General features: G+C 41.8%; 3 protein-coding genes and 1 long non-coding RNA gene across 11 annotated transcripts; 1 reads left to right on the top strand and 3 right to left on the bottom strand.

Annotated features, from left to right (window-relative positions):
- Positions 1–23,452: 23,452 nt before the first annotated feature.
- ANAPC13 (anaphase promoting complex subunit 13) lies at positions 23,453–26,153 on the bottom strand. The gene is made up of 2 exons (XM_083741998.1): positions 26,019–26,153; positions 23,453–24,198 (listed from the first exon to the last, which is right to left on the bottom strand). The coding sequence occupies exons 1-2, from the start codon at positions 26,115–26,117 to the stop codon at positions 24,073–24,075; spliced, it is 225 nt and encodes a 74-aa protein (XP_083598124.1). The 5' UTR covers positions 26,118–26,153; the 3' UTR covers positions 23,453–24,072.
- Positions 26,154–26,648: 495 nt separating this feature from the next.
- Positions 26,649–52,377, top strand: CEP63 (centrosomal protein 63). Of its 6 annotated transcripts, none has more exons than XM_083741837.1 (15): positions 26,649–26,696; positions 29,090–29,146; positions 30,724–30,893; positions 32,580–32,675; positions 35,931–36,056; positions 39,224–39,337; positions 41,520–41,753; positions 42,011–42,156; positions 44,024–44,143; positions 44,585–44,699; positions 45,503–45,700; positions 47,264–47,329; positions 49,292–49,497; positions 49,753–50,035; positions 51,889–52,377. In XM_083741837.1, the coding sequence occupies exons 3-15, from the start codon at positions 30,843–30,845 to the stop codon at positions 52,045–52,047; spliced, it is 1,914 nt and encodes a 637-aa protein (XP_083597963.1). In that variant the 5' UTR covers positions 26,649–26,696; positions 29,090–29,146; positions 30,724–30,842; the 3' UTR covers positions 52,048–52,377. The 6 variants fall into 6 exon arrangements, with proteins under 6 accessions (XP_083597963.1, XP_083597961.1, XP_083597959.1 ...); XM_083741835.1 differs by having other exon boundaries at positions 26,655–26,696; positions 30,727–30,901; XM_083741833.1 differs by having other exon boundaries at positions 26,655–26,696; positions 30,724–30,901.
- A 5,326-nt stretch (positions 52,378–57,703) lies between these two features.
- Positions 57,704–85,706, bottom strand: KY (kyphoscoliosis peptidase). Of its 2 annotated transcripts, none has more exons than XM_083741843.1 (11): positions 85,281–85,706; positions 80,354–80,404; positions 78,503–78,550; positions 76,377–76,451; positions 75,111–75,167; positions 70,974–71,056; positions 68,987–69,095; positions 67,539–67,656; positions 61,370–61,558; positions 60,075–60,265; positions 57,704–59,220 (listed from the first exon to the last, which is right to left on the bottom strand). In XM_083741843.1, exons 1-11 carry the CDS (start codon positions 85,420–85,422, stop codon positions 58,316–58,318), a joined length of 1,968 nt encoding a protein of 655 aa, XP_083597969.1. In that variant the 5' UTR covers positions 85,423–85,706; the 3' UTR covers positions 57,704–58,315. The 2 variants fall into 2 exon arrangements, with proteins under 2 accessions (XP_083597969.1, XP_083597970.1); XM_083741844.1 differs by having other exon boundaries at positions 75,111–75,159; positions 76,378–76,451; positions 85,281–85,693.
- Positions 85,707–133,538: 47,832 nt separating this feature from the next.
- LOC310846023 lies at positions 133,539–138,667 on the bottom strand. 2 transcript variants are annotated; one of them, XR_014565092.1, is made up of 3 exons: positions 138,495–138,667; positions 137,366–137,440; positions 133,539–133,583 (listed from the first exon to the last, which is right to left on the bottom strand). It is a non-coding gene; the product is annotated as an uncharacterized lncRNA (long non-coding RNA). The 2 variants fall into 2 exon arrangements; XR_014565093.1 differs by lacking the exon at positions 133,539–133,583 and having other exon boundaries at positions 137,248–137,440.
- Positions 138,668–144,179: the final 5,512 nt, after the last annotated feature.

Here is a 144,179-nt window from a genome sequence, read left to right as displayed (position 1 = left end):
AAAGAACGTTTTGGGTTCTGAAAGCAACCACCTGTGGGGGAATGAGAGTTTCCTAGCTTCTAGCCATGCCTTCTTCACCTCGGCAAGCCAGCCTTGCATTTTCTTTCTGAATGAGTGAGAGAGTTTCATAAATGCAGTTGTTCTATTCTTGGCGTACTGTTTAATTCATGAACGCTCTTAACCATCTGTCACATCGATCTCCTTCCTTTCACCTGCAGCTAGGCTAACATTCTTCTGTACCAGAATGAAAAGATTTTCTAAGCAAGCAAGCACACAACCCCATCATCCTAAAAAATGTCATCATGGAAGCAAATTTGTCCCAAGTAAGAAATTTCTTGGTTGGACAGTGTTCTTGAAGCTACCAACGTGAGTCTGACCAAACTGCGGGAGGCAGTGGAAGACAGGAGGGCCTGGTGTGCTCTGGTCCATGGGGTCACAAAGAGTTGGACACGACTGAACGACTAAACAACAAGAAGAAATTTCTCTTCTCAGTGTAGAATGCTGTGCTGCGCCCAGGGGTTAACCTGAGCAATGCGGTCCAGGTCCAGTCCCGAATCCAAGGATTCCATGAGGAGTCAGTCCAACAGGGCCAAGGCAGGAAACCAGGCTAGGTCAGGCACAGGGTAACAGGCAGGTTCCAGCAAGCAGCAATGTTGCTCCCGCAACCTGGGGTGGGGTCTGGCAGCCTTTTATCTCTGACGGGGTAACGGCCGGTCCTGATCCCCTGGTGACTCACCTCCCTGTCTCACCCGAAGGTGAGCACTCCTCCTGCGGTTACTCAGGTCTCTCCTTCTTTCAGACCTGAGTCTCTGCAGCTCGGAAGATGTCAGTGGGTTACTAGACCCAGAGGCCGCCTCATCCTCTCCTGACCCAACTGGTAGTGGAGCAGCTGCACGTGATTGCCCAGCAGAGGGCAATGAGGTAATCCCCGCATCTGGAGCAAGGGCAGGCTCAGGCCCCTGACTCCACTCAGCTGGTGCTTGTTGCAGCGGAACCTGTGCAGACTGGGGCTGTTCAGAATCAGGCCCCAGACTTGGTTCATCTGCTGCCTGAGGCAGAGGATCTGGTGTGGACGAAGACTCCTCCGGTTCCGAGTCCGAACCCAAGTCCCAGGCCATCACAAATGCCTAGCAAATACAAGCATCTTCACTGCAGGCCTAGGTATGAGATGTGTACTGACTCAGCACCTGAACCGCTGTGCAGCTGTATAATGGGCATGCATAAATACCACCTTATATTGAAAACCTACATATCTGTATGCTTCCATTCAAAACACACCACAAAATCCATTATCTACAGCAGAGGTGGCTAACCCATAACCTGAAGGCTACATATGGCCCTCAGTATGTTTTTACTGCCCCCCAAACCTTCCCTTCCAAATTGGTAGAAATAAAGTAAAAGAATAAATAGTTTAAATATTTGTTTGATGAACCCATGGGATCCCCACTGTGCTCCTGATGCCAAAAGGTGTTTTTGTTGTTGCCCCCTCTCAACTTCATCCATTAAAAATTATTGTTGTTGTTATGATTATTATTTACTAATTGCTCTCATAGGTACCCCATTGTGATACCACAAGGTCCCTTCACAATTTTTAAACTGACCTCTATCATGGGTTCCCTATCATAATGGCAAACGTTTTTTGACCTCTTGGCGGCCATCTTCTTTTTGAGACTGCTACTCTTGACCTCCAAAATGTATCCTTTAAAAACTTTGTGTCAATATCTATATCTTGAATGTGTAGCAGGACAGGCTGTAGATTGTATACACTCTTTCTATCAGTTGGTTTCTGCTTTTTATTCCATGTCCTAGTGTTGAATTTTGAATTCCTAGCACTTACAACTAGCTGTGGTGATACCAGAGCATATTTTGCCCAGAGCTCCAACATGGCTTCCACATTGCAGACTCAGTTCCATCATTTACTTCTTTGCCTTCAAAGCAGAACCATCTGATTGTCTGACCATCTGCCTAGCTAGAAGAAGAATAGTGTGTCTGTCTGTGTGTGTGTGTGCGCGCGTGTGTGTAGCTGGAATCCATGAGAAAATGTTTAATTAAAGCTGGTCCTAAGCGTCAATGGGACGCGGGTGGCGCTGTGGGTAAAACCTCAGTCCCTAGGACTTGCCGATCGTATGGTCAGTGGTTCGAATCCCTGTGGTGGGGTGAGCTCCTGTCTTTCGGTTCCAGCTCCTGCCCACCTAGCAGTTCGAAAGCACCCCTAAGTGCAAGTAGATAAATAGGTACCGCTTTATAACGGGAAGGTAAACGGTGTTTCTGTGTGCGGCGCTGGTGCTGGCTCGCCAGAGCAGCTTCGTCACGCTGGCCACGTGACCCGGAAGTGTCTGCGGACAGCACTGGCTCCCGGCCACTTGAGTGAGATGAGCGCACAACCCTAGAGTTGGACACGACTCGCCCATACGGGCAGGGGTACCTTTACCTTTAAGCATCAATAATGTTAAAAGGAAGTAGAAGCAGTTGCTGCCCTTTATGGGTTTTCTTTTTAAATAATGATTTCTCCCACAGTTTTTAAAGTAACCAGATGTCAAACCATTTAAGGGATCAATTAGGACAGAAACCAAAATGGATTGCAAAGCTTGGCTCTTATGAGCATCTTCTGTGACACACAGTATAACTATTTGAACTAGTTTCCCCTGTCATCTTCGTATCAGCATTACTCTGGCTAGACATAAGGACAGAGATGAGATGAGTAGATTAGCAAAACATTCAAGAACCAAATTCACCCTGATTTCTGAACCTTGTTTTCTTTTCACAGGTCTTCACCCAAATAGTTTATCCTCCCCACATCCGAAGGCTTGTTTATTACATGAAATCATCACTTTGTGAAAAGTATCGGATAAGCAAAAAGGAGACATTCAAAATTTGTAGTCCTGTTGGACAGCTTAAATAACTTCTTTGGTGGAAAGAATGTTCTGCTCCTGCTCTGAAATGAACATCTTTAGCGGTTTAGCAACAATTTGGCTAGTAAACGTATCCAAAATATCAATACGATATTACCCTGTGTAAAAAAATACCACAAGCCGGTGAGATCATAAGGGGCTTTCAGAAGGAATTTTTATAGCAGACTCATGCCATGATTTAACTTTTTTCCTAGAAGCTTTGGCATGTCCTAGAAAACAGTCAAAAGCAGAAAAATATAAGAACTCTGATGACTGCATCTGGAGGAAATTTACATTCTGGTTCAGGACTTACTTAAGCCAAAGTATTTGGATTTAAGCTGATGCATAGTCTGTTTACTCAGAATAGACATGGTTAGGATAGTGCTGTATGCACCACTTTGCTCAGTAAAATGTGGTAAGCACAAGTCTAAGCTTCAGTCTCAACATTTTGATTTATAACTCTGGTTCAGTCTGTGTAGAGACTGATAAAAGTAATGCAAAATAAATCACAGGAAAATGCAGGAACAGTAACACTGGCAATTTGTTGTTGTTTTGTCCTTTAGTTGTGTCTGACTCTTCATGACCCCATGGACCAGAGCACGCCAGGCACTCCTGTCCAGTGGCATAGCGTGGGGGGTGCAGGGGGGGCAAGCCACACCGGGCGCAACATCTGGGGGTTAGGGTTAGGGGGCGCAAATCCACAGGTTAGGGGGTGCAAATCCACGGGTTAGGGGGCGCAGATTACTTGCCTTGCCCCGGGTGCTGACAACCCACGCTATGCCACTGCTCCTGTCTTCCACTGCCTCCCGCAGTTTGGTCAAACTCATGCTGGTAGCTTCGAGAACACTGTCCAACCATCTTGTCCTCTGCTGTCCCCTTCTCCTTGTGCCCTCCAGGAGCACCATAACAGGCCAAATGAATCAGGTTTGATGCATATTCAGCATCTCCTCTGAATCAGGTTCTGTAGTTTCTCTGACACTTGATTGCAGCCTTTACCCAGAACTCACAAAAGCAGATGTTTCTCTGAAGGTTTGTGTGAGAGAAGACAAAACATGGAAGGGCTTTCCTTTTTGTTCACGTATTTCTTGCAGCTTATTTTATCAGTGACCACAGTAAATAGCATCATGTTAGAAGGCTGATAATTCAAGGGCAGTGAGAAGACGGACAGTGCCTGCAACATTCCTTTGAAGTGTGTGCATGAAGTCTCACAAAGAGGGGGAAAGAAAAGAAATTACACTCCTCTATTTGACTCCTTTTGTGTCTGCAGATGATGCATACGTACGTACGTAATTTTATTTGCATGCCACATTCTCATAGTTCAAATCACACTCGAGGAGTCTTACAACATGAAAAAACCACATAATTACAACATAACAAAAGAAATAATATGCAATAAACAAAACATTAAAAGCTACACAACCAAAATGAATAATTTCTACATCAGAGTCAATCAGGACCCCACACTCCCAGGCCATGTGGGAAAAGGCCTGTAGGTCTTCCAGGACTCACAGCCAAGATGGTCTCTGTCTCAAGATGATGGGCTAGGTGATTTAACTGTCCAGTATTCTATCTGGGAGTGCAAAGTAAGATGGAGTGGAAGGTGACTCCTTGCATTGTGGTTCTGCTGGTTTTTGCAGTTTTGTTAAATATTCCACTGGTGGAACTTGAATAATCTCCCTAGGGAAGACAAGTCCATAGCCAAATGTCTTACTGCCAGGATGCTGTCTTTGCTTGTCATCATCTGGAAGCATTTGCACTCTATTCATAGCTGTAATGACACAAATCTAGCTCCCACCATAATAGCCTAAGGGCTAGTGAGCTATCCCCAATCCCACTAACTCTTGTCTGGAAAGCATTTGTAGACTCATAGACGGAAGAACTAGTACAACTAATAGCAAAAATTCTTTCTGACCATTCCTCCAAGGAGGTCAAGGAAGGATACCTGAGTTAATATCATTTTATCCTCATGACAACCCTGTGAGGCATGCTAGGCTAAAAGCGTCAAAGCTCAGTCAACCCAGGATTTTGAATCCTGGACTTTCTCGTCCAAACTGAACCTTCTATCCAGAACAACAAACTTCCGGCTTTGTTTTATTTCTAACATCTATGCTGCACCATTTTTTCAAGTACAACTGAACTGCATCTGCATTATATGTGACTATCAGTGAAGACTCTGGTAACTACTATTAATCATATCTTGCAGGAGCTTTAGATTAGGGTCAGTTTTGGATTAGGGGAAACATCACATGGATGCAAGCAGACATAGTTCTTTTTTTAAAAAAAATATTTATTTTATTTGATTAGACATTCATACAAACATTACTACACATACACTTACAACCATAATAACATAATGACAACAAAAAATAACAAGGAAAAAGAAAAGAAAAAAGGATAAAAAGAAGAACGAAAGAGAAAAGTTAAGGTAAGAAAGAAGTACATAAAATAGGTGGGTGATAATACAACTTTGTGACTTCCCTCCACCAGTGCTCGTCATATTTTCATTCAAGTTCTTATTTACATTGCAAATCATGTGTCACTACATTATTTCTTTTAGTATACTATTATATTAAATTATCAAGACAACTTTATGAGCTTAGTCTAAACATATCAGCATGTTATCTTTAGATCAGTGTTTCTCATGTACTCTTCGAACCATAACCATTGTGACCTTAATTTCTGATGTGTTTGATATCTTATTGCTGCAGTTAATTTTGCCAATTCTATTAATTTATATAGCCAATCTTCTATTGTGGGCATATATTTTAATTTCCAGTTCTTTGCAAGGAGTAACCTGGCTGCTGCAGTTGCATAAAAGAACAATTTTTTCCTGTCTTGTGGTATCTCATCTCCTACTATACCCAGTAAGAATGACTCAGGTCCCCCCCCCCCTAAAGATATCCTGAGCATCTTTTTTAGTTCATCATGGATGCAGCCCCAGAATTTACAGGTATCAATCAAATTATTTTTGAAGCTCTGTCGTTTCTTTATCAGAGACTATCAAACAATATTTAACTCACTGAATCTTTCCACGGAAGCCAACTGCAAATTTCCATTTTAACACGAGCAATCTAGGCAATGTTCTCTAGTCTCGGAGAATGCCACTTTTGCAAAACCAAACCACTTACATAGCTGTAAGATGAGGCACAGGCCAACAGAGACAAGATCTTAATTGTTCCGTGTGTAAAATTACTCTGTCTCTAAGCTCCCCCCCCCCTTTTCACCAAAAATGCAGCCACAGTGGAATGAAGGCTTTGTGGGATACCTTAAGGTTCTCTCATACAATGAAGTGGTGTTATTCATGTCTCAGGGGATGGGCCCATAATCACAGAGGTCAGAAATGAAACTGTGGTTGGGATCTGGAAACTGAAAACCAGTTGACCTTCTGGTTCTTTCCAGTTCAATAGTTCTATGATTCTGTGGCCCTGCCCAGTCTCACTTTGTGGGACAGGAAGTCATCTGAATGTGCATTACTTTTCCAATTTGACTGGACGAAGAATTAAAGGTTTAAAGTCATGGGCCAGGTGGAATCAGGATACAAAAATCAGCACATAATTTATTCACAACATAAAATATTATATTTCATGTCATATAACTTTAGTTACTTAGGTCAAATATGTGATTCCTGTTAGGGGTGACCAAAGATATTTGTTTGCTTGAAGTGCAGCTGCAAGTATATCCACTCCCAAGCAAAGAGACAGAGTACTGAAGGCCACACAAATTATTTTGTCTCCTGAGGCAGAAAATCTTGCAAGCATCTCTTCCACTCTTTGGCTGAAATAAATACAATAATAAGAAACAAAATAACACACCTAGATGCCTTGATCATTTTGTCTGGAGATTTCTTTTAGCAGAAGCACACCCAGTAGCTCCATTATCCCAAAGGTCAGCGGGATCACAAGCCTATCTTTAGGTTTCCTCTCTACCATGTTTTTTTTTAAAAATTCCAGTAGTAGAAAGTTGCATGCGAATGGGAAATATGCAAAGATTGGTTTTATAACAGGAGGAAGAACATAGTGGGAGGCAATGAAGGCACACAGAAAGTTTAATAAATAAGGACACATCTATAAAGTATCAACGGGAGAAAGGGATAGCCAGTTGGTTAAAATAGAACAAAGCATGTCAGGATTTGGGTGGGCACTGGAACAATCTGATGTGTGCCTGAGAACCTGGAAAACTGTTATCAGTAGATAATATTGGGCTAGATTATCATTCCACCTTTTTCCCAAGGAGTTCGTGGACTCGCAAGAACCCAGAACTGTGTGGTAGGTGATATTGAGAGACAGCCACAGGTCACAGTTTATAACTTAACAGGGATGTGAATCCAGGTATCTCTTCTTAAAGTCCAGGACTTTACATTGTTCTGCTTCTGAAACAGTCTGATTGAGTACAAAGCAGCTTTATATGCTCAACTCAATAATTTCCTAGAGGGAACAAGCTCCATATCTTTGACACGGGTGGCGCTGTGGCTTAAACCACAGAGCCTAGGGCTTGCTGATCAGAAGGTCAGCGGTTCAAATCCCCGTGCCAGGGTGAGCTCCTGTTGCTTAGTCCCTGCTCCTGCCAATCTAGCAGTTTGAAAGCACGTCAAAGTGCAAGTAGATAAATAGGTACCACTCCGGCGGGAAGCTAAATTGTGTTTCCGTGCGCTGTTCTGGTTTGCCAGAAGCGGCTTAGTCATGCTGGCCCCATGTACGCCAGCTCTCTCGGCCAATAAAACGAGATGAGTGCCGCAACCCCAGAGTCGTCTGCAACTGGACCTAATGGTCAGGGGTCCCTTTACCTTTACCTAACAAGCTTCATATTTGAGACACAGGCAGCTCACAATTTTAAGTTAACTGCTCAGCTCACCAGCTTAATAACCACTTTAGGTGTGAGACGATCTTTGAAATTAGCTTTAGGTTTGCTCCCAGGAAAGACTCTTCAAAAGGTTAATCTGTAGCTCCTTTATCTCGCTTTTGGATTACATTTCATCCTCTTTGGTAGATTTATTTTCTTCCTCCTTTTCCACTAAAATGGTATGGGGCAAATGGTGACCTGTGGGGCACATCTCCCAGACCTGAAACACAAAGGAGGAAGTTTCCTCCCCAGGAATCCAGCCAGTATATAGCTAAAGTACTGGGCTTTATCACATCCTGCAGCTGAGCACCAGCCATCTGATAAGAGCAAAGGCACCTGCAGGCAAGGAACTGGGCTGTGTGAAAAATCTCTGCTTTCACAGTTCATGCTTCTGAGATAAAGGGATTTTGCTAATTAAACTAGAGGGAAATAGTGTCCTTGATTATTTCTCAAGGGGGTATTGAAGATGTAGCCTTCAGCATTGTCTGTTCCTCTTTCCCTTCATCCCACAATGGGTCTCTATTTCTCTGAAATTGTAACACAAGGACATTCAACATACAGGAAATGCCCTTATTCGGGAATCTGTACAGAGATGGGTGATATGAGGCAGTAGCTCTACAGTCCTACCCCCCCCCCCCCATGCCACCAATGAGAATGTTCTGTCTTGGAATCTGGGCATGGTGCTTTTTCCAATGTACCTCAGAGGAAGTGGATGGCTTCCCCAAATCTGTTTGTGAAGTCCTTTCTCAAGGCACCACTTCTCACGGAATGCTTTTGCTGCACTGAAAGACAAATTGTTCCTGTGCCAAATCCATAGGGTTGCAAAAATAACTCTGGCCTTCAAGGGGCAGATCCCATGGAAACTCAGCTTGTTGTTGTTGCTGGTGCACAGAACAAGCAAGCAAGCAAACAAACAAAAACCCTGTTCTGTTTGTGGAGGGTACATCGCTCTAATCATGCTTTGTATGGAAAGTCCCGCTTCTTACTTTGTATTATTGCAGGTATCAAGCAAATTATTTTTGAAGCCCTGTCGTTTATCAGAGACTATCAAGGAGAGATTCTTAATACAGTGGTACTTTGGGTTACATACTCTTCAGGTTACATACGCTTCAGGTTACAGGCTCCGCTAACCCAGAAATACTACGTTGGGTTAAGAACTTTGCTTCAGGATGAGAACAGAAATTGGGCTCCGGCAGTGCAGTGGCAGCAGAAGGCCCCATTAGCTAAAGTGGTGCTTCAGGTTAAGAACAGTTTCAGGTTAAGAACAGACCTCCGGAACGAATTAAGTACGTAACCAGAGGTACCACTGTACTGGGGTGTAGGCTGAGCAGCTAGATGGCTCAGATTTAAAGTTTTGCAAGAAAAGGCTACATTTTCACATGTGGAAGATGCCCCCACCCTCTGATGATTTTGTTGCCTTTTTTATATAGCAGGAAGTGGAGGTCTTTGTAGGCAAGAGACAGAGAGGAAAGTAAGTAGCCCACACCACATGCAACTGTCCTATTTCTGCAGCAACAAGGAAAGTAGGAATTGTGTATCTCACCCACAGCAGAGACCTTGAGCCCCAGGAAAGAAATAGGAGAAGGAGAAAACCAAGTTACACACACTTCTGCTTCCCCTGATTCACCCTGAGTGTAATGAATCCTAATTTGCAAATCAAAGCTAATTAGCTGTAGCTACAGAGTTGTATTAGCCCCTCGCTCAAACTGACATTTCTCTTGGCTGCTCCCCCACTTCCCCACCTTAGCTGACCTTAGGGCGTTTTCTTGCCCTCTGCTTGGCTCAGTTTTAACTTTTAATCCACACCCCGTTACACATTAGGATGAGAAATGGGATAAAGAGCAGGCCCTAAATATAGCCGATAACGCACAGGCCTCTGCCCTTCTTAGAGTGTCTGCCCATTTGTTCGTGGTAGTAAAGACGGAGTTTGAGAAACAGGCATGTGTCGTGATATTTGGCTGCTGTTCTCACCACCTCACTCCCTCTCAAACTCTGTCCTCTTAAAAGTGAGGCAGGAACAATGAACTGGACCAGAGAGTGCCTCACAGTCCAGGAAGACATGCCCTCTCAAGAAATATGCTACCTTGGAGGTATTTCCTGCTCCCTTCCATGACCTGCCATTCCAATCTATTTGTTTCATATCCTGCTTTTTACAAGGCAGACTCTGCGTGCCACACAACAGAAGGAAACAAATACCCTTGTATAACTTACAGAATGGTGAGTGCACAGCTCTTTGTAAGACTTCAGCCCAAGAGCTGCATCATATACAGTATTATACTTGGCTCCTGATCAGCACATTTAACAGGACAATGCATGGGGTACTTAAAAGGCAAGGCCACATTCTCCCAGAGGGCTTCTTATTGGCCCTGATTGATCTCCTCTCTTGTTTTGGCTGTTATCATTAATGTTTGTATTTATAGCATGTTGCTGGTTTAATTTTTCCCCCAACGGCTTGTTTTATATGACACAGTTTCACATGGGTTTCAAATATTTTTGCAACTAAAGTAATAATGGAGCACTATACCAGCTCACAAAAGCCAATCTTTTGTGTCGCATCAATTCCCTCCTCCTGTACCACAAGATTAGAAATAATTATTGTAATATGAATAGAAATATAATAAACCATTCTACAGTGTGGCAAACTGTGGCCAAGTGACCTGTGTGCTTGCCTGCTCAGGTGCTAACTATTGATGGGCAACATCAAGGCTCCTACTCTCCCAAGTACAACCTTCAGAGAGAGGATACATTTAAACAAAGTACTGTCCCTTGTAAAGTAGGACACATGACCAGCCTAATTCATATGAGTGATATCTAAAGCATAATGAAGCCAGAACCTCACTGACTTTAATGAGCTTTCTCTATAGGTTGGTTGAGTGGTACAGTGGTACCTCGGGTTACATACGCTTCAGGTTACATACGCTTCAAGTTACAGACTCCGCTAACCCAGAAAGAGAACCTCAGGTTAAGAACTTTGCTTCAGGATGAGAACGGAAATCGTGTGGCGGTGGTGTGGCAGCAGCAGGAGGCCCCATTAGCTAAAGTGGTGCTTCAGGTTAAGAACAGTTTCAGGTTAAGAACGGACCTCCAGAATGAATTAAGTACATAACCAGAGGTACCACTGTATAGTTATAAGCCCCTTTTGTCCCAGGGCAGCCCTCACACTTCACTTCATCTAGCTCTCTGCTGCAGATAGGATTTTTGCTTCATCATATTCTGTGACCATTAAACTTGTGTTTATGCTGGTTTGGAAAGCCCATCCTACATTTGGAGTGATCTCAGCTTAGCGTGCTATGCAGCTTGAGGTTCACACACAAAAAAGCACGGAGCGAAAGCAGTAACACAAGGGCTTCTTCTCTCTGGTTGTGGGTAAGAATAAGATCTGCTTTGTATGCATAACATTCCGGAGCAGTAACCTGAATGCTAAAGATGCCGGGAATGTACCCAAAGAGGCTGTTTACTCCCTCTGGACATGGCCAGTCCATGTTTAGAAAATATTGACACACAAGAAATGAGCTGTGAAGACCCCAGAATACTACACTGAACAAAACAGGATAGCCACTCCTCTCTGTGCGTCGTTTTAATCAGATACTCATATTTTCATTGTGGGAAAGGGCAACTTTGTGTGGCAAGCATCCAGCATTTTTGTATGCCTGCTAGGAGCAACTAGTTAAATAATTTTGTTTGCTTAATCATTTGCCTTTCACACGAGAGCCTATACTGTATACTACCAGCGTTATGCCTTTTTGAGAAATTGGTGGAACTTGCTTTCTCTGACGATAACGGGTTGCCTTTCCAAAGATAACAAGTTTCAATGTAATTTTTTGAAGAGCACGGGAAACCTGTAGCACCTTTGTAATTTACAGGTATACAGACTGAGTGGGTGGCATTAGGGCTGAGCCCTTTTCAGTAGATAGTCTCCTTTCACCTTTGCTTCAGTAATGCCTTGGAGAGGGATATTCAAACAGGGGTAATAAAATATTCACTACACTGGCAGAGTGATTCCCACCCACATATTCTGGGCAATGAGTTGGCAGGTTTGGGCTCCACATGATGTATTGCCACAGTAGGTGATGTATCCTTGGGGGCTGGATCTGCTAACCTTGTGGATCCTGCCACCTGAGGCTGTTGCCTCACCTTGCTGCATAAGTGGACCAGCTCTGACTAGGCAGGGGCAAAACTCAGCTTTATTTCACTTGTTTGGCACCCTCCCATGCACATTTGTGCGTGCGCGCGCACACACACACACACACACAGGCTGAGAGCCTCAGTGGTGCCCCTCATGAGGTTTCATCTGGGGCAAAGGCCCCAGCTAGCCCCCCGCATAGCTACCACACTGGGCCAGGGGTGGTATCTCACTAAGTCATGCTTAGAGAAAGTCCACTGAAATCAATGCACTAACTTTGGATATCACCCAAGGCATGAAGTGTGCCATCACTTTGCCTTGTTCACTCAAATTTGTCAATATCCAGTTACTCTCCTCCCATGTTTTCCCAGTGTGTCTTCTAGTCCCCCACCCCTTACCACAGGACTTCCAGCTTTTAAGAAGAACAGAGAAGTACAAAATCTCCCCAGGTTTAGATGCCTTACTGCTATTTTGCTATCTTTTAAAAAGAGGTGTGGTTTTGATACAGGTAGCGGCAAACAGCACACATTCTCTATAACTGTCGCAGTGAGACCATTTAATATCCCTGTTGATTTCCCAGATGGTCACTCAGTGAGCTAGACTTTCCTTCCACTTAAAACGGCTATGTCACACCCACTGGCATGGGCATAACTTAGTAGGATGTACGTACAGAAAAGATAGATTATCCCCAACAGTGTGGAAAGTCAATTGCAATTCAGCTTGTAGCTCACAGTGGAAGAGAAATGATTTATTACCTCTACAAAATACTGCCTGGAAGCAGCTGTATTGTTCATAAACTACCAGACTATACAACAACCTATAAAGATGGGTCCCTCTTCCCCTACTTGGCGTGACGGAACAGCATTGTTTGAATCATTCATAATCCCTAGTTAAAAATCACACTTTTATGTTCTTCTAGATGATGAGAGAATTTCTCAAAACTCCCATTAAGTTTATGGCCCATACTAATCCATCCTGTCTTTACATTCTTCCTTTTGTGATGGTCAGAGGCAGATATGAGCACTTCTTGGAAGAACATGGAATGTGCCAACACAAAGCCATTGAGGGAGGTTCAAGCTGGGGCAGAGAATTTAAGGCACCAGAGCAGAGCTGTGTTTTTCTTAAAGTGTTTTTCTCAAAATAAGGCTGAAGAGCAGAAGAAGGGGGGCATGAGTACATTTGGGACTTGTGTAGTGGCCAGTAGCTGCCTCTCTGTCACAGTTTACTAAGAAACCCAATAGAACAAAAATTGCTCATTGTACTTCCTTAGGTCAAAGCAGAAGTGGAAGGTAGCAAGCATATGGCATGTATGTGAACCACTGCTGCTTTCAATCTTTGACCTGGACTCCTGATCCAGATTCACAATTATGTCTATTAGAAATAATTCAAACCTTCACGTTCCTACCTCCCAGATTCTAGATCCACAGACAGCATAGCTGTGTTACCCAGTTCTGAAGAGCAAAACCATCACTGATGAGGCAGAAATGGAAGGAGAGAGACGTATCCGAAGCAGGCCTAGATCAGCCCATGGGGATGTTGCATTGAGACTGTGCTTGGATGAGGGAGAAGCTACCACCTCAAAAACTTGGATCACCTGGTTAGATCAGGGGTGTAATTTCAGCCGTGAGATTTTTCCGTGCTCATCTCTTTTTAGCATGGACAGTTTTGCATCTTCTCAGCTTTTTTCACATTGCCTATCAGAAAGAACAATAGACGGGCAATAGGAAAGAAGGATCATAAGCAAGGCTCATAATTTTCAAGGGAGATGTACTGGCTCTCTTCCTACAGCAGTGGTTTTCAAACTGCGGTGCAAAATGCCCCTAAAAGCATCTGTAAGTAGGGAACAAAGGATCCTGAACCAGGCGAAGCCTTCCTGCCCTTACAACCAAGATGTGTTTTACACCCTCTAAAAGAGGATGATCATTGATTCATATCCTTCTTTGGTGGGTTTTAAGCAGAGAGGTTGGATGGCCATCTGTCATGGATGCATTGCAGAAAGTTGGAGCAGATGACCCTCAAAATCCCTTCTATGATTCTATGTGGAAGGCCAGCAAACTCTCCCACCTACCTCAACATTCCAGCTGGATTTGGGAAGAACTACTGTTATATTCTAATTATATTTTCCCAGTTGGTATTTTCAGGAGTAGTAAGCGACACCTTGTTCTGCTCCTCTTTCTAACACAAGTGTTTGATGACTGCTCTAAGCAAAAATCTCACTGCACACAATAGCAGGTCGCACATGCATGGCCACGTGCAAGGATCTGTGCATGCTCTGCTATGAAGCAGATGGCTGGAGGTGGGCTTGAGGGTCCCAGAAGGCAGAAGAAGTTAAGAACAGGGGCCCCAAGCTCAAGAATTTTTTTTTTGAAAGACTGCTCTACATCAACACTGTACAGACCACCCCCTCCACATTTCAGTTCCTATCTCATTTCCCCTTTCTCACTCTGTTCTTCCTTTGATCTCTTAACACCCTCTCAAATTGTAGCCTTCCAGCTAGTTAAAGAGCCTCCCTCCGATATTCCCTTTCCTGCTTCCTGCTCCCAACATCCCTACCTTTATTTCACAATGATCAATCACTTACACCTCACTGCTTCTTTCAGGAGTGCCCTCAAACAGCCAACAAATCCTGTGGGGGTGGGGAATACACCCCCTAATTTCACTTAGTCTCCAGCTATGTGGGATGGCAGCAGACCCATTTGTTTAAGTCCATGTCCATCTGCCCCAATAATCTCTAAAGCAGCAGGCGAGAATGGGGTATGATTTATTTCAGGAGGAAAAGGGTGAAATAAATGGTACCCAGTCCATACTTCCATGTGGTTCCCCAAAGTCTCTCTCCCTGAACACTCACCCCTGGCTCATCTTTGGTTTCAGTGCAGTGCAGGGATGGTCCTTGAGCCAAGGCTGGGGGAAAAAATGATTGAACTTGTAAAGATCCATGAAATACCAGGCTCCATGCAGTCAGTTTTTCAGGGCCTGCTGCCACCGCCCCGCCGGAACACAATTTCTGTTCTCATCTTGAAGCAAAGTTCTTAACCCAAGGTTCTCTTTCTGGGTTAGCGGGGTCTGTAACCTGAAGTGTATGTAACCTGAAGCGTATGTAATCCGAGGTACCACTGTATACCAAAAGGAATTATTGTGAAAAGGAGATTTTTTTTTGGTGGTGGGGGGGCAATTTTGTCCTCACTCAGGGTGCCATATGACCAAACTCCTCCCCTGATTCTGATGTTAGTTTATGATGATGATAGGCATGGGTTCCTTTTAATGTGTCTGTCCTGTTCTTGTATAAAATGGCTGATGGGTAGGTCTTGCCTTAAAATGAAAAGAATCACATGAGAGTTTAGGTGCTGCATCCTGTTATGTGCATTATTTCCCTTCAATCTGCTATTCTAGACACTTTTCTTCTTTCCTGACTTAGCTGTGGTACTGGAGCCAGAAAGAAAGAAAAGGAGAAGGGTACAATTTAGTACCCTTTCCCAAGCACTCCGTTTACTGTTAAAGTAATATATATATGCAAACCAACTTTGTATATTAATGGACTTGACATGTGAACGACAGTTTTGCCACATCTTCCCTTAGTCCCTTACTACTGATTATGAAAGGGGGCTTGGCCCATTAATTTTTATTTTTTTTTACTAGGTGAATAGGAAGCTCTTGTTTTTACAGGCTTTTATAAAACACACACACACACAGAGTAGGAAATGCAAACATTCCAAACATACCAAGGGATCTGTGGGATTATCGTTCTCCAAACAGCCCAGAGAAAAATATTTCCAGCATATGGAAGCACTATGGGGTGAGGGAAAGAATCAAGAATTTAACTGTCTTATTCATGAACTGCATGTGAAAAGTTACCTGAGGGGGGATGGAAATGACCTGATCTCTTTGATGTCCAAGGAACCACTGATAGTGTCATATTAAGTCTCTACATTTTTCTGGCTAATTTGATGGGAATTTGTATTGCCTCAGTTCCTTAATGACTCAATGGGTGGTCACTGTTGTGTAAGCCTAAGGCTCTTGTAAAGCCTATTGATGTCAGTGAAAACATAAATGTTTTTTGCATTAGGAGGTCATTCCAACTTTGCACAGATGGCTGAGCACTTGCGACTTACTGCATTCGCTGTCACCCTCTGGAGTGAAATCCTGGCTGTGGTGAGACACTAGCACAAATAATTCTTCACAAGACCTGTGCAAATGTAGACCAACAATATGGGCTATCATTTGCATTTAATACCTTCTTATTAGTCATTAGGATCGTCAGCTATTTTTCTTGCACAACTCCTGTGCCTTTAACAGCTACCTAAAATATAAACATTTAGCAGCTGAAACTCTCCACCCAACTATATTTCCATGCCCGCTAAACGATTGATGCCATCAACTCTATCAGAACTCTATCAGAAGCATTTTTAATAAAGATTTTCTTGGGTTACAAAAGTACGTGCATTGTCTCTATTTTCAGGTCATAGAGTCTTTTCTACATCAGTTACATTCGATGTGAGACAATATCGGCAGCATTTGTGATGTAAGCAGAATGCTCCTAGAGTAGTTCTTTTCTTGGAGAAGAGAAATGTACCCTGCTTGCAGTTGAGAACCACCCGAGTGTTCAGCTAGGATTGGGAAAACTCACTATTAGACTAACCTATCCCTTGGGTTGTTGTGAGAGTAAAATGAGGGGACACAACTTGTACACTGTCCAGAGCTCTCTTGAGGAAAAGTGGAATTAAATTATAATAGAGGAAATGGATGAAAAGAAAGGAAATTACATTATTATTGCTGATATTATTATTATTATTATTATTATTATTATTATTCCCTTACAAAAACACATATTTTTCCCCCTAAGTGATATATACATTCCTGAAATAGTAGGTAATTGGGGAAGTGGATAATGTTCTCTTTTAGAAGACTAGCTGTGTGCCCAAGCAGATAAGTGGCTATGTACAATATACTAGCTTTTATATGTCTACTCAATGGAGTTCAATGGCAACCCCCAGATAAGTATGTATAGCAGGGGTGGCTAATATGTGACTCTCCAGATGTTCCTGGAATATAACTCCCATCATTCCTGACCACTGGCCATGCTGTCTGGGTCTGGTGGGAGCTGGAATGCACCAACATCAGGAGAGAAACAGGTTATACAGTCTTAACAAGGAGGGGAATAGACAGAGTGACTCACCACCTAAGACTGTTTTAGGCAATAGGTGTCTCTGAAAGTCATGCACACATCTATTGCAACAGTTAGATTTGGCCTCCCTCCCCTCCCCCTGCTGATCATGCATAAAGTTCTACCAAAACATGCAAAACTAGTTTAAATTGAGGTGGAATGTGGTGGCAATGATGGCTCTTCAGCATCTTCTTCTGTTACAATAGCCTCCCAACCTCTCATGGATTCATGTGTAGTCGTTCTCTTTTCTCTGGGATTCCTAGTGGCTTGAGTATGTGTGTACCACACTTTTACCACTGCAGTTTTTGTATGAGCGATGGCACAACAAAGGGTTATTTAACCCCCCCGTGATTGCTTAGCAAAGGTAGAGAGTGGTCTTTGCTGTAAAGGTTCTCCATCTTTCCTAACCTGCTGGGTGGATAGCAGCATTATTATAGTTTAGTCATGAAGTGGTGTTGGACTTGAATTGTCTCCGGAGGTGGAACTGGGAATTTCACGTTACTATTCTGTGCTTGTTTAGAAGAGACAATAAAGTTCTTGTCTAGCTTCCTGACTGGTGTATCCTCTTGTAAGACATGTGCAGCCCCCATCCCAAAATTTGTTTGCTTCTGCATACAAGATGTATTATGTCTGTACAAACCAACTTTTTGTCCCTCCTCTCCATGTCACTTAGGCACTTTTATACAACTTGGGCTAACATCACAACTATATTTCCATATGTAAACACCTCATACCATCAGTGTAAGTCCTCATTTTCTATGAGCTATTTCCCTTTTGTCTCAGCTTATGCTACAGGCTTGCTTGTTTTTAAAGCACATTTTCAAGTTAAAATGAGATAAAAGATTTCCTTGGAGCATGAGGAGAAGCAAGATTTTGATCCTAAACAGGGATTCTCACTTTAATCCACCCTTTAGGCTGGTTCTGAGATCACAACAAGAAGAAAAATCCTCACAGGGGACAGCGGTATCTGAGCTGGGGGTTTGTGGAACAGCAAAAGTGAGAACCATCCATCCTTTTTCTGTGGCTTTAGGGTCCGCAGCATTAACTGATTTTCTTAATAGTGTGCCTGCCCCCTATGTGTCTGTTGCTTTTATTTGCCTTCATTTTTAAAAGAGAACTTTTCTAGTTCCAGTGAGGCCTGGCTGGCAATGCTGAAATTCCTTTGCCTCTGTTTGTTGCTCTCCTCGTGGCCAGTTTCCATGGTGACCCAGATTCCATGCAAGCTGGCGGAGAGCCTAGCAAAACCCCATACCTCAAGGTCTCCTTGGAAAAGAACCGCCCCCCCCCCCCCCGCTTTCCAAAGAAAGCACAGGGAAGAGAATAAACACATATCCTCGCCTTCCCTTCTAGCATGCATACACACTGTGTCATCTTTTTCAGTTTGTGTGCTGGGAGTGAGAGAGTATGTTGATTGTTATTATGTTTTAGGGCAACAAGTACCAACAGCTCACTCCTCCATTCCCTGGCATACGCTCCAAAATTACCACATCACGCTAATATTTCGACATTAGCAAATACTCCAGATGGTCCACATTAAAATTCCAGTACTGTCTCATTTGCCGACAACAGCTTGCTCCTTAAATTATTTCCCAAAATGAAAACCATATCTAAGCATTTAGCAATGTTTGGTGTGTGTGTGAGAGAGTGAGCATGTGCACACACGCGCATGGGGTTGATGGAAATCAGTGACAAACGAGGAAAGGGAGGAAAAAAAGAGGACGAACCTTTCCCTCTTTGTTGCTTGAAATGGGTGTTTTCCCTATCTGTATAATGGGCAGGAATTAAAATGCCCAAGTGCCATCAATATTTGTGGAAATTATACTAAACGACTAAACAACAAAACTTTTTGCAACCATTGTATTTGCAGGAGGTGAACAAGAGGAATATTAGCACAACTGGAATTCACAATTGCCCTGGAATCAGTTTTGATGAAGGGTATATAAATATTATAAATAAATGCTCCCCTTTGACCTGAACAAAGAAATTAGGGTCACAATATGACCTCTAGTTGTTGCCACCTTGAAGATTTATCCTTCCCCTTCTCCAGATTTTTGACAAACTAGTGTAAGAGCAAAGTGAAAGAGAACATGGAAACACAATTAATATAGTGCCAAATCATTGTTTGGCGTTATGTCTGAATGCATCCAGTGTTTTTTATATAGACACATTTAGCAGTTTGTGCGAAAAAGGCCATCGCAACTCCAAAAGTATTTACAGTCTTATTAAGGCCTCATGTGCACAATCACAAAAGTGACAAGTATTATTACGTTTCTGAGGCTATTAACACCAAGACACAAGCAGAGTTGCCATTCTGTTTGCAGAAGGGGATGCAATTCACAGGAGGTTCCTGTTGGAGGAAGATTCTTTTTGCCAGTTCCCTCCAACTGCTTCCTGCAACATCTCCTACACTATTCCAGAGAGATACCCAGACATCTGCAGATTTGCAAGAGAGTATAGAGATACGCAGGAGAAACAGGCCACAGAGGGAATGAGAAACTGGTGAAAATAGGCTCCCAACTCCCACCAGTAGTGTCCTGTGTGAAGTTCTGTTCTCCAGCGCACCATTTTTGCATGCCTTTGTTGAAGAATATCACTATAACAAGTTTTATAAAAAGGTTAAAGGAGCTCTCTGTTGATACACCAAAGTTTGATAGCCTCAGTGAGCTGGAGTCGCTTCCTTTCAACTTCTCTTTCTCTCTCTCTCACTCATGGGATGTCATCATCTATGGACCCAGAGCCAGAAAATGAAGGACAGAATCTATCTTAGGGCTACTGCACAAACAAAATGGCAGCAACTGTGTATGTCCTCACAAGTGCATGTACCAGGCAACTCCTGCTCTTTGGTACATGTACAGGTATGACTCACACATGCGACATCTGTTTGCCCCTCACACATTTTATACATTCTTTTGTTTACTGCTTGTAAAACATTTTGTGTATCTATTAACATGTAAAATGGTTATGTCTCAGCTGTTGGGAGATGATCAACAAGAAGATGGAGAGAATTCACAAAGAAATACTTCCCTTCTCAACCTTGGCCCCAAGCCCAGTTGCAGCTGTAAGTTATTGCCTGACCCTACTGTACTTGAAAAAAGAAGATGGAGAGAGAAGGCAGGAATATTCTCTCCAGTCATTATATACAAATACATTGAGAAGGTTTGAGGGGAACCAAAGCTTGTCTCATTAAACCAGGATAGCATGGTATCAAAAGGTGAGTTGAGAAATATATTATGTCAGAAGCAGACCTTCATTTATTAATTTATTGCACCAGACCCCATATTATATAGGGACCTTTGCTAGTTATGCACAAAATTCTCATGTTTATATAATCAGATGGCTTTAGCCATGAATGGGCTCTTGCTTCCCAGTTCATAATTTGTTATATTTCTACCTTTATTCTTTAAAGTATGACTTCTTGCGTAAGAAAAATAAATCTTTAATAACATTACTGTAGTGTGCAATTCTGAGGTGCAACATACCAAAAGGTTGGTAAGTTTTATAATGCAGTGGCTTTTAATTTCAGTGTCAAATCACTGAGATTGCAATCCTTGTATATGAACAATGTTGTATATCCAGAATGTTAATTGCATGACATAACTAATTGGTCCTTTAGTTTAATAGATGCCAATTTACAAGCAATGTCTTGCATTCCAACAAACTCCCAACATTTTCATTCTCTGGTGTAGAAAGAGCTTGTTTGCCATTAGCAATGTTCTTAATTGTAATTAAACACCTGATTAATTAGTGCAGCTGAATTTTATTTTGCAATTCTTGCAACATATAGGTGTTAGTTAGATGGTGGTTTGGATTGCTGTGTTGTCATCACTGAAGAAATATAGTTTCACAGCAAATGTCAGTAATTCAGTGAAAGTTGATAGCTACCCATAAAACCTAAGTTTTCAGAGACCAATAGGAAATGCCAGATTTTTTTAAAAACTGAGAATACACCTCAGTGACATTCATGTCCCATTGATCTCTCAAGGAAGACCCTCCCTCCCAAATCCCCTCAACTCACTTCAGTGAAGTCTGTGGAAAACTTACATCTGGCCTATTTTTCTTAAAGGCTTCAAACTGTTGTCCTTAATAGAAAAGAGAAACCTGCTTCCTTGCTCCACCTCCTGCATTGACACATTTAGTCCAACTTTAATCCAACCAATGCACATAAAAAATTTCCAGTATTATGTAAAGGGCAAAGTATGCTGCATACTTGGAAACCCAGAAGCCACAAATCCCGTGAGCTCCTTTAGGCATGTGGAAAGCTTGTATGTGCCCAGCAGGACTTTCAACTATTTTCCTTAACAGCTCCTCCCCAGTGGCAACATTGCAAACTATTTTTAAAGTTCTTCAGCCCTAGAAAAAACAGCCTGTAAACTAAGCTGAGAGGCTGTTGTTGGGAAGAAAATATAAACGTTTTGCAGATGGTACTGGATTGCAGTTTTATGGATTGTGGTCTTGTGTGCCAGGGATTTGCACATTGCCTTGTGGGCTCTCTGTGAAACCAGGGTCCACATATTCCGCACTTTTCAGTGAAACACATTTTTGTGGCTGATTAAAAAAGCTCAGTATTGCTGGAGCTCATTGTGTGTTGCTGGATCTTTTCACATCACCTGACTCTACAGGAGCTCATCACATAACTACTAATGTCTCCATAGGGTAGGTGGAAACTAGTTATCCAAGCGCAGAACTACACATCACATGCAAAGATGCACAATAAAACTCCGATGACAGCTTCTAAACAAGTGGACTTTCACTAAAAAGCAGGAGGAAGATTTCTTGATCCTCCCATTTCCCCCTTGCAACTCCCCGCCCCTTGTGTGTTCTCGCCAATGGGGGTCCAGATGAATATTTACCTTATAAATATGTACCCGGAAGTTCTGCAGAAACATTTGGGATGAGATGAAGTACAAAATCCGTTAAGTGCCTATTCTCCTTGCTTTTTTAGTTGCAAAACCTCTTCCTCTCAAAGCAGCAACAATCAGAATGTTATTATTATGCATGTTGATTATGTAGCACCCCCAATTTGTCTTCTAAAAGAGCATTATGGAAGATGAACTTAAAGAGTATTGATCTAGGAAGCCCCAATTCTTCATGAAACCCAGTTCAGAATGAATAGTAATTCACTGTAAGAGAAAACTACCACTTCAAGCACATAAAGAGTTCGTGCAATGTGATCAAATAAGCTGACCAAAGGCTCTTTCACGACCTCTGCTGGATATTAGAAGGAAGAGTTTAGCACTTGAACAACATAAGCAGCACTGCATTTTACAGGTGTATAGCACCTCCCTACTGAATTTTAAAATACTGCTCTGGTTGATCAGCACTTAAAAAAGGACTTATTTTTGGAGTCTGCTTTGTCAACCTGAAAAAACATATATTTGGAACCTGTGATCTGAACCAGATAATAGGTCCACCTGCAGTGGCATACCTTGGAGCCTCAAATTTCAGCAATGCCCTGTACGATGGCAAAATTCGGCACCCCACCTTCCATTCTACATCATAGTTGCGACGCCTCTGAGGCTCCACATCAGTCACACTTCCTTAAATCTACTGCTGCCACCTAAACCCAAAATTGCTTAACAATTAATAACTTTAGCTGCAGAGGGCATAACCCTGCCCTTGTAGGATTCACCAGTTCTTTTCCTGTTCAGCTTAAAGTACCTCAGCCATAAATCCAGTTTCTAAGATTAGTATGCATCGTGTTTTTTATTTACTCTGTCTCAAATTCTTATGCCACTTAAAATATTGATGTAGCAATTGGTAAAATAGATGCAAATTTGTTGCTGCGATACTGTTTCACTTATTTGCTTTCAATAGAAGTTTCTGTCTGTCTTCAGGAAAACTTGCTTGTTGAATTATCCCTGAAAGCTAGCCTATTACAGTAAATATTTGGCTGCAGATTGGAGGAGTTGAGACCATGAGTAAGTATTAGAGACAACATGCTGCTTACCAGATCAGGATTCCTAGGACTATGGCCTTAAACTACCTTATCTTTACCTCCTACCCATACCCTTACATACAGACCAGAAGGAACAAAAATACGAAGTTGAATCCTGCCATGGGGGATTAGGGCAAAAACCACATTGGTCCATATTACCTGAAAAATTAGGTCTTAATCATGGCAATTAAAAGAACTCATGGTATGTGTGCCACTCAAAGGAAAGAAGAAAGCTAAAACAAATCTGTAGTTTTATAGTCTTAACTGGACTTTCTGTAGCAGTTTCTCTCTGTAGTCGTGTTATCCATCCCTCTCCCCCTCTGCCTTGTTCTTGTTGCAACTGACTCATACTGACTTTGCTGAAGTGAAATCTACACACCTTTCCTTAAAAAGCTAAAAGAGTGAAATTTACAAGACAGTTTTACCCTCTGACCAGCTGCTGCAGAACTCATGAGAGACCCACTGCATATTTCACCAAGTTCATTCAAAGAACAACCACACAGTTACTAACACATTTCTTTTATATAAATACATGGAATAAATGTTAAGAGGATTTCTATGACTTTGGGAAGGAGATCTGTAATAAAAATATACAAACTGCAAACCTTCTTTTACCCTCTTCAGAAATGTTTGTGTAAAATTCTTTTAATGCCTATTACTCAGAAGCAGTGTTTAGGACAGACTCAGACTCAAAGACCGTAAAAGAAAGTTCAGATTGTTTGTCTCTTCTGCTTGATCTAAACATCCAATGTGATATAGTGTGACTGGTCTGGTGAGGTCACACCATCAGCTTGCAACAAAGTATCAAACAGAGACTAACATTATCCATACACAGTTTGGTTAATGTTTACTGCCACTGGGAACTGTTCCTTGGCTCATATCACAGACCCCCCAACAATGAAACATGATGTAAAAACAACAACCCTGACAAGTTTTAAGGAATTATTAATTTACACACACTTATTGTGTGCAGCTTCTAAGGCTCTGATATATCTACAAAGACCTAATAATCAGTGACTCAGGATTGGAAGTTTTACAAATGTTTTCTTTCCAAATTAAAGCAGGTAGATGTGGATGAAGTGCTGGAAACACTTTAATTACTGCAAGAAGTATCACAGGCACACTAGTTTCCTGTTGGAGGAATATTTTCATGAAGGTACTGCAAAGCCAAGTCAGTCCATTTCATTTCTTGTTCTTTTACAGATTCTGTTGTGCCACCGTTGTCTTGTTCTGGTTCAGGAAGCTCATTCTGAGAACAGAAACATATTAAATTATTTAAAATGTTTTAAAAAGCAATAGCATCTAGAAATATTTGACACTGATGGATTAGGGACCAATAAATGTGACTGAAAGAAAAATGTATCTCACATATCTGTTTATGAAGTATGCCAGAAAAAATTGCAATTCCAGCTATGTCTATATTTTGGGAGAACATTTTGTGTGTGTGTTTTCTGCCTGATGTGTGTGTGTGTATCCCCATTCCTGTTGACTCTCCTTGATCTCTTGGAAGCTTTCGCTACCATAAACCATGACATCCTCCCAGAGTAGTTTTGTGGGACAGGTTATTTGAGGCACTGTTATGGTGAGTCTTCCCCTACTTGCATGTCCACTACCAGAGAGTGGCATTGGGGGACTTCTATGGCTTTTGTTCCACACTATCCTTTATACTGTTTAGCATCTACTGGTATATGAAGCTACTTGCAGAGGTCACTCAGGGATTGGGGAATGGTGTCACCAGAAAGCTGATGACAACCAACCCTATCTCTCCTTACCACAGTGAAGCTGTGCAAGCAGTTATAGAGAGTTATAGACTAGATAAGGGTCAGTAAAGTGATCTGCAAAGGACTGTGCTCTCCCTGAAGGCATAGGTATGTAGCTTGTGGGTACATTTGGAATAATATCTGTTGATAGAATCCCAAATGGCTTCAGTGGCTATTTCCAGCTCCAGTTGATATGCCAGCTTTGATTCTTACTGCTCCAAAAGAGGCTGGCCAAGTTATTCATGCATTGTTAAACTCCTGGTTTAACTATTGTATCATGCTCTGTGTAAGGCTAATCTTGAAGGAGGTCTGGAAGCTGCATCAAGTCCAGAATACAGCTGCAAGAGTGGTGAGGGGTGTGATGAAGAGATCTCACATTACATCAGTTCTGCAGCAACTGCACTGGCTGACTATCTGCTACCAGACTAAAAATATAGCTATTGACATTAAAATACCTTAACTGCTTAGAACTCAATAAGTTTACTCAATAGATATGGTTAATTGTGCAGTGTCCTGAGATAGTTTTCTCTGTGATGGCTCCCAGCACATCATGAAACTCCCATCAGTGTCTTGGTCCCTCATGCTTTTGTGTTGGCAAGTGATGATTCAACTCTTTACAAACAGGCATTTGAGAGAGTCAAGAGGTGAAATTTACTAGATGGGTGAAATATACATACATTGTAGTATCATTTTCCACTTCGGCTAAACATGCTCACTAGAGCCAGTTTCTTGTACTGTGTGGTATACTAATCCAAGAAATGTGCATAGATACAGATGGCACAAAATGTGGCTCTGGAAAGTACAGTTTTAAACTGTTTTTAATACATTGCATTTTAATGCTGAAGCCCACTATGGGACTTTAAAATAAATAAAGAACCAAGTACTTTTAATGAGGCAATTCTGACCTGTTTCAATATTGCTACAAAAGATGTGAAGGAAGCCAGGCTCCTCCACTAAGCGTGCAAACCCAGCTACAAATTACATTTAACTATGCTTGCAGTGGGAAGTTACCCACATTAGCAATATGAGTCAAATATTGACTTGGGAACTGCGCTTGCCTCATACCGTGCAGTTTTGCCCCTGGTTGCAAAAGGTTCATTTATTATTATTATTATTATTATTATTTAAAGTAGGACTGTGTGCATCTGGGCGTCACCCACCTGATGAGGAGAAAGGGGGCACAGAGATCTGCCCCTTTCCTGAACCAGACTAGCACCATAAGGCAGATACTGCCCCTGCCCATGTGGTTAGAGGTCCGACCCAGGGAAACCAATTCAGGGCCAGGCTCTTGAGCGCCCACTCAACTCACCAGCGGTATTGCCACATCTTCGTAGGGCAACTTATCTTCCCTCCACGCGTCGTCGATCAAATCGAGGATCCGCCCGTCTCTCTGCACTTCGCTGTCCATCTTCGTGCAGATCGGGGAGAACCAGGGCTGCGTTATAAAGGAGGCGTCCACGTCACACACGGGCTTCGGACCCTGATCCTAAGCGTACCTGCGCTTTGCTTTCATTCGGAAAAAGGCAGGCGGCTTGGGACAACCGCCGTCGCCCCGCTCCTGTCACCCGCCAGCTTCTCACCTAAGAAGCGCCACAGTTTTTTTCCGAACCTCGGAGGCAGAGGAAGTGACATCACAGGAAGCGGCTCCAGAAGCCGGAAACCCATAGAGATGGGGAGAAAAAGAAGAGAGCGTCGCTAGTCTTACCCAAACAACGCGGGCGGGAGTCGCGAACCAGAGAGCGACTCCCAAGTTCTGAGGTAACCGGGGCGTGGGGGCGTGGCTGAGTGGCTCGCGCGGGAGAAGAGAAGCTCGACACGCTGTTTCGCCGGCCATTATCCCTGGCGCGGCGTTGGTCGGGCGGGCTCATTTCTCTTTCGCCGGTTGACGGGAGATTGGCGAGGCGTCCCTTCTTTCTCCTCTCCTCACCCGGGCGCGCGACGTCTCTCCCTCGCGGCGCTATCCTCGGTTATTACGCGCGCCTGTGAGGTAACTTCGTAACGTGTGCACGCGACCCACGCGCGAAACTGCCTCCTGGCTTCTGCCCTCCGCCGGCTGGGAGCGCGGAGCTCTGGCCCTCGGTGGCGACTTGGGCGTGGAGATTCGTCTCCAAGGTCGGCTCTTAGAAAGCAGCGCCTTATAAAAGCGGCCAGGGGGAAACAACAGCGCCCTTTTACTTCCATGCTGTGAAAAGCTCCCTCTCCTCCTCTTCCTCGAGGGACAGGAGCCACTGTCAGTCGGAGGCGGCAAATTCCAGCTCAGTGTAGCCAGAGGCCATTTGCTGCCAGCTACCCTTTTTTAACAGGGGGAAACGTTGGCGACCTTTTGCCTGCCCTGCTTGCAGCAATTCAGCCCGTGTTTTATAGCTTTTTGCAGCCCAGCTCTGTGTTGCACTTACTTGTTTGGAAGCAAAGCGCCACCGTTCAGTTCACTCCCAAGCAGCTTGTGCTTCTGATTTTACCGATACTTGCTTTAGCAAAGCATTTCTTTGTTGTGCTTAACTCTGGATGTGTTTTTGAATTAACACTCTTTTGTTACCACCCGCCCCTTTCACCTGAGGCCTTTTAACTGCTTGCAGCTGTAAACCTTGCAGTTTAAAAGTTTTTATCGTATTGCACCCACACCAGTTACTTGTCGAAGGCAGTGTATCCCAAACTTGGGTCTCGCGTTACAACTCCCGTGATCCCTAGTTATCGGGACCAGAGGTCAGGGATGATGGGGGTTATAGTCCAAAAACAGCTGGCAAACCCAAGTTTGGGGAAACACTGGTCTAAGGCTTTTTATGCCACCTTTCGCAGAAGTTTTTGGGATAGTCTTGCAATACAACCATGACCATGAAACCAGCAGCTAAAAGCAGCAGGAAAGCTAGGTTTGCTGAAAAGTACAGTACTTTTATTTAATGCACGCATATTAGCCATATAGCAAACATGACCTACATGGGAAAAGGATACTCAACAGCCCATTCTTCAGTATTTATATATTGCACGGGTGTGTTAACCATCTCATTGAAACAAACCTGGATAACATAACATCTGAGGCAACATTTTTCCTTTTTTGTGTTACAATCAGGCTTAATTATTATTGCAATATAAAGCACTACTTAAGAGCTTCAAAAATATAGACTTCAGCATAATACCTAGTATTATGCCCAAATGAACAAAGTCAGACTGAATAAAAAAGAATAGGGAGGGGGGTGACTTTGTAAGGAACAGCAAGATGCTCAAGTTGAGTAGCACAAATCTATGTAGCTCAATAGCTATCTTACATTTGTTTTAAAAAGATGCTGAGTTTCCCAAGCAGTAATATGTTGCTTATATTTCTAAATTTGCTTTTAAACATGTAGCTGTCACTTAGGAAACCTTGGAACAATACACATTTTTGTGAGAAACTTTACAAAACTTATGTTTATAGCAGGGGTGGAGAATAAAGTCTGTCTGGTGGCCCAGATGGGTGGGGGGACTGCACATCTGTCAGTCACCTGGCATAATCATTGCCTGTCAGCCTGATCCTGTTTCCCACCCTTCTCCACACATTAAATTCAAACAATGTGATGTGGAGAAGTATGCCTTGCCTCTCCAGTACAGGTGTTGAACGGTCGCCAGTGTTTACCAGTCTCTAGAAGTGGCTCGACTTTCTTATCTGAGATCTTTGCCTTTCCCTCATGTGTGCTTACAAGTTGACCTTTCCAACTTAAGCTTTCTGGGGGAAAATATTAAATGAGTGAGTTTTATTTTAAAAAATAATGTAAGTATGTTTTTGGTATATTTTTAATTGGGTTTTAGCCCACATTATTAAATCAGCCCGTTGAGGTAGGCATACAGAGGATACACACATCAGAATCTTTCACCCTGGATCTTTTTTTCTCTAAAATGGCTTTCATCACTTGCAATAGTTGCACCAGAAGATAAACCCATTAGTGCCTGGATGGCTAATATTTCGTAGCTCTATGTTTGATGCTCTAAAAGAGAGCAGGGCACAAATACAGCAAAAAAATTGCAAACAACCTTTTTATGTAGAAAGGCCCATATAATTGATACTTTTGGCTTTATATCAATGTATTCTGCAACAATGTTTGTTATCGGAAACAATCCACATACTTTACTAAAGCACTTGCAAAATCCAGATAGCAAGCGAGTCATAACTCTGGTTTGTTATCTTGCAATTTATCTTTCATTTATAAGGTGCTTAAGGTGCTTGATATGTGGCCTACAAATTTATTGAAGTGACAACTATTCCCTGCATACTTAAAGTAAACTGTGTAAATCTTCACCTTTCCTTTTCTCAATTGTCAGACACATCTCTCATTTTGCAGTCACCTAGAGACGGATTGGACATGGTGATGAATTACTGCAGCATAACCTTTATTTTGCTTACTTTTTTAGCTGCCCTAAAGGATGTGATTTCAGGATGGAGGCATTGCTAGAAAGAATACAGGGCAGGTATGTGTATACTAGTACTAGTTACCAATGGCTTTATTCAGATGCATACATTACACAAATGCATAGATTACACTGAACCTGGAAGATGGGTTTGCACATATGCTTCACATGTCAGGCTCTTCACAGTCCCAGATATGATAGTTACTTCCACAGTTATTGCGCTCACAGCTCCTGTTTTGCTAGCATTATGTGAAAGAATTATTCTGTTCCTCAGATGTGCACTATCTCTGGTAGGTATTACCATTTTGACAGAAAAATAGCAGCTACAGCTTCCAGAATGTGCTTATGAAGCTGCTCTTCCTGAAATCCTCTAGAACAGGGGTGCCCAACCAGTCACCCGCGATCGACAGGTTGACCCCCAGGTGATCGTGGTTACTTGCAGGATCCTTACCGCTCGGGTTTAGGATCATGTCTCTGCCCCCCTTGGTCTTTCGCTGCATTGCGTTTAGTAACAACTTTGGTCTGCCCCCCCCCCCAACTGGTAGATCACTGCCAGTTTTTCCCCCTGGGAGTAGATTGCATCTCCTGGGAGTTGGACATCCCTGCTCTAGAACATATTTTCCTCTTTGATCTTGTTGTTTTCATTAAAGGGACAGTGTATCTGTGTTTCTTCAGCTTTCTTACACAGAACTTGACACCCTGAGAATCTTGGCTTTTTATTATTGAAGAAGCATATTTTCCTTATGTGTCAGTCATGTCTTTGGAAGGGTCAGAAACTCTGCAAAGATGCAACCCATGTTTTCAGGAGATCAGGCTGTTGTCCAGCAATCCCTGGGCTTGCATGGGCTTGCATATTTGTGTGTGTGTGTCCAATGCTACAGCACCGTGGAGCTTCCTTTCTTGGCCAAGCTGTTATTGGTCTCATTAAGGAAAAAGCAACTTCTTACAGCCTAAAGTAAAATCCCCAATTTTGAGCATCACTGTGGCTTATTCTCTGGTCTCCTGGCACAACAAAGTGAAGTTTTAAAACTACAAAGTTAGTGTCTTTAGACTTTTTGCCTCTATAGAAAAGCTGCCAAGTTGCAAAAATATTTGGACATTCTTGGGAAAATTTAAAACTCCACTTAACACTTCCTTGTTGTTGTGCTTAGGATTCCACATAACACTTCCTTGTTGTGCTTAGGATTTGGGGTCGACCACAAAGTTACGTGGTCCAAGCCTGATAAATTCAAATTAGCTGAAGCCCTTCTGGTCACTTTCATTTTTTAAAAATAATATGACCCCTGATGTTATGCAGGCTTCCCAGCTTTTATCCCTGTGATTGTATTGTGGGCAATCATTGTATGCTCAGGTTACATTGCATTGCCCCGTTACATGCTCTCTGTTAGTGCTTTTGGCTGGAGGAACCCATCCCTTAGCATGGCAATAAAAGGATCCAGGAGAAGAGATGTCTTTGGAAGTATTACCATTGCCTGATTATTATGGTGTGTACGAGGGAGTGAGAGAAGCAAGGAAAGCTTTGCTTACCTGGTATCTCTCTCCTGTATTTGCTCCATGATTAAAGCAACCGTGCATGGTTTACCATGGAAAAACAGCGTACAAATAAGGGATGAGGATAATTTATTTATTTTTAATAGAAGTTTCCAGACTTCATGTGAAGCAGAACTACAGGAGCTGATGAAGCAGATAGACATAATGGTGGCTCATAAGAAAGCTGAATGGGAAACTCAAACCCGGGCACTACAATCCTGCTTGGATGTGCGAGAGCAGGAACTGTCCTCTCTCAGGAATGCATTGGATGAGAAATGTAAAGAGGTACTTTTATAGCTTTGGTGTGATGTGTACTTGTTTATGCTTTCCTTTCTGAAATTTCACTGTAGGTTGTTTCACTGCATAAAGTTGTACCCCCTCTCATCTTTCCTATATCCTTTTATCAGTTTATGAATGCTGAATCAAAAATCCTGAAAGACTAGCATTACAACTTCAGCATAAAAAAGGAGTAAAATATTCCAATTCTAAAAAAAATCTGGAGTAAATAAAATGTATTCACCTGGCTCCAAAGGTGACGTTGGGCTTGGCATCAGTAAAGCCTCATTGAGGGAGAGAATTCCATAATGGCATCATCAGCCCAGGAAAGGCTATATCCATGGCCACTACCTATCTCACTTGTGGGCTGGGGCAGGCGTGGGGAGACCTCACAGCAAGATCTGTGAGCTTAATGCTGAGGGACATTCATGTTGAAGAAGATAATCCTTCAGGCACTCTGGTCCCAAGGTGTTTTGGGCTTTAAAAACTTTATATTGTGCTCAGAAACAGACTGATAGCCAGTGTTTTTCCAGAACTAATGATTAGCCTCAGTCAATATCTTTTCCACATAATTTTGTATGAACTAACATTTATTCAGCCTTCAACGACAATCTTAAGTACAACTCATTACACAAGTCTAAAAGAGGCTACCAGAGTGTGAATAACTATAGCCACATTATATGCACATGAAGCCCCGTATAGCACAGTGTAATAACACAAATGTGAGGCAGAGCAATATTTTACTGCATCACTTTCTTGAATGAAACTACTGAAGAACAGTAACCCAAATTCCCATTTGGGACAACTGAACCTGAAGGATACCACGCTTGATGTATCTAAAGCTGCTGAATATTCCAGGAGAGTTGGAAGGTTTGCCTTGTCCTTCTCCCAGGATAGGATCCAAGCCTTCTTATTTTGTTTAACATAATATATTATATTCCTGATATTGGTTTAAATTTTACTTTCCTTTTTAGACTGTCACATGGCATCTTGGGTTTATTCTGCAGTCGTTTCACTGTTACTGTGTATAGCTGCCACGGACAGTGTGCATTCTTTTTCCAGTTCCTCATTGTGGCAGGCTATTAATCTCACTTCTGAATAGGCTAATTATAGGCTTATTAAAATGTAATGAAAGCCTCCCTTTGGGAGCACAAACAATTTCTAGGAGCAGCACAAGCTTGTTCTGACACTATTTCCAAACCTCACACTTTGTCTATCTTGGCTCAAGAGAGAAAGTATAACCTGTGCTCCATTTTCCAATCAATGTTAATGTGGACAGATGTGCTACCTCCTCAGTTTTGTAGATTGTTGCTGCTTTGGGAGGGAAACTGAGTCGTTTTTTTCCTGCTTTGCAGGTGTTCTTGCTCCTCTCTCCACCTTGGGAATTTAGAACATGCCAGGGGCAAAAGAGACACTTGTTCTATCCCATTTCACTGATCAGCCAAATCAGTGGTCTTCTGTTTTCTTTGTTACACTTGGGTAGACTCAACCACTGATTTGTGGTGGAGAGATCATTGTATCAAAATTTGAGGAAAATAACGTGTAGAGAACCCTTCCTTAATTGTGCTGTACAGGATGATTTTCACAGTTTCTTCACTTTAGTGACTTTTCCCATTGTCCCATAAAAGCTGGAAAATAAAAGGAGAGGGTTTCTGCTGTTGGTCAAATGACATTTGGTGTCTTTCAGATTGAAAGGCTGTTTCAGCGACTAGAAGGGATGGAACAACTGAATCGTGATATGACTATGGAATATGAACAGCAGTTACGAAAAGTCCAGGAAGAGGTGAGCCTCCTCAAGTCCAGCTTTTATTTTATATTTTAGGTTACTATATGATATTGCCATGTCTATAATCTTGTCATCTCATATATATATATATATATATACATATATATATATATATATATATATAATATTTATATAAATATGATGCAGTTCACATGAAAGTGCAAAAACAAGAACCTGAATCATGCATATGTCAATTCTTCCTAAAACCTTTTAACATCCCCTTTTTAACTTGTGGAATTTGCAGTGATTGCTGTTTTGCCTATTTAATGGATGCAAACATTCAGCAGTTATGTTATTGCAATGGACATAAAAAGTGCAGTTTATTTTCTACATAATCACTGTGGGTTTTAACATGGATGTCAACATAAAAAAGATTTTGCTTCACGAAATGTTTGCAGTCTTTCCCTCTATGGCGTACTTTTATTTCCAGGAATTTAGAGAAAGTTTAATTTAAAGTAAGTACTTGATTGTTTTTAGTTCAACGTACATCAAGAGTTGGGGAACCTGGAGCTCTCTAGCTGTTGCTGGAGTCCAAATCCCATCATCCTTGACCATTGGCAATGCTGATGGGAATTGGAATAACATCTGGAGGGTCACTGTTTCCCTATCCACATCATATGTGTACCTTGATTTGTTCCTTGTTTTACTCCATTGGGAGATCTCAAATAGCTTTACTTCTGCTCAACTATCTATAGAACACTCATTAAGCCCAGCATTTTCAAATATTCAGTTCATTTATATCATGTAGACTTTTCACTTATATATATATATATATATATAATATCATACCCTTCCATTCCTTTTCATAATCTGTATTAGCCCTTTGGTTAGCTGACCCTTAAGAAAAACTACCTTATTAAATATCTTCAAGAGCTGAGTTTAATAATCTGTGTTAATTAACTCCAAAGCCTAGGCTCATTTGGGCATCTTTTCTAGCTAATAGATAAAAACATTTTGCCTCCTAAGCTCCACTTCTTTTTGCTGGTGGTAGTACAGTGGGCGCTCGGGTTGTGAACGTGATCCATGTGGGAGGCACGTTTGCAACCCGCAGCGCTGAGTCTGCGCACATGCAGGTTGCGATTCGGCATTTCTGCACATGCGCAAAGCGTGATTTAGCGCATGTGTGAGCGCCGAAACTCAGAACTAACCCGTCCGGTACTTCCGGGTTTGGCAAGGTGCGCAACTCAAAAACACACAACCTGAAGCGCCTGTAACCCCCGAGGTATGACTGTATATCATTCTCATGGCTGTTGAGCTGCCTTTGCAAAGTCAGTTGGTAGCTTCAATATGGTTGGGTGGGTTGGGGGCAGCTCAGCTCAGGGTATTAAGTTCGAATCTTGCTTTCCCTGTGCTAATGGTTCCTTCAAATCACAGTTGTGTGGGGTGGACTGCTTATATTACAGCAGCTTCTCTGTGTATTATTCTCATGGGGAATTTGTGTCTGTTTTCTTCCTGGGGCCATGTCCTATATGTTTCCTTGCTGTGTTCAGTGACGTTTACTTCAAGTAAGTGTGTATATGGTTGCAGCCCAAATCTGATTTTAGAAAAATATTCTGTAAGAAAATAAGGAACAAAGGGCTTGCTGTACTGCAGCTATTTCACTATAAGGAGTTGGGTGCTGTGACAGCTTTTCATGTTTGGCCTTCGCTTTTGTCCTCCTTTCTTCTTGCTTGTCAGCTGCTTGAAGTTAAATGCCATATGAGACTTGTAATGCATTAACCTTTTTCTCTGGAGAGTTGGTTCAAGTGCGGCCTACTGTAGGCCATAAATAAAATTAATTTTGTGCTGTTGCTTTAGCAATCTGAAGACATCTGTCTACATTTTTAGAAGTCTTTTCATTCCAGCATGAGTAATGGTGCTTGTTTAGGAGATTCCCCCATGGGGATAGTAAGGATTCTGCCAAGCAAGATTGAGGTGCAGTGGCAGGTATTTGCAAAGGTTGGAAGCTGGACTGGCAGCAGTATGGGGGCAGTCAGGAAGGCTGAAGAGTGTTAGCAATTCAGTAAGTATAGCAGAAGGCAGCACTAGAGTGTGTAGTGTCACAATTTTTACTCTTAAGTGGTGCCCCCTTCTAAGAGTAGTGGTACTGCTATCTGGAATATCCACATTTGAATTATAAAATTACTGTAATTTTAAGCACTTGGTCCACAACTAAAAATGCCCCTCTCAATACATGCAGCATTACTAAGAGACCAACTTGACTGACTCTTAGTGCAGATCCAACTCATCAAACCTGAGCATCCACATCTGCCGCCTGCCACGAACCACTGTTGGCATTATTGGCAGCACCAGCAGCAGATATGCTCTGTGCTTATAATAATAATTTATTATTTTGCTAATTATGCTGTTCTAAATGTGCACCTTGTATTTGACTTCCTTTAATAATGTTTTCTTTTAATGTTTAAGATAATGTTGTTAACCTTGCGGCGTTAAATATACATTCTGTAGTTTACCTCCTTCGTAATGCTTTATTTTGAAATCTTTAAGACAATATTTTAGTTTCCTGTTACTTATGTTGCTTTGAGTTTATACATTATATTTGACTTTCTTCAGTAATGTTTTATTCTGGATTGTTTGATTTGGTGTTTTAATGTCAGTTGTAAACTGCTTTGAGATTTTTTCCTAAAAAATATAAATAGGTATGGAAATGATAATAATAGTAGTAGTAGTAGTAGTTTAATCTTTCCTGCAAACTATCTGTTCTCTTTACAGCATTTCCAGAGTTGCCTTAAATCAAGATTCCTATTTTGCCTTAAATCAAGGCAATTTTGCCTTAAATCAAGATTGCCTTAAATCAAGATTCCTATTTTTAAATGTATACTTTTTCTGAATAAGTATGCATGCCATGGATGCTATAACAGTTAAAACACGGATAGCTCATAGTTCCCTGCCAGTTCCCTCCCTGCTTCTTTACACTTGCTTCATCGTATTTTCTGATCTATCATAACCTCAATCTACTTTCTGTTCTCTCTTTCCCCCCTTCTTTATTTTCTGCTTTGCGGTCTTTTATTATTTTGTGAGTTGTCGGTTTGGAGGGAGTTAGAATAGGGATTTAATGGGAATATTTACTTTCGTGGGTTGTATTATTTTTATCCTTCCTCCATTTGTTGTAATAGTGAAGTGTCCAAATAAAAAATAGAAAATCCATAATAAAAATGTATCCTACAAAGTTGCAATATTGCTTCAGAAAACCTGTGTTCCTCTACTTCAGCACCAATCACAATGCTGTGAATTGCCTTCCTTTTCATACAGCTAGCTAGGCTGAAGAGAAGCTATGAGAAACTGCTGAAGAAACAACTGAAAGAAGCAAGGAAATTACCCTCCAGGAGCCAAGAGGAGGACCAATCTGAAATAAGCATCCTGACTAAGAAGTTAGAGGTAAGTGGATAAAATGCAGTCCTGGTCCTGATTTCATAAATTCAGAGCTATGGAATTCAGTGGGGCTTACTTCTGAGTAGCTATGAATTGGCCTTTAGTTTCTTTTCTCTAGTGCTTTCTGAGCAAATATGTTTTCAGCTGTTTTTTATATACATTTGCATGGTCTCTTTGGAATCTGATGTACAAGCACTGGCGAGTACAATATTCATCAGATTTCTGAGAATGTGTGGAAGAATAAGTGTTTTATTTTTGTTTAGTATGCTTTCCTCATCTGTGGTTAAAGAGCACAACTGTACATTATACAGAAGCAAGAAACCAGCCTGAACCATGACAGGTTTGATAAAAATCAGTGGTTTCCTTTGAATATATTATTTTTAAACTGATAATTTAAACATTGAATTTGGATTTATTTTAAAGTAAAAATCTGATTTAAAACAAAGCTGAAGACCCTTGGACTCAAGGAATTTGTTCCATGATTCTTTGGATTCTAGCTTTAGACTTGAAGCAAGCTATTTGCTTAGCGTCTTGGAATATGTACAGGGAGCTTCAAAAGTATGTGGATTAATTTTTCAATTATTCTCTTGCCCCTATAGAAATTTTAAAAAATGCAATTGGACTGCATAACCAAATGCATTTGATTATACACAGGTATATTTAATTGCAAATTAAATATTTAAGGTATTAAATTAGATACTTAATTATTTAAGGAAGTGGGTCCCAATTAGCTAAGTACTGCAGACCTGTTTTGCAAAAGCCAAGTCATGGGCCCCCTACTTTTGAAAATTTCGATATCTCTATGGTAGTTTTTGTTATGTGAATGGTCCAATGGACCCCCTGGGTGGGTCTGTGAACCCCCAATTGCGAACCACTGATTTAAGGTATATTTAATTGTTTGAAAAGAAATATGGCCTAATTGTTCAATCAGTTAGTCACACTTTGGGTAGTGTATGTTGTGCCCCCTGATTAGCTATGCAGACCAGGACAGTGTGGAGCATCTTGGCTGGTCTCAGGCACTCTAACCTCCCTTTCTTGATTTGGACCTGAAAGGCCACAGAAAAGTGTGAGTGCATGGAGGGCAAGGTGTAAGGAAGTACAATTTGTAACATTGCACAGCATCATTGCTGATCACATGGCAATGCATGGGGCAATGTCTGCTGGCAAGGCGGCTTCAGATTTCTCAGTTTGGTGGATCTTGAGCCAACATGAGAGAGTCTTAATACTGATCTTAAGCCAGCAGGTTCTTTGATCAATGAATATGTAATAAGTTGCAAAAATATTTAGAAACATTGTTTTATTTGCTAGCTTATTACTGTAATATTTAGCAGAGGTGTGTTTGTGTGAGTATATGAGAGAAACAGGCACCTTATGTTGCATTTTATCCTTTGTCTTGGAACCGAACTATGCATATTTCCAGTATGTACAGGAATGTATCAATATAGTTCTATTGTTGGGGTTCAAGAAATTTTGCAGGGGGTCTTTGTAATTTGCATCCATGACACATACTGGTACATAATGCTTGTGCATTCAATCTCTGTGTGTCTACCCCCCCTCTCTAATGGGCATGTGCTTTTTTCAGATAGCCAGATTCCAGAACTAAACCCATGCTACTGTGAGTTGAGCAGTGATGGAGTCGGAATGCTTCCTATGTCCACCACTAGATACAGCCTTGAGAATATAAATGCTGCTTAGGGAGTTAATTATTTTAATTTAAAAATATTGGCACAGTTACAGATGTATACCATTGCCTTTATACATATGAAATCTCTGATGTTCTGCATGAAAAGAGTGTGTGAGGATGAACCCTGAGGGCAATTAGGTAATCTCTGGTAATGGACAAGGAAAGTGCTTTTCCTGTTGTGGTTTTGAATGTGCAGAAATTAAATATACTTATGAAATCACAGAAAAATTGAGATTTCATCTGAGCTTGTACCATGGGATTTATTGCTTAATGAGAGAATTGCAATTTCTTTCAGAGTAAGTTTGTCCATCCCTACTAATTACGTCAAAAGCAGTATTTAATGTACTCATGCTACACAGCCACATCCCACAGAGTGCTTACACAAGAACAAATAAATCATTCAGGGGATGTGTAGCATTTTTCTAGATAAAATATATTTTACCTGGAACATTTCGAAAATGTTATATATTTGCAGTAGCATAATAACTCGGAGGACTGTGTGTGACACAGGATATGATAAAATTAGTTTTTTTTTTAATGTTCATTATTTAGAAACCCCTTGAGAGATAATGATGTGTTCTGATAAACTTAGTTGAATGTGTAATGACAGATCATTCAAAGACCTGGGGATGCCTTCTTCCTGCTGTTGGCTGGAAGCATTTTGTAGGGTCTTGCTGTCACGATAAATTCAGTATTGTTTTTGAGATGTTGTATCTTTTTTCTGGACCTATCATTATTGCCACAGTATACTCCATGCTTACAACCTATATGGTCTCTGTGGCAGACACTTTGAAAAACAAAACTCTTAAGAACTCTCAGATTTATAAAGGCATTTGTCCAACATCTATACAAGCAATAACTGGCATAAAAATATAATGGACTGGAAACCAAAATAAAACATTCTTCTTATGAATGGTTGTATTAGATTACAGTAAGACCCCAACGTACACGGGGGTTACATTCTGGAGATCGTGTCTAAAGCCAAAATTGTATATACAGTGGTACCTCTGGTTATGAACTTAATTTGTTCCGCAGGTCCGTTCTTAAGCTGAAACCGTTCTTATCCTGAGGTGCACTTTCGCTAATGGGGTGTCCCGCTGTGTGTGTGCCTCTGGCGCGCGATTTCAGTTTGCATCCTGGGGCAAAGTTCACAACCAGGAGCTGCTACTTCCAAATTAGTGGAGTTCGTAACCAGAAGCATTCGTAACCAGAGGTACCACTGCGCTCAAAACACATTGGGTTCAGTGGCAGGTGGGATTTGCCAAAGTCTCCCCGCCCCCACCAGTTGCCCACCCACTTTTTATTTGTTTGTTTATTGCCAAGCACATAAGCTGAATGTGTGTAAGTTAAATGCATGTACGTTGCAGGCTTACAGTACTTAATGAGGTTCTTGACTTGGATAAGGATAGGGGCCAGATAAAAGATACTGGATTTCGGATAGTGGGTATTTTTCAACCACATCGATAGCGATTCCCAATTGTCTTTACAGGAGTTCCGCCAGAAATCTCTAGATTGGGAGAAGCAGCGCTTGCACTACCAGCAGCACGTGGCATCACTGGAAGCACAGCGGAAGGCTTTTTCTGAGCAGTCTGATCTCATTCAGGTAGAGTTAGCGGATGAGGAGTTTGCCTTGGAAAGGACCTACTGGCAGACTTCAGAGCCTTAGCACAATTCAGGTTACCAGTGAAATGACAGTGAAACTCCTGATGGAATAACCTTGTCCTGTTCAATATGTAGACAAAGCCAGGAAATAATCTGAAAACTGTACAGTGGCTGGAAGGCAATTGCCTATCTTTGCTGTCAAGTGCCAGCTGGAGAAAGGCCATAAAATGATTCTGGTTGGGTAATTGCACAGTGTGAAAGAATTAAAATACGATGTTGTTCAAAACTGTATAGATGCCAGACAACATGCCACCAGGTGTATGCAACCTGTTTAAATAATGATTTTTTAAAATGGTGCATTTCCTATGTGGCAGGGTAACCAAGTTAGTGTTAATGCATAGCTGTGCTGTTTGTGTCTCTTGAAGCAAGCGTGCAGAGTCTCTGCTGTTTCTGAAAAATTAATCTGTTCATTGAGTTCGTGCCGCTGTGGCTTAGTTTAACTGACCAGGTACCAGCTGTGAATAAACTTGGTCTGACACAAAACACTGGAGTTGCTGATAAGAAGCTCTTGCTGGGAGCTTTGCACTTAATGGACTCCACAGTTGCCACTGAGTGGAAGTTCTGCATGGCAGAAGTTGGCAGTGACAGGATTAAGGCTGACACTGATAGTGGCTTTATGAAAGATGCTCACAGATGTGCTTGGACAAAGTGTAAGCCTTTTGAAGACAAATACCTTACTGTAGCTGTGCCTGTGTTTTTGATGGCTTAGTCTATTGAAAGCAGATTTGTTTGGAGCCTTAGCTAGAAGGTCATATCAGTGACAGGACAGCAAAAAAACCCAGGTAGTAGGATTTTGATTCTCAAAGCAGTCAAAGGGCAGTATTTGGTGAAATAGTTGCAGATGCACGCAAGGATTACCACCAGTGCAACAGGACTTCCCACTCTCTCTTGCTACTTGTGCCATTCCCACATCTGTTCTTGAGGATTGAGGGAACTTCTAGAACAGATCTAGGGAATGCAGGCAGGAGGAGAGGGGAGAACATTCCATTGGCATAGGGGAAATCCTTGCACTGTCCCTGCACTGACAGAACCCTAGTCTATATTTAATATAACTCAAATAATTCTTAACTGCAGGTATGCAGTAGTCCTGTTGACATTGATTTGGGAATAAGTTGTATTAAAATCCATGTGACATACACTTGAGAGTGAATAGGATTGCCTCCTTGGATGCTTATGATGTGGGTTTTCCAGGGGAAAAATATTTCATTCATTCATAGGCCACCTTTATCTTCCAAGGAGCTCAATAACATGTTAATTGTACAGGTATATGAATATCAGAAAAGTTTTTTTCTGAAAGCCAATAATAGTTGAGAACTGAAATACTTGATGAGAGAAAGTAATTAAAGTTCACTTAGAGTGGTTTATTACATTCATAGAGATTCAGAGCTTTACTTGGAAATTATTTTGATAAGAATGCTTGTAAATATTTTAAGAAGTGAAACTCAATTACATAGACTTCCCTTACATTATTTAGATTTTAAAGTGGAAAAATGAAGGCACTGAAAAGCATTTTGTTAGTTTTAGCATGCTTGAAAAGCTGTGTGCATAAATATTTTTAAGGGACTGTTGCCTAAAAAATAATTACAACTTCCATCTTTTATTTCGCTAGCTTTATATCCATTCCAGTTGATCAATTTGATTTGTATTGTGAAACAATGCATTTCTAAAAGCAGAAAAATACAATACTGGAAACTTTCGCACCCTACATAAGTTGGTTGGATACCTTCAGTTAAAAACAGTGCATGCCTAGGTTGCTTTAAAACTCTCAGTTAGAAAGCTTTCCTATGCAGCGGGGAAGCCATCCTGCATAAAAGGTTTCATGTATGTATATGTCTTAACTTGTATGTATGTCTAACGGGACACATTATGTCTGCAGATCCCAAACATATGTTTGTCTTTATTCCCTTTATCAGTTATAGTGACCATCTAATAAGTGAAAAAGTGATATTTCTTGGGAAACTTTTGTTGCAGTTGGAGAAGTTGGACATGTAAACCTCTTGCTGCTCTTTTCTTCCAGAAGTGGTGTCGTGATCACTGCTACAAGTGGACAAAAATAGAACCTAACCCATTTCATTTATGCCGGGAATGGGGAGCTTAACAGAACAGTGCTCTCTGTGTTACAGGCTCAACTGTCCAGCCGGAAGCAAATGTTTGAGTCTGTGGAGCTGGCGAGCCAATCTGAAATCCATCACTTAACTAGCAAGTTGGAAAGGGCCAATGACACTATCTGTGCCAATGAACTGGAAGTGGAAAGGCTGAATATGAAAGTGGATGATTTAACTTCTAGCAATCAGAAAATTTTGGAGGAACATCAAAGAGTACTAGATGAGCTGAAAGTTTCCCGGAACTCACTGGAGGTCTGTGAGTGAATTGCTTGGAAGCAGGTTAATATACAGCTTGTAATGGTAGTGGGCTGGCAAGTCACTAATTAAATAGGCTTCCTCCCAGCTTTATCCTGAGCCTAATTGAGAAGCAGTGTCTTGACAGGGAAGGGATTGTTCCAAGTTGTTCTCCTCTTTGGGTATATGCACAAGCACAATAGCTTGCTTATTCTAAAATCTTAATCCCATTTGTTGTATCTTTTCATCACTAATTTCCATCTTCTCCTCTGAAGGTTCTGCATGAAGAAAAGATGGAACTTAGGGCCACTCTGCTCTCTCAGGAGGACTTCATTAACAACTTACAGATGCATAAAGAACAATTACAGAAGGAAGTGTCCAAACTAACTGAAACCTTGCAAAACAAAGAAGCTTTTGTAAGGTATGGTTCTTGGCATCAAAACATACCCAAATTATGCCCTTTGCCTGAAACCTAGATATTCCTAGATGTCTAGAAAAAGTCTGTAGCACATTTGTTTTTCCAACCCAACTGAAGATAGATAGTGATTAGTATTCAGCATTTGCTAAAAATGTTATTTAAAAAAAGGAAAAAGAGACAGGATTATATCAGTCCACAGCATGATTTAAGGTGGATTTTCTAAATGTTTCTTGGAGAGAGAAAGAGAAAATAGATTTTATATTTAATTAACTGTTGCCAGTTTGAGAGGCTTTCAGTGAGGCACCAAAACATCCAATGGAAGTTACTATAATCTACCTCTCCCTTTTGAGAACTGCTTCAGTAGGTTAACAAACACACTTGCTAAATTTAATTGTTTGTTTTTGTAATAGTAGAATAATGCCTCTGGTTATTTATTCTCTACACCACCAATCCTACTTCTCTGAATTAAAAATTGCCACTGTAGTAAATTCATGCATTTTGAATTACATTTTGTGAGGGTACACGTTGGCTCCTTTTAGGATTTTGTACTACCGTCCAGTGAAATATGTGAAATTTCAGCCAGACTAAATGCATTTATTGAATGTCTTATTATTTGTTCCTTTTATTTCAAGGATCCACAAATTTTGACGGGCCTTGATAAGCAAGGACACTTGTGTTTGACATAGACCCCATCTCACATTGGGGATGGGGTCTTGTCTCTTGGCAACATACTGAACTTGAGGTAATTGCAGAACATTCAAAGCCTAGCACAAATGTGAGAATTAGCCTTCTCCCCTTCTCAGATGGTATGGAAGAAGGCAAAGGCTTATCCCTGTTGCGTATCCTACTCACTAGGATGGAGTCAGTCACCAGATATTTGTCAGATCATCTCTGGCAAGCAGATATATGGACCTTTGCTTTATTGTGTGACTTTAAAGTGTTTCAATTTCCCCCAAAAAAACCTCTTGTTGGATGTTGGCTTTCATAGGTTGAGCACTTTTCTTGGGCAGAAGTTGTAAGGTGGTTGATAATACTAGAATTGAGTCATACTTCCCATCATCTTTCCTTACCGATTAACACCTGGAACACCATTTTAAACTGTAAGATCCTTGTGACTGATAGTTACGACCTACTGAGAGTCCCTAAATTACTGCTCCAAGCTTTAAAAAGGCAGTAGTAACTAATTGACCTGCTTTTCTTGTAACACTAAGCCCAAACCATTGCTGAAAACAAATGTGTGGTCTCCTGGAAAAGAGTGTGGCTGCTTCATTTGTTCTTGAGTCCTCATGCAAGGTGAACCATGATTTGGGTTAGTGTATTGTCCAACCCAGGTTCTTTATTTGTCTCCTTCAGACAAACCACAAGCTTTAACCAAGGTTTGTTCTTGAATTACAACTTGTGGTTTGTTTTGAGGGGACAAACCATCAACCTTGATTCGGATGACACACTAAGCCAAACCATGGCCTATATCACAGCAGTACCAGTACAAGTGGGGAAGCAAAGTTGCCACAATCTCCCTTCTAGTTTGGTTTGGCTTAGCATTACATGTGAACTGGGCCATAGCTCTGCCTGGCCAGAGCTTAAGGTGAGTAACATGCAAGGGCTGCGCTGTTCCCTTTTTCATTTGCAATGCTGATGGCGAACATGATTACTTCTTCCACGATTATTTCATTGACTGTTAAATGCTTTTAATGCAGAGTTGAGGTACTACTTTCTATTTTAATCATATATTTAGCACTTCAGAAACAAGCATTGCAATATTCATCTGTGTTGTGCGTCTGTTTGCACATCTACTAGAACTGGTGTGTCTGATTTAATTTGGATGTCAGAAGGCTACAATCTTCAGGAACTCACATGTCTTCCTGTACAGGTCACTGGAAGAGTGCCTGCAGAGCAGTGAAGGAACCAATGGAATCTATCGTAGCAGGACGGAGTTGGACAACATACACTTGAAGCTAGATCATCCTGAAATTATTCATCTTGAGGGCAGGTAGATGATCATTGCAGAAATTTCTCCACCTTTACAAATGAGTTTAAATTTAGAAGATAAGTTCATCTTTACTGTAGCAGAGGGCTCTAATGGTGGCTTAGAAATGTCTGAAATTTTAGTAATTTATTTAGGGTTATACGAATAGGACAGCCTTACTTGGAGATGGCTGACTGTAATTAAAGACATTTTTATCTCATACAAAGGTCTAAGAATCACATATGCTTGCTAGGTGACTAAAATTACAACTTCTCATCAACTGTTGAATTGTTGAATGAGCAACAAGCTACCAAGGAAAAGTTTCTGTAACTTGGATGTTGCTCAGTGGGATTTGTGCATCATATAATTGCAAAATGGCTGCCGGTCTCCTTTCTGTAGTGACGTGCTACAATAGTTTACAAAGCCTTTTGTGTTTTGCTGTGCTTGTACCATTTTGGAATATAGTCTGGGTTCTGCAAATTCAAACCATGCCCCGCCGAGTGAATTGCTAACTGAGAAATACCAGGAGCTGCAGCTGACAGAAGAGCACCTCTGCCAGGCCAAGGCTGAGATAAAAAAGGTGAGGGCCTTTTGTGCAAATAAAAGATGTACAGTGATATATAATTTTAAAATAGGTTTGGGCACTGTAGGGATCGATGTTGTTACTGAAAGCCCCATTATACCTAGTAAGCACCCTTGTTTTTAATGGTTGCTTCTGAGTTTTGTCTACGTATTAGATGTCATCTGTGTATTAAGTTAAGAATTTTCTCTGATGTGGCTTGATGTTCATTTTAGGGATTTTTTAGTCCATAGATTGGAACAAACTATGCAACAATCAACTTCTTCAGTTTCTGTGTCTTAAGTCCTTCCCACAATTTTGTTTAATAGCTCAGCCTGGTCCAATGGCTAGGTCAGTGAGTATTTCATATAGAATGGAAAGCAATTTTTTTGTGTTCAGTTGCATTCAGCATTAGTTTTTGAAATGGTGCTTACAATTTTACTATTGGCACCTATCACCTTTTTTATGACAAAAGTGGGTCCTTTACTCTTCTGACCTCTGCATTTTGGTAATTTTTTTTTAAAAAAATGTCTTATTTGCACTTTTGTGTGCAGTAGAAGCTCAGGAACAGTCAGGGGGCATTGTTATAATGTGAATAATTCAGTTTGCCAGTCCACTTGTGGGTAATTTGATAGTTTATCATTAATCCCCTGATTCAATGAAATACAACTGCCCTAAGAATGCAGAAGATCATTGTATACAGGCAGAACTATTACAAGTAGTGAGCAACTGGAGGACGTTGTGTTTCCAGAGAGCTTTGTATGCTGAGATTTCTGATAATCAGTGAAATGTTAACTGCAAATTTCATATATGTTTCTGTCTAGCTGAAGGAGCAGCTATTGCACAAAGAACGTAGTCACAACAGTGAGTTAGAAGGAATGAAGCAGGAGGTTGCTCAGCTAACACGGGAGCTTCACCAGCGCGACATCACAATTGCCTCATCAAATAGTTGTACTTTAAACTTGGAGCAGCAACTAAAAATGGAGATTGAAAAAGCAGAACGGAAGGCAGTGGAGCACAGGGTAAATAGGCTGTTATCCCTCAAAATGTTTTGATGTATAGCAATTAGAGCAGGGGGTTGCCAACCTTTATGGAGCAGTGGGCACATCTTGCATTTTGAAAGAGTGCTGTGGGCACCAGTCACAACATGCCTGCCATGGGAGAGGTGGCATAGCACAAAATTTGTGCAGTCATGGTGAAGCTTTTTCTATAATTGTATTTCCATACTGGAAAAGGCTAAGCCTTTTGTTAAAGGCACAAAAAGTCTGGTTTTCCCCAATGCCAACCCCAACCCTTAGCCTAAAGTGCCCCATTAAACACACATATACCATTGTACTATAAGTTGACTATGCAGTGAATTCTTAATGAGTCCCTGGTTTTTAGCTTCTCTGCAGGTAGGAGACGTGCCTAAGCCTCTTTCATAAAGTTTTCACATTTGCATTTGGCAGAGGAGTAGGGATTATTTAATATTAGAAAAAATAATAATTTCCAGGGCATACCTAATCCCAGATGAACTCACTGCAGGAAAGATGTAGCTTGGTGTGGCGTTTGTACAGAGCCCCCAGTCGTTTCACGGACTATTGACCTGTACACCACAACTTTATTCTTCCGCTGCCACCAATTTTGTGGAAAAAACCCAGGGTTCCCCGGTGAAGTATTGAGTCTCAGGTAGAGTTAACAATGATGATTAAAGTTTATTTCAAACAAGTTTTAAAATATATTTGAAAAGCTGCCAGTCTATTCCCTCACAGCCATGTCCCTGTCTCTAACTCACTCTGACTCCTCTATCTCCCCCTCCCAAAGAACCAACCGAACTAACTGTCAAAACCTCTGGGCTGAGCCTCAAAATCAGGTAGGCTCTGCCCCCAGGCTTTCTTATTGGTAAACCTATTAACCCTCTCTCTTCCCCAGTACAAACATATCCCCAAAGAATGGGCAAATGCCACACTTGGTTTCTAGGGAAAAATAAAAGGCAAACTATGGAAAGTCTGAGGTCTCAAAAATAACACAGAAGCAGAGAGGCCACTAAAGGAGATGGGGAACATCTGCTCTTTGGGACCCCAGGGATATCTGTTGCCTGGTGTCCAAACAACTCATTTATGAACTACAGCTCTCATGTATTCATTGGCAAAAACCACTACCAGCTGGGAGTAGCCAGGCTGGCAATTTCACAGAAATTGCATAGAAAGCTGCCTGTACATTTTGATTTATAACTTTCTAGGATGGCTAGAAACATATTTTTAAAAAACGAAATTTCAGAGTCTTGGGGCCCTGCCTGTCGGTTACTGATGAAGAAGGCTTTTTGCAGGAATGATGGCACTCATGGGTGCCTGGTTGGTGAGCCCTGCATTAGAGGAAACCATATGTTGTAGGATGACACTTCTTTGGTTGCATGTATGTTCCAGACCCTTTAGCTGTATTGGCACCACATTTTCAGAGTTAGCTATGAGGGCAAGAAACTTGCTAAGATTAAGGTTGCAATTCTCAGATTTGCACAAGTTTATGGGCTATATGATTCCTCCATGTGAAATATACTAACAGGGAAAAATGGTAACTTCTCCCCATCCCCCACCCTGTCACTTCAGGCTGTTTTGTCGCAGTTGGAATCTCTTAAGCAAGACAATCACCAGCTCTCAGAAATTCTTCAGAAGGTAAGCGTCTGGTGTGATGGGATTTGCTGTTTGAAGTGTTGTGCACTTGTAGTCTCTCTAGAAAACACTTGGCTTTTGAGTGTGTTGCGCAGGCAAGTGCATCTTTCATATATTTATACAAAGCTTTGAAAGGTGATTTGATATTTTTATACTGAAGCTTGCAGGTTAAGTCACAGTGGGGTTTAAGTGAAATTGGTGAGATTTACTTCTGACTAAACATCCTAAGCGTTAGGACAGAAAGATGGACAGATTGAACTATGTATATTTTATTGGCCCACTAGGTGTCAGTGCAATGTTAGTGAAGGAGAGTATAAAATGAAACATTGCAATAAAAGTTGGCATTCAAAGCCTGCTCACACAATGTTTTGATTGAACCCCTACACATAGTTATAGTAATTTGAAGCCTATCCACATTGTCACAGAAAAATTGTGCTGTCTCTTCTCAGTAATAAGAACACTGTTGCAGATGATTTCCCTTGATGAATGTTGCTGAACTGGTGGAACTTGTTTTCTGCACATGGCTGCAGCAGACAGAATTGTCTCATATTGGTAATTAAAGTGGGCATATCAGAGGGTGGTTCTTCTTGTGCCCCTCTCCACCCCACCCCATAATTTAAGCTCTCTGGAGAGAACAAGCATTTGAGAACAAAACATTGAAAATTGAATACTAGTGAAGATTTGTCTAGGGCATTTAATTTTAGTAGGTATTAAGAAGAATACAATTTGGCTTGTGTTTATAATCAAGTGAGATAATTTGGTTGTTCAGACATTGCACGAACACACACACACACACACACACACAGTCTCTTCTGTACCTTGTGAGGCAACGTGTGAGCCTTGGGCTTCCTTCCATCTCTTTTTCCACTTCTGTCATTATGGGGAGAAGTGAACCAAATTGATCCTGTGTTAGTGTGAACATGGGATCTCCCTAGACTTTGGAAAATCTCCTTGTTCATGTGTTCATTTTTAGAACAGATAGGGTGAACAGGGCAGCAGATCATGAGTCCAATAGCCCTCCACATAGAGGGGTGGGAGTTATGTCCCTACAGCCTCCATGGGGGGGGTTTCTGAGTTTGATTTTGTTCTTCAGTTTACAAATGTATTCATATTTTGAAATGAAATTAATCTAGATCACATGTTATAAAATGTGTTTCAATGTTTTGATGTGACGAGAAACAAATGGTACAGGTTTGATAATGTTCTGCGTCTCCACTTGAAAATACAGAAGGAAATTTCACTTGAAAATCTTGAAGGACTTCTCAGCATTTGCAGATATTTCACAGCTCTTGCAAGCTGATTATAATAGGGAAGTGAAGGAGATGGGGTAGAGGCTGACTGAGTTAAATAATCTTACTAAGGGAAATTACTGAGCTAAAAACTTTATATTTTAAAAATGGATATGTTTGCTCAGTGTTGCTCAGCTGACGTCAGTTATGCTCTGATCTGTGTGTGCATGCGTGGTTGGATTTCTTGGTAATAGGATCTTGGACTCGTGACTCTAGAGGGGTCAGGCCCAGCTGGTTATTTAAGCTTTTCTCTACAGTTGGCAAATACACTAATCACACAGCGGTTTCAAATGAATGGAGTGTCAGGAGATTTTTTGTATATCCAGGTACAAGCAGGCAGTCCCTTTGGCTTTGGTGTTAGTGGTGAGCTATGCAGCTGGAACACATTTAATGTGACTGACGTTTAAGTGAGCACAAATTGGTCTTGAAGTTCACACCCAATTGAGATGAATGAGGGAAGCTTGTACCTACGTAGGTTTGATTAGTTCGGTCTTTCTAGATGTAGACTCATTCAGACAGCTGGTGATTGATTTACACTCTGAAGGGATTTTTTTCCTAGTAGAAGACTTGGAAAATTTACTTCTTAAATTTGCAATACAAAATCAAACTTTCTAGGGAAAGCTGGGCTGGTGAACAAACACAGCAGCACTGACTAAAGCATTTCTGTCACCTTAAGGGAAAAAGTCCCCCCCTGGCAGAATTCCAGGAAAGTTATACCAAAGCCCTAAATAAGGTGGAGTCTGAAAACCAGCGATTATTGAAAGAACTAGCAGAAACTAAAGCCAGCCTGGAAGCCTCATCCCGCAGGTCTCAGGGCAGATATGAGAATATCATGCAGCAGATGCAGCAGCAGATGACTGAGATAAAGAATGTGGAAAGCAGGTAAGAGCTGTGTGTTCAACAAGTTTTTCTCTTGTTCTGATGAATTGTTTACAATGGCTGAAATCCTAGTATAGCTTGACGACTATGGAGTTCTGCAGAAAATCATTCTGCTGCTACACCTTGAGGTCTCTGTGCACTGCATGTGTTTTCCACCTGGAATTGAAAAAAGTTAGTTTGTTCCTAAGCGTTCTTGCATAATAGTTGCAGCTGAGAAGAGCTGTATTGAGTGAACTTTTTTTAAAAATCCATGTTTAGGAGACTGCAAGAGCTGCAGTGTAAGCATGAAGAAGAAATGAGAGAACTTCAGGTTAAATTTGACAAGACTGTTCAGCACTATGAAGAAGAAATTCAAAAAGTGCAGCATTTGTCAACCAGAAGAGTTTTTAGTACAGGTGATGGACTGTCACCCCAGATCAGCAGGAGCAACTCTGTTGAATCCTTGTCCTGTGATCCCCTTCTGAGATCAGATTCCTTGCCACATGGAAACAGTGAATTTACTTATATGTTAGGCAAGAATGAGAAAGACCTTCTATCTTTGGTAAGCATGAAACAAAATGTCACACCAAGTTATATGCAGAATCTGCGAGGGTTGAGTGTGATGCCTAATGTAAAACCACTACCACAAATGTTTGATGTGTGTGTTACTCAGACTAGACAAATCTTATTTGAAAATGTCTTCCAAATGCCATAAAACCTCTGTTCAAATGAAGACTGCAAGGATTCTGTTAGTAGGACACCAGGTGGCAGCAGCTTGTTGACAAGAGGCATAGAAAGGGGTGTCCCAAGTTCAATTGAATTGTTCCTTGTCTCCGTGCAGACCAAAGCGGATTCCACTGCCCCCTTCAGTTGACTTGCTGCTTATCAAAACCTGGGCTTAAGATTGGATGAAAACATGGGTGAACAGGGAGGGCTTATTCATAGGTCCTACTTCTCCATCATTTCTTCCCAATTCCCTGTGCTTTCTTTGCTAGTGGTTTGCATGCACGCACATGGCATGGTGAGATTGGCCAACGCTGCGCTAGCAGTGAGTTCGTTGCTGGCATGCTGCAATCCCTTCTATGGATAAGCAGCTCTTTATCATGCCTACCTCTCTCCTAGGAAAGCTGTAAACAACATTCACACCAATACATTCAAAGTACTGCAAATCCACAGTCACAGCTTCCCCTAAAGAATTCTGGGAGCTATGGTTCCTTTACAGGTTTTCAGAGTGGTTTAACAATCAACCCCCTTTCACAGGGACCTCTGAAAATTGTAGGTCTGTGAAGGGACTAGAGGTTTCCTAACAACTCTCACTACCCTTAACAAACTACATCTCCCAGAATTATGGGGGACGTCATGTCTGTTTATAATGTCTTGAATGTGTGCTGTGATTGTGGCCTTAGACATTATAATGGTAGCTCTTGCAATGGAGAACCATGTGGAAGTGGACACACTGAAGTGGGTGGAATAGGATTTGGTGCCTGCAATGTCTAGTACTAAGAAAACTGAAACATTAATATTAAGTTGTTCCTATAATATGAAACATTAATATTAAGTTGTTCCTATAATATGAGCTATTGATACACTCATGTGCAATGTCGGTCTTTAGTACAGTAGCTCCAGAAAAGGCAGCGTATGTCCTCTTACACTTATGCAGTTTCTATTGGTTGTGCATTTAGGGTTTAACTCAACTAAGGACTTCTGCTTGTGTAACAAGGCTTCCCCACCCGCAATGACTTCAGAATTGCCTTGAGGGCACATGGGAGAAACCCCAGAACATGCAGAGGGAGGAGGGGTGGGGTTCATTCTGTCTGACAAGCTGAAATACTTGTGCAGACAGAACGATTAGAAGTGTGTGACATTGAATTCCACCCTATAATTTTATTTTCTAAAGATGTGACTCCGTGACCATAGCTTGCTGAGGTATATTGAGAATCTTGAGGGGAGCATGAAAGGCTTACAGTTCTAACCTTGTTTAATCAGAAGTCAGCCCCATTTCTGTGACTTCAAATCCTAAAAATATTTCAATTAACTTCAGTGTTTTAAAGGCAAATAATAATTACTAGAGATTTCAGTCATGATTTCTAATGTACAACTTCATCACACCCAATCTAAGCTCAATAGATGAAAGCTTAGGGTGTGTGTGTGCTTAAAAGCAAACTATATTGAAATAAATGAGATTTAATCTCCAAGTTAACATGTTTGGATGATAGTGTAAGCCAAATACTAGCCATATACTATATAATCCAACATTTTCACATTTTTCAGGGTTAAATATATACCAACAGTGCTGAGATGATGCTTTGCTTAGGGGATTTCTGTCCATAGATGCAGTTAAATAGTAAAATGTAGCAATAGGCCAGAAATAATCTTCTGGTTGAGTCCTGTTCAACATATATGTTTTATTTTTAGAGCCCGTTGCCTACAACAAACATTGGTGCGATTGCTGTCAAGTTCTTGGAGGAGGAAGAAGAAAGATCTCAACATATCTTAGAACGCTTAGATGCACATATTGAGGAGTTGAAAAAGGAGAGTGAAATGACAATACAGCAGTTCAAACACCAAAAGTGACATTGCTTCAAGACCCGAGGATTGGAAAGCTGGCTTAATATAAGATGCATCAAGAAGGGGACCATGGGAGCCTTCAGCAGCTAGAAAGGGGCTCTTCTTCTTTTTCCTGGTTTTAGTGGTGGTGAAACCAAGGAAATGAAGTTTGTAGCAAGGCATTTTGTCTGGGGGCAGTAATTGCACTACTTTCTAGATGCCTTATTTAGTCCTGCTGTGCAAGAGTGTGCAGTGACTTTCAGGAGGGAATGATGTAGTGCTTTTTTTGCAAAAGAAAATAAATCTATTTTATATTTATATATCCATGTGAATAAATAAAATGACAACTAACCCATCTTCTTATATCGTTACAACCCATGTTGCTGACCATTTTGGGAATTAGGTTACTTTTTGCTTCCAATTTTGCTTGATGTTTATTCCATGAAATATGTTATTCAAACAGTTTGAGAAACCAAGAAAAGGAGTTGCGATTTTGCTTCCTTTTTAGTTTTCTTGTAGAGTTGGAGTTTCCTGTACTTTGTGTTGCTATCACTTGCATACCAAACACTACATAATGATGTGGTAGTGGTTCCATTGGGGGTCTGTCTTATTACTATTTTTCTTTCATAGTTGAAGAGGACAAAATGCAGTGAAATAGATATTCCATGAAAAGAGAGGGTGTTTTGGTGGAAGATAAGTTGGTACAGAAGGTGAAGTTCAATGTAAGTAATAAACACCTATACATGAAATCCATTTTACTTAAACAACAGCTGCCTTATGAAGTACTAAGCAGCTGCTCACAGCCATAAGAGCAAATTTAGAAGGCTGGTCAATCTGCCAGACAGCTATTAAAAAGTTGTTTTAGCTTAAACAAGAAATGTGTATCTTTAAAAATGTGTCCTTGAGCAGAAACCAAGATCCCAAGCATTAGGCTTCCATTCCCACCCCAATTAATCCTTTCTGCCTTATTGGCCCTTGATAATCCAATCTGAATTACAAAAATGAATTACTAGATTTAAAATATTTTCAGTGAAATATGAAAATGGTGCAGATATTCAGCCTTGACCCCTGAATCCTTAGAGAATAATCCATGTGTTCATTTAAATTCTAAATCTCTTACTTTTCCTTTTCAAAGGCTTCTGTTCATCTGTTCAATGTAGTCTATACCTTTCATTTATTGTTTCTTCTATAGGTCAGGGAAGCCCCTGTATGTGACCAGTACCTCCCCTTTTCAATAACATATTTTTAGAGGTTTTAACTTGAATTTGCTCCCATATACATGATGGTATTAATGCTAATTATCCTTTGCTGAATGGATGATCTTGAGAATACGTTATCTTGAGAAAGTGGAGGACATCTGTATTTCTAGATGCAGAAAGGTTTGTTGCCAAGCTGAGGATGTTACTGCTGCTAGAAGGCCGGCCATAATTAACAACCTTCTAAATCTTGATTCTGGAGAATTCCTGCTCTGCAAGAGCATCTTTTTGATGTTTGCCTCTATCTTAAATGTAATAGTCTCTGTACATCACCAACCTCTTTCCAGTGTGCTAACTCCTGTGTTTTGCTTGCTGTGTTTGATTTTTATGGCTTCATGTCATTCTTCGTCAACACCTCTCACAGCAGCTTGACACTGATAGACAATATGAAATCAAATGTGGCATGAAGACAGACATTTTTTTAAAATTTATGTTGTTTTGTAGGAATGGTGAACAATTCTTGTCAAAGCACACATAGCATTTTTTTTTTTGTTAAAAAGTGGTTGGGTAGCTGCCCCCGCAAAGTGAGTATACTCTATCATTTCTTGTGTAAGAGCCCTGGTGTTAACATTTTGAGTAGAGGGACTGAAAGTACAGGAAATAGCTGCTCGAGTCAAGAAGCACATGCTACAGATTTACTCCTTGGAAGACAGAAGTCAGACAGGGAGACCTTGTAATTTTGCCCTTCATATTGAGCAAGGAATTTCTGCCATACACAAGGAACCTGACATGTACATTGGGATTGACTTTCCCTGCACATAGAGGTGACTTCTATGGGAGTGGCCAGCAAACTAAGTTTTGGATCCCTGAAAATGTGAATAGTTATGAATCCATTCCAGATGCAGTTTCAGAGATGTTGTGATTTGTTTTTGTGAAACTTGAAGAGTACAAAAATAATCACTTCGTAACAAATATGACAGTCTTTAAAATGGACTGCTACTGAATGAGAATAACAAAAATTCTTCAAATTCTGTGACTTGAAGATCAACATTTTTCCACTGTGAGTGTTGGTCAGGAGAGTTCAACAACTGTGGCTTTCTATGATCTCCTGTTTGACACTTTGCTCTCTGAACCAGGGAGAACTCTGACTCTGGCTTGCAGGTTCTGCAGTGCATAAGGCTATTGTATCATGTGTGACAGAGTTGGCATCAAACCAGTGTTGATGTTTCCCCAAAGGCTATTCATTTCCTACTGTATGATGATCTTTAAGTTGACCTCCAGTAATGCAGAGGGTAGAAAATAAAGTGTAGTAATAGGTGCTCCAGATTGTGCAGTGCTGTGGAGGCAAACATTCCTTAGAGAACATTATCAGTGGAAAGAAAAGAAGATGCTTCTTAAAAATTTGAAATGCGTAGTGTACCTTGGGATATAAAATATGCCTTGTTGCAGCCATACTTTTTCCTATCTTGCTAAATCTTCAAGGATGTTGTGCATGCCGCCATCGAGTTCAATATAATTCCCTTTGTGACATTCATAATTGGGCAAAGACGAGAGCACCTTAACATTCTCTTGTAAATATATCTAACATCGTAACATTGCTCAGTCCCTTCTAAAAAACTGTGGGGCATCTCTATGTTGTATAGAGCAAAAGTAGTGTATTTGGTGAGGAATATCTTTGGTGGCTCACCCCCCCACCTCCATTCTGATCCAACACAAATTGCTTTAAATCAAAAACTAATTTGGGTGTATCAAATTTTTTCCCCTGGAGGTCTATCTGATCCTAAAGAGGTACAAAAAATGTTCTGTGCCACTTCACTCGTGTTGCTTCATGTAACAGAGTTGGTTACTGTGTTTTTTTTAATTCAGGGGAAACACTGCTTCATTCTTGGAAAGAGAGTTGTAATAACAGAGGTGCCAAGAACCTGAGACAGTGCTGTACTTTGGCAGGGCAAACTGTTAGTCCCAAAATGGACAGCAATCTGAGATGAGCAAATTGCACAAGGAGGTTGGTATTCCTGCTTGTTGCTTCCCCGTGCATATAGAGTACAGAAAATGCTAGAAAGGACTGATGAGTTAAGGGCAAAGAAAAAATTATATTAGGAGTTATGTGTACGGTAGTTTGTGGGCTACATCATCAAAAACTCTTGAGTGGGCTTAATGTGTTGAGACTGTAAATATGCATGTTTTGGAGGTGGAGGAAGGTTGTTTATCCTGGAGGGTGATGACAAAGCTAGTGCAGACTTCTGAGGCACTTTTATCTGTGGCTGCAGGGTTTCCATGCATTCATCTATGCCTTGAGAATGTTGAACATCCCTTTGGAATAATCAGTTGGCCTTAACAGTTTTATAATTAATGAAGCTGGAGGGGAGTTTTTTCTTTGAACTGAGCCTTTTAATAACACCAAAGAGTTTCCTTTTTGCTTGCAAGGCTGAGCCAGATGTTCGCCTTCTACTTTACATATTTTTTTTTAAAAAAAACTGAGAATCAATGTGTATTATATTAGTAGGTTTAATTGGTAATCCTCAGTAAAAGAGTTCAGAGAAAGTTTAAGGATTATGCTTTGGCTGGTGTTCAGTATTATCTGCCTTCACATCAGATATAGAAGATTGCATCCAGCAGCTGAGCTTGCTTGTCCTTTAACTTCCTTAGAGGCAGCCCTGCACCAAATACCATTTTTTGTGCTCTGTAAGATCTAGTTTATAGCCCAGAGCAGGGCCTTTTAGTATCGGAGTCCTGTGAAATTGTTTTCCCTAGGAGGCTTAACTGAGCCCTGCAGCGTAAGCCTTCAGAAAGCAATGCAGGGCTTTCTCTTTTCCGAGAAATTTCTAATGATCCATTAGTGATGTGAAAGTGTAGAATAAAACAATGATAAGAGTGTTCAAAGTCTTTGTAATCCTCCTAGCTATGTTGGGTAGGCTGGTATTGTTTCCAAATATAGAAAAAGAGAAGGGTTTGTTAAAGTCACCTAATCAGACTATGGCAGATGCAAGATTTCGATCAACTGCTTCCTGATTTACAGCACAGAATCCCAGTTACTATATGCATTTTGGGGGTAGCCAACATGGTGCCTTCCAGACATCTGGGTTAAGACTTTTCTTCCTCTGTTTTTAGGATCTGTAGATGAAGCTGAATACGGCAGTAGGTTCAAGAGTGACAAAAGGAAGCCTTCTCAAACTTACTTACCCAGGCCATATTATAATTTTGGGTTAGCAACAGACAGGCAGGGGTAGCAGCAATTGTCACTCATCCGTTGGCAGATGTTATCTGTATGGCTGGCACAATCACGCTCCAACTCACCTCTAAAGGAAATTTAATTCTTTGGATCCTCTAAAATAATATAGCTAATACAATGGCTGCATGTAATGTGATTGTACAATATTACAAAAATGACACAGGAGCCTATTGGAAAGTTATGAGTCATGAGAGTGCCAAAATGTTCCTCTCATGTTTTTAACTTTCCCTTTTACTTTATTTTTTTTACTAAATGAGTGCTCCCCTCCTTTAGAGACCCTACAAAGCTCATCTTACAATGTTCTTTTAATTATATATGTGGCCTGTCATGCTTGCACCACCTTGTGCTTCATCATTCTTCAGAGTGTCATTAACTATTGCATCCACAGTCTTTCCCTGGCTTCTTCTAGTGGGTACTATAATTTAAAGTGTGGTGGGTCGGAAGTTGTTTGAACAGGAGCATAGCTATCTTCCCTTCTGCTTCCCCAAAGCTGAATAACGGATTGGGTAATATTAGCACCTTCATTCAAGGTGCTGTGGGGAAGATGCAGTTGGGACACATGCCACTTGACCATCTATATTGGTCCTTAAACTGTTGTCTATTGGTGCGAACCAAGTCACAGCAGGAAGAATTACTCATTTGACACGGGGCTTGCTTCAAGTATATATATTCCTCCAAAAACCGGTAAAACAAAACTTTTAAAGGCACATGGAAAAAACGAATTGCTGATATTTTTTGGTCTAGGCAATGAATCCACATGGTTCAATGAATATATGAAATTTGTAATAAAAAATTAATGTCACAGCACTGAAAAACCTCCAGGGCTTTCCAGTCAGCTCCCTGAATTTTGATTAGATACAAGGATTTTTTAAAAAGCAAATTGCAGTCTATTGATCATATAGAAGATTAGACAGATTATAACTTGTGTTAAAATAAATTCATTTTCTGATTTAAACCACAGATCTTTGCTGTTATACTAAACTATCCATGTTTGACCAAAAGGGTTCATGTGTTTATATAGAAACTAACTTTTATCTATGATACCTTTGTGTTCGTGTTTCATTCTGTACAGGTCATCAAGATTGTCTTTGGTTATCCCACTGTGTTTCACATTTGGTGAATTGCTATTTCCTAAAATCAGCAGCACAATCTTTTCTTATTTGATAAGGTTGCAAATTAGTTAAGAATTAAATTGCCCTTTTGTTCACATACATGTTCCTTACCATGTCATTTAAAAAGCACCACAGCCCAATGAGATAAAAACTAGTATTTAATTGCTTTTAAGATCTGGTGTAAAAACTTGTTTTCGCAGTATCATTTATATTTGTAAGACAATGAAGTGCACACAAGAAAGCTTCCATTTGGATTATATTCTTGCACCAATATGTGTTTTGATGAGATTCTGCAGCCACTCTCACATTGATGCTCAAAAGTGTGTGGTCCTTCTCTCTTCCTGGCCCACAATGAGTTAGAGAATGCCCCTTTGTTGCCCATAACATATTTGTTGAATGTAAGCCATTCAGAAATCAGCAGTTGCATCCTAAAATGGAGGTGGACTAGGTGGGGAAATGTGCATAATGTACTAGGCTTCTAGCGCAGGAATAATCTATAGTTGAAATTATGTATATGGGAAGTATGACTTTACACTGGTAAAGAAACTATACATTTCCTACAAATGCCACTCATTGTGTAATACCATTCAGGAAGTTTTGATCAAGTTGTATTGTTTCGTTGGTGCTTCAGAGAGGGGTGAGCACTATTCCCCAATGTTAAGGGAGCCTTAAGGAATTACTCGAGAGCGGTATGAACTGTGATATATCAGATCTCGCTGCACATGTGGACATATGATACGAGTAGGAGTGGCCTCCTACTGTGGCTCTACTTCATATTTCAAGATGTGAGAGTAGAACTTGTGATTGGCATTTTCCAGCACCATCACATAGACCTCTGTGCAGCCTGATGTGCTGCAAGATCCCTCCCAGTAGCCATCCTTGCTTAAAGACAAGGGGCAGATTTTTTCACATTGAACAAAAGCCTTGGTAATGCTATGAAGCTTGAGTTTAAACTTAACGTTGCGGTCAGCAGGGAGCAACCCGGCTAGCGGCTCCACTAGCACATAACCCTCCACCCACTTGCTATAAGTCTGGGGGAACACTGGCCATTTCACCTTGGTGTTTGGGCAACAGATGAGGTAGTTGAAGACATAGTTATAATTTCCGGGATCAGACTTCTTTTTCGCAAAGATTTTAAAAGCAAAGTTCCCTGCATGAGGAAGGTGGATCTTAAAGTCCACCTGGTTTCCTTGGCAAGCTTGCAAGATGTGCCGTCTTGTTGTATCCTCGCTGAGGCTCACGTTGCCCGAATGGAGGGAAGCTAAAACACTCAAGTCCTTGCTGAGGATGAAGCTGAGATCGTAGCGCCCATCACTGGTATGAATGATTGGGCCTTTTTGCGAGGGCTTGAGGAATCCTTGTCTCTCTGAGAACCAGCTGGGCCCAACAGGTTGATGAAGTTCCTTTGGAAAGCAGACGTTCCTGTCTACAGAGCTACACTCTAATGTATATTCTATCACACAGTTGTAGACTTCATCTGAGCCTTTGGATGGTTTGGCGTAGATCTGTAGCTTATGGGTCCCCGTCTTCTGTGGGTAGAGCTCCAGGTTCATCCCATTCCTCTTCAGAGTCATCAAGCTATATTCCTTTGCCCCTTTCAGTTCAAACATGAACAGCATCGGCAAACGAGTCTCCACAGCTACTACTACTTTCCCATTTACTGTGACATGCAAAGAAAGGAGGCTGGTTAGGATGTTTCTTACTATTTACTCAAAAATACAAATCAATCAAAAAAAAAAAAAGCTGGAGAAAATGACCTGGAGAATGGAATTGCCTGCTGTACTGTCAATCATTTTGGCAGTGAAAGGGAGAATATTATGGTTGGCTGGTTAGAATTTGACAAGCGTCTGTCAAGTCCAAATTCAGAATAAATAACAAGAGGATTAAGGGCGGGAAGCCTTCATTTTCGGGTACTTGTTTGCTTCTGTTTTATTACAAATGCAGTAGAATTGCTCATCATTCTTGGAAAAGATGAAAGCACCAATGTCTTTCAGTTACAGCTCAAGCTGCCTGCACTTTTGACTACAACCCCTTAGAAACTTGTCAGTTTCAGAGAAGTCTGAGAGAGTTCAAAAGACAGGATTTCAAAATGAAATTATTCGTTCCATGGTTAGGTTCTGAATGACACCATGGGGAGCTTCTGAAACTCAAGTGTACTAACTTGCACCCACATAAGGCTCTGAGCCTCAGCCCAGAATTTTCTGAAACTTTCCCCTTCACTTCAGGCTGGAATATAAATATCCTTGGGGCACAAGCAATGTGATGGGTAATAAATAGCACTTCGTATTTTACACCGATTGGTACCCCAAGGGTAATGGTGATTATGATCAAAAAAGGCTGCAGAACTTTGAACCCCATGCTTTAGTCCCACAGAGCTAATCTTTTAAAAGTAATCCAGCAGCCTAAATCCTAACCTTTGCTACTTTTATTATTATTATTTTTAGTCCCCTACCAAAAGCTGGAACTGTTCCTTATAATAAGATCAGCATGGGGCAATGACATGTATCACTGTACCTGTTTGAATAATTGGTGTTTCTGGGTGGGCTGCCAGCAATCCCATCATGTAAAAGTCACTCTTATATAACATGTTGCTCTCAAACTGTTTCAATGTCACAGCTGGTTTGAGGAGCTGCCAATTGCTGTTGTCTGGGAAATGATTATTAATAAATAGGGCGGGGTGGGTGAGGAAATAAAATTCGTTGTATCTGGAACAAGAAAGGAGAGGTCAATACATCACTGGCACCGGGTGCTCTTAGCTTTCTGCCTTAAACTGAATCTTAACCACGGCTGCAGTTCTAGATAGGTTTATCAATGGGGGTTTCCTTTAAACTGTACATAAATTAGGACCGGAATGATGGTAGGAAACACAGCTGAGTTCTAGGAGGCAAAATGAAGAGATGGGATGTGTAGATTTGGGGCTGGACGGATTTGGCTGAGAATACAGTAGAACAGAGGGTGCAGTCAAATGAGGCTGCCTGTTATAGTGTAATTTATCAATGGCCCAGTTTGGTTATAATGCTCCTGGCTTAATAATGCATAGTTTATGCACTGATTTTCTCATATCAGTCCTGGTCTGTTTAAGGTTGAGTTGCTAGTTATGTTACTGAGGAACTAATGTTAACATATTAACCAGGATTTTAAACCATAGTATGGTCCTGGATAGTTAGGTAAAGGTAAAGGTACCCCTTCCCGTACAGGCCAGTCGTGTCCGACTCTAGGGTTGTGCGCCCATCTCACTTAAGAGGCCGGGGGCCAGCGCTGTCCGGAGACACTTCCGGTCACGTGACGAAACTGCTCTGGCGAGCCAGCACCAGCGCAGCGCATGGAAACGCCGTTACCTTCCCGCTATAAAGCGGTACCTATTTATCTACTTGCACTTAGGGGTGCTTTCGTACTGCTAGGTGGGCTGGGACCGAACGACGGGAGCTCACCCCGCCGCGGGGATTTGAACCGCTGACCATACGATCGGCAAGTCCTAGGCACTGAGGTTTTACCCACAGCGCCACCCGTATCCCTAAATTGCATAATTCAGTCATTCTGCTTCATAGACAGGATTATGCAAAGCACTGAAATCTCCATCCTCCCCATCTTCTTGGATTTCCCTATATAGTGGTACCTTGAGTTACAAATGCATCAGGTTACAAACGCTTCAGGTTACAAACTCTGCTAATAAGTAGTTATAAATGAAGCAAGCAAATCAAACAGTATATGTTGCAGAGCCCTTGAATGTGACCAAGGAAAGCTACCTGTTTTGCCTATCCCCACCCCTGTGCCTCAGAGCTATAGGGAGGAGGAAAGGACAATCATACCTGAAGGTAAATTTGCTGAAACAGTCATCAATGGAGCCACTTCCCCAGGTGCTGTCCACCAAATGCCATCTTCCATCAAGGTAAACTGCATTCCAGGCATGGTCATACTCTCCTGTGAAAGTTTCCCCAGCCCTGTAGCCATGGCCTTTAGAATAACCAGATAAATTCATGCATTGCACTCCTGCAATACTGGGGAGAGTGGGAGAGAGAGAAAGGATAGAAAGGACTTAAAGAACAGGGCCTTGCTTCTAAGGGGCTGTCTTTATCATTCATATAAATGTTGAAGTGTTATGATCTCTTGTGCTCACTGCAGATTAGAGTGAATCACACCTGAAATAATACTCTCTTCATGCATTACTAATATTTATGGGTGTTAAGTCAAAGGCTGTCTTCTGTTCTTCCTGACATCTCTTGCTTTGAGCAAGTGTTACTATGGGAGGAGGCAGACTTTTAACTGTTTGGCAGTCAATCCAAGTGCTGTGAAATTTTTATTTATTTTTTATTAAAAAATAATAATGCCTGAGTAAGTAAAGACTCCTGAAAACAAGCAGCCTCAGATTATTTAAAATAAAGAAGGAAGCCCAAGAGTAGTCCAAGATGTGATTAAAGATGCAGGCGAAAAGAAAAAAAGAGGTCTCACTGTTGTCTTCTATGCTGGAGCCCTGCTGTGGCTGAGGAGGGCGGGGTACAAATAAAATTTATTATTATTTTGGGTAAATTCTCCCAGTCTCCGCAGGTCAATCGGGATAATGCTGCATTCTTAAAGGCAAAATTAGCCTGTTAAGAACATAAAATGAGCCCTCCTTGATCAGGCTAAAGGCTCATCTAGCTTAGCATCCTGTTCTCAAAGTGGCCAACCAGATACCAGTGGGAAGCCCACAAACAGGACCTGAATTGCAATTGGCATCCAGCAATGTAATGCTTCTGACAGCAGAGGTAGATTATAGCCTTCATGGTTAGTAGCTGCAGATAGGCCTGTCCTTTGTGAATGTGTCCAGTTCTCTTTTAACACCAGCCAAGTTGACCATCATTCTCTTGTGGGAGCAAATTCTATAGTTTAACTGCATTGTGTGAAGAAGTCCTTTATTTTGTCTGTCCTGAATCTTTCAACATTCAGCTTCTTTGGATGGCCCCAAGTTCTAGTATTATATGAGACAGAGAAATACTCTATCCATTTTCTTCACAACGTGCAACTCTGTCATGTCCCCACTCACCTTTTCCCCAACCTGAAAAGCTCCAAACATTGTAACCTTTCCCGATAGGTGAGTTGCTCCAGTCCCTTGGTCATTCTGTCATCTCTTTCCTCCTCTTCATCCCCAAACTAGGCATAGGAGGATGTAGTCTAGGCTGGCTCTGCTTGTAAAGGTTCAGCCCCATAAAATCCAGCTGGCTGCTCCACCAGCAAAGCTGCAGCCCTGACTGGAGTCCTGTCTTGACCAGTTCTGAGGAATTCACACAAGTCTCATAGTACAATGTCTTAGTTTATACTTGTTACATCCAGGTTAGATGACTATAGGGCTGTGCATGGGGTTGTTCTTGAATACAGCCTTAAAGCTTCAACTGATCCAGAATGTGGCAGTGAATTTTCTGATAGGAATTGTCCATTCTCCAGCATCACTGGTTACCAGCTTGCTTCCCAGCTCAGTTTAAGCACTGCTTTGACCTATCATGGTTGGACCCAGAATATCTCCAAAATCACATCCATCCATCTCAGCCAGCATGGGACCGTCATTCTATTGCAGAAGCCCTCTTTTGGGTTTCATAACTGCTGTATGAAATGGCACATCAGTATCCAGGAAAGGGCCTTTTCAACTGTGGCACTCAGGGTTTGGACCATTCTCCTGAGCAAAGCACATAATAGTTCTCTCACTGCCTGCAGGCAGTAACGATGATCTCATATGTGAACTTTTGTTGAAGTCTGCTTTTATCATGTGCCCCGCTGCTGTTTTACATTGCTGTGTTTGTTTTTGCTGAAATGTGTTGTGGTTTTAGCTGGTGTTTCATCTTTCTCTTGCTTTGTATTATGTCGGTAGTTTTGTAAGTTGCATTGCATATTCTGTTTTAAAAAGGCAGCAAACAAGCCAGTCACGTAATAATTCTGGACAATCCTATAGAGATGGCCTAACCAGGTTCCTTCCTTTTACTGTTAACAACTCATCAATTAGGAGTGAGTGGCTAGAGAGGGCTGTGAAGAGCTCCCTTGACGCTTAACAAAGCCAGTAGCTTGAACAGAGTGATGGTAGATGAAATTAAATTTGTGGCAACATTGGATTGAATGAAACAATTGGAATTGATTGCAGACAGTGATACAATCCTTGCAGACAGTTCAGCGAAAGCATCTGCTCAGTGCATGGAGATGATTAAAAGCAAATAAGATGTTAGCCTGTGTTTCAAAGGGGAATAGAAGATAGCCCGGAAAACAGTGCAAATTACAATGGTGTTACGTGAATGGCATGACCTTCCCTTCAGTACTACTGCAGTAGACAGAGCTGGTCACTTCAATGTGAAGAAAAGTGGTTGAGAACAAAAATTTGAAAGGCTTTAGGGAAAGTGCATGAAGGGAGAGAGAGTTGTTTCAGCCAGGCGTGTGGAGAAATGAGATAATTGCCAGTGATAAAGGGTACGGCTGGAGAGAAGGCAAGTCTATATAATCAATGAAAGGAGAAAATGGTTACTTGGTTGACGGTCGGGTTCTTCCTCATCATGTCTATAGCTGGGCCAGCACTAGAGGCAACAGTGATTCCTGATTTAAACTGCTGAAATAGAAGCGTTTCTGCATGTTGCTACTTCCCTCTGCCAGCATGGTGTTTTGTTCACCCAGTTAGTTCTGCCCTTAGTCAATTAACTTTGCTGTTTCGAGCTGTGGGGCTGCCAGCCCAGACAGCTGCCCAAGTCAGCAAGGCTTTGGAGTTTTGGATGGGCTCTTCCTTGATATGCCAAGCTGGCAATCCAGCATTGCTTTAAAAAGTATTCTTGGTTAATTATATTATTTACATCAACAATGGAGATGGATGGTGTCTTGTCAACCTCATTTGTTTCCAAAGCCATTTTTGTGGTAATGATTAGGACTGCAAGGTAGGCTTTCCCCAGCGTTTATTATCCTCCATAAAAGTCGTTCATCTCACAAATGCAGCCAGAGCTGCGGCAGGCTTGCCAAGCAAAGCAGCTGTTGGAGACGAGACCCTGCTGCCACCAGAATCTTCAACTCCTGATCAAACATGGAGGTTACATTGTATGTGAGACCTGAACACCGGAACGCCTAACAGGGTGCCAAAATCTCGGCATGAGAGGCGAATTCCATGGCCCGACACTGAATGCTCTTGCCCCCAAGCCTATTCAGTTAGAAATGTTATGCCCTCCATCCAGTGTCACTTAAATGTATAGCTTGAAGAAAATTGCCTACATACATAGCGAGACGGTAATGAAAGGTTGAGAGTGCACCTTGTTGCTACATGAAGATTATCACCCTGATCATTACAACAGCAGTTGTGCACCATTATTATGTTGTGCTGGTCTTGCTGCAACAACAAGCTAGCTAATCTTGAAATATCACAGCCATTGCTTGGAAGTACTCTAAAGGTTTCTGCTCTAGAATAGAAATGAAAGACAAATGTGTCAGCTTTTGCCTGCTCAGCAGGCACAAACATAGCAAAGCTGCTCCTTTCTCTCTCACCCCAAGCATTAGGTTTTTGGCTGGAGGTACACTTGACAGAGCAATGACAAACCTAGACAGCATCTTAAAAAGCAGAGACATCACCTTGCCAACAAAGGTCCATATAGTTAAAGCTATGGTTTTCCCAGTAGTGATGTATGGAAGTGAGAGCTGGACCATAAAGAAGGCTGATCGCCGAATAATTGATGCTTTTGAATTATGGTGCTGGAGGAGACTCTTGAGAGTCCCATGGACTGCAAGAAGATCAAACGTATCCATTCTTAAGCAAATCAGCCCTGAGTGCTCACTGGAAGGACAGATCCTGAAGCTGAGGCTCCAATACTTTGGCCACCTCATGAGAAGAGAAGACTCCCTGGAAAAGACCCTGATGTTGGGAAAGATGGAGGGCACGAGGAGAAGGGGACGACAGAGGACAAGATGGTTGGACAGTGTTCTTGAAGCTACCAGCATGAGTTTGAGCAAACTGCGGGAGGCAGTGGAAGACAGGAGTGCCTGGTGTGCTCTGGTCCATGGGGTCACGAAGAGTCAGACATGACTAAACGACTAAACAACATTTGACAGAGCAATGGTTTGGGGTAGAGAAGGGAATTTGGATTCAGTTTCCTCTTCAACAGTGTTTGCGATGGAAAAACAACAACAAAGGATGGCAGGATTCTCTGTTGATTTCAATGTCTTAAGAAAGGAAAACAAATGAGGTTGGATAATTTGACTGAAAGCAGAACATAGTACTGCCTCAGTCTAACAGGAAGGGGCTACATGCTTTATTGAGGCACACTAGGCAATATTCAGGTTTGCGAATGGTGCAAAATACCCTATAGAGACTTCCTACCTTAATGGCTTTTTGTGGTATTTCTGCACCCGTTCTGCACCCCTCAATGGGCTACTTATGGTCCCATTTTAGGATTTCATTGTGTGATCTCAGCCATAATGAATGCAATGATGTCTGCAGCAAGTAGTCAATGTAACTTCACTGAGGGCTAAGAAAAGTCTTCCACTGGCCCCAGCCCATTCAGTGAGGCAGAATGGAGAGAGATGGGATACATCTCCATTGCCAAAGCAGCCACAATGCTTGTCACGCTGCTCTGGCAGACTTTGTGTTCATCAAAACATGATGTGGCTAACCTAGCCTGACCCATGTGTAGTTGCCCACGATTAGCTGTTGCAGAATGGATAAGGATTGGAATCCATAGCACATTGGAAGACATGCAGTGAAGATGCACAGCGTCTGCATTCAAGTAGGCATGTAAATGCTGTTTTCCATAAGCATCCTTCTTACAATGGGATGAACATTTTGGTGAGTGCTTCAATATCCCACAATTGCTTAATTAGCTTCCAGCAGGGCTAGATCCTGACAAGGGAACATTTGGATTAGTTGATAATTTCTATTGTTAAATGATATCTGATAACACAACATTTCATCATGTTGATGTTAACTTTTTATGGACACCAGGGGCTTGGCTTGGAAGACCTCTGAAAGCTGCAATTAAAAATAGACATAATTCCTTCCATAAGCACCTGTGTTTTCCCAATGGGTAGAGGATGTATTGGAAGAAAACCTTGATTTATTCTCGATTCGATTAAGGTCTGGATGTAACAGATTGGGTGGCATGGGAATCCAAGTCTTCAAGGAAGTTCTAACAACATCTTTTTTTTCTTTTTTTTTTTTTAAAAAGCATTCTCACCAGCCTTAATTCATAAAACGAAGCTATCAGGAAAGTTCTTGTGAAGGAATCAACTTGTATGTCTTGTAGCCATTCTTTTGTGAGCAGTCAGGTAGAAATTAATCACAGTGCTTGCACAGCCAAATCCCATCCCTCTAACTCAGGGTGGGAAACTTCAGGCTAAAGGCCAAATGTGGCCCTCCAATCCTCTCTAACTGGCCCTTGGGAATCTTCTCAGGCCATGCCCCTCACCAGCCTTGCTGTCCCCTTGAGAGGGAGGAAATGTCCTGTTGCATGAGTGCCACACACACAACTTAGATGAATCCTGTCCAGAGTCTGCCCTCTCACTCACCACTGACTTGTGGCCCCTGGGAAGTCCTCCAGAAAGGAATGTGGCCCCTGGACGGAAAAGGTTTTTGCACCGGGGTGCTCCTGCACTAGATGTATGGGGCACTTTGCAGAGGATGTGGCCAAGTCCAGAATGGGACACACCACTCACCATTTCTTGCATGTGAGGAACTGCACGGGGTAGTCTATATTCTTCAGTCCTAATGTTCTTTTAACCTTCAGATGCTCCAGAAAAAAATCAGAGAGCCTCTTCTAACTAAATTATCCCCATGTACTCATCTGCCATTATGTTAATGCAATGCGAGCCTCAGCAGATGGTACAAAGTAAATTATGGAGGGGGGGGGGCGGAAAGCAAAATTGACCTTTCTAGGACTTGCTGCTGTTCAACAATACAGCTTCAAAACAGTGCTTCAAATCCTAGTTGGTGTTAAGATAGAACTGGTGCATAGGTAACAGAGCAAGGGAACATTTCTGATCTTCATGTACCTGCACATTTGTTCAAAGAGCCCAGCGTATCCCTCGCAAATGCTCTTTCCACTCTGGAGAACATCCTTGGGCTTGAAAGACTGCTGGTCTTTGTTAAAGAAGCCCACAATATCATATTCTGGGGAGCAAAGGTTGAAAGTTTAACCACAGGTGTAAAGTAAACAAATAGACAAAGTGAAACAAGGGTCATTCAGACCTGCGCTAAGTAACCAGGAAATATTCACATACAAACAGGTACAACAGATGTTTACGTAGGGTGGGATTCACCTAAGGAAGCCTGTCAGTGGAAACCCTTGGTAATGTGCAATGGATACTGACACACTGTTGTTAAAGAACAAGAACAAAACAACTTTTCCTATCCAAATTAGACTTCTGAAATGAAGAAACTTAACCAGGAGAAATGCATTAGTGTGTAAAAGGACTGTGAATTCAGTTAACTTCTGCTGCTGAAAACAAACTCCTAGCACTAAGTTCAGTGTGCTCAGAGTCACCCTGTTCTTTAATTGTAATTGGGATGTCTTTTGTGTCTGGCTCTGGTTGGTAGATACTGAGATTCTAACAGGGGTGGGAATCAAAGGAGGTCTGATCAGCCTGGTCTGCTTTGCCCCAGGGATAGATGCACCACCAGATCTAAATTCCTGCTAGGCTCTCACCAGTAGGACAGAAAGGGAAGAGAGGGCAGTTCTTTTCTTTTTCAGTACACCAGTCCGTGGGTTGATGTACTTTCCCTCCCTGTGTTGCTGGGGTGTTGGTTGGAGAATGGGAGGGTTTTGGATCTAGCAGCTTCAAATCCCACAGTGACCCACCACTGGTGCACCCCTTTCCAGTGCTTTCTCTCACTGGACCTCAGCTGGAAAGCCCCAGTGACAATTCTTCCTGCACTGCCTGAGAGGGGGTTTTCAAGGAAGGACCTCCCTCTCTGCCCAGAGACCGTAGAATTACATCCTAAGGGAGAAGAACTGTTCAACCCTTTCTCCTTTGGCCAGTTCCCATTCCAAATTGCTACTTTTCCCTCCTTGCAGCAGAAAAGCTGTAGGCACCAATACAAACCCAATCTAGTATGAATCAACTGTCATTTGTTTCATAAATAGTGCTAAGAGCTTTCTGTGGTGTCACAACACTATTTTCACAGCTGCGCCAAACTTGAACTGGGAAAGAATGGCCCAAGGGAAGACAATATTTTACATCTGTATTTTCTGGGAATGAACAGTTCTCTGAAAGGTATATGAGTGAGAAGATTATTGACACAACACTTTTTACAGTGGTGGTAAAAACATTTCAAAGTTTATTAAAATTCAGATTTTCCAGGCCTGATGCATTTTTTTGACATTCTCCCTCTCTCTATTGTCAACACAATATGTAACCTGGGTTCTAGAACCACAGTAAAAGGCATGCAACTGTTCAGCATTATCCACAGGTTCCAGGAAATGACGGCATCCTCTGCTTACCTATATGATGGCATATCCATGTCCAAATGGCCCTAACCTTTTCCAGGTCGGTACGTGCTACGCGAAGCAAGGTTTTCACCAGCTCCTCCACAGTACTCTTGGCGGTCACCTGTATTATAGGAAGAAAGTGGATAACCGGTGATTTCAAACCAACTGTGAACCTTTTCTGCCTTCCTACAAAACTTAGAGGATCTCTCTTAGGGTCCACTACTTGGCAGAACCATTGACTTCATCAACAAAATCTCTGCTATGTTTCACAGAAAGCACATTAGCTTACAGGTATGGGGAACCTGTGGCCCTTTGGAGGTTGCAGAACTGCAGGTCACGCCATCTCTGGTCATATGGCATGTTCAACAAGCAGAGTTGTAGTTCAGCAATGTCTGGGTGGCCAAAGGTTCCCTACACCTGGGTTACAGTTTGGCTCAGGATGGAGCCATTTTCTGTTTGTTTAGAAGCCCTATCTATTAGTCAGCAGGCTGGCATAAGGCACTCAGAACAGGGTTTTCCTCAACTTCATCATGCTGTTCTTGGCAGCTTGCTGTGTTTTAAGAAGCAAGTCTTTTACAAGCTTCAAATATATTATTGGGTAGGGTTACTCTCTCCTATCCTGCGTATGCCCTTCAGATACGTTTAGACACTATTCTATAACTGGATTCTATTTAAACTGTTTCCTTTCACATGGTATGATGGTTGTCAGCCAGACCTGCTCAACCCTCAGGCCAATATGAGATTCTGTTACTGTACAGTTTCCTTTGCCAGCCAATGAAAGTGTGTTGTATCTGTTCTAAAAGATCTGGAAGCCACATACTCAGCAGACACCTCATCCTGGGCTGATGTTGTCTTTGAGAGAAATATTTAGCAAGTTGTTTATGGAGTTGCCAGTGAATTTTTTGTCCAAAGTGAAATTGGAAGCAAATTTTGGAGCTCCTCCTGAAGTGAAACATCTGAGGGAAGCCAAACAACATTTTCATAAGACCTGTGGAGTTTCTCAGCAGCTTTTAAGGTTGTCCTCAGATTTTGGCTAAAGCAAAACATTTGGAAGTGCTTCCTCAGGGAAATATCATCTGAGGAATTACTAGGGAAAGGGATCATTACTCAGTAGTAGAGCACTTGCTTTGCAGGCCCAATGCCTCACATCTCCTGTTCAAAGGACCAGCCTTCCTCAGACTAGGGTCTTCCAGATGTTGTTGGACTGCAATTCCCATCACCCCTCATCATTGGCCACACTCTCTTGGGGCTGATGGTGTCCACAACCTCTGGAAAGCACTAGGTTGGGGAAGGGTGAGGCAGCAAGTAATTTGAAATGTCTCTTTCAATTGGAGAACTACTTCCTGTCAGGGCTGGCAATACTTGGTCTAAGGCAGCTTGGGGTAAGAAGGGAAGAGTTCCATTCAGATGATTGCGGAAGGGTATTCTTAATGCAGAATCTGAAAGACACCTCAGGAATACACCAATGAAATTCAAAGGACTGTTTGTGTTTTGCCTGCTATTCAAGTGGAAGAGGTTGTCTGAAGGAGTTGATATGAGCAACAGACTCCGCAATCATCAGACTTCAACAAATTGTATTATAACTTCTCAAAAATATGATGATGATTGCAGAGTATTCTGCATAGGTAACTCAGTCAATAACCCAATTCCAAGGATCATGAATTTATGTTAAAGGCCAATTCCTGTAATCTTTTTTCCCCAAAGGGGTTATTATTGTTAATTAAAATATTTAAATTAACACTCTGCTGACTGGTTTTTAATTCACCACACAATTGGCTTCTCAGCATATTTACCAGCAGCCATGTAGCTTTTTCCACACAGTGTTGTAAAAAATAATAATTGAACTGATATATCTGATCATTCAGACAACCAAATTCCACAAGCATTCCATTGCGTAATTACTAGAATATATGCAGTATATATCTGGTGCTGGAGTTTTAGAAATGATGGGAAGCAGAGTTTGAATTCATGATGTCATGACCTCCATTTATGTTTTTACCTTTGTTGCATATGCATCCAATTTCTCAAAGTCCTTTAGGTCAAAAGGTATGGATTTCAAGCATGACTTGTCCCATGGGTAAGCTAGGAGAAAAAACACATGTCATTGGTAATAATTATTCTGGAAAGGAAGAAACATTTCAGCTGGACAAATGCTCTAGCAAGCATAAACCAGATCTATACTAAAGTCGTTTTCACATGCAAGGTTTACAATAGTTTAAGTTTCCCTCCATTTATTATGTAAAAATAAATAAAAGTCCACTAGCAACTGAAAAGGCCAATAAATATATAGTGGCATCAGCTTTCTTTCCCCAGAGCCTGTTTCGTTAGATGCATGGAGCACTGAGCAGGTAAGTTTATACATGAACTAGGAATGAGGAAACTCCAGCCTATGCACCAGTTGTGCTCTAGCAGGGGATCCAATTTGGCCTGTGAGGCCATGTCTCCAAAACCACGTCCACTTGTCAATCAGCTGATATCATGCTGGGCAGGAGGGCTGGGTTTGATCACACAATCCCAGGAGTCCTTGCGCCAACCATTGAGGCCTCTGGAGAGTTGGAGGTTTGGAAGGTGTTTGCAGGCTTTTTCAATGGTGTTCCCAATATATAGTTTCACGTAAACACACAGTGCCTCAGAACACAGCCCCCGTGTAAATGGGGAGTTGTCTGTATGGCATTGGCTTTGTGCACCTCTTTCCAATTCATAAACATTAAGGCACAAAGGGGAGGCAAAAGGTTTCCTGATTAAGCGGGAACCAAAAGGCTAAGCAATAGAGGAGATTTGCATCAGCTGCAACACATGCAGAACACAGATTATTAATGAAAGATGGAATCAGATCTGATCAGCTTTGTAAAAACATTTTCTCTATGCAACCATGTGCATCCCTACCTACACAGGCTATCGCTTCATGTAAACAGCCTATGCCCGAAATCCTATGCACTCTGTCCTGGGACTAAATCAATTTGAATAGATATTATATCTGAGTAGACATGCATAGGATTGTGTTCATGATGGCCACTACCTTAGGTCACTTTTAAAGGGGATTACACAAATTGATACAGGATAGGTCTGCCAATGGCTGTTGGGTATCATGGTTCAAGGGGCAGCTGTTCCATTAGGCAAAACTGTGCACTGCTGCACCAACCCCAGTCTGCCCTCAGCCAGCCCCACCTAACTGCCTTATTTACAGGCAGTCCAGGGGGTGTTACTGCCTGTCAGTTTCCTCTTCCTTCGTCTCGGTGTTGCTCTTCTGGGATTCAGCAAGGTGGAAGATGGAGACAAAACTAGAAATAGCTGCCTCTGCCTCTCGTTGGTTCTGGCTCCACCTGTAATGGGCTCTGGATCTTGTCCTCCCTGCTTTCTGCCCCATCAGCCACCACTGCCTCCTGGTAATTATGCAGAATGCCACTGAATGACAGGCCACAGTAGGACAGGCTGATTGCCTCAGATCCCTGCTTCTGCGCTTCCCAGAGGCATCTGGGCCCAAATGTTCTGACAGATCTGCAGAGGATCAGATTTGTATATTGCCATTATGCTGACTGTTCATAGATGCACAGCCAACACAAGCCATCTATGCTGTGTTGTGTGAATCAGCTATACATCAGCTGATGCACTTGGGTGCTAAATAGTCTCTACTGCAAATTGGCAGCTTCACGGGCCCAGGAACAATGTCCAGGAGTATTCTAACTGCGTCACACCTCTCCTGATTTTAAAGCCAAGTAGCACACGACTCCCTTGCTCTCTCTCCATCCCTAACACACCTTTTCTGCTGTGTCTGACCTTTGGGGAATGGGCAGGCACAGCTGAAAAAAGCCTAGTGTCAGAAGCCTGTGTTTCTCACTATTCCTCAGGCTTGGTTCAACCTCATTTCCAGACTGTGATTAGTGATGGAGCAACTACAGGCAAGAGGGTGTGCGCTGTCACCTAACGTACCGAACAGCCATCTGTCTGTCTCAAACCAGCACTCAAGCACGAGGCATCTGTCTCTTTAACAGGCTTGTTTGTTTATCTGGCCTTTCGCTGAAGAGGGCTATTACACTGACCTAAAGAGAGCTAAAGCAGATTTACGCACTTAAAAGGTTCCTGCTCCATACAGCTCAGAAAATTACTTTTTTGCCATTTGGGAGCGGGTAGTTTCTTCAAATTGGTGATCAGTTTTAGTCTTTGTCAGGCTATAACTGAAAAGGCTCCCTACAGCTGCAGAATTCACAATAACTCTTACAGTCACACACTGTTACCATTAGCAGCTAGAATTGTGTACTAGGCCTCCGATATGCTGGGCAAACTGGAGCAAGGCAATATTTAAGCACAAATAACATCGGCAGGCACTGACTATACCAATTTTGAATGTTTAATTGGAGGCCTATCTTAAAAGCAGCATGCTCAGCTAAAATACTTGCCCATCAAACTTCCGAAAAGGGCTGTGCATGGTCAGGTTATGGTGATGCACACACCTTGCCATCAACAAAATGAGGTTTCATCTCCATAAGGACTGGCTCCAGGCTGCAGGGGTTTCTGGCCAAAGTACCATCTAGTGTGCCCCTCTTACGCTGGTGGGCTCCCTCAGGTGTACTTGGCAGTGGTGGCGATAGTGACAGAAACAACACTCCAAGAGAGGCCAGGCACTGCCATTTTATTTCACCATAATGCCCTAGAACACTTCATGTAGCTGTTATGTGGGTTTTGGGGGCGGAGAGTAGCCTGAATGCCTGAACCCCTTCTAATTCTTGGACTAGCCAGGCCAGCTTCTTGGTGAGGTGTCAGCTTGGGTGATGGGCCATTAAACAGAACAAAGGAAAGGGCTTTGTGTGAGATAGCAAATGGGTGGGTAGTTAGAAGGCCAAAGGCAGAGTTGAAAGCCGAGAGTTGGTGATGTGAGCTAAACACTAGAGTAAGGTTACTAGACGTCCCCATTTCCCGGGGATAGTCCCAGGATTTACAAATCAGTCCCCATACAATATCAATTGAAGTTGAAAAGTGTCCCTGGATTCATTGAAATTTTTTTAGTAACCTTACACTAGAGGTAAAGCAGAGAAAGATGTTTGGTTTCTGCAGGAATTAAAGGCTGTGGCTAACGGTGAAACAAAGCCCTCTTGGGGTGTTAATGCTGTGAAGCCTCTCTATCATAGGCTCAGGTTGCTTATATATGTGTATATAAACCACGTATCATAAAGACACCACAGTCTCTGCTGTGCCTCATTCCAAAGGAAACACAAACCTTGGGTAAGAACCTGGACTCACACCACTTGGGGACTGGGGTGGCGTGCAATGGAGTGTTCACTTCAGGGTGCTGTGGGACATTAAAATGGAGGCTCACAGGCCCAGATGCTCAAGATGGAGGGTCCAACGCAGGCGTAAGTGCCGGTGGATCCCGCTGGAACACTGGGGCAGTGGCCTAGGATGCCAGATGCTGATCTCTACCATGGCTGCTGTGCTTTATACGTTCACTCCCTAATAATCAGCTGTATTTGTAACTAAGAAATGCGGAGGTGTAATCTGAGAGCAGGATTTCCTTCTCAGCCAAATTGCCAATGCATTGATGGCATTTTCAAAAGCTTAGTAAGTTTAGCCTCTTGGAACTCATCGGCACCAGCATCCTTGCTTTGAGTCATCAGAGAGGACTCACCCCTTGTTCCAAGCTGCATACACAATTTTTTAAAAGCCCATTACTTCCCCCAAAGAACCCTGTGGTTTGTTATGGTTTCTGGGAGCTGTAGCTCTGGGAAAGATAAACTACAGTTCCCAGGGTCCTTGGGGGAAAGCCATGTGATTTAAATGTATGTTGTGTATGCAGTCCAAGGCATCTTTCTGGGGAGCTGTGGGTGGCAACAATGCTGCTGCTGCTGCTCATGAGGATTGCCATCTAAACAGATGGAAAGTGCTGTCAGGTCAGTTCGCAAACCGCTTCAAAGATAACAGAGCTGGCAGCACAGAAAAACTGTCCAATGGCGAACATGTGGCAAGGAGCACCACATGGGCAGCCTTGGGTGCTGAATGCAAACTTGGCTCTGAACTCCATTTGTTTTGTGTGTGCATTTATTTCTTAAAAGGATGCTTTCCGTTTTGTATATTGTTGTTTCCTCTATAAACTCTGTACTGTAGGAGTAGTAGCGATGGTATAATACAACTCTATAGTTACCATGCTGGTCTTTCAAACCCGGTGGACGGGGTCTGCGTTTTCTGTTCTCCGGAAAACCTATGAAATTGTGAAAAGCATGTGAGATAGGTGAACGGATGTAAAATGAATTGAAGTAGAAAGACGAAAGAGAAGTGAGAAAGGAGAGTAGGCCTGCAGAACAAGTACTTAATTAATTGATACTGATTTGTTCAAGAGGTCATCACACTAACACCCCACATGGGATTTTCCTAGTCTCAGTGTGGTGTGGCAGCCATGAACATATGATCATGTGAAAAGCATGCTGCAAGTGTTTCTTTTGCCAAGAGTTGAGGACATATGTTGAACTCTCAACTATTTGTGTTCCCATCATCTCTGGGATATCAGCTCACTAATATGCCCAAACCATTTTAAAGGGCTTGAGTATAGTCTCATATGTGGAAGATTTTACTTATTTACTTCTCGCTCTCTTTCTCCCTCTCTACTACTGAATATAGTGAGAGGAAAGGTTGGGAAATTGGCCGTACAAAGATGGAACAATTCTCCAATAATAAAAGTGCAAAAGTGACCGAAGCTTTTTGTATGAGAAAATAAACGAGTGTATTCTTTTCTGCCATTAGTGGAGTTGGGTTGGTGGAATCCAGATTGGACGGGTATGGAATAGGTAGGTCAATTTTGGAAGGGTGATCATTTTGATCATGGCTATTTTATCTGACAGAGTGAAGATAATATGGTTCCATCTCCTCAGGTCATTGTTAATTTGTCGCCACAGGGCTTTGTAGTTGTGGAGGTATAGTTTGTTGAGGTTTCTAGTTATTTGTACCTCTAAGTATCTGAATTTGGTACGGCAGATTTTTATCTTTGTGATGTTGGAAAACTCTTTTTGTATATGAGGTGGGGTGTTGAAACACATAGCCTCAGACTTGGCAAAGTTTACTTGTAAGCCCAACACCACTGCGAATGTGTTGAGTTCCTCGGTTAGGGTGATTGTTGTATTTGTGGGGTCTGGTGTTGTGACCATCAGACCATCTGCGAAGGTAGGCCACTGTTAATATCCCACATATCACAGTGGAGGAATTGTGGATAAGAGAAAATGTCTTTCCTAAGGCTACCTAGCGAGTCTGCAGAAGATTTGAGGACTTCCTCTTTCATTTCATTTCATATGAGATATTTTGCCTTTATCAAGGAACCAGTCAATTTATTTTTATTGCTGCGAGAACAAGGGAACAAAAAAAATAAATGTGTAAGAATTGTTCCAAAACAAAATATTGATTTTTAAAAGCGGCATACCTTTCCCAAAGGAGAGTTTTTTGAACAACTGTGGGGTAGAATTTCTAGCATGTACTTCTACTGTCACGTGGGTTCCTGAAACAAGCAAGAATTTTTGAAGCTGGTCAGTACCGGGAAACGTAATTCAGCATGTAAGCATCATGCCTTGCATCCAAGGCAGTGAAAACCCAAGGATGAAAGTGTTAGGATAATCCTGCATTCCTCCTTCCTACTGAAACCCCAAAATGCTAAGAGCTGCAGTGATAGTGGGAATGAAAGTAGCTTTGGGTAATTCTCTCCTCCCGCTACCACTCCCTGTGCCACATTCCAGGCCTTCAAGGGGCAAAGGGGTTGCAGTGGGGAGAAGGACAGCCAGAAAGCCCTCTTAAACAAGCAGGTGTCCGTTTGTGCAACACTGGTTACATTCCCATACAAAACAAAATGGCAGAAAAGGCCATTTTTTCCAAGTCACAACCAGGACAATCCAAGTCACAATCCAGAACAATCAGGAACTGAAAGGAATTGTTCCTTTGCAAGTGGGAGGATTGGTAAACTAGAGAGTTTGCTGTCAGGAGCTGTCTGGTGCAGACAAGGCAGCTGGAGGAAGCTGTGTGGATTCAAAGTCCTTCCTCCAGTGCTTTGAATCCACACAGCTTCCTCTGCAGAGGGGACAACACTCTGTTTAGAAAGTTTATGAGCTGGCTACCCACATAAATATGCTTCCTTTATGTTTGCTTTCAGTATAAGCTATTCAAAAGTTCAGATGTATAACTACCTCAAGCCAATTCTCATTTCTCAGCCTCTCTTAGAAGGGAACCATGAGGGACTTTCTTCAATCAAGACATATTTTGACAGTTGTATACCCCTTTGTGTTTGATATTTCCTCATCAAACAGAGAAATTTGACTGGGAGCCTCTGGGCACTTAACAGATGTTCTGTAGTTTCTTTGCAGACAATGAAGTCAAGTAATTGCCCTGTCAGTCCTTCATTCTTACTTCTTCCAGTTCTCTTTTAGTTTAGTAGAATCTTTTCTACTCTTTCTCCACAAGGGAAATTGGGCTTACAATTGGGCTTGCAATTTTTTTTTTTTTGAGGAGCAGATTTGCAGCAAAAAGTCGTGGGATGGGGGTAGCCTCTAAGAAGATCATAGGAAGCTGCCTAACGACAAGTCGAATCACTGGTCTATCTAGTGCAAGGGAATTTTGAGAAAAAGCAGTGGACACTCACAAAATGGCTGCCATGGAAAGCAGCCCATTCATTAAATGGCTGCTTTGGTGGGCATAGCTATAGGAGTTTTCTGAGGGACCTACTGGGAATTGCAGGAATTGAACCTGTGAACATTGCATGCAAAGAATGTGCTATATCACTTCATGATAGCCATTCTCTTTTGGAGGATTAGAAAACTATCTGTATAATGTTCTTCCTCCAAGGGTAGGGTTGTCACAAAGAAAAAACCAGGACACCCTGAAAGTTGAGTTGTTGTTTTTTGTTTTGTTTTACAAAAACACCCAAAAACATGATTTTTTGACTTGCCTAAGATCCAGGACAAAACACTGCCCTTCTGACATCAATTCCGCTTTTGAAATCCTGGTAATGTCCAGGAAAATCCAGACATATGGCAGCCCTATCCTAGGGGCATCTGACAGACTACTTATGAAGACAGAATGCTAGATTATTGAAATATGTCTGTTTTTTCTTCATTTTATAATGCAAACTTTTTAAAAAATGAATAGAAGTTCTATAATTTTGGATCTTTAAGTATTTATTGTTATAATGAGAAATCATCAGGAAAAAAGTAGTTTAAAATGCTTTTGAGATTGCATTACATACTCCTTTAGCAACTACATTTTGCCTCCCTCAGGCATATTTAGATTGATCAGGCATGCAGGATTATTATTTTTTAAGTAGGCCTTCCCTCATCTTAATCCTGCTTTCAGAGATTAATTTTATTGAGTTTTTTTTCTTCTTTCAACCTCTGTAATTTTGTAACATCTGGTCATGGTGATTTTCCAAAATAGGATGCCATTTTTTGCTCTGTTCAAACATCTCTAAATGCTCTACTATTTTATGATATTCTAAGGTAAAAGCTTACTCTAGTAACTTGTAGCAAAGGGCACTATCAGACAGTTCATTGGTTTATCACATACCTTGGGCAGAGCAGGAAGTAATGACTTGCTGCATCTGAGCTGCATGGCCTGGTGATGGAAGGAAAGCTTTAGTGACAAGAAAACAATCTATGAAACAGGGGCAAAGTGATAAGTCCATGCAAAAGCAGGGAAAATGCAAGTTGGACTAGTGGCAAAAGATTGAAGAGTATCATTATTAGCAGGGTGTTCCTGTTTAAAGTCCCAGCCAGCCAACCATACCCTCCTCCAGGATAGGTCATTCCATTTCCCCTCCCAAACACCAGTTGCCTGTTCTTCTCCAACTGAAATTGAACATCACCTCCTTATGTCCAACCCATGGTCTGAATAGAGCCAACACATGTACATGGTCCAAGTAAGATAACTGTGAAAAGTAGCTTTTGCCATCTGTCATGGATGCTTTAGCTGAGATTCCTGCATTGCAAGGGGTTGGACTAGATGACCCTTGATGTACCGCCCAACTCTATAATCCTATGATTTGTGTAATTGTATATATGTAGACTCTGCTCCGACTTTTGATGCATGCAACTTGGCAGTAAGGATAATGGATTCAATCCCCACTCTGTGCATTCACAGAACACACACACACTCATATTTTAACAGGTCCATGGTTTTATATAATTTTGATCTAAAATACTAGCCCCCTCCCCCCCCCCAAGCATGGAAGATAGACCAGTCTACATCAATGGACACACTGAGTTGCATCCCTTTTCTTTCAAAGATCAGTATATTGGCAGTCCCCAGAGAGAAGCTGGAGCATTTCAGCAATGTGTTTGCCATTCTGGGTACCACGTATCTTATGGCTGGCATGGCTCAGACCCATGAAAGATGATGAGATATCGCTGCAATGTGTGTGATGACGGCCCATGTGTTTGTTTTAATATGGCTCAATCTGCAATTGCATCATAGCATTCAGAAATACTGTAGGAGCACCGGCTGCTTCACGGTGTCAGACTTCATAAGTACAGTAACTACACTGCCTGAAATTGATTTGTTGACACCTCCATGCTTGGTGCATGAAGATTTCTGGCAATACAACTGGAGATCTTCAGTGAATACCTATGAATTGGTGGAAGCCGCTGTAAAGTCTTGTTAGATCCGGTTGTAAAGCTAAAGAGCCTATTTCCCTCTGATCTGAAAATTTCATGCCCAGATTCTTGGTAGTTCCTTTGCTGGGACTCCTGCTCTGGGGCAGCTTTTATAGAACGAGGAGCAGAATGACTCTGCCTCTTGTACTGTGGTTTGAGATGAGCAAAATGGAATTATCTCACAATGTTTCCCAAACTTGGTCTCCAGCTGCTTTTCAACTTCATTTCCCATCATCCCTGACTACTGGTCTTGCTAGCTAGGGAGGATGGGAGTTGTAGTCCAAAAACAGCTGGAGAACCAAGTTTGGAAAATACTGAAGAGTTATGCACACGGCCTAATATCTGGGTTTCTTAATTCAGGCTGCTAATATCTGTACTTGGCCGTTTCTGTAATTCGGGACTTTGGGAGCTCTCTCCCCCAGACTGCCTTCAGCACAGAAATCGCTAGCTCTGCAAATGCCACCATGTTGCTATGGGCATCAGGACCGGCTGTACTGTTAGGCTGAGTAAGGACAGATTTTTGCAATGCCATTAAATGGGAGCAGATTGCCAGTTGTTTACAATATCTGAGCAGCCTCTGTGAGTGGTGACAGCATTTGGACCTTATATTTCAGGCAGCAAAATATACGGAGCTAATGATTAAACCTCCAAGAGACCCTCCAGCCTCTCTCAACATGGTATGGCTGCCTTTAATCGGTATTAGAATACACTGATCTGCACTGCATTTCTGACATGGAAACTCAAAGGGTGAGAGAAAATGACATACCATGAAGCTCATTTCCTAGTTTGTTGTTTGCATTGCCATCCCCTCGAAAGCCTAAAAAACAACAACCAGTAAATTGTGTTATTTATTTAACAAAAATTATGTACTGTTGGATTGTAACAAAACCTTTAAGTGGCTTACAAGAAATATTAAAATTATCAATAAAGAAGTTAAGAACAATTAATTAAAAACTTTACAATTAAAATAAGCAGTGAACTAAAAATCGATTAAAACACGTCAACATTTCCGTGCCTGGAAAACAAAAATGTTTTAAAGCAGGCACTGAAATGAATACAGCAAAGGCGCCTACTGATGTCGATAGGCAGGGAGTTTCAATCAATGGAGTTAAGTTACCCAAGTCAATGGGTCTACTTTGAGCATGATTAACATCAGATATTGCTCATAACATTTTGGATTCATCCAACTAGCAAACTAACCAAACTGCTTAGAAACCCAAGCCTAAAAGCCACTAGGCTAGCATAATGAATTCACCATCCCCTAGAAGAGTATTTAATCATGGACAGCTACAACAACAGAGCACTAGTAGCCTTTGTGGATATGATCTACTACTAGGACTGCTCTTAAGGCATACCTGCAAAAGCTCACTGTTCTTCCAAAGGTATGAATAGTTGGATGAAGTCAAAGACAAATTCTTAGCTGGGTTGTTATTGTTTTTAAAAAGGCTGAGCTAAGGAAATTAGAATGCTTTCCCTTTATAAATTAAAGAAATGTGCATATGTATGCTTATTTTTCATCATTTACAGTGCAATCTTCTAGATGTCTTCTCTGAAGTTAAGTCCCACTGGCCTCCATGGGATTTGTTCCCAGGTAGCTGGGTACAGAGTTACAGTCTTATTGTCCTCCTGCAAATCCTGAGAAGCTGGAGGCACTGAAGTCCTGCTCAGCTCTCCCTTTGATCTCTGAGGTTTCACTAAGAATTGAAAGCCTGCCCCTGGCACCATAAAGGTGTGATCACAGGATCATGACACAGCCAGTCTTGCAGAACTGGTGACAAAAGAGGAGTCAATGCTTTGGAGCGCTTGGAGATTTTGCCTAGAACTGTGTGGGGTTTTTTGGTGTGTGCATGCGTGCAAAATTAGGCTGGAGGCCTAAGTCCCTTCTAATTCCTGGATCCAGCAAGGGTTAAAATCTCATGGAGGATTCAGTTGTTGGAATAGCCAGGCTAGCTTCTTGGTAATGGCCCTAGGTATGGGTCTTTAGTATAAAAAAGGAACCTGCTCTGCGTGTGAGGGCAAATCGGCTGGTAGTGGCTGGTAGTGAGAAGGACAAAGGCCAGAGTGGAGAGAGTGGACTGGGCTACAAGCAAGTAGATGCCTGAGAGTGATAGTCATGTCAAGGGTTGTGGCTATGGGAGATGCAAGTCCTTCTGGGGTGTTAATGCTGTGAGCTCTTTCATCATAGACTCAGTCTGTATATATGTGTAAATAAACCATATGGCAAACAGACACCACAATATTCCCTGACCCTCATTCCAAGGAAACCAAACCGTAGGTAAGCGATTTGAAGCCCTGGAATCTTACACTGCTCAGAGATGGGAATGTTGTGCAACAATATATTCCTTTTCAAACTCTTTCTGTGCTAGGGTGTGTGTATGCAGCTGTTAGTTTAAATTAAATGTACAGCATTTTCCCAAAGGAAGGAATGAACAAATGGGCTGGCTAGAACAAAAACACTCCCACCCCTCTCCAAACCTCCCCAGGGTAACTTCTGAAATGTGTTGGCTCATTCTCAAGGCCAAAATCTCCTTCTGTGTTTGTTTCGTGACCATATCCCTGCTACTCTTCCTTGTTTGGAAACAAACATACAGCCCTGAGTGCTTTGACTGATCCACCTCGCTGCAGCTGACCAGGGCACCACGGCGGAGTGATGAGTGAACAGCCTGCCTAAGGGAATTTGGAATGGCTTGATATTGCAGACAGACAGTTTTCGTTATAAATAATGGCCACAACACATCAGGTTTATGAAACACGTAAACACCTAATGCATCAGCACAAATTGGGATGTTACATTTATATTTCTGCTCTGAACTTTGTCCTTGGATATCTCAATCTCTTCTGGCCATTGAAAATAGTGACATTATTCTGACATTGCACTCTGCAGGAACAACACAAAATGAATGCAACATTAACTATACTTAAGAATAAAAAACGATGACTTGCCTGCCTTTTGGAATGTGTGTGTGTGTTGTTTTAGTTTTTCTTCTTAATATTCAATTTTTATTTTGTGACTTTATACCATATGCATATTACTGAAAGACCAATAAAAAAAATATAATGGTGACAATCTAGCACAGAATTTGCATTTGCTTTAACATGTCATTGTTTTTCTTTAACACAACTCCTACATCTGCTCCACTCACAAAGAAAGCAGGAGTTAAGAAATACAATTTAATGAGCAAGAGAGGTGTCTGGGTAGGGTGGGGGAAGCTGAATCTTCCTAGCATCCTCTGCTTACCCTGCTTGAGCTTCTCTCCTCAAGCCCTCTACTCATTCCAGCTGGACATTAAGTTGATGCTCCATGGAGCTCCCAAAATAATCTGGCTCTTTTTCCCCTAAAAACAATTGCAGGTCTCCCCTATTTTGAATGGAGACATGATGCATGGCAGGGAGAAGGGGGGTGGGGACCGGGAACCTAATATTTCCATCCCCCTTATTTATTTGATGATTTATAATCCACACTTTCATAAAAAATATCAAGAGAGTGTGCAACATAGGAGAATCAAATCAACAAAAGTATTCATAATAACATTATAAAAACATCAACAAAACATTAATAAATACTGATGGGTCAAAAAAGAAATTTCCCATTGTAAAGGCCTGAACAAACAATACAATTTCCAAAAGACGTCTCAAAAAGGGGAGGCATGATTCCAGCTGAACCTTTATTAGTGGGGAGGGCCACAGGGCAGGGTCTGCCACAAGATAAGCTTGGTCCTTGGTGAAGGCCAAATGAACTTCAGGGATGTGGGCAATCAAGAGAAGTGCCCCATCTCTGTGAAGTTTTCAGTGGTCAAGGTGGAATTTAAGGAATCAGTCACACACAACTCCCTTCCCCAGAGCTACTATCAGCGTGACAATGTGTTTGAAAGGCTGCCTGGCCTAAGTCCAGCTGAAAGGTAAAGATCCCCAAGAAGGGAGAGTAGAGGTCCTGACATTGTCCATCACCTGGACAGCAGATTGAGCAGGCACAAGGGCCACAGCCTTCCCAACAATTCTGTTCTCTCCTAATAATTCCACAGTGATGCATCACCATTAAAATCTTGAGCATTTCATTTCCCAATAGGCTGCTCTTTGTTGTGGCAGTCTAGGATGTTCTGGGAATATTGCGCATTGTGCTCTTGTTTATGGTTTATGTAGGCATTGTACCTATGTATATAGTATGTAGGCGCTTTCTCTTCCCTAGCAACTGGGCTGCCTCAGTGTAGCTGAAGTGGTGCAAAATTCTAGTGTTGTATGTCGCTTCTGAGTTTCTTGGAGAAAGGGACAAAATTAGTAGTAGTGGGTAAGATGGTGGTTCAAATTTTACCAATTTTTACCTCAGTCATGAACTCACAAAGTGGCCTTAAGCACGCCACTATTCACTCACTCTCCATTTGTAATAAAGGGACAATAACATTGATCTACCGTATTAGAGTGTTGAATGCTATACAGCACATTTCAGTATTAAATATGTGTGATGTATACAGACATACCTTGGGATAAATACGCTTCAGGTTGAGCGCTTCGGGTTGCGCTCTGCGGCGACCCAGAAGTAACAGAGTGCTTTACTTCCGGGTTTCACTGCTTGCACATGTGCAGTCAAAATGATGTCATGCGCATGCGTGGAAGTGGTGAAATGTGACCCAAGCACGCACAGACGTGCTATCGTGTCTTATGTTCTGTTTGGGATGCAAACGGGGCTCAGGAATGGATCCTGTTTGCATCCCGAGGTACCACTGTATTATCAATGGGTGATCTTGGACCAGTCTCACTCTTAGCCTAATCTACCTCACAGTGTTGTGGTGAGGGAAGAAATATTGTGGGGAGAATGATATACACTGAGTAACAAATGAATTCCCCTCATACCCTAGCAACTGGAAATGCCTGTTCTTCCCAGTTGCAATATCCTATTATTATCATATTTTATTACTACAGCTGCTGCTATTATTTTTCTGAGGTCACCCATTTCACTGGTTTCTGTACTGTGAAAGGAGAGTACTTAGGTCACCATTACAATTATGTCCCCTGCAAAAGGTGCATCAGGCTATATACTAAAGTTCCTTGTATTACACTCATGCATGCTAGCACACACAGACACACACTGCAAGCATTTGTTCTCTTTGTTTATGATGGCAACAGACAGGAGATTGAATTACAGAATCACTGTCTGTTTCAGCAGCCCCCGTCACTGGTTCTGTCTGCAGACGGGGAACATTTTCTGAATGACAACTTTGGAGGTTTCTCACACTGTAAAACTTCTCACATTGAGAAGGGACAGTGTGAAGACATTGCCTTCACAGTAACTATGCACAATGCTGTGTTTATGCCCTATGTGCTGCTGCAGAGGTTTCTTCCCAGATGGAGATGCAACAGGAAAAGTGTTTCCCATTGTTGTTGTTGTTGTTGTTATTATTATTATTATTATTATTATCTCATCCACCATCCAAAGTTCACAGGGTGGTTCACAACAATTTTCACAGGAAGGTTGGTAGGAGGGAGCTAAGCTGAAAGTTTGCAAAAGCAGCTCAGACAAAGGGAATACCCATGTTTTGTTAAAACTTGTTTGTGGGAGTGCATGTGCAAAAATAGCTCCCTCCTTCCCTTTATTCCCCCCTCCTACCACTTTCATCCTGCAAAGTTAAACCCTTGCCACCGAGTTTTTTTGCACTTCCCATCCTTGCAAGCTAACCAGCCAACACAGATTTCTTTACCTTCGCTTTGATGGGAAGCGTGGCTCTCCGTCTGTCTGTCCATCTGCAGCCTCTGCACCATCTTCCTCTTCTCGGGCTGGACTATCAGGAGCATTTCTAAGGCTACTGCACTGGGGTCTTTCTGAAACTCCATAGTCCCCATCAGAGCATTGCCTCTCCTGCCTTCCTCTTAGAAGTCCTAATGCTACTGCTGCTACAGCCGCCAAGTGCCCTGGGTATTTTCTACCCCTCACCCAAATTGCACACCCGTACAGACATGCACGCAAAACACACGCACGACTTTTGGCTGACCCTGCCAAAGGCACTGTTTGTGGGTACCCGGCAGAAATCTACCCTAATGAGTAGGTTACAAGTCACCTTTGAAAGGAAATCCCAGCAGGGATCCATTTCCTAAACCTGAGGAAGGAGACACATTTTGGAGAGAGAGGGAGGGAGGGAGGGAGAGAGGGAGAGATAGAGATAGGGGTCTAGTTTCAGAACATGTTCTTTTCGAACCCCCTCCCTTCTGGCTGCCCTTTCAGCATTAAGCCCTTGCTCACATGTAAATCCCGCTAACACCACTGTTGCTCTCGGAGAATTTGCTTTGTGAAGCCTGCATACCCCCTAAAAGGACTTCTGCTGGATTGCCAAACCCAATGTGGAAACTTAAAACGAGACTGCGGGGAGGGGGTGGTGGTCAATTATTTAAAAGCAGCAAAAAATAAAACAACAATAAGGATGCTTTTGGTGAATGAAAGTTTTTGATATCACATCCTGAGGTACTTGTTTCAGATAAAATGAGCAATCCCAATTATTTTCAGAAGCAACCTAGGTTCTAAAATATCGTATTAACAGCAGCGGCAGTAATAGCATTTGCCCGTCAAAAACACCCATTCAGTTTCTCAAGCAATTCACTTTTTCTGCAGCAACTTGTGTGCTTTGCCATTCAGTTTCATTGCAACTGCAGGCAGAGAACATGGAAAGGTGGAAATGTCAACAATTTTTACCAGCTCCCAGTCCAGCAAATAGAAGCACTGGCAATATGGTATAGCAATTATGAGCGACCTAGTTTAGCCGGCTGCCGTAATGGGGAGAGTGTGCTGGCATAAGAGTTCTTTCTAAATATATCCCGGACCTCCATCCTGTCACAGTCCGAGCTGGCAGCTGAGCAATGTTTGGCTCATCATCTTGGGGGTGGCAGGGGTTTGGATGGGAACACCTGTGGGCTGGAGGACAGTGCAACACAGCTAGATAGTTTTTGAACTTCTGCAGCCCTCGTTCAATGTATGAATGCAAACCCATGAAACTGATTGCAAGCCATCCTGGGCTTAAATGCTACCACCCTATGGTCCTCAAGTGACAGTTGGTGCTAGAATCAGGTGCAATAATTGTTCACATATATAATTTCTGTGTGTTTCTTGGAAGACTCCTGCAGGGCATAAAGGTGAGACCTTTTCAGCAATCTGCTCATCTCCCATTGTGGTCCACCAGCAACTGATACTTGGACATATACTACCTTTAAAACAGGAGACTGTAGCCATCATGGCTGGCAGAAAAGAGGTTCTGCGAGAAAGGGTCAAAATCATAAAAGAATATGAAACCAATAAAAGCAGCTCCCTTTTTGGAGATAAGACTGTTTTGTCCAATAGCCATATAGGGCTTATTCACACTTACCTTTCCTCCACTCAATGTTGTTGTTGTTGGTGGTGGTGCTGCTGCTGCTGCTTGCCCCAGAGCTTTACCTGTGAAAACCTGCTCTTTAGTGCTCAATCTGGGCAAATGTCAATTTGGGTTTTAAGCAGATTGTCATTTGCTTGGGTTGAGCTGTAAAGAGCAGGTTTTCGTGCAAAATGTCTGGAGCAAAGAAAAGAAAAGAAAGGACACTTGGACACAGAGCTGTAAAGTGTGGTCCATGTCTAGAAAGTGTAGGGCAAAATATAAGAGTGGATAAGCCCACACATTCCATTTCTGATGTCAGTAGTCTATGTGGCAATTCAAAAATTGATTTTTGGAGTTGAGGCAACAACTTTGCACTTATGAAGACTAGGCAGCCTTTTGTGAAAAACTGGACAGGGTGACTTGCTAATTTGTAATTTAAATAGCTCTAGAACTCCATATTTTGTTCCCTAGGCCAATATAAAAAATTCATTAAGCTTTTCTGCAGTTTCCCTGTCTTCCTTTAGCAATGCTCTTATTTGCTACCAAATTGCTCAACTTTCTGCTCTCAACTTTTTAAAGGAAGTCTTTCCTTTTATAGCTTCCCTGATTCTGCTTGTTAACAGGGCTGGCATCCACTTCGACGGTATCTTTCCTAATTTGTGGTGGCATACATTCTGTCTGAGCTTCTATTATTATGTTTTAAAGAATCTCCAAGCATCCCAGAGAGATTTGAAGCTCCTGACTCTCCCATTTGACTTCCTTTCAACTAATCCCCTCATTGAAGTGGATCCACTTTCTTTCCTGCTTAGACCCAACATTGCTTCCCTTGATGGAATACTTGCTCTTAACATCTATTGACACCATTATTTTTGTAGGGATGGCAACTGGTACCCCAAGAGGGTACCAACTTACTTCCTCAAGGTGGTACTTCCTGTTTTCCTTTGTAGATGGAAGAAATCAGAGAAACATGAGATTCCAGTAAAACTAAGAGTGTTGGTCAACTGTTGAAATATATACTCTATCTATTAATTTATTTACTATATATATATATGTCTTGATTGTGATAGTTAATATAGTAAGCATATTATATGAACTCTTAAATCTTCTATAATAATGTTGTTTATGTATTGGGCGAGTGGGCAGATTCCCCTGAAAGTCTTGCGTACCAGATTCCCCCTCCCTCATAATTTCTAGAGTTAATAAATGTAGACAATTACTAAATGCTTGAAGTCTTCACCTGGGGGCGAGGCAACTTAGCAGTGTACAAATCACAGAATCTTAGAGTTGGAAGGGACCCAAGAACCATTGAGTCCAGCCCCCTGCAATGCAGGAATATCAGCTAAAGCATCCATTACAGATGACCATCCAACTTCTGCTTAAAAAAACTCATGAAACAAGAGTCCACCACCTCTTGTGGTAGTTTGTTACACTGCCGAACAGCTCTTACTGTCAGAAAGTTTCTCCGAATGTTTAGTTGGAATCTCCTTTCTTGTAAGTTGAAGCCATTGCCTCGAGTCCTACCCTCCAGAGCAGGAGAAATAAAGCATGCTCCCTCTTCCATGTAAATGGAATGCAGGCTGAATCAGTTTCTTGGCCTGGAATTGCTTAGAGAGAAGAACCATCGTGCAGTACAAAGGAAGAAAATGGGCAATTAACCCAGTTACCCTGTGCTGGGCAGCAGAGGAGTATGAGCCCTTCCTCATGAGGGGATGATGAGCAGAGACAAAGGTGAGGTTTAGGATTTCATTGTCCGCTGATGTAAGCTGGGAGCGGGGAGGTTGCCAGAGTAACAGGGTGATATCAAAACAGGAAAAAATGTGTCCTTTTAAAACAGAGGAAGGAGGGGAGAACTCTATGTTCGCTGGCTGGAAGAAGGGGGCTTTGAGAGAGTAGGGAGTATGGTGGCCTTCTGTTCTGGACCTAAGCTTGCTGAAGCTATGAAAGCAGCAATAAAGATATACTCTTGGGGTGTAATGTTCTGCACTCCCTCCACCTAAACTCAGAGGCAAATATGTGTAAATAAACCAAATCTCTTAAAGATACCACAATCTCTACAATGTGTCATTCCAATGGAACACAAACCCTAGTTAAGCACCGAGAGCTGCTTGGCTGAGATTGGGGTGTGTGGTAACAATACCAATGTTTATGTTTTGTATTAATTTAAAAGTTTAAATGCAAACAAGCCAAACAACAACAACAACAACATCCTGGCCACACAATGCCCTTCACTGCATCCACCCTTTGATTTTATGTTGGATTTCTCTCTCCCACACCTGACTGCATTATCCACAGATCAGGAAAATCTTAATTTGGGGTGGGGTGGGGGAGTGTGGCCTGCCACTTGGTTGACATCCATGTCATGTGGACAATGTGAAAGACAGGCACATATGGGAAACATCAAATCCACTTTATACTCCACAGTGTATTCGCTGGATTGATTTCCGTTCTAGATATGGGACAAATAAATGAACAGCAGCAATTTCTGCTCCCATTTCTGTTGTCAGATTTCTCAAACATCCCTATTTAAGCTAGCTGTAGCCAGCCCACTCTCTGCCCCTCACAAGTTTCTCTGGGTGTGTCTTTCCCTCACCATGTTTTAGGCTCATGGTTGGATTGAAGGACAATTAATTTCTCATTCTGTGGATAGATTTTCAGAGAGCTGAACTACATGCATATGTATGGATTGACCTCTCCATTAAGATACGTCATGCTCCAAAACTATGTTTTCTGTTTCATCTTTCGATCTTTTTGGGAGAGGTGCATAGAAAGTGCAGACAAATGAATCTGTCAATTTCAATTTCTCATTTTTCTAGTCTTGAGTTCAGAGCTCTGTACTTCTACAGCAGCCTACAATCTTTTCTGCAAAGTCCTCTTGAAAATTCACCAGCATTGCAGTGTGAATGTCTGCCTAATGTATTTTTTAATATGTTCACTCTCATATTCATTTTTATGCACACCTAGCCAGTCTATCTATCTGTTTGTACAGATTACTTGATTAGCAAACTGCATTGTAAAATTTGGAGAATTGTGAACTTTGAAGCTTAGCTGTGCTTCAGTTCACATCTTGTTCCAGAAAGGACAAACTAGGTAGGATGGCTTTGAATACTAACTGAAACAAATTTCGGCCCCATCCGAACCTTGCCTCACTGGCTGCATGCTGATATTGTCTTGACAAAATGAGGGAGGGAATGAAAACCATCTAACATATAGTTTGAGTTTTAACACAATCTTTAGCATATTTACTTGGAAATAGTAATTTCCAGCAAGTTTAATGGGACTTGCATTCCAGTAATTGCATTTAGGATTGGAGCTATGGGCCTCCACTGTCATGACAAATTAATCTGTATGTATTCGAAGTTGATTTGATACTGAATTCTGCTCTTCTGGGGTTCAGACTGAAAATTTGCAGTCGAAGTGGGAGGAAGAGATTTTTTAAGTTGCTTGGGGGCTTGATGTGCCAAGTAATAAGTCCCAGGGAGATGGATTAGTGAGTAGGGGAAGCTATTAGGGCACATGATAAATAAATTTATCACATAGGTATCATATTTATATCTTGAGGTCTGTGGGTAAGAAGGAGGGAAACTAAATTATTTAAATTACAGAAGGAGTGGAAGAAAACTTTGTGGAACTACATGGAGCAGAAAAAAGTCTAATTGAATAGGCCTTAATTGTCAAACAATCTCACATGATTTGTAACAGTATCATTCTGATGCATGGTGTGAAGAACTAGTGCAGAAAAGCAAGGTTGTTCATCAATTATGAACCAGAATGTCTCTGGTTCAAATCTCTCATTGGCCTGGTTAGGATGTAACACTGAACAATGGCCTATTTAGTCAAAACTATGGTTGTTTTCTATGGATGAATGTCCTGTGTCCAAGTGCACCAGGAAGTAAGTCTCGATAGTGCACACAGCCCCAAGGGCAACATTAGAGACTAGTCAGACGGCCCAAATGGTCAAATACCAGTCCAGTTCCAATACAACATGCACTACAACCTTGGGTCAGTCCTGAAGTCACAGTCCAGTGGCATTCCCAAAGCAGCCAAGCCATAGTTCATCAATGGAGAAAGTTGCCCAGACACAGAGTCTCTGCCTTGCTTCCCTTTTATCTTTCCCAATCTTGATTGCTGCTCCTGAGCAGCTGTGCCTCTCTACTTGATGAAGCATGTGATCCTCACTTGCTTTGACCTTCTCCAGCTGAGTGACCACCACCCTCTTCCCAGACCTAATGAGCCCCATGATCTCCACCTGGTCCACTAGTGAGCTGGGCTGTGTTCCCTTGCCTGCCTCAGTCTCTTAGAATACCCTTCCTACTGTTCCTGCTGCCTCAGAGCCTGTTGTGTCTGTAGAGACGGGGCATCTCTGGTTCTGGTGATATCCCCCCTCCTCTGGCACCCCTGAACTGTCAGCTGCCCCTAAAACATCCTCTGATGTCCTGTGAGTACCTCCTAAGTCCCCAACTTCCCCTCCCTCCTCTTCAGTTTGACCCGGTGTGTACCAATTGTGGCTACACCCCTCACCAGGATCTATTCCCCCTTCCTCTGTGTCCTGCGAGTTCATGACAGTCAATCTGACCTGGTTCACTAGCTATGATTTGGGAACCTTAAACCACAATTTCAAGCTAGCTTGTGACTCTCAGCTTGCTCTAATTGTAGTGGACATTGTATGTTCTTAGACACACAACCGTCCCTCAGTCTTTCATCTGAAATGTGGGTACAGTGGTACCTCGGTTTAAGAACAGTCCGATTTAAGAACAATTTGGTTTACAAACTCCGCAAAACCAGAAATAGTGTCTTGGTTTGAGAAATTTACCTGAGGCTAAGAACGGAATCTGAACGGTGGAAGGGCACTGGTGGTGGGAGGCCTCATTAGGGAAAGCATGCCTTGATTTAACAACAGACTTCCAGAATGGATTAAGTTCGTAAACCGAGGTACCACTGTATACATTTTTTGACCTGTTTCCTAGGGTCGAGATAAAGAATATTGATGGGAAGCACTTTGAACACCCTGAAGCATTAAGGATTTTAAAGAAATGGTGCCATGGGTTGGGGCACTGATAGGAGAATACTTGTATTCTCAGCTGCTTTTTTCAAACGCAGCCAAGGCTTAATTCTAAGTCCACATCAAGACACACCTTAAAAGAGCACAGCTATGTAAAAGAGGAGAACACTCTCTGGGACCCTGGTGCATATGCAAACTAAAATGTATTCGTGAAGGCAAAATATATCACTGAACCACTGTAAAAAAAAGCAGGCCATTTGTTGAAAGCTAAAACCAGTAACTATACATGTGTTCATGCATTATCTTGTACCTGTGTACAAGCTGTCTATAGCTGTGTTCAGCTGGTGAGACTGTGTCTACACATTTTTTAAAATAAGTTTTTATTAAAGCTTTTTGTGTTACAAACCAAACAGATAAATAGAAATTGTCTCCAATTTAAATTCATAGTCTCTTTCACAGTTTGTTTACATATAGCAAGAGACACTTTTGGCATAGACATTTTGCAGTTGGAGGAAAAGGGGGCAGAGGGGGGGGGTATTGTTCTTTCATACTATTGCCTGTTATTAGTATAAGGGTTTGTGTCAGGGTTTGTGTGGCTAGGTCCTGTATTGATTGATTGATAATACGAGGTGCTAGGGGTTCCAAGCTTGGTTGGCTGCATTCAATTGATTGCAGTGTGTCTTGTTTGTATGTGTGTTGAGGGTGGGGGTAGGTTGTTGGGTCAGGATAACCATATTGATAGGTCATTGTCCTGTTGTGCTGTGTATGGTATCTACACATGTTGATGTTTTACTCACCTGTTGACCAGTCCTGCGTCTTCTCCATATGGCTTTGACCATGTGTAGTTTTCTAATGCTATGGCAGAAAATGCAGCAGGGCAGTACAGTGTTCTGTCTACCCAAAGCTATCTCTTATTTTCTCCTTTTAACTCAAACGTACTGAAGGAAAAGAGAAAGAGAACCCACATCTAATTACCCAGGAAGATCATTTTTCATAACTTTGGGAATATTGAATCTATTATTGATAGCATGGTAGGTTTTAACTACACAACTTGTAGTGGGAGACAGCAAGGAGAATCTGGGCTAGAGATAGCTTGTTTCTCTTGGGGCTAGGATCACACTCTCATGTAGTTTGTAATGTTCTTCCCACCCTATTCCACCCCATCCCACTGCACTTATTGATTTCTTTCTTTCTCAATCATCAGCCAGTCAGCAGGAGGTACACAAAAGGTTGAGGAAGCTGAGAGAGAATTCCCTTACAAATCTTGTTCAACATACCTGCCCTGAATTCTCTGTGGCTCAGCTTGTGGTTTTATGAATATGAATGCTGCCCTATACAAGTTGGCTTCTCCAGTGTGTATCAGATTTAGTTCTTGGAAAATAAACATTTCTCACCCTCCCACCACCCCTCAGTTACTAACCAGGAAGAAAAACAGAGATACGCCGATTCCTATATTTTGCGAGTGTGGCCCTGCAGGTGCTGTTGGATTTCAGTGTGTAGCTCACAAGTTTCCTACTTCTGCTGTACTGGGTAAACAGCTCAACCTAATGCTGGAAAACTTTCATTTGGGCATCCATGTGTTTCATTTTGCTACCTGCAATGAGTTTACTAGAATCCTCCCGTTTCTTTGACCATATAGCTTGTCCTTTGCTCATCCTCATACTGAACAGTGAACAAATGGACTTCACCGGTGTGTACATATCACTGCTTCCACCCGCTCTGACACCTCTGGTGTTTGAAGCCAAGTACGCATGATGGTAGCCACATCTCATAGTTATCCGGTAGCTCAGGCATAGGCAAACTCGGCCCTCCAGAATGTTTTGGGACTACAGCTCCCATCACCCCTGACCACTATTCCTGTTAGCTAGGGATGATGGGAGTTGTGGTCCCAAAACATCTGAAGGGCCGAGTTTGCTTATGCCTGCTGTAGCTTATTTAAGAAATGTGATGTGTTTCCCCTCCAACCAGCTTCTATCTGATACCCACAGAAAGTAAAGAAATGAAAGACACCAGTTCTGGACTGTACTGCTAACGTGGACCTGGCCAACAATATGATCACCAACACTTGAGGCAACTTTCTAATTTGTCACAATTGGCCTTTTTTTTCTAGGCATGTGTTACAGCATGGGAAAAGAAACATTTCTCTAGAAACATATCCTGTTCCATTTCACCTCTTGTCTGCTCACATCTTTGTGTATGCCTATCAGCAAGCGCCAGTTGGTAGCATCTTCCTATCCCCCCCAGGCCAATATCTATGTGTGCAGCAATTAGGAGGTACACTCTTGAACCCTTGTGCAGCAGTGATTTGTTTGGACCTTGGAAAATCAAGAGCAAAGCCAAAGCTTGTTCTAATTGAATCTGTTGCTGTGTTACCTAGAAATAGTAACAAAGATCATTTGCCAGAACAGTTTTTACTTTGGGGCATTGCCACTTTAGGGCTTAACCACACTTACCTTTTGCCCCGCTTTTTCCAGGCACATGTCCATGCTTAAAAGCTCCATATCTGAGTGGTTTGTTGTTGTTTTTTTGCCCTGGAGCTTCCCCCATGAAAACCTGTTCTTCAGCACTCAATTGGAGCAAACGTCAACTCAGGTTTTCTGCATCACCACCAACCCAGAGGTGGCAGGCTTCTGTTTACATAATGTAATCTATATTTATATTATCTGTATATGCACTGTAAACATGTTTTATGTTGCTGTTATTGGTTTTTGGCTATTCTAAAAATGATACTGGGTGTTTTTTAAATTGTACATCACTTACATCTTTTAACTTTTTATCATGTAAAGCGGTTAATAAATGCTTTGAAATAAATAAATCTTCTGACTGGGGTCTAATGCAATTCATGAGTTTGTGTTAACGTAGGACTGTTGTCAACTAACTTTTAATCAGAGTAGTCGCATTGAAATTAATGGCTAAGTTAACGATGACTGTTAATTTCAGTGGATCTGCTCTGAGTAAAATTTAGTTGAATACCACCCATAGACTCTCAAATCTTTGAAGAGATGACTGTTACTCCACATTCTTTGTTTCAAACCCTCTGATGACCTTCTACCACTTTGTGAAAACATTCATTTTCTAGCAGCCATTTGGCTTCCCAAGCTGTAAATTTTAGCCTGCCTAATTTGATAATGAAAATGTTTTTATGTGTTGAATCTGCTCTCCTTTCTGGTTGTGTATTTTATATTTTATTGTTGGTTTAAACCTGTTGATTACATTGTAAGGAGGGATGAAAACAGCCTCCCAATATTCTTTATGCTATTTCTGAGCAGGGAAGGGGAAAGGAGACATTTTGCCTGAATTTATTCAAAAGCTTTTATTGAGAAATTTTGACTCAACCCAAAATGTACGGCACCTTGAGCTTTTTAATGGAGACGTGTGTTGAAAATGCTTTTAATGAAATAATAACTGAAAAGAGGGGTGTTACCAGTAAGGAAGAATCAGATGCCCTCAGCTTGCCTGCATTCAGCACAACATGTCCCGCTGTCATATGCATTCACACTCTTTCCGTCCAATTATGAACCATGCAAAAGCCCAGATTTCTGATTATGTGCAGTGTTTAGGACCATGCAGTGGTGCACATTAACAGAGCTACCCTAACTATAGAAAGCAGCCTAACATACCTTGTTAGGGTATGCGTGTGACAGACTGAATGTGTGAGCAGACAAACTCATAAGCTGCTTATGGATGTCAGTTACAGATAGGTAGCCGTGTTGGTCTGCCATAGTCAAAACAAAAAAAATTCCTTCCAGTAGCACCTTAAAGACCAAGTAAGTTAGTTCTTGGTATGAGCTTTCGTGTGCATGCACACTTCTTCAGATACACTGAAACAGAAGTTACCAGACCCTTCTATATAGTGAGAAGGTGGGGAGGGGTATTACTCAGAAGGGTGGTGGGAATGGGTGATTGGCAGATAGCTGTGATGAGCCTGTTGACGACTCTTAACGACTGCAATAGGTCTTACTGCTTTTTCCTGTAAGACCTATTGCAGTCGTTAAGAGTCGTCAACAGGCTCATCACAGCCATCTGCCAATCACCCATTCCCACCACCCTTCTGAGTAATACCCCTCCCCACCTTCTCACTATATAGAAGGGTCTGGTAACTTCTGTTTCAGTGTATCTGAAGAAGTGTGCATGCACACGAAAGCTCATACCAAGAACTAACTTAGTTGGTCTTTAAGGTGCTACTGGAAGGAATTTTTTTTTGTTTTGACTATGGATATCAGGTTAACCTTGAAGCAAAGCAGTGATAGGTGTGTTGCGTTCCAGCGACAATGCCCATCAGTTTGTGGTTGTTTGGTTACTTCTTTTAACCATGAAGCACATCATCTGAATGCTCTGTGTTTATGGGATCAAAAGTGAAATACATGCCGTGAAACTCTGTAGATATACATCCCACCCATGATTACTGCAAGCTAGAAGGCCACATAATTTCCATAGATAGTATAGGTCATCACACTTCCATCACCATCCCATATCTTTTTGTTGCTGTAGGCTTAAGTAATGGCAGGTCATTTGTCCCAAGCATAAACCATGCGCTTTGTATTTTCATGCAGAAAAAGAGTGCCCAGTTCCTGGCGACTCTTCCAGGGAGCAATTTTCAGTACGATGCTCATTATGCACCCCCTCCTGTGGTGACGGACAGGCCAATCAAACCCTAAAGCACTTCCACAAGGCAGACAGTTCAAGTAAAATTGTCCTGTTAAGTCGGCAGGTCACCAATTAAATGTGCCAGGAAGGGAGTCTATTTCCCCCCTCTGTTTAAAGATGCTGTCTGAATTAACTGCAGCTCGCCCGCTATGCTTCAACTGTACAAAGACTAGTTGAGGGCAGAGGAGTGTAACATGAGCTTGGAAGAGTCAATTAATGCAAGCTGTAACTCCCATCTTCTCACTGGCTGCATTTTCTCTCCTCGTTATGGATGCAAAGGCAGTTTCTAGTCAGCTCCCTTGACTTCCTGTTGAAGACTTCTGACATCCCTAAGATCTTTGCTGGTGTTTGCCTTCAGTCTCTTGGGCATCCACTGTGACTAGTCTGACTTTCCCAAGGCCTTGTCCATTTGTAGAAATGGATGGAATTTATGGGGAGGGCAAGAGGACACCACCACTGAAGAGGGCCCATGCGGAAGATGAGGCCCCATGAGCTTACTAGAGAGATATGCAAGGCTGGGCTGGAATCAGAGCATTTCTGCCTTCAGGACCTACTGGTGCATGAATGTGGACTGGCTAGGATAGGGACGGGAAACCTGTGGCCCTCTAGAATTTGTTGAACACCACTTCCCATTGGTACTAACCATTGGCCATGCTGGCCTGGGCTGATGGGAGTTGAAGCCCACCACTGGAAGGCCACAGACCTCCCATCCCTGAGCCAGGTGTATCTAGCAGCCTCTTCCTCATTCTTCCTACCACCTGTAACACTGCCTCACAAGTTGCCACTGTTCACTCCTCCTGTTAAACTTAGCATGATTACAACAGATGAAACCTTGACATTCTGTTTGCAGAACATGCTTTGTTACTGCTTGAAGAGCTGCACTATGCTTTGCTACTGAGCAGAAGGAAAACAAAAGTTCAGTGCCCAAAGGCATATTTATACTAAAGAGCTGATGATGCAGCTGGTGCTCTTAACTTTGCAAATTGTTTACATGGATTTTTCTGGTGTTTGTAGGTTCACTTAGGGACTGCTTGAAGTATGAGATGACAGAGTAATGCTATTAGAAACAGTCATTAATTCTAGCCAGCTTATTATACTTGCCCTGTTCAAGGTACAGAGCCTTTGGTCACTTACTGATGACTTTGTTATTGAGCATTTATTCTGATTAAGTTGCAGAAACTTTGTGGAGAGATTAGATAATGTTGACTGTTTATTAAGCCTTCATTCTGACTGGTTTGCAATGAAGTTATATGATATCACATAAAGCAATTGTCTCCCCACCATTTTCAGCATATTTTCACATTACCTTCCTTACTGCAAAATTACTGACTGTGAGTGGGGGACCAGGTTTGTTGCATAAGAGTGCCAAATCCACTTCATTTGTACAAGCTGAATTTGGCAGTGTGCAACTGAATCCCACCTGCAAAATAACAACATTCTGAAAGATGTATTTTTCCAAGCAGAGAATGAAGAAAGTTCAACAAAATGGCCGTCGGATTGAGCCAGAGATCTTCCGCATGTAAAGCAAACACTCTTCCATTGAGTGATGGAAAAAAATAAGAGGAAAAGATTAAATGCTGAAGAAAAGTAAACTTAAGTAGAACAGAAACCTTTTAGAAGACATCTGAAGGCAGCCCTGTTTAGGGAAGATTTTAATGTTTGACGGACTATTGTATTTTAATATTTTGTTGGAAGCTGCCCAGAGTGTCATGGGCGAGGTATAATTATTATTATTATTATTATTATTATTATTATTATTATTATTATATCTGAAAAAAACAAAGTAGAGAAATAGCAAAGGCAAAAAAATACACAGCCAACAGAGTATAGCATATTAACCCCAGTTAACAATGGTCATGGATGACCTTCGTCCTGAAACTTTAAGGAAATTCAGGGAACTCCATCCATTCACATTTCAGATGCAAGAAGTAAACTTAAGGTACCAGTGGGGTTTTTCTTTTACTGATAGTTAACAGAGGCACCTTCAGCATGAAACATTAAAGAGTCAGTGAGGCTGCTGACAGTGTTAGAGGCGCAATTACCAGAAGGCACTCTCAACACAGATATACCCTCAGATGAGGGAGACGATGATGAAGATGACAGATTTTCTGAAGGAGGAAGGAAGCAAGTTCATAACCCAAACAAGCGAAAGAGGAAGAAAAATCTAAAACCAAGTACATCAATCATCCCCAAACACCACACACAGCTCTGTACTCCACATCAGCTAGATGCCTTTAAAGGACTCATTGAAGACTCATAGGACATCACCACCCTATCAGATTATTTTGTGGGAAATAACATTTGGACAACTTCTACATGGATTTCCCCATTCTCCTCAATGAAGAGTACATATGAAACAATTTGTGGTTAAGACACTATCCTTTTCACAGTTAAAATGTAAAGTGTTAAAATGTAACTTAGTTGTAATCTTTCTCACACAATAACAGGTGGAAAGTATTTTTGAAATTCGTGATGGAAGAGCAAGTCTGTCTTTGTGACAGAAACATCCATGTTTTCTACCCCCAGGGCCCTTTAGTTTGTTTATTGCTGCACAACTCTGAGTTGAAGTTTAGGGAATGTCTAGCTATTCAGCAGGCACCTTAATTCCTTTGATGTTTCATCCAGACTTTTTTTTAAAGTTAGCTTAGGATACAGTGGTACCTCGGGATACATACACTTCAGGTTGGGTTACATACGCTTCAGGTTACAGACTCCGCTAACCCAGAAATAGTACCTCAGGTTAAGAACTTTGCTTCAGGATGAGAAGAGAAATCGTGCTCTGGCGGCGTGGCAGCAGCAGGAGGCCCCATTAGCTAAACTGGTGCTTCAGGTTAAGAACAGTTTCAGGTTAAGAACAGACCTCCAGAACGAATTAAGTACTTAACCCGAGGTACCACTATATATAATTTGATGGTATGGAAACAAAGGAAGCTGGACAAACTAAAAAGTTTCTATAAGGACAGCAAACCATTGTAAGAGCCGAAACTCACATGACACCCCAATACATTGGCTGTTATGGAGACAGTTGCCTTCTTTTCTAAGTAAGAGAGACATTCAAAAATTGGTCCTTCAATAATTGACAACTTGGGAAAATAGCTTTATTATTGAAGAGGCCGGATAACAAGGCACAAGTCTTATATGAAATTTTGCTGGACATAGATACAGGTACTGCTGATCTCTTAAGATCTTTGTGGGGAAAGAATTGTGGAAACGTGATAGAGGAGTCTCTACGAACAGCTGTGTGGGAGAAACCACTGTTTAAAACAATTTCCACACACATTAGGTGTCAAAACCTGAAACTGGTCCACTGCTAGTACATGACTCCACAGAATCTCACATTAACATCACATTGTGTGGCCTTTGTTGGAGGTGCTTTGGGGAAGTAGGAATATACATATGTGGCGGATGCACCAAAAAGTACAGGCGTTTTAGATGTTTTCTTCCTGGAAAATACAAACTATAATGAATAAAAAAATTAAAAAGGCACCACATTGGCTCTTCTTAATCCATTTACAGATGCAAATATACCTTTGCAAAACAAGGATCCCATCTGTCACTTTTTAACTGCTGTGAAGGCAAGGATAGTAAGACCCTAGAAAATCCTTGAGGGACTGAACTTAGACATGTGGTATAATTAGACATGTGGCCTTATTAGAAAAACTAATAGAGAGATGCAGATTGGCAACTACACAAAAGAAATCAGACACATTTTATCCAGTTTGGTATTATTTTATTGTTTCTACAAAAAATCAAGCACAAGCCTTGGATTATGCACATTTGTTACTGGTATATGAGAGTTATGACTGAAGCTCTGTTATCTAGAAAACAACACCAGTAAAGGAAGGAGAGAAATTATAAAGTTAGTAATCTGTTGTGAGGATCTGGATAACTTACTAATATGATATACCTCAAAGGGATTCGGAAACTAACAAGTGTTAAGCATCCTGCAAATGAAACAAGAATAACTTGAAACCTTTAATTTAATCTGATTTATTTGCCCCCACCTATACAGTGGCACCTCGGGTTACATACGCTTCAGGTTACAGACTCCGCTAACCCAGAAATAGTACCTTGGGTTGAGAACTTTGCTTCAGGATGAGAACAGAAATTATGCTCCGGCGGCGCGGCAGCAGCGGGAGGCCCCATTAGCTAAAGTGGTGCTTCAGGTTAAGAACAGTTTCAGGTTAAGAACGGACCTCCGGAACGAATTAAATACTTAACCCGAGGTACCACTGTATCTTAGACAACACACCAGAGGTTATTTTTTACAATTTACAATATAATACCTTGAGCTGAAAGGGAATACTGATAGGATATATTTTATCATAGTTCTGGACTTTGGAATTATTAATCTCAGTTGTAAAATTTTGTTGGATTATTTGTTCTCAGTTTTTGTTGTAATCAGTTTTTGTTGTAATTGTCACTATTTCTGTATGCAAAATCTGTAATTTTTGTGTTTAGGTTTGAAGAAATTAAGAACTTTAAAGTCAAACATACAAAAGAAACAGAATAGACAAAGTCTAACTTCTTTGTAAACAAATGAATGTGAACGCTCAATAAATAGGTATATCTGGATGAGCCCATAATTCAGGAATAGGTGAAAAGAAGGTAAAGGTAAAGGACCCCTGGATGGTTAAGTCCATCAAAGGTGACTATGGGGTTGCGGTGCTCATCTCGTTTTCAGGCTGAGGGAGCTGGCATTTGTCCACAGACAGTTTTCCAGGTCATGTGGCCAGCATGACTAAACTGCTTCTGGTGCAATGGAACACTGTGGCGGAAACCAGAGCACACGGAAACACTGTTTACCTTCCCGCCACAGTGGTACCTATTTATCTACTCACACTGGTGTGCTTTCAAAAGTGCTAGGTTGGCAGGAGCTGGGACAGAGCAACGGGAGCTCACCCCATCACGGGGATTTGAGCCACCAACCTTCTGATTGGCAAGCCCAAGTGGCCCAGTGCTTTTGACCACAGCGCCAGCCACGTCCCTAATTCAGGGATGGTGAAAATGGGTAAAAAAATCCGGAACGATCATTAAATGCATGCAGAATTCAGCCCAAACCTCTGCCATATGAACCCCCACCAAGCATGTGTGCATATCCTTCCCCTACAGAAATGCATAAAACTCACGTGGGCTTGGGGAGACCCAGTACCAACTTTCTGATGTGGAAAATCTCTTCCATCCATCACACAACCTAGATCAGAATGCTGCATAACCTTTAGGAACTGTACCTGGCGCACGCTGTGTGGTGCCATGGTCACAGAGCTCAGCATGGGCAGTAATTTAGTATGCACGCAGCAAGACACTTTGCACTCCCCAGGTGGCATTTTTGAAATCATGTGAGACTGGACGATCAGTGCTGACAGCTTCTCTCAGCCAAGTCATTATGACCATCTGCTCTCAGCTGCACCGAGCCAACGGCTTCTATAAAGAGAAGGCATGCCACAGGATGTCAGGGCTCTGGCAGTAACAGGATCCCTGGAACTTTACAGAGGAGCTGACTCTGTCTTTTCTAGCTATGAGTTTTGGATGTCTTATCTAAATTTCTAGATTGAAGCTTTCTATAGAGAAGAATTGCCCTACAAGGTAAGGAGCGAGCTTAAACCCAGGACTGGTTCAGAAGCTTCAGTTTCCATATTGGGGCAACCAAAGAGGGTTTCTCAAGGCAGAAGCTCATCTTGATTCACACATAACATTTTAAAGCTGGCATCATGCCTTAGGCCAATCCATGCTAGTGCCTCACACTTGGAGCTCTGCTATACCAGGGAGGCAAACTGGGACACTTTGGGTTGTGGATACATATTTGAAAACAATTCTATAGAAAAGGGGGTCTGCTGCACCAGGCTCCTTAATTCCCCATAGCTAATGGTATTGACAGCTCATGTTCCATCATCACATTTCCCAGTAGTGAAATTCTGGAACACTCATAATTCACTTATGCATAAAGATCAGAAAGTCATGGCATTTCTGCCATGGCAGATCTCGAAAGAAGCATGTCTAGTTTGTCATATTGTTTGCAAGACTGCCTCTGTGTGGACACGCAGAGGAAAATAAAGTGGTTTGCAGTTTGACAGCACCCTGGGGTTCCAAATCCCCCTCCCTGAGCTTTAGGGATCTGCTTGTTGATTTTTTTCCAGAAGCAGCTTGCATTCCCTTCTCTCCATCTCGCTTATCAGAGCAGAGAAGCCTGCTCATCTACCACCTGCCATGCCTCACCAGTTCCCTTCCTCCTCCATTAAGAGGCTGTTTCAGACTTCCTTAGGCTTCTCTTATGACTTCTTCCTCTTCTCCTGGACACCCTCTGAGGCTTAAAAGCTATTAAGAGACTTCCAGGTGCCCTCTATCAGCCCCACCCAGAGAAGAAACACTATGGTGCATCTGTAGCAGAACAACTGGATGCCTGCATCTGCTCCAGCTGCAACAAAATATGTGTCTCTTGTATCAGTCTTTACAGACACAGCAGGTGCTGTAACTCTCCAACGGTTTGACTTCACCCCCAAAGGCACACTCTTCCATTGTCTCCTGAGATCGGCGGATGCCAACCATATGCTAAACCATATGCTAAACACATATGCTAAGCACTGTCCTTATAAAAGGCAGAATATGTTGGGAAGGAGGCCCCATATATTGTAGAGACTCTTGGTTGGAATAATAGAATCACCACCAATGCTATGAATCATGGAATCACTTGGAAGGGACCCTGAAGATTATCCAATGTTGGAATAGGCAGCCATCTCCTATGGAGAAGCACAATTTCCTCAGGTTTCAAAGGATCACATGCAGAGGATCACCGTAGATGATGTGCTGGGATATACAGTGGTACCTCAGGTTATAGATGCTTCAGGTTACAGACTCCACTAACCCAGAAATATTACCTCGGGTTAAGAACTTTGCTTCAGGATAAGAACAGAAATTGTGCTCCGGTGGTGTGGCAGCAGCAGGAGGCCCCCATTAGCTAAAATGGTACCTCAGGTTAAGAACAGTTTCAGGTTAAGAACAGACCTCCAGAATGAATTAAGTTCTTAACCCGAGGTACCACTGTACCTCTGTACCATTGCTGAGAAAATAGAGCCCGCCCCAACCGAGAAAGGAACATTTTAAAAATACGATTAAAAGGTTAGAAACTTAGTGAGGCTGCCTTATATTGCATCAGACCAGGCATTGGCCCATCTGTTTCAGAACTGTCTACACGGACAGGCAGTAACTGTCCAGGGTTTCAGACAGGGAATATTAACCAGACCTAGCTGAAGGTGCTGGGAATTGCACCTGGAAAAAAATAAGAGAAAAACAGATGATGAAGAGAGAAAACTTAATTAGAACATAAAGAAACAAACAAACAAAAAAGAGAAAAGATGGGCCTATGGGAAGAAAGTAACGAAAAGAGCAAAAAAGATGAAAGAGGTACAATCAAAACAAGATCCCCCCCATCATCCACCAAGGACCAAATCTTACCATCTCTTACAAGTGTGCAAAGAGAGTATTATGGGTAAGAGTATAAATACTATTTTAAAATGATATAAATCAGATAGTCATATTGTATAGCAGATACTCTAAACAGTATCTTCAAAAGAGAAAATGGAAACTGCATTCCTGAAAGGAATGGATGCAGAAATAGAGATTAAAAACAGGTTTATTAAAGACGCGGGGGGGGGGGGGGAAATGCCGATGTATGATGAGTACTACAGAACACAGTTTGAGCGCAATATGCAGTTTTGTCTCCATAAATAAACAGATGCAGTGCACAAACTGATAAACACTCAGTATCCAATGAAGTCATACCTCTTGAGTACATTTCTTGAAATCAATGGACTAGACTTTTTATGTCAGGTTACATGGATGCAACCCTGTGCAGAATTATACTGCACTTTTTCAAGGATCAGAATAAAGTTTGAATGCATGGAGCACAATAATGTAAAAAAGCAAATAATATTTACAATTTTTAATACTTGCAAAGTTTATAAGAATCAGTAGAGGTTTAGAAGAAACTGTGTTTTTTAAAAAATGTATTTTTATTAAAGATTTTCTTGATTTGCAAAAGTATGTGCAACGTCTCTCTCGTCCCCCCCCCATGTAACATTTTTACAAATCAGTTTCATTTGTTGAAACATTAAGAAGAAACTGTTTTTAGAAGAAACTGTTTTTAAAAGGCTATGGAAAAAATCCAGATGTATACAAATAATAAAAAGGTAGCTAAAAATGGCAGTGTATAAAGAACCTTTAGAGTGCTCAGTCGTCTTAAAGCCTATTTTGTGTCAATATGACCTTGATATGCAAGAATATAGGCTGTACAATGAAAACTCTTTAGCAGTGGGAGAACAGGGCTACTCTCCTGCCAGGAATCCTACAGCAGTGCTCCCAAATAAATGTAGTGGGCTACTGTAGTGGCTGTAAGTGGATAGTTTTAGAGTCTTTTAATGGAAGAAATACGTTTCAGAAACTAAATAGCACAAAGCCATTGCCATAGGAATGACAGTAACAGATACAAAAATTAGGCTAGCCAAAGCCATAAAAACATATTTTGTAGTTGAAAACAAAACCTTGAGGCACAAATAGTTTAGTGTGCTACACACACACACACACACACACAGAGAGAGAGAGAGAGAGAGAGAGAGTTTTTATCAAGCCACCCTGGTCAAAACAGATGGGAGAAAGAAGGGGAGGATGGTGCCAGCAAGAGGAATTAGAACAGACAAAAATTCTGAAGAGGATTCCTTACAGCCCCCTAGTGGCCAAGACTAATAATTAATATGATTTTTGTTGTTTCACTGTGAATAATTTTAACATATCCTTTCAGGAAAAACAAATAAGTTAGAGAATAGTGTAACTAATTGGCCAATGCAGACAAACTTTTTTAATGTTCATTAATCTGAAACAGAGCATCAGAAAAACACACAACATAAACCCATTAAATACTGTTAATGAATATGTCATCAACCAAATCTCAGAGCAACAGCATCTGAAGAATTTAGAGCACATTGGACCACAGGTCAATACCGGATTATCTGGATACAGCAAAAGCATGGGGTTGAACCTGGCCATAGCTGACTAACAACCCAGAAGGGATTATTGGCCTACATTCGATGAGGGTCCATCTTCAGCCCTCCAGCTTTCCAAGTTGTCTCTTTCCCCAACTTGATAGCAGCCTTGAGCTTTTAAAAGCTTCCCTAAACGCTGGCTGAAACTATGGCTTTGCAACAAATGGGAACCTAAGGGTTGCCATAGACGTAAACAACCCCCTCTCTGTGGGGGGGGGCAGAGGGAAGGGAATAAGAAGGGATCCATAATCTCCCATGGGATGCGGGTGGTGCTGTGGGTTAAACCACAGAGTCTAGGACTTGCCGATCAGAAGGTTGGCAGTTTGAATCCCCGCGACGGGGTGAGCTTCCATTGCTCCTGCCAACCTAGCAGTTTGAAAGCACATCAAAGTTCAAGTAGATAAATAGGTACCGCTCTGGCGGGAAGGTAAACAGCATTTCCATGTGCTGCTCTGGTTCGCCAGAAGCGGCTTAGTCATGCTGGCCACATGACCCAGAAGCTGTACGCCGGCTCCCTCAGCCAATAAAGCGAGATGAGCGCCGTAACCCCAGAGTCTGTCATGACTGGACCTAATGGTCAGGGGTACCTTTACAATCTCCCATAACAGTTAAACACATTAGCCAGTGAGTAGAGATGTAAACCTTGGTTGCAAAAATTGCAAAGTAAATAAATTATCCAGTAAAAGCATCATTGATCAATTTAGTATCTCATCTGAAAGGATGACAATTTATATTAATTGGTCATAGGCAAGTCACCAAGACCGCTGACCTCTGGACTGTAAGGAATACATTCAAGTGCAGCATGGCAGAGAAGTGCTGGGAGAGGTTCTGCAGCATTTGCTTGTGCTGTGCCTACTGAAAGCTACAGCAATTAATCCTTTATCTTGGTAAACCCCTAATTAACTCCCATGCTTTTAGTTAAATGAAACAACACAGCAATCTGCCGCCGGTGAACAATGAGATAATGCTGATGTCACCAGCCAATGTTTCAAGTAGTAACATCATACTTAGGATGCCTATTGTTTCTCCAAGCAATGAATTTGTTACTTGAGCAGTCAGTGACAATGTCACCCTCCCAAACACTGCTACCGATGTTCAAAGAAGGAATCCAGTAGTACAAAGGAAAGGGGCAAGAGGATTTTTAATTGGGAGGCTGAGTCACAGGAAGTGACTTACATGGTTTTTTGCAGCCCAGAAGGACTGTGCAAGAATCCTGAAAGAAACATCTTATGGTGAAACTGTGACAACATCCCTGACCATTGGCTGCTTGGGGCTGGAGTAGAAGAACAGCAAAAGGGCCATGGGTTCCATATCCCTGGTCAAGAAGGAGTTTTACTGTAGGATCAAGGGGTAGAGGTGGGTAATAGGCCAGGGCCCTACGATTATGCCCGTTAAGGGAGCTTCTGGCAAGTCCTTTGCTCATGCCACCACTACCTCTATATATGGTATTCTTCCTGCCTTTTAACTTGTTAGAATTCCCAAGGGAGCTTCCTGTTCAAAAGCAAAATATTTTTTTTAAAAAAATAAAAATAGTGGTATCTCAGGTTAAGAACTTAATTCGTTCTGGAGGTCCGTTCTTAACCTGAAACTGTTCTTAACCTGAGGTACCACTTTAGCTAATGGGGCCTCCTGCTGCTGTCACGCCACCAGTGCGTGATTTCTGTTCTCATCCTGAAGCAAAGTTTTTAACCCGAGGTACTATTTCTGGCTTAGAGGAGCCTGTAACCTGAAGTGTCTGTAACCCGAGGTACCACTGTAGAAGAAAAATAAGCAATGCCTTACTCATCTTTGTAGGTGTTGAATTCTATGGTGTGTGAGAGTATCTAAAGTAAGAGGGCCTTGGTCTATATCTGGTTCTACCATTAACATAGGAACATAGGAATATCTTGCTGGATCCAGTGAGTTGCCCTGCAGTGCTGCAGGTGCCCCTGAGTCAAACTCTTTCAAGATTGCCCGTTTTCTGCAGGACACTGCATAGAAATTTAAGAAATGATGATGACACCACTGTTGGTGTGACTTGCCTCAGGTTGAGGCACAAACTAATAGATTCATAAGCTGCCAGCTGGGAATGAATGACAAAATGCGTAAGTCATGGAATTGTAAAGTTGGAAGAAACCCTGAGGGTCATCTTGTCCAACCCCCTGCAATGCAGGAATCTCAGCTAAAGCATCCGTGACAGATGACCATCCAACCTCTGCTTAGAAACCTCCAAGGAAAGAGAGACCACAACCTCCCAAGGGAGACCGTTCCACTGTTGAACTTCTCCGACTGCCAGAAAGTTATTCCTGAGGTTTAGTTGGAGTCTCCTTGCTTGTAACCTGACTCCCAGGAAAGTAAGTGCTGCCCCCTGCAGTGTGGTGTCCAGTGCCCCTCGCCCCGTAGCTACACCTCTGATGCACAAGATAGAATCCTCAGTTTCCTGTTTCTGTCAATTACTTCTTCTTTTTTAAATAATCCAGTAGCTCCTTAGAGACCAACTAAGTTTGTTCTGGGTATAAGCTTTCGTGTGCATGCGCACTTCTTCAGATACCTTGTCAATTGTCAACTACTTGTCATAAGCCTTGTAAAATCTGTTGGAAATAGTCTTAAGCTCCAGCTTGCTTTGAGACATGTAATGTCTCAGACTAGCCAGCAGCAGCGATTTCTTTCTATCTGTTTCAATGTGAGCTGCTGCTGCTGCTGACATTCCCTTTGAAATGGACACAGTATAGCCTGGAGATGCTTTGCAGAAGTAGTAGGATTTTCGAAGTGATTTTCCTCCAGTTGTGAGTCAGATTAGAAATTCGAAGTGATCTCATCTCACCCACTATACAGGAAGTGATGCCACTTCCAGCATGTCTGCTCAGTCTTTTGTTCTGAAGAATGCAGCTCATTTCTTAGTACCTGTTGCTAGTATGAAATGGAGAGTAATGCAGTGTTTTCCAAGGCCCAGAGCATGTGGAGACTGCTTGAATATGGAAGCTTTTAAAAAACGTCTTGTAGCTTTTTTGAAAAGATGCTGGGCTTTCTGCTGGTTTCCCCCATTTGGCTAAAGATAGGAGGATGTAATATTGGTCTGCCAGCCACTTTTGGAATGTATCTGATCTTTGCTCTTAGGTTGCTGGAAGCACTGGCATATAAAAAGGGAAAGTGCTAATGGAAGATGGCTTAAAAACAAGCCAATCTTTACGCTACAGCAAATTTGCATTCACTCCAGCACTATAGAGGGAGGGAAAGTGAGCAAATCTGTTTTACTTGGTCAGGTTTCTTGAAAAGGCCTTGCTGATTTTTTATTTTTTTACTCTCATTCACAACTTGCTCTTGTGTTCAAGTGGAAGAGGCAGACGTGTAGCTGATACATACAGAATCAACGCAGCACCAAGTATTCAAGATGTTGGCTAAGATAATAAAGTCATTGGAGTACATAAGTATAAGAACATAAGAATTGCCTTGTTGGATCAAAGAAAAGTCCATGTAGTTCTGTATTTTGCTTCCAGCAGGGTATGTGTGTGAATGTGCAGAAAACTGGCTACAATTCCCTCAGTTTGGAAACTGAGGGGGAGAGAGAGATGTTTGAAGATGAATCACCTGAAGTCTCTCAGACTCTGTTGCAGGTTTAGCAGATCTGCCTGTCTTTAAGACTCTGCTTGAGTCCGGTTGGGTGTGCTTGAATAAACTAAACAATTATTTAAGAAGCACCATACTTCTACAGCAGTCTCTCATTCAAAGGAAACTAAACTTTGTAGTGCTTCTCACTGTTCAGGAGGGAGTGTGTAATTGTATACAGTGGTACCTCAGATTACAGATGCTTCAGGTTACAGACTCTGCTAACCCAGAAATAGTACCTCGGGTTAAGAACTTTGCTTCAGGATGAGAACGGAAATTGTGCTCCGGCGGCACGGCAGTAGCGGGAGGCCCCATTAGCTAAAGTGGTACCACAGGTTAAGAACAGTTTCAGGTGAAGAACAGACCTCCAGAACAAATTAAGTTCTTAACCCGAGGTACCACTGTATTTACAGCTTCCCATGCCAGGAGTTATTTTGCATCTAGTGTACTGAGCTGCAAAGCAGGCCGGATTGCAGCACTTAACAGGTAGACATAGTGTGTTGACTTACACATCATCCTCATAAAAAAGGACACAGATATGCATTAACATTTGTCAGATTCAGGTTGTTGCTGTTGCTGTTGTTGGACCCACACCACTGATTCTTTCAGGGTGCAGGGCACCTTGCCAATATCCTCAGGCCTCAACAATTTTAACTGATGCCATAGATTGTGATTGGATGGTACTGTGGGACCTCCTCTACAACTGTACCAAGATCCTTGTGCTTATTGTTTGTGGGCAACGTCAAGGCCTCTGCTCTCCCTTAAATTCATCTTTAAGATGAATAGAACTTCAGACAGAGGACTTATTAAAATGAAGGACTGTCCTCTGATAACCCTAGAAGACTGTTTTCTGTAACAAAGGACACTTGACCACAGATAGGCAGCAGTGTAAACTGGACCTTGTGCCCAAGTCAGGCCTGAAACCTCTCATGTACCTATCTAAGTGTGTTGCAAACTCCAGTTGCCCATTCCACTTATGGCTCCTGTGTCTCAGGTTAGCCGTTCTTGTTTTATAGCTATCAAGCATGGAATGTGCTGTATTATTATTTTTTTTACATAGAGCAACAGCTTCACAGAAGATTTAATCTCTCTCTCTCTCTCTCTCTCTCTCTCTCTCTCTCTCTCTCTCTCTGTGTGTGTGTGTGTGTCTGTAATACTGCAATATTCAAATGTTCATGTGCCAGAGATACAATATGTGTCTACGGGGAATCCTGACTCCTTCCCAAAATACTACACTACTCCATCATATCATCAGTCAGGGCCAAATGGGGGCATTGTTGCTCTTGCTGCATCTGTTCAAGGACTCTGAAACCTGGTTAAAATGGAAAAATAACCTTTCTTAAAATTATAAACAATATAGAAATAGCTTACTGCTCTCTATCACTAAACATTGATACTTAATACCTGTGGAAAACAATGAACAAAAATACTTACCAGCTTCTCTGTATGTCTTATAACTATGGCTGAGTTCAGGTACAATTTAGCCTATGAGTAGTTCAACAAACTCTGGCATTGTACTTCTGTACGGCAGCCATATTGTCTCCAGTTCATTAGGTTTGAGAATACATTTCATCGTTCAAGGGCAGTGGAAACCTATTACTGATTGTCATGTCAAGCAGGTAGGATTAACAGAACTACTGTGGATAAAACAACACTACATCACCTCCCAGGATGCTGGGAATATGCTTTCATCCCTCAGTTAATAAAGATGTGGGGCTGTCAGAGGCTAAGGTATCATACTGAGCGATGTCAGAGCAACCTGATGAATTAAAGCAACAGCAAATTATCAGGCTCAGATCTTTCACACCTATACATTTTCAAGGTGCAGCAGAAAGAGATCTCATTAAAACCGGCAGTAAGGTTGATAAATGTTGCATCTCATCTTTGTTTCAAGAGGAGCTTGAAGCCAGAATGGCTGAAAAAGCCTATGGTTGGTTAGTTGGGATGCTGTTGGCTTCCATTAGTAGTTAGCAGCATTTGCTCTTCCTGGAAGTCTGAGTACACCTCTACTACAGCAGTACCAAGACAAGTTAGGCTTTTTAAAGCAGAAACAAATATTTAAGCACATGGTAGTATACACAGGAGGGATGCGGGTGGCACTGTGGTCTAAATCACTGAGCCTCTTGGGCTTGCCGATCGGAAGGTTGGCGGTCCGAATCCCCGCTACGGGGTGAGCTCCTGTTGCTCAGTCCCTGCTCCTGCCAACCTAGCAGTTTGAAAGCACATCCAAGTGCAAGTAGATAAATAGGTACCACTGTGGCGGGAAGGTAAATGGCATTTCCGTGCGCTGCTCTGGTTTTGCCAGAAGCAGTTTAGTCATGCTGACCACATGACCCGGAAAAGCTGTCTGCAGACAAATGCCGGCTCCCTCGGCCTGTAAAGCGAGATGAGCACCGCAACCCCAGAGTCGTCTGCAACTAGACTTAACTGTCAGGGGTCTTTTACCTTTTACAGTATATACAGAACAATGCAACACACACTGGAATCCTCTGCTGGTTTAAGGATTATGGTGTCTAAAAGGAAAATTGGCTGAAGCAGTCAGAACACCAGAGATCTGTCTGCAAGTAAAAATTCAATTTTTTCCAAGAAGTAACAGCTCACCTTCATAACATAGTCAAGCTAGAAATTATTGATAAGTTACAAACAAACCCCCCAAAACCCCACACCAGTATGGATTTGTTATATAGCTGTAGTTGAAAAAAACAAATTAGATGGAAAGGGACTGTTTTGTGTGGTTTAGATATAACTACAGACTTGAACAAGCTTACTCACAGAATGCTACTGAAGTGGTAACTATCCTCAAGAGCAAAGGGATTCTGAATATTAAATCTTTTATGTGTTTTAGAAAGCAATGTTAGCAGAGACACAATCTTATTTAACATTCTTCTGGATATCGCCACACTGCACTGGCAACAGCTCACCCTACTATACATGGAGCAGCTGAAGATATTTGCACACTTATTCTGAGTGTGTGTGTGCCTGCCTACGCAGAGACATGTTAGCATAGTAGACATTATTTTATTATCAATAAGCAAATAATTTCAGGCATCAGCAAAATGCCTCAGAACAGATTGAAAGGCATTGTCTGATAAGGAGAACTACCTACCCTCTAAGCTATATCAGGATTTCTCAATGTGTAACATTATGAGCCTCCAAAAGCAAGAATAAAACTGTTCTGGGGGAGGGGAATAATAATAATAATAATAATAATAATAATAATAATAATAATAATAATAATTTATACCGCATCCATCTGGCTAGGTTTCCCCAGCCACTCGGGGCATCTTCCAACAAAATATTAAAAATACAATAAAGTATCAGACATTAAAAACTTCCCTAAACAGGGCTACCTTCAGATGTCTTCTAAAAGTCAGATAGTTGTTTATTTCCTTCACATCTGACGGGAGGACGTTCCACAGAGCGGGCGCCACTACCAAGAAGGCCCTCTGTCTGGTTCCCTGTAACTTCACTTCTTGCAGTGAGGGTACCACCAGAAGTCCCTCAGAGCTGGAACTCAGTGTCCGGGCAGAACGATGGGGGTGGAGACGCTCCTTCAGGTATGCTGGGCAGCGGAAACATCCATTGTCTGGCATTTCATAATTTCTTTATTTTTTTATGGTAAATAGATAACAAGAAATGAAAGGAGAGAACATTGCTTGGCCCTAGATTTTGGACAAACGTTTTTGAGGACTGCAGATTTGGTGTAGAAGACTGGGTACACTATGAGCTTTAGTTTCACTGAAGGGTATGTGTGGCCTCCCATAAGCTTGGCAGCATTCCTCACACCATCTTACAACTTTGACCCGTAGGCATACCTCACGGAGGTGGCCATGCCAGTTTGTCTCTGGGAAACTAACCCAGTTTGCTTCATCCCTTGCTACTCATTTAGGTCTCGGCACAGACAGATTTCTAGTGAGTCAAAAGGGTGGTTTAAAGCGACTTCTGAATTCTTCTCAGGCTTTGAGAAGGTCTTTAAACTTAAAAGGTAGAGTCTTTCCCTTTGAAGTGGAGATGCCAGGGATTGAATCTGGACCCTTCTGTGTGCACAAAGCAAAGGACACAGAAAGGTGGTATTAGTATCATTTTAGATGTGCAAATTACAAGAGAGAGAGAGGATAAACACACAAAGGTACACATGGACATGAAATATAAAAGAGCACAGTAATTGTGTTTGCTGTGCAATTATCTTTCACCAACTGCTCCCTTAAGGTAAGTTCATGAGAGTTTAATGTCAAGCTTACTAATTATCACACCCATACCAGTGCTACATTTGTTGCATATTAAATTGAGGTAGACCGGAGCGTTAACATTTAAAAGGGTAGTAGTAAGAAGGAGTTCCTTACGTCAGTGTGGCAGTAACATTTTAATATTTGTCTGCAACAATTTGGACAGTGTTACTTACCTCTTTCTGAGGTAACTGGAGATAAGTAGAGCAGCTCATTGCATGTCACGAAACATTGAATATGTGCAGTCGGCACGTACTGCTGCCTCAGAAATGTACACTTATGCTATCAGTGACATATTTGGAGGAGTGTGTGAGCATTACCTCTAGAGATGTTGAGCAATGCCCACAAACAGCTTGATCTACACGGTGGTTCTACAAAATATTGGGCTCTCCCATCATTTTACAAAACAATTCTTCACTTTTATATTTTCAAAATGGACTTCACAAAGAATGCAGGCAACACAAAATGGGAAAAGACACGAGGCTTTTAAAGCTGCAGTCCTGAATACTGAGGGTTGTTTGAATGACAACACCAGAGACTTATTCTCATGGGCTCCAGGGGTTATATGGAGCAAACAATACATTTCTTCTTTTCAAAGTCATAGTTCTGCTTCATTGGTAAAAGAACATGCTTTTGCTTTCTGAAGTTCCAGGTTCAATCCCTTGCATTTGTAGTTTACCAACCCTAAAATTTAAAATGGTTTAAACAAGACCATAGAGACCAGCTGCTTACCAGAACCGTGTGGGTTCATATAAGTCAACTCTGTAAATATGTGTTATGCTTATATAGATTGGCTTCTGCTCAGAGTCTCTGGGATTAAGTTAAAATTCCAGATAAGCAACTAAATAAATATATTTGCATGTGGGCACAATCCTATGGGTGGAGACCATGGGAAGGAAGTATTCATATGGACAGCAGAAGGTGTTTTATAAAGTTCTCTGGTCTCTTGATGACCTTCTGCAGTCTCACCTGAGCTCATACCAATTCGTATTTATATCTAAGTATGGGCAGCAACACTGCATTTAATGGTCTGCGATGAATATTCATAGCAAATCTTCTGCATGCATTGTTTGTGCAGCCTTATTTAAGCTACTTCATGCTTCTTAAAGGAAGTGGAGCAAAACAGCCTCTGGCAGACTTTGCCCTCATGGCACACATTATTAAATTCTGAGTGAGAGTTGACAGCATTGAGCATAAATTTAGCACCCGTAAATAAAAACAAGAAAGTAAAGAGAAGCTTTCACGGACTTTCTTCAAGATGGGACAGGTGTTTGTTTTCAAAGTATCTGAGCTAACAATTTACATAAGCGATGTGAAGGTTAACTTTTGACTACGTGAAGGTTAACTTCTGACTGTTATTTTAATAATACATTTAAATTAGAAAAGCAAAGACGCATAAAAACGAGGGGTAGAACTGAACGTCACATGTTTTCCATCGTTCCATCTGTGCAAACATTTCGACTTGTCAGACAAAATGGACCCCCCCTTTCCTCTCTCTGCACACTTTTCTGGCGTTCTGCTGACACACAACACCCTAGCCAGTTTCAGGGAGTGAGGGGCACACAATGTTGGAGGAGGGGGGGAAGCAATGTTGTGCAAGCGGAAGTCCTCATGTACGGTAGTGATTGTTCATCTAGAGTTTCTTTCACTCCCAGTCAGCCCTTTTGCTTTGCTTCTAATTCAGTCTTAATGTTGGTAAAATGGGCCATTTTACAACTTCGTACCTCCATTTAAATGCATTGAGATGCATAGGAAGGAAATAAGCTTTTCCTCACCTCTGGAAGTGCAGTGAGACCGCATTGTGGAAACACTAATATTGTCAGATTTGTGCTAATAAATAAGTAAACAGAATTCTTTTTTCCGCTTTCTTCATGTTGACAGGAAAAAGGCCAGAGCAGCCTCAGAAAAACAAATACTATTGGCCAGTAAATATATTTACACTCCCTACTGCCCCTTTCTGCCAAGTGCTGAAGTCAGACAAATGGCTCAGATTCATTCCAGATCCAGTTGCTGTATAGATAGATGAAATAATGAAATGATTATTTCATTTTATGGGTGAAATTTTCATTTTATAAAATAATACAGTGGTACCTCAGGGACGCGGGTGGCGCTGTGGGTTAAAGCCTCAGCGCCTAGGGCTTGCCGATCGAAAGGTCGGTGGTTCGAATCCCCGCTGCGGGGTGCGCTCCCGTTGCTCGGTCCCAGCGCCTGCCAACCTAGCAGTTCGAAAGCACCCCCGGGTGCAAGTAGATAAATAGGGACCGGCGGGAAGGTAAACGGCGTTTCCGTGTGCAGCTCTGGCTCGCCAGAGCAGCTTCGTCACGCTGGCCACGTGACCCGGAAGTGTCTTCGGACAGCGCTGGCCCCTGGCCTCTTGAGTGAGATGGGCGCACAACCCCAGAGTTTGTCAAGACTGGCCCGTACGGGCAGGGGTACCTTTACCTTTACCTTTTACCTCAGGTTAAGAACTTAATTCATTCTGGAGGTCTGTTCTTAACCTGAAACTGTTCTTAACCTGAGGTACCACTTTAGCTAATGGGGCCTCCTGTTGCCACCGTGCCGCCGCCACGCAATTTCTGTTCTCACCCTGAAGTTCTTAACCCAAGGTACTATTTCTGGGTTAGCGGAGTCTGTAACCTGAAGCGTATGTAACCTTAAGCTTCTGTAACCCAAGGTACCACTGTATATAAATGATATATATAAACATATAAATAAATGAATATTATTCATTTCATGAATGATAGATAAAAGATTGAAATATAACAACAACAACAACAACAACAACAACAAGTTTTTTCAAAGTACCTGGGCTTTCTTGGAAAAAATAGAAATATTCTCCAAAGGTTACTCTGGTCAAAGTAAAGTGTGAACATAGTGTCGAGTGTGAATAATATGCCTGCTCATCTTATTACATTATTATTATTGCTATTATTATTAATTAATTACCCTTCACCTTAAGGCCCCAGTGAGGGCTACAACAATTTATAATATGTTGAAAACTTACAATTAAGAATAAATGCAATCACATTAAAAGAAAAAGGACAAGGACTTCCTTGGGATGGTAGATAACTGTAGTGTTGCACCAACAGGTGGGCCCTGCAACTTTACATGTGTTCCAGCTGGAGAAGAGCCGAGCATGTGGTCATAGGAGAGTCCCACTTCTGTGTCACCAAATGCCCTGACTGCCCTGGCAGAGCTGCCTGACTTGACTCTGGCACTGCCTCCTGTCAGTGAAGCCCTCCCCACCCCCAGAGAAGCACCTGAGACAGTGTGCCAGCCATGTCAACTCCACCTCCATCACCAAGAAAAGTGGTAACAGCTATGCTCATGTGAGCATATTCATAGGAGCTCCCATTTGTTTGCCCAGTCCTGTGGATCGGGACGACAACTGCGCAAATGACTGTGGATTTTGGAACAAAGCCTTTAACAACAACCTAGCCAAGGGTTCAAGTACTGCATCCACGTGTGGAAGCCAGGCAACCAAGGGGAGTGACTGATGTGCATTAGCTGGCACTGAGGGGGCTGGGTTAGACTGTGTATTCTTGGAAGCCAGCTTAAAAAGAAGAGGGCTCAAACGTCTGCTGGAGTCAAAAGACCCTCTGTAATTTAATTTCTGAGTGCAGCATATTTTCATGTTCTGATCAGATGTGACAGTTGCAGTCTGTCTAGGATGTGAATACAGGGCTTGAAAACCATTAAGCTAAATACTTACGAGAGCTTAAGATCCCCTTTATTCTTTAAGGATCTATAGTCTTTTGTTCCAGGCCCATGTTTAACAGTAGCAAGAGAGAAACAAAATGGATTTTGAATCCTGTTGTGATAAAACTGTCTTTGGAAAACTACCCTGGGTATATATGAGTGAAGGGTGGTGTACTAATGTATTCAATAAGTAAACAAGCAAACCACTGTCTGCATATATATTCATTTGCTATATATATATATATAGAGAGAGAGAGAGAGAGAGAGAGAGAAATAGGGGGCTAATAGCACAATTTGGGGCTACATGGTTTACTTGTGCATCTTCCCTACAAAAATTGTGGGGGGCTTGCATTTCAATGTACATTTTCCGTAGGGAGTGAGAGAAAAATCAGATCCTAAGAGCAGTGACCAGAGCAATGCGTAGATGAGGCAAACACGGTTTTAATGGAAGCCCCCATGGCTCCCTTGTGTCCTGTCACTGAATATGCCAATCATGTTTAATTGTCTCCAACTATGCTGTGGTTTTCTGTTAGACACAAGTATCCATTAGGGGATAGAATGAGACCACTCCATTAATTTCAATTGTGTCTGAGGCAACATTGAATGTGGGTCTCTAAAACCCAAGGCTAATGCATTGGCCTGTTACACCACTCTTCACTTCCTTGTTCCCAAGGTAGCCATTTATGTTTTATTTATGAAATTGTCTTAACTGACTTGATTTATGAAGGCAAATTTACCGATACAGTATCTGAAAAAGGAATGATACAGGACAGAAAAGCCAATAGCATATACTCAGGGTCTGTCCTGAGATACCTTATAATTGGCATCACGAAATTGATTTCCAAAGAGCAAAGCCAAGTTGTATTAGACCTAAGAATTATTTACAATCAATCTGAAATTCTGGAAATTTTCCCAGAACTTTTATACATCATATAACCCAGTAGTCTTCATTCTATTTATAGAAACAACTTGATTGGCTTTCATATATTATTGCATTTATTAAAAGGTTGTTAGGTATTAACCCTGACTACAAAACCAATGTAGCTGCCTCCTACAATGTAAAAGGTGTGTTCTTGTGGAACATGTGGTTTGAGACAATTGTTACATTGGGATTTTGATTAGGATCAGTGGTAGTACAGAGTTTAAGGTAGGCTGGAAAGCAGTGATGAAAAATGCATGTGGGGAGCCTTTAAGCTAAATGACTTCTTTTTTCTACATGATTTGTTGTGGGCTAGTTGTTTAATATAGTTTAACTGTCATTTAACAGGTATAAGGTAGATAGCTCAAGCTACATCTATTTAATAACTCCTATTTTATATACATGTGTCTGTATTTTAAGTCAGAAGCATAGTTTGAGTGTTAATATGAATATGAAATATGACATTCAGAAGCATAGTTTGCATGTTAATATGAATATGAAATATGACATTCACCTTGCATGCAGAAAGCTTGTTGGCAACTAGGTATTCTTGCAATCCTCTGCTTCTCTCAGCTATTCCTAGTGAGAAGAATTGTGGAATAGAAGTTGTAGTTTCTCACAGCTCTGGGCAGTGTAATTTTCTATTGATTCTGAATGGAGCCTGCAAGAAAGTACACATAGCTGTTGCTAGCACATTGGTCCACCTGGTGGATCAGGACACACATGCAGGAAATGCCTTAGTCCTAGTTACAGACGCTAACTCCTAGGGGCACAGCTCTTGGGGGGAGGGGAATTGGGGGGGCATGTGCAATGATTTTTAATTGGTTAGGTCCCCAGCTTGTTCATGGGCCCAATAAGAGAGAAGACTACTAGCCAGACACAGCCTTGCCTATCTAGAATACTTCCTTGACCACTGCTTCTACGACTGGCCATACCATTAGACAAAGTGATACAGCTGCCTCAGGCAGCAGATGCTGCACAGTGAGGAACATGTACCTTGTGTGCATGCAGCCTGCCCTCTGGTACATTGGAGGACACTGCCCCGTTGCCAATGCTGAATTAATAAATTCAGCTGCCTCTTCTGTACATGGTATGCAGGGTGTGGAGTGGATCTTGTCCTTTGCTTCAGACAGCAAAATGTCTTGAACTGAACTTGACCCTATGCCATGACTTTTCAAAGCCATATTTTTATTCTCTTGCTCCTACATATATGAGCATAAAAGAGAAAAGGATAGAGGCAGGCTCACTTCTTATTTCTGTAAAGAGGAAGAGGGAAGGGAACTTGAATTGAGAACTATCCAATAAAGCCTCAAAGGAGGATGAATTTCTCCCAGATCATGTGGCACCTGCTTTAGACTCAGGAGCAGGCTGGCTGTACCATGAGGTGGCAAATATGGTGAGGTGGGGAGACCCTCTTTCTGTTATTCCTCCTCTTTTCCTCCTCTTTTCCTCTTTTCCTCTCTTAGGTTATGTATAGCCAGTATACAAGTAAAACGAACAGAGAGTCTTGTGCAAAAGCCAACACAGAGAGACTGAGCTGAGCTCCTCAGCATACAGGCCCAGCATTGCTCAGAATTGTAAAGGTAAACGAGCCTAATTAAACTCAAGGGAAGAGTCACCATTAACTTCACTGGAATATGGATTTCACCCTCACCTTAGCAACACACAAATAAGATTAAATAGTCCTCAGCTATTGTCTGTCACTTTAATTGTCCCTATTGCCTTTAAAGGGACGCGGGTGGCGCTGTGGGTTAAACCACAGAGCCTAGGACTTGCCGATCGGAAGGTCAGTGGTTCGAATCCCCGCGATGGGGTGAGCTCCCTTTGCTCGGTCCCTGCTCCTGCCAACCTAGCAGTTCGAAAGCACGTCAAAGTGCAAGTAGATAAATAGGTACTACTCTGGCGGGAAGGTAAACGGCGTTTCCGTGCGCTGCTCTGGTTCTCCAGAAGCTGCTTAGTCATGCTGGCCACACGACCTGGAAGCTGTACGCCGGCTCCCTCGGCCAATAAAGCAAGATGAGTGCCGCAACCCCAGAGTCGGTCACGACTGGACCTAATGGTCAGGGGTCCCTTTACCTTTACTTATTGCCTTTAAACGCCTCCAAGATCAAGCATTTTCTGGTGACCAATGCCATCTACTTTTATCATGTCAATATTAATACAGTGAAAGTGTTGGGAACATACCATGCCAATGGTCAACTCCTTTATTGTGGCTCTATTTTTCCACTGGTTTTTGAAGTCTTGGAACATTTTCCAAAATAAAACCAAAATAAAACTGACTACCATCCAGATGTCCTTGGAACAAAGCCATATGACTTCACTAAGCATGCCAACAACATATTTACGTTCCATAATGGCAAAACTTACACATTTTAGAACTAAAGATTAAACCTTTTAAAAAAGCCAGTTTTAATGACCCAATTAAATTCAAACACACCACCTTCTCTCTCCCATATTAAACATTCTAATCTATTTTCTTCCCTTTAATCAACTTACACACTCAGCTCTGCTTTCAACATTCAAAATATATCAAACTCATCCATATTCTTTACTGGCTACAGTTGTAATGTAGCTACATGACATTTTCCATCAATTGTTATCAGTGCCGATCACATATGTTTGCTACCTGAACCAGAGGCCCAGTTCTTTTCATGAACATCTTTTGTTTTTAAGGCATAAACTTGAACACCCTGCTAGATCCAGGTGAAAGAGGGCTCCTCCAGTTGACCTATTTATTGTGTGTTCATTCTGATTTGCTTGCACAAGGCTTATGCAAAGATTGGACTGTGTCCAGTCCAGTCTTGAGCAGCTGTTCTGATTTTTTTTGTCCAGAGGTTACATGACAAAAAGCATTCATCCTGATTTGCTTGTGGAGTGTTTTTGTATCCTGATTCCCTTTTTAGGGACATGCTCCAGAATTTCAGAGCACTTGTATGTGGTGGCTGATCCAAAACTTTCCCCTCCATACAATTTCCTGGAATACCTGTTTTTGGGAACATACCCAATGCAAAAGCAACAATGGAGAGAGATGTGTGTATGTGAGAGACGGTGGGTGGGGAGAAGGAGGGAGAGAGTGGAAGTAGAGCCAAATTTCTCTTGGGTGAAATTTGCTGTATATTAAAGAGATGTTGATTGATTGGAGCAGTTACTGTGATCAGTGACAGCACCACTGTTGGTTAATCAGAGCACCCTGCAGTCAGCACTGGGCAATATTGAAGGCTTGTAGCAGTTAGGGCTGGAATTACAAACAGGTGCATTTCACACCCTATCAACCTTTTTTAATTTCAGAAGCTTTGCAGAGAGTCTTCATATATTGTGCAAAGCTGGAACAACAGCCAGCTTTTGTAGCATGCACAAAACTAATGGAAACTTGAGCGGTAGTGCATCTAGCATCCTGACTAAGATGGCATGCAGCCAGGCATCAGGAAGATAAAACCAGTACCATTTTATTGCTTTCTTGTACCAGTTGATGTGAGCATCGTTTATGCCTATCAGAGTTCACCAAACATGTCCAAAGCAGAGCTGGCCCACCCATGCTGCAGGGTGAAGCGCTTGCCTCAGGTGGTGGAAGTGCAAGAGGTGGTGTTCCACCTACCCCACCCCTTCCTCCACCACATTGCCACTTGTCTTCCTCACCAAGTTTGGCAAGAGCCCGGGGCATTCCTGTGCACCAGTTGCCGCTCGGCTCAGCCCCCCAGGAAAGCTGATCAGTGACACTCTGAGTTCAGTGAGAGCCCAGGCATTCCTGTGTACCTGTTGCCACTTGGCAACACTCTGAGGAGTGCCCTGGCTCCCGTCGAGCTTGGCAAGAACTGGGGCACAGCAGCAGTGGCAGAAGTGGGCCAGGAGGTGGCAATTTCCATTTCACTTTAGGTGGCAAGTTGGGATGGGCAACCCTGGTTCAAAGATATGTGTTTACTAACATTTGCCTCATCATGGCCAAAGATTTGTCTTTACTAGGGGTGCTTCCAGACTGTCACTATTTTTCAGTTGTATTCAATCACATACCAACAATAAGGAGAATGATAGGAAAATTCAGTGGAATGTATGAGATAAACACTTGCATTGAGTACACATGCGCATTCAGCTGCTTAATGGCAGCTGCGTCACCCAGGAGATTGCAGATGCAGAGATAAGAAAGGAGAGTCGTTCTGTTGTCTGGAGAGACCACTTCCTGTTCTCGGTGGAGCCATGTAATGGAAGTGTGTAGCTGTATTGAGGCAGCACCAGATATTGAAATTTTGCACCCTAACCATTTTGCATCCAGGGCAACTGCTCATGTGCCCCCCTTGCTACGACATTGGTGTAGTTATATAGCTGCCTTTCTCATTTCTTTAAGTCTATCAACTAATGTACTGTAATGTTGTAGCAGGCCTATTTTGGGTCAGGAAACTCTTGACTGAAGCAACTATACAGCTCTCACAAGAAGGTTCAGGTGGACCTTGCCACTATAAACTCCAGCAGGTCAACTTCTGTTTTGACCCTTTGTTGAGATCTGTGGTGAGTCTGTGTATATAATGATCCTGAATGCCCAGCCTTTTTGACCCACTTGAAACAGATCTATGTTTTTGGTCCTAAGCTCTTTCACCTTTGCAATCTGGGCTTGCTGGCTTCCTTAACTGAAGTGCTTGAGTACGTTTGCCTGTGTTCAAGAGGTACAGTGGTACCTTGATTCTCGAACGGCTTGGCTCCCAAACAAATTTGCTCCCGAATGTTGCAAACCCGGAAGGACGTGTTCCAGTTTGCGGACGTTTTTTGGAAGCCAAACATCTGACATGGCTTCCACAGCTTCTGATTTAGTGCAGGAAGCTCCTGCAGCCAATTGGAAACCATGCCTTGGTTTTTGAATGGTTCCAGGAGTCAAATGGACTCCCAAAATGGATTGACAACCAAGGTACCACAGTATTCTGACCTTGGTTTATGCAGAGCCCAAGCCACATGTGGATCCTGATCCTGCATCCAGTTCAGCCACAGGTTCTGAGCTTGAAATTCCCCAACTCCCCCACATTCTGGGCATCTTTATTCTGAATTAAGTCCCACTGAGTTCAGTGGGATTGCTTTCTTAGTAGATGTGCAGAGGGTTGCAGTTTTTGATTTAGAAACCACACCTGAACAGGGAGCCCAGCGTACTGACTGTTTCAGTGCTTTTCTCATGCAAACAGATCTCCACTCTGGATTCTGCTAAGGTTCCCCACTGGTGCTCTCGGGTGACTTAATTAGGATGGGCGCCTACTCTGTGAGCCTGTGCTGCTCAATATTCATTCTAATCATGCAAGAAGATTAAAGTGGAAAAATAGTCAGCCTGCCTCTCTCTCCCCACCCTCAATTTCACCCTGCAGTGAGAAAATACTTACAGAGAGTGGGGATGATACATCACAGAGGATGGGAACCAGGCAAGAAAAGCACCTTGCACTGAGGGTCTCATTAGTGCTATTAAAATGTAAGCCACTGGAATACAGATGGGTTTAAACAAGTGCCACTGGCCTGTGCTTGTGGTTCTGTCTTTCTGAAATGGCTTTCTTGAAGCTACTTATGCTTCAGTTTGGATTTCGGGTTCCTAGTCTTTACTTTCTTTACTTATTCCATGATGAACTGCTGACCAGAGCCCTGGCATTAAAGGAACATAGATAAAGGAGTATCTGTTGTACTAGCATTGCGGGTCAAGTAATAAGAACAGGTGATATTAAAAATAGGACAGTGCTTGGATGATGGTGTAATTCTAGCAACTAGATTTTAGGAACAAGTGGTATCTATATATAACACGCCCCTATAGATGAAACCAAAATACACAACATGAATTGACCTTGCCAAGATCCAACTTGTGCAGGTCTGAGCACTAGATTTTTAAAATCGTCCTGCATCATTACATCTTTCCTGATGCTATTAAATGCTGCTGTAATTTGCGATCTTATCCCATTAGAAATTTGTCTCGGATGAAGTGCCCCTAACAGGAAATACAAGCAAAGCACCATAATTTGTAGTAAACTCTGCTCACTCCACCAGGACCACCCCATACCCTCCATCTTCCATCTAAGCATTTTTGTCCAAGAGAAACAGTGGAAAGCCAAATTAGAAGGTGCTCCAGTTCTGAATGTCAAAACACTCACTGCTCTTGCATCCCCTAACAAACAAATTGGTAAGTTATTCTTGTGTAGTCATTGTGCAAAAAACACAACACCCCAAAACAAAACCTGTAGATATCCAACATGGGTTTGAACACCCCAATACAACACCCTGAACCCTGAACATCCTCAACAGCCTCTCCTGATTCAGATGGAACCAAGGGCCAAAGCTGGGTATTATTGCCGGGAAGCTGCTTATACTGTTCTGATGGGTGGCTTAGAGAAAGATAACATTCTTAGCACACACTGTGAATTAATAGCTCTTTTGTGAAAAGTAGGTAAATTTCAACTGGCTTCATGATAGAAATGCCCCCCGGTGCAACCTATTAAGGGCTGGTTTGACAAAGGAAGAGAAATGCTTCTAATGGACATATATATTTATGGAAATTAGGGCTGCTTTGCACCTTACTTTCAAGGATGATTTCTTGGAACAATGGTTCCTGTTCCTGAGACATGTTGACTTGAAAAGCTGTGTGCAAAATGACTGTTAACTCGCATAGACAGATATTGTGTGTTATACTTTAAATGAATTTGATCTTTGTTGACTCTGAAAAGAGAAGATGTAGGTAAGTGAAAATTGGTAGATATATTTGAAACGTGTGTAATGGTACTTAGTTTATTGCTCTTTTGTAATAGAAAAATCTTCAAGTAAAAAAAGGCATTAAAAGAAACACTGTTAACATTGTGTGCAGGAGAATATATGAACAGTTTTTTCAAAGGGCCTGTATGTAGATGATTCCTGAGCAGGTACCACTGGTCAAAAATTTCTCTTCCATCTTACGCAGATGCCTTTGTTCCTGGACAATTGTAATTATTTTTAATGCTAAAGAAATTTCTTAAGTCTTTTGTGCAGCAACACATTTTGAACATGCCTGGTATTGCCAGTAGCTTACGTCTGGGGCTCATGAATATTTATCTGGGTGTGTATGCATAAGCTCAGGTTCAGCGAACACAGTATGATATGGTCTGTTTTGACTTTTCCAGAAAGAAAATCTGTCATTATGCTATTGTGATGCCTGCAGGATTGGGCCCTGTGTTTGTGTGCAAGTGTGCAGGAGACACATTTTTGCCCTTGGATGCAATCATCCATGTAATTATCTTAAGACTGAAAGGAAAAGGGCAAAATCACATTATCGTTATGATAGCATGGGCAAGGCCATTGATCAAGGTGACAATCGGAAATTAATCACAGAATGGAAGAAATGAAAGTAGCCCTCCTTTGAATGGAAGGGGAAGATTTAATTGAGTCAAAAGGTAGCCAATAGCTAGCATTTTTGTTATGGCATGAGTCACTTATAAAACCACCTGAAAGAAAGAAAGAAAAGGCACCTTGGCGTCTTTAGATATTATTCTTAAAAATGCATCCTTTTTATAACAAGTAACTGAATGATAGGAAACAATGGCAGACTGAATAAAGTCAAATGCTTTACATCAGTCTAATAGGTAGTATCAATCAGTCTAAAAGATAGCATCATCATTGCCTGGCTGGAACATATGCCTCTTGCATGTCTGAATGGAGGCTGAGAGTGTTCAGAGAACAATAACAACAACAACTTATTACTTATATCCTACCCATCTGTCTGGGTAGCCCCAGCCACTCTGAGTTGCTTCCAATATACAGTCGTACCTCGTTTTGAGTCCGCCCCTTTTAGAGTCCATTTTGTCGAACGTCCACAGCAAACCTGGAAGTACCAGAACAGGTTACTTCTGGGTTTGCCGCATGCGCAGAAGCACTGAACCACGCTTCGTGCATGTGCAGAGCGACGTTTTGTCGAGCGTCCCTTTCGTCGAGTGTCTGGGGCTCCGGAACGGATTCTGGATGCAAAAGGAGGTATGACTGTAATATAAAAACACAGTGAGACATCAAACAGTAAAAACTTCCTTATACAGGGCTGCCTTTAAATGTCTTCGGAAAGTCGTGTAATTGTTAATTCTTTGACATCTGATGGGAGGGCATTTCACGGCCTATTGTACCCAAATATAAATCATATCAATTTCTTTTTTTATTTATAAAACAGATTTCTTATGTGACCTACACCATAACATCCTAGGGAGGGTTGTGACAATATAATATGCTATAAAACGAGACAAAACAGTCACGATTCAAAAAACAAGCAAAACTCTTCCAACTGGAATGGGATAGTATAGACTGTGGGTCCTACAAAACAAAGCGAAGGGTAGAGATATGTCTTGTGCATCCTCTGAAAACTGTACAATGAAGATGCTAGATGCACCTGTATGGGTATGAGTTCCACACAGGGATTTGTGGGGATAGAGGCAGACTGTTCAATATTTGGGGTTAAGCCATTTAGGGTTTTAAGCTCTCATGTGAACACCTTGAATTGGGCCCATAAGCAAACTGACAACCATTGCAGCTGTTTTAAATCATGAGTTATATGAGCTATAAATGGAACCCAAAGAAGTCAACCTTTCTGAATCTCCTTCAAGGGCAGCTCCACCCACTTTTGCTTCTGGCTGCGCTGTCACTGGCATGTGGCCCTCAAAGTGCTGCCTGGAATTGAATGCGGCCCTCACGTTAGAGAAAAGCTTCCCCACACCCCTGTGTTACATGATGAGAATCTCCCAGGGCGGATTCCAAAACATCAAAAAGATACATTGGATTTTTCTTCTTAGTAGGGAAATTTCCAGGCAGAAAACCATATTTTTAAAGGGCTTTTGTTTCTGGAAATGAGGAGGACTGCTAGCTTTTTATTAAATCTCCATCTGTGGTACGCTTCTGTTGAGCTGTAGATTTCTTTCCTTCAGAAATCCTGGCTATGCACAACCAACACATTATTTAACTGCAAGTGTTTCTTTCACAACTTATTTCTAGCCCTTTTGAAACTTTTAATCTTCAGGTTTGTTTTTTTTTAATGTGAAGGAAAAGAAAGTTGAAGCCAGATTAGGAGAGAAAGCCATCTGTCTTCAGAGGAAGTCGGCTTTATATTTACATCTGCATTTGGTAATCCTTTATCTTCAAAGAGAACAAAAGATTCTTACCTTTATCAACAGGAAAGAAAAGCAAAACCCAAGCACTCAGCGACATAGTCAGCTGCAAAGTGGTATGATAATCATGTGACCGATGCAGCCAATGGGAACTTTATTCATTACAGGGAAAATGTCACTGGTCACTAATTATAGAGTGAGGCGGCAACATATACTTTGGTTCATATAGGACGTTATTGCTGTTTTGGTTCAGGGGATAACACTTTTCTGATGTAATAGTGGCCTGCAAACCAGACAGAATTATACCTTTTATATAAGTTTGTCCACTGATTAATATTTTTCTTAGGAAACTAACCATTCAACTAAACAAACAAACAAACCCCAACCCTTTATGTGCAGTGTACCTCAAGCTATTATTACTTGTTTCTACTGCTGTGGAGAAAATCACCTCACAGCCTAAATGTTGCCACTGTTTGAGGCTTGGAAGATGTTCTCTGATTAAGGATGTGTCCAGATTGTTGAGTTCCAGAAACAGCAAGATTCTCTGAATGCACTTATCATCAGGTTAAATCAGTAATAAATATGCCCAAGATGCTGGAAATGAGGGCTGCCAACTTTTCCTTCTTGTAGGGCTGCTATGCCTTTAGCAGTGACCCGATAAGGAGAAATTAGCAGGTGAAACCTTTCCTGATATGGAGATGGAAGTGATACGAAAAGGTTCGCCCACATTTCTGCATGTTACGTCACTGCTAAAGGCACAGGAGTCCTGCCAAAAATAAAAATAAAACAAATTGGTAATCCTTTTGGAAGGTCCTCAATATTTTCCAGTGACACCAACTATTATAGCCTGAGTAGCTTTCTTGAAGATCTGGAGGGCATAGTGATGAAATGCTGGTGGAAAGAGATGGGGCACTAAAAGACAAAAAAGATAGCGATGAAACTTTTAGGATGATGAGTCTCAACTTCTCCTCTAACTTCAGGCTGCATGTCTTTGCTATCCAAACGTGTTTAACACATTAGCTTGTCAGCTTCACCTCTTTGCCTGCTTTCTGCCATCCAAAGCCAGACAGCTACCGCAGGGGATTTGCAAAATTAATGCATATGTAGTACAGCAACAGAATTTTGCTGTATTGATTGGGAGAAGGGAATTACACGAAGGTGCTTGCAGAGCATGCAAATACTATGCTTCTAGGAAGTGCCAGCTGTTTATCTATTTGTAATATTCCTTATATAAATCATGCCCTATCTTTCTTCCCCTCAGTGAGATCTACCACATGGAAGACAACGAATGCCCATCATTTCAGTTCTACCCAGGCACCATGCAATAGGGCATATATGGCCCCTTGTGCCCTTACTTTATCAGCACTTTTTAAGACAGAAAAATGTGTGTGTGCACGCATTTTTATTGGTAAGAAATTCGTTGTTTAGTTGTTAGTCTTGTCCGACTCTTTGTGTCCCCATGGACCAGAGCACGCCAGGCACACCTGTCTTTCACTGCCTCCCACAGTTTAGTCAAACTCATGCTGGTAGCTTCAAAAACACCGTCCAACCATCTCGTCCTCTGTCGTCCCCTTCTCCTTGTGCCCTCCATCTTTCCCAGCATCAGGGTCTTTTCCAGGGAGTCTTCTCTTCTCATGAGGTGGCCAAAGTATTGGAGCCTCAGCTTCAGGATCTGTCCTTCCAGTGAGCACTCAGGGCTGGTTTCCTTCAGAATGGATAGGTTTGATCTTCATGGGACTCTCAGGAGTCTCCTCCAGCACCACAATTCAAAAGCATCAATTCTTTGGTGATCAGCCTTCTCTGTGGTCCAGCTCTCACTTCCATACATCACTACTGGGAAAACCATAGCTTTAACTATATGGACCTTTGTTGACAAGGTGATGTCTCTGCTTTTTAGGATGCTGTCTAGCATCCTAACTGGTAAGAAATAAAACCCGCCATTCACAAAAATGGAGAGCAACAGACCCTACAAGCACTGGAGGAGGAAGGGGGTGCAGTGGGTGCAGTCTGCCCCAGGTGTCATCCCGGGGGGGGACATCACCCCCCGCACCCTGGGACGCTCGCCCTGCCCCCACGGGCAGATATCCCCACCCCCGAGTGCTGGAGCAGCTAGCTCCGCCTCTGCCTACAAGGGATTCCTGTCACATCACAGCTTCTACATTGGGGTTTCTCAAACTTGTCCCAGAGAACTTTTCCCAAGAGGGAAAAAGATAGCAAATTTTGACAGGCTGTGTAACCAGCAATACCTTTTTATCGTCAGGCTAGGGAAAGGACATTAAAGAAAAATGCAGGAAGCAGGGCCACAAGAAAATCACAGAATACTTTATAGCAGCTATAAAATTTTATTTCTATCATTTAAAAAACATGGGAGGGGTCTTGTAATGCACCAATAAGTCATTTTTATGTCATGTAAAGTGCAGTCCCGCTCTGGTACTCTGATAAATGTGGTGTATGAACCCTTTATGTACCGTATGTATTTGTTTATTTATCACTTAATGCCAAAATGGGCTTCTAAGCAGTTTACAAGTATAAAAATGAATTACGCAAGCACCCATAAATAAAATGTGCAATAAAGCATCTGTAGAAATATTCATAATTAAAATAATCAATAACACAACCCCATTAGAAAAACACAGCAGTTACGACAGGAGACTCAGATCAAGATGTGGGACTGAGACCATGGGGTGGCTGTGGACACTTTTGGCTATGCACACCCCTTACATACAGCCCCCAACTATCTCTCCAGATCATATTTCTGCAAATCCTTGATGTGCTGGTTTTCCATTGATGGTCCAATGGTCACTGTATGACCATTGTCCTAACTGAACATTATATCATATTTGTTCCTCTTTGTCCTGTCCCCCTCAAACCAAAAGAAAACCCACCCAGATGCTATTCTGGGCTATATTTCCCGCTGCTGGGGCTGTCCCTTTCACCTGGTTATGCTGAGGTGACACAGTGGCAGCATCCAATGGCTGACTCCAGTTGATCAGAAGTTATTTATTAGCACCTTCATTAGCAGCTAAGACTTTAGCTAATCACCTGAATCAGTAAAATTCCAAAATCCATCACAGGACAACCACTTTATTGGGCCACCCAATATATACATATATATTTTTAAAAAAACAAACTCATACATTAAATAAATGCCACAAGATAGTGAGCAAGCTTTTGGGTTCTCCAGAACTCTTCATCAGGCTATATTTTTTTATTTTTTATTTTTAAAATAATATTTATTCAAAATTTTCAAAATACAAAAACATTTAAAACATAAGCAAACAAAAATAGAAAAAAGAAAAAAAGTAAAAAGAAAGAAGAGAGAGAGAGAAAAAAAAGCATATAGGATTCAAAATAGCTTCATTTCATTATCTTGTGTCTTAAACTTCCTCATGCCTCCCTTTTTTGTATCCCAATTTAATCAATGTTTCAGCAAATTCTTCCCATATTTATCAAAAATAGACTAGTTAATCTTAACGATCTATTTCAAATTTATCAATATTATCTTTAACTTTATCTTTACTTTCCGAACCATATACCTTTAAATTTAGAGTTTAAATTATATTTATACTTATTACCCATAAATCTTTCTACTAAAGCCAATTATTTCCTTTCCGCCACAATCTCTTATTTCACAAATATTACTCAAAATTAACCAAATATATATATATATATATATAAAGAAAAGTTCTCTTCTGGTTTTGTCCATCGCCCCTTTCTTCCTGGTTTCGGGTTGCGTCCGTCCTTTCTTCCCTTTAATCTTAATTTTCAGTCCGGTGTTCTAATGTCTGAGGCTCTCAAGCCACTTCCATGCCACCTCTGCAGATTTTCTTGCTCCTGGTTGTGATACGTAACTTTCTTGTCCCTTGTTAAAGTCTTTCGTACTTTCTTCCCCTTCTCTTTGGGGAGTGGATCTCTGGGAAGTTCCATACAGTCATAGTCTCCATTTCCATTTGTCAGGTTGTTCCATTCCCCCCAGTTCCACTCCCCATTGTTAAATTTATAATCCAAACGGTAGTTGCTCCAAAAGTACTTCTTCTCTTGTTTCACAGTCCCACTAGGGCTAAAAATCCCCTTAACTCCAGAAGTTTGCAGACACCCTTTGGGTTCAACAACGTTAGGTCTCTCGTTTTGTAACTTTTGAGGTATAATAGCAGTCTCTTCCATCTTCCCCTGCCCTTGGGTTTGCCTTAGGTCAATTTCCTGGGTCAGTTGTTGTAAGGTTTCACTCTCTTCTTCTCCTGTCAATCCATACCTTCTAGCTACAGCAGTCATGGCATCCAGTTTCTCATCTACCAAGTTTATATCCTCCTGCAGCTGCTGTAGCATAGCATACACTTTACCAAGGGCAGCAAGAAAAACTTCCTTCCTGCTCATTTTTAGTCAAGGTCAAATATCTGGTCTCACGCTGATTTCCACAGCTGTTATGTCTCTTTGTGAACTGCAACAAAAAAACTAACAAACTCCCTCTAGAGGGCAGAACTTCTGTTAACCTCCATCTTTAAAATGTTTCAAACAAAGGAAAGTTTACTTTCAATTTTCCAATACTTTGTTTCCTTGCAAAAAGCACAAGCAGAAAGCGACATTAAAGTCTATTTGTTTCTCTTTTGTTTCTATCTGTCCAGATCCATTTCCTTCAAAGAATCTGTCCCAACGTCCCGTCCCCAGGTTAGGGGCAATGGAAATTTATTCCTTTATTTTCTATCTGCAGGATTAGATAATCAAAGTTCTTTTACCCCCTTTCCTCCTGCTGTCAAGGGGGTTTTATTGGTCATAAGTGCCGGAAATTTCAATCTTTAAATCACGATCTTTGCTTCAATCTGTTTACAAAAAAAGGGAGGCAGACTTCCTTTTTATACCTTCCCGCTTCGTGCCTAATTCAAAATTTTTTTTTCCTTAATCCAATCCTCCGTTTTTACTCACGGGTGCTTGTTTAGAGTCCAAATTTCATCAGGAAAAAGCCAACGCTCTCCGTCGATGGCTATGTGGCTTCCCTCTGTGAAAATAGCAATCGGTTCGTTTACACCATGCTGCTCACCCCACTTCACTCCGGAGCCCCAAAAAAGGGTTTCCCGGCGAGTAGGGGAGGCGCTCTCGGTGCTCCGCCGAACCCCACGTCCCCAGGCTTCTCCGCCTGGGGTTTCTAGCGGGTCCCCACCTTCGCGGTGGTGGGAAGACCCAATTTTCATGGAGCCCGTTCCTCCAGTCGGAGGAACTCCGCCATTCGACGATGGCGCCAACCTGGAAGTCTCCAGGCTATATATTTTTTTAAAGCAGATGGTGGGAAGATGGGGATGGGGAGGGAAAAATAGTCACACAGTCTGCATTTTGTGATGGTCTTACAATGGAGTGTAGTGGGAGGCAGCAGACAATTAGATTAGGCTCTACGAGGTGCTATGTAAGTTTCAGGTTGCAGTTGAATCAGTGAGGTAAAAAGTAAACTTCAGCTGTTAAAATTTCGCAAGCTCTGAATTTTCAGACCTTGGCTATTGTGAAGCTGAGGTTGTTTCGCTTTATGTACTGGCTACCTGAGCCTTCTCATTAGCCCGAAAGACTAGTCTGTTGACACTAGTCAGGGTTAGAGCAATGAACTGGGTCTTTGTACCTGGCAGAAATGGGCAGATATATGAAATATGAAAATTTTAATCCCAATGCCTAGTATGACAGCTTTGGCTCAGCTGCAGTACTTTGTAGAGTTGTTCTTATCAATCAAATGGAGTGTTAATATGTGCTGACACGTCCAAAAAGAAATTCAGAATGCTAATCTTTAGATCTCCTCTGCATTTGTGCTCAGATTCTCAACCGCACTGTTACAGAGGTAGAAAAAGAGAGGAGGGGGAAAAGACTCACACTTCATCTTTATTTTCATTGTGAAAAGGGCAAAGGTATTCCATTATTGTTCTAAGTGAATTTCCCTTTACCAAGGGAATCGTTAGATTTCCCTCCACTCTAGATCCCACTCTTTCTCTTGGTTTAGTTGCCAAATTAACCTTTGTATCACCTGGTTTCCTTTCACACTGCTTTTCAATTTAGGCCCCAAATTGTTCAGGCACACAAGTAATTGTCCTCCTCTTCTTGCCCTCTTTTGCCAAGGTAAGTCATTTGATCTCCTCCAATAGCAATGTGTGAGGTTAGTCCTTGCTATTCCAAGTCCATATGTCACCCTGAGGCTTTTTCTGTCTGGAGTATCTTCAGCAATTAACAGTGTGTGGAACCACAATGCCTTCTTGGAAATTCATTTAAATTACTAGCACTAATTAGTATTAATATCGCAATTTATCATCTGATATATTTTAAATATTGGCTTGTGGGAAATGACAGGCTAATTTAATACAAAGCCAACTGTGTAAAGAAAGAATGCTGATATCAGCTGGCTATTCCCTTCCCAGCCCAGCAAAAATGGTATTTTTATCAAATTTGTACTATTGCAAAATTCCTTACTTGCCTAGGTCTAAACAGTCCTTATCATATTGCTGATGTTGTCTTCATCCTAAAACAATAAAAGCTTAGCCTTTATTATTGCATTTTTAAAAAAGCCTTCCCTTCCTCCAAGGAGTTTAGGGTGGTATGTATGGCCCCTCTACATATTTTTATTATCAAAAGAATCCTGTGAGGTAGGTTAGGCTGAAGGGTAGACAACTGACTCATGGCCAGCCAGTGAGCTCCATGTTGGAGAGGGAGAACTGAACTTGTGTCTCTTCTGGTCCAGCAGTCAATCACCACACCCTACTGGCTTTCAACTATGAAAGGATGAAAGCCTAAATTATCTTAAACTTCTTGAAGAATGTGTAAATTGTCCAGGGTGAAAACCACCAAGCAGCTGAAAAATAACACACAGTAAATAACAGCTTCCGCTGATGCTGTTATTATTGATGAATGGCATGCATGCCCCCCCCTCTCTCAGCAAACATAGCTACAACCAGCTATGTGAGACAAACCAGCTAGAAGTGAGACAAAAGCACCTCCCCAAACATTGGATTGATACCTCTGGAACCACAAAATCATAGAGTTGGAATGGACCTGAAGAGTCATCTAGTATAATCTCCTACGGTGCAGGAATCACAGCTAAAGATTGGCAGATGGCCATCCTGTTAGAATTCCTGCTCCATGATTGCAGTCATGGGATTTTTGTCTATCACATGACGGTATATGTTTTGACTCCACAGAGTGGGAAGTGACGGAGACAGGATGTTTGTGCTACTGTGTTCCCTGAAGTGGGACTATTGTTCTTTGTTCTTTCTCTTTGCTGTCTGATGCTAGAGAGAGAGAGGGAGCCATGTTGCAGTGCTCCGTGTGTGTTCATATGTAAATAAAGTTGATTAGCCAAAATGCTGAGTTGCTGAGGTCTGTTATGCAAGTTGTGCAAATTCTGTGGATCCCTAAATGTGCCAATGTCTGTTGGCATCGGTCGCTGTGATGTTCGGGCTGAAGAAAGCTTTTGAAGCTCCCAAACGATCGACCAGGAGGGAGGGAACATGCCAGTCCAGCATGTGTCTCTGCCAGGGTCCTACTCAAGTGTAGGCCAAGCTCCTGACATATCCAACCTCTGTTTAAACACCTCCAATGAAGGAAAGTCCATCACCTTCTATGGGGGCCTGTTCCACTGTCACACAGCTCTAACCGTCAGAAAGTTCCCCCCCATGTTTAGTCAGAATCTCCTTTCTTGTGGGCTGCATGAACACCATACATTTAAAGCACATTTCCCCATCCCAAAGAATCCTCAGAATTTTAGCTCTATGAAGTGTAAACTAGAAAACCCAACTTGAGCACCAACAATTGCCTTCATAGTCAGACTGAGACTTGCATCGTTTTGGTGATTGAACCCCTCAGCCCAGACCAAATCAATGCCTGAACACATGTAACCACACACACACACACACACACACACACACACACACACACTCTTTTGTATCCTTGCTTCTGCTATTCCTTCCCTCCTTCTCACTGTCTGAATTTAGACTGAAGCAAAGACTTTCTTTTGCCTTTGTGATCTTGTAAAACTCAATGTATTATTATTATTTATTGAATTTATATACCACCCTATACCCAGAGGTCTCAGGGCAGTTCACATAAAAAGATTACGGTATAGAAAATAAAAATAAAAACAATAACGCAATAATACCCCCCCCCAAAGAGCCACATTTTAAATGGGTATGGGATGTTGATCAGGTCAACCAAAGGCCTGGTTAAAATGGAACCTTTTTGCCTAGTGCCTAAAGGTGTATAATGAAGACACCCGGTGAACTTCCCTGGGGAGAGCATTGCATAGTTCGGAAGCCACTGCAGAGAAGGCCCGTTTTCATGTTGCTACCCTCTGGACCTCTCAAGCAGGTGGCACACAAAGGAGGGCCTCAGAAAATGATCTCAGGGTCCAGGTAGGTTCATATGGAAAGAGGCGGCCCTTGAGGTATTGCGGTCCTGAGCTGTTTAAGGCTTTATAGGTCAAAACCAGCACGTTGAATTGTACATTGACAGCATTACATCAGTTGTAAGCATTGTGCTGTTGAGGACACTTCCTCAACTAGTTTCACAAAGTGTCATTTTCCAGCCAAGAAAGGTACCATATCCCACTCCCATCTGGCTGTGAAGAAGGAAAGAATGACTGTTTTATCTGAGATACGTATTTATCAGATTGGGAAGGGAGTGAACATGGGATTGTTCAGTTCTGGACCTGAAGAATTCTGGATCAGGTCCAGTGGTTCTTCTGCTCCTATTTAAGAGGTGCTTGTGGCTGCTTGGAACAGAATGCCTGACGTTGAATACGCTCAAATGGTCTTGTTGTTGTTTAGTCGTCTTAATCGGGTTTGGCTCTCTGTGACCCCTTGAACCACAGCATGCCTTGGAGACTCTGACTTTCTTCTCAAAGCTTCTCCTTTTTTATGTCCATGGAGTTTTCTTGGCAAAATACTGGAGTGGCTTGCCAGTTCCTTCTCCAGGTGGATCACATTTAGTCTAAACTCTTGGCTATGACCTGTCCATCTTGGGTGGCCCTGCATGGCATAACTCATAACTTCTTGGAGTTCTTCAAGCCCCTTCACCATGACAAGGCAGTGATCCATGAAGGGGTCAAATGGTGTAGAGGAGTGTGATTGCAGCCATAGGACTATTTCTCAACCCTCCTTAAGTCCAGTTTGATATCCCCCCCATTTTTTAAATTTTTTTTGAGGGACAACTGGTGCAGAACTAGGTTAAGTCTCTTACACAGAAAGTATCTTGCTAGCTGCAGTAAAGAGGGCAGGCAAAGGCTAAGGAACTCACACTAATGTCACGAACTGTGTCATTATTGCCTGCAGATAATTAAAATGGATTTTCAGGAGCAAATGCTCCCTGCACTGTATGTTAACACTTCACATTTCCTTTCATCAAGCCTCCATATCTTAATCCTCTGGAAATGGCTTGGCATCACTTAAAACACCATCAGAGAGCAAAAGCAAAGCTATTAAGACAGAGCTGGTTTTGACATTAAACCACTGCTGGCTTAATATACTGACCTTTGTTTAGAGTCGCAAATGTATGAGTCATGTCTGCAGTCTTGCCCATGATACTAAAAATGAATGGAATTGCAGGGCCATTCATGGAAGAAATTTCTTATGTTTAAACATGCAATATATTGCCAAAGGACTTAAAGACCCGGGATGTTACAATAACATCTCCTATCACCAAGTGACACTGGCATTCTATAAAAATTATTTACAACCTGATAGAGGCAAATGACTGGTAGGAGCAGTTACCAAAGGCTTTTAGAGGCAGCCTGCACCTCTCCATGATAGTTCTGGACAAAGCCTCCCTTTCACACACAGTTTATGAAAGGTAATGTAAAGGCCACTTTTCTGTACCCTCAGCAGAGAATGGGGAGAAAAGCCTGGGCTATGAACATTCACTCACTCATTCATTCATTCATTCATTCATCCATTCTTTGAAAGAGTTGGCATGATCAAGAGTCAAATTTAAATGTTAAAAGTTAGGAGGCAGATACCTTAAATATCACAGCTAGCTTAAAACTGTGATCCATAAAAGTATGAGGATTCGTTTAATTTCCTTTCTCAGTTTTAGAACCTATAATCATATCATTCTGAAGGTTTGCTACATTTAACCAGTCAAATAGATAGCATTTTTGCTATATGTTATCTGTCAAGATGTGACCAGCCCTGGTGTAATTCTTGATTTCATATAATCTTAGATGTGGCACATGCTAATTTGATACATTTCAGAACATTCTCAAACTAGAGCACCAAGCAGCCTGATAAGCCTATCTAATATTAGACCAGTTACCGAGGAACAGCTTTTGAGACATCAGTGAATCTGCAGTTGAAGGAAGAGCTCCAGGAAGGGCCATCCACATCTCTTCTGCAATAAGAAGACAGATGTGTACAAGTGCTTGCTGTGGGATCATTTACTATCTAGCCTGCTCTTATTTGACAGGCAAAGGATCTTAATGTCTAGGTAAATCCATCTAGTTAAGCTACTGCAAATCAGCTTTGCATATTCACCTGCACCGGTCTAACCCTTACTTGTGTAGTAGCAAATGATTCGCTGATGAAAGATGGTGTGACTTAAACATTAATGCCTCAGAATTGCATTGCATTTTCCGAGGCTGAGAAAACCTTTTCTGCAACTTTGGTTAGTTTTGAAGTATGTGTATGCACTTTGAAGTTATGTGTTGGGAGCATCACAGAGGTCGTTGGACAGATACCATTAATTAACTTTATTTTATTTAGTTTGTATTACACTGGTACCTCGAGTTACAGATGCCTCAGCTTACATACACTTCAGGTTACAGACTCCGCTAACCCAGAAATAATACCTCGGGTTAAGAACTTTGCTTCAGGATAAGAACAGAAATCACACGCTGGCTGCGTGGCAGCAGTGGGAGGCCCCATTAGCTAAAGTGATACTTCAGGTTAAGAACAGTTTCAGGTTAAGAATGGACCTCCGGAAAGAATTAAGTTATTAACCCAAGGTACCACTGTATTGTATGTAAATTTGCTTTCTAGAATATCTTTTTTTACACATGTACAACACATCATGATTTCTAACTGGTGTTAATGGAAGTCAGTTGGCTCCACCTCTTCATTCTCCACCCCCATTAAGAATAGTAGAGGATTTAACATTTAAAGTGCTAAACCCAGTCCTCCTGCTATCAATTTCCTATGTACAGCCTCTACTTACCCTGGGCTGTGTTTTTTTTACAAAGTGCATTTTCCCCTAGGAAGACAAAAGTATTTCCACAGCGTTCCCACTAAACTCTGTCCATTTTGCCCTAGGGGGCAAACAGAAACTCCAGGATGTATTTGATTCAGATAGGAAATAGGGTCTTCAGAGAAAGTGTTAACCCCTTCCTTCAATGCCACAGCCCCCTGAAGCTCCATTTTACCTTTAAAAAAAATAACCAATTAGATACCTGATCATAGATCACCCACTCTCTAGTTTGGCCCTGTCTGGATCTTAATCTAGATCTGCTTATTATCATAAATAGCACTACATCGTCAGACAATTCCCTGGATATCACAGGAGCAACACTCAGTTCCCTTTCGGACCTTTTGAAGACTTTCCATTGTCTCCTGCTGCCTTGGTCCATGCTTGGCAACAGCACAGTATACAAAAGCCAGGTCATAGTGGCTGAATGTTCACTGTGATGTCACAAAGTCCTGCCACTTGGCAACCAGAGCTAAAGCCAGAGTTTCAGAACAGCCAGATAGCCAGAAAGACTATCCATTGCCTAACCCAGATATCTTAACTGACTGAGCTCCATTGCTAATACTCTAAAAGGCTCATTTTTAAAGGGATGAATAATTACAGCTTCTTCAAATAAATTCCTACTGTATTTGAATTAAAAGAAGCTATTTATTTGATTTACAAGGAAACAGAGGAGACATATGTAGCCATGAAGATGCAAGGACAGCCCAGACTTCAGAAGCTCACATACTCAGGCACTTTTCCTACTAGCACCGTCTGTGAACAGTTTCTCTAGCAGATGAATTAAAAGCAGCTGACTTTTAAAATTAAAAGCAGCCGAATAAGAAGTCTGAAAGGTGAATCATCCAAGTATGGCTTACATATCGGGATGTTACTAAGTATGTGTGGTCTTTTGTTTTAATGAATAGCTTTATTCAGTTCTCGGTTCACTGTTTGTGTCTGAGAGACTGATGGGCATGTGTGGTCAGGAAATAGATTTATTGGTAACATAGCTGACTCTGGATGTGCTACCGCAAGATATTTGGTGGGACTGCCTCTCCATATGGCTTATTTTTGTATTTATATAGTATCATCAGTGTGGGTGGCGTTTCACAATGTACAAGAGGACAGGGCCCTGACCCAAGGAACTTGCAGTCTCTAACATTTGACACAGGAGAGATAACAGAGGACAGGAAGGAAAATAGAGGCAGGAAGAGACAGAGGAAGAACATTCATTTATTTCAGTTACATGTGCCTGGGCTTAGTTACAGTAGGGGATGCCAACATAAAAAGCAGTGTGTAATGTATTGATCTTAGCTATCACATTCACCATAGCAAAGCAAGTTCAAGAGAAATCTAAATACCTGCTTGTTATTAATGACTAGGAGTTGTACCCCTGCTCACAACCCCCCTGTCATTCCCCTCACATTTTTAAATTATTATTTTTATTATTTTTTCCAAATTATTACAAATTGAACTGAATTACTTTAATTTAATACAATTTCTTAAAATCAGGTTTCCCACTCCCATTGCTATCATATATCCAAGATATTCTCCCATAGCTGCTTCCTTCCTTATTTAGTCTCCAGTTGACTTCCTTCACTTGCCATTAAGCCATTCTTCCAGCTGTCCGCCTTTTCACCTTACAAACAGCTACCTTGGTTTCATCTTATATGTATATAATCTATTTCAGCTACATTTTTATTCCAGGCCTGGTGTGTTGAAATAATTCAGTTATTTCTCTCGTTCAGTTCTTTGCAGTGTTTATCTGGGTGGCACAAGATCACATTCCATTCCATTCAGCTGTTATCAAACTAATATGTGAAGCTTGGCCATAAATAACTCACAGAGTGAACTTCCTAGACTTTAAATTCTAGACCATTAAATTCCCCTTTGCAATTCTTTCTCGGCACACAACGCACAACAATTTCCCCCCTCAGATTCAGCCTCTCTTCAACAACTGTCCAGCTGTGGGTCATTTCTTTCCCCCCACTACAATCCTCCAACACCCCCCCCATCCAGAGGAGGTTGTAAAAAAAATCAATTCACCCTCGAATGAGGGGGTGGGGCAAAGCAAAACTTTATTAAATTCCTTGTAGACCTTAAATCAAAGGCCCACCCCTTTTTCGAAATATAAAACGGAGTAGCAACTACACATGTCTCTTCGTTATATAGAGGAGGACAGGATAAAAAAAGATGATTAGAAACCACAAGAAAGCGCAAAGCACTTTGTCTTCCCCCTTCCTTTCATGGCTGTTGTGGGGATTCACAGAAAACCATTCAAATACCTTCAGAAAACCAGTCCCAGTTCTTTCAGCAGCTGATTGATTGAAGCCTATTTGCATATGATGCTTCAGGAGCACCTCTTTATTAATGCCAATTATCCAGATTGAGGAGGAACCAGCTACAAATCAGGCTGGTAACGGAGGCTCGTCCATGTCAGTGGCACACTCCCAGATCACTCCCGTTCTGCCTTCCAAGTTGGCAGACATGGGATTGCATGACACTGTGTGATGCAGTGAACTTCCCAGACCCCACTGGAAAGCATCAGAAAGATTAATACCTCATTCCCTTCCTTCCCCCTGCCTGAACTTCTTTGCAATCCCTGTATGGCTATGAAGAACCACCACCATTGACTCATGGGCATGGCTGGAAACTGTCATTCCCTCCCCATTTACCCCTAGAGCTTCCCCTTCACACTCCATGCAACTACTAAAGTCATTTTCTTGACCTCTTGGTTCCGCCCCCCATGGAAATCCAAGATTGTGGTGAGGCACTACAAATCCTCCAATGGGGGCTGTGATCTGACGCAGATCCAGACTTCTGATGTGGCACTACAGATCCAATGGGGGCTGCATGATGACAACCTTACATTGTATGTACAGTGATACCTCGGGTTAAGAACTTAACTCGTTTTGGAGGTCTGTTCTTAACCTGAAACTGTTTTTAACCTGAGGCACCACTTTAGCTAATGGGAACTCCCGCTGCCGCCACGCGATTTCTGTTCTCATCCTGAAGCAAAGTTCTTAACCCGAGGTACTATTTCTGGGTTAGTGGAGTCTGTAACATGAAGCATCTGTAACCTGAAGCATCTGTAACCCGAGGTACCACTGTACATAGGAAGAAATGTCGTGACAAAATTGCATATGACAGCAAAGCAGACAAGTCAGGCATGTGCAAAGGGGCTCCACGTTTGCTGTTGCTGTTTAGGAAAAGCAATACTTCTCATAGGTGTGTTGCTGTATAAGAAGAAAGGAACACAAAGTGATTATGAGAAGTTTTGCTTTTTCCAGATGGTAATGGCAAATCACTGCACTGTTTTTTTTTTTAATAATAATTTTTATTGGTTTTTTAACAAAAAGACAAACAAAAGACAAAACAAAAACATATAAAAACATTTAAAACATGACTTCCCCATACCTCCCTTTCACTGCATCCTTGTTTTACAACTCTTTAGCAACCCTTCAGTCAATTTCTCTAGTAGTTTTCTTTAAATTTCCTTAATGTTAATGTTTACAGCTGTAATTCTCTATTTCTTACCCCTAGACATCTGCACTGCACTGCACTGTTTGAGGCTTCAATCTTTTACACCTTTGAGCTCCTTGGGACTGACTTCTGAGTAGATATGCATAAGATTATTCTCTAAACTCTAATCGTATGCATACGTCTTTGAAAGCTTACCTTGCTGAACTCAGTGGGACTTACTCAAGTAAACTGGGATTGGATCAGGTTTTTAATTCAGTATACAATACAGTTGTACTTCAATATGATGATAATACTCACCAACCTGTCTAATGATCATTGAGATAAAGCATATGTAATATGCTGAACATTCAAAAACCACTATTTACACACTAGGGATTATTATTGCTGCTATTATTATTATTATTAGGATTCAACCTGATCAATTCACATTGGCTTTACCAGATTGCAGAATTGAGCTGTACATGAAGAACGCAACACAAAATAGTAGCTCAGTAGCTCTTCTAAGTTTTATTACCAAATTACACTGCTAATTCTTCCATAGTGTCTTAACAGCTGTTTAATTTCCTAGGGAAAGTGTGAAATCCTTCTCTGGTGACTGATTTAAAAGTCTCACTCATGTCATAGATGTTTGAAAAGCAGATTTGTTTGCTTATTTAACTGTAAACATTGGCATATGTCAGGGTTTATGTACAGTAAAAATGAAAATGTTTTCAGGATGCAATCCTCAGCTCCCGGTGATTTCCCTAGTCTTTAAGGCTACCATTCTCTGCTCACTTACCTGGAAGTAAGTCCCTTTGAACTCAGTTGAGCTCACCTCTGAGTAGACACATAACGGATTGCACAGTTTGGCATTCTCACTTCTGCACTGATCACACACAAGGTTTTCCTGAGGGCTTGTTCTCTTTTTCCGGGAACTGAACATTCTAGATGAAAACAACCACTCTGAGTTGCAAAATCACACTCCCTTTTATGAAGGGACAGATTACAAAAAGATGAGAAGAGATCCACCGAGTTGGACAAAGGCCACTTAGGGGGCAGAACCAACCACCGCCACCCTGCATAAACCACCTCATGCAATCTGATTAGTGTGCCGTGATCTATTGTAGAAGGTGCATTCTAACTAAACAGCCGCAGATGATGGAGGCAAGTGATGCAAGCCTTGTGTGGCAAGGAAAGAGGTCCACACTAAAGAGTGAAATGCTTACACTGGGGTTGGGGAACCTTTTTGGCTCCGTGGGTCAGATCCTTACCAGGATCTGCTCTGTAGACCCAATTTGACAAGTGAGTGGGGGGGGGGGCACCTATCTTTCAATCACATAGTATCATCATGATGGCGCATGAGTGATATGATTGGCCATCCCTCCCATCAAAATTCATTGCGGGGTTTCCCAACTGCCTGCTGCTGAGGCCAGAAAGTTGTCTCCATTGTAACAGGCTTCTTTCTCTCACTTCCTGCAGCAGTGGCAGCAGTGGTGAGAGGAAAACAAAGGGGAAACTGAGAATTGAGCCCCCCCACTTGTCAGAGGTGCAAAGTCCACCCCCATGCTTATCCTTTCAACCAGTGACATCAGAGGTTGAAAGAAGGAATTCGGGAAAGGGCTTTGCAACCCTCCCCCTCCTTTGCACCTCTGATTGTCTCTGCATAAGGCAGATGCTGATTCCCGATAAAATCAGTATTTTGGAGTTTTTAAAGAGTATTAAAAATGCCTTCATTATTTAGGTGCCAGGCAAAAATGTTGCTTTTTAACCAGGCCTTTGGTTTATCTGTTTGACATCATATACCCTTTTAAATCATGGCTCTTTCGGGGGGGGGGTGTTATTGGGTTATTGCTCTTATTTTTATTTTCTATATTGTGATCTTTTCTATGAACTGCCCTGAGACCTCTGGGTATAGGGCAGTATGTAAATTCAATCAGTCATTCAATCAATCAATCAATCAATCAATCAATCAATATTTATTAATTAAAAATATAAATTTTCATGTGCTAAAAGATCATTATGTTTAGCACCAAAAATCCTCAGGACTTGAATGCTTCTTTAGTATATCTGGTTAAATATTTGTGAACATACAGTATATATTCCAATGTTTAGGTCCCTGCAAACTTCTATGAAAATTTTATGACTGGGAACAGTATATTATTATTTCTTGCTGCCGCACTTGGTGGCCCTTAGATGACAAGTACTGTATAGTGCAAATGATTGTTTTTATTATCTCGGTTGCTTTACTGCGGCCAGCAAGGGGCTATCATTATCGTGATTTGTAAGAACAAACAATATTTCTCGCAAAATAGGTGAGTCACTCATGGGCCATACCTGCAGTCCTGTAATCACAAAAGAGCCATTTTCTTCTACTGCAGAAAGGAAAACCTGTGAAAATCATTGCTGTCAACTTTTGCTGTAAAGTTTGGCTTCTCACAAAATGATT

Source organism: Podarcis gaigeae, assembly GCF_964106915.1.
Source record: "Podarcis gaigeae genome assembly, chromosome: 5".
Lineage (NCBI taxonomy): Eukaryota > Metazoa > Chordata > Lepidosauria > Squamata > Lacertidae > Podarcis > Podarcis gaigeae.
This window is presented reverse-complemented; position numbering and strand designations above follow the sequence as displayed.

What these genes read in the sequence shown, in the direction of transcription:
- ANAPC13 (XM_083741998.1), bottom strand. Translation starts at nt 26,117, where the DNA reads ATGGACAGCGAAGTGCAGAGAGACGGGCGGATCCTCGATTTGATCGAC. An exon ending in AAGATGTGGCAATACCGCTG is followed by an intron (nt 24,199 to 26,018) that starts GTGAGTTGAGTG and finishes TTCTGTTCTCAG; the next exon opens with AATGAGCTTCCTGAACCAGA.
- CEP63 (XM_083741833.1), top strand. Translation starts at nt 29,115, where the DNA reads ATGGAGGCATTGCTAGAAAGAATACAGGGCAG. An exon ending in ATTATTCATCTTGAGGGCAG is followed by an intron (nt 44,144 to 44,584) that starts GTAGATGATCAT and finishes TTTGGAATATAG; the next exon opens with TCTGGGTTCTGCAAATTCAA. An exon ending in TCTCAGAAATTCTTCAGAAG is followed by an intron (nt 47,330 to 49,291) that starts GTAAGCGTCTGG and finishes TGTCACCTTAAG; the next exon opens with GGAAAAAGTCCCCCCCTGGC.
- KY (XM_083741843.1), bottom strand. Translation starts at nt 85,422, where the DNA reads ATGGGGACTATGGAGTTTCAGAAAGACCCCAGTGCAGTAGCCTTAGAA. An exon ending in AAAACTCTCCTTTGGGAAAG is followed by an intron (nt 75,168 to 76,376) that starts GTATGCCGCTTT and finishes ACAATTTCATAG; the next exon opens with GTTTTCCGGAGAACAGAAAA. An exon ending in TTCAGCAAATTTACCTTCAG is followed by an intron (nt 60,266 to 61,369) that starts GTATGATTGTCC and finishes TTCTTGTTCCAG; the next exon opens with ATACAACGAATTTTATTTCC.